This window comes from Silurus meridionalis, chromosome 15, assembly GCF_014805685.1.
Source record: "Silurus meridionalis isolate SWU-2019-XX chromosome 15, ASM1480568v1, whole genome shotgun sequence".
Taxonomy (NCBI): Eukaryota; Metazoa; Chordata; class Actinopteri; order Siluriformes; family Siluridae; genus Silurus; species Silurus meridionalis.
This window is the reverse complement of record NC_060898.1, coordinates 10,816,336-10,940,013: the sequence shown is the minus strand read 5'-3', so window position 1 is coordinate 10,940,013 and position 123,678 is coordinate 10,816,336. Positions and strand designations below refer to the sequence as shown.

Below are 123,678 nucleotides of genomic sequence, written 5' to 3'. Positions count from 1 at the left end.
TACACTGGAACATTCCATAGGTGTATGAATGTTTGGATCTTGGTAAAGGAACAAGTGCAAGATTCCACTATTGGGCAGGGAAAACAGTGCCAGTGTTTCCACCGGGGCGGTCCGCAGCGCACTGCAATGCACTGAGTACTTGGATATGCCCATAGCCATGGGCTGTTAGCCAAGCCCTCCACTAAATAATAGCATCTATTACTCCAAAGAAGGAAACGAAACATAAAAGCCATCATAATAGCTCTTTGTTAAGCTTGAGCGGTCAAAATGACCAAATAACCATGTGTTAGGTCTGACATAAAAGAAGCAATATTCTATATAGAATTCATATGGTACATGTTAAATAATGTTTTATCATCTGTTCTTATTGAACCAATGCATCATTTTGTTACATATGGAATAAGGTGAAATGTCTGCTTATAAAAACAACAAAGCAAAAATGGATTTTGCTTTTATAAAAAGCTTGTGGAATCCTAATGAATTCTCTTTATTCAGGTATAAAGCTGTTTTGATCCAGAAGCTTGCAAGAGGTACCTTACAGTCTTGGTGCTCAGCGTTGGCCCAAACGGTGGGTTTAGCGGAGCCAGGTTGTATATCAACTGGCTATTAAGAAACAAGAACAATGATGTCAAAATGAGCATACACAATTAGTCTTTCATTTACTGTTCTGCCAGACCCCACATTTTTGTGATTTTAGCGTAGTGAACAAACTTATTTTTGTCACTGTTACCCGTTTCACTCAAACACAGAGATAAAAGGGCCAACCACACAATGTAATCAGGACAAATAATCACTATTAGAGGACTTAGCCTGCTTCTTTGCATAAATCTTTATGCTCTACAGATTTTATGTCCATTATTTAATATCTTATACATTGAATATGATGAGATGGTTTCCAGAATTCAGTTTTGAACTGTGATTTTGAGCCTAACCAGTCCAAGAACTACTGCATTACTGTAAAGTGTGTGGCTAGCAGCTGCATTTATCAGACTAGAGGCACACAATGATAGTGACACAGAGAAGTGGTTTCAACAGTTTTTGAATGGGTTGCTATGTAAATACATTCCACAAACTAGCTATAAAAATGGATGAGTGCTGTGCTGTTTGTTTCTGCTGTTTCCTGGATTCACTTCTGGAGGGAAGACTGTTCTCTTTCTGCATGTCAAGCTGAACTTTAATGTGAAAATAATGGCAGAATATGGCAGAACAGACTGTTGGAAGGGCGAGTATGAAACATCATTATGACATTTTCGTAATTACATTAGTAGACCTGTTAATCTGCAGACTCACTTCTATCGCTAGTATATAAAACATTCCTAGTTGCCCCCCCTAGTTGCCCCCCCCACCAAACTGCCAGAAAGTTATAGCTAAAGCATTAAGCGTAAATCTCAAATGCTTAGCTTTTTATTTAGATTGGATTCAGCTTTACTTCTTAAGCGTCTGCCAAAAGGATAAATGTAAATGTAAGAAAGAAGATTGTTGAGCTATCCTGTGAGGTTAGAAAAAATGAGTTCTGGGTCATTAGCTAACAATGTGTTTATCTGAAAACTTGGATCTGCAGTTAAAGGTCTTTTACTTTATCCTCTTGAGAAACGCACTGGTTCTCACAGCAGGGCTGTACAAAAGGCTTTTCTGTTTCTTCACAGCTTTTTGGCAAAGTTGACAATGAGGAGAAAATACAAACAGCTGTCTGTAGCGCCATCTGTTGCCGAGTAGAGGTAAAACAGGAAGTTTTCAAATAATGTGATTTGCGTTTTAGATAAATAAAATGTTGAAAACACCATTACACATTTTGCTGCTCAACAGAAATCAAAACCATACAGGCTTACGTTTTACTGGCACAAATTATGGAATTGGTAAGTGGAGAAAAGGGGAACACTTACAACAGATAGTTGTAGTCAGCACCAACATGACCAAAATATCACTAGAGAATGTCCTTATGATCACTAATTATTAGTAATAGTTCATTTCAGTACTTTAAAAAGTCGAATCTAATCATATGAGAACAACAGCCCAACTTTTTTTTTAAGTATGTCACAAGATATAATGAAAGCAGGACCCTCTGCTCAGCCCCTTGGGAATGTCAATACCGATATTCGTAGGGCAAAGAATTGGTCAAACGTTCGGCGCCACTAGATAATATCCACATTGTTTTTAATTGAATTAAAAATACTGTTTCACAATTGCATGTAAAAAGGATATTCAAACTAGGATGCAATGTAGTTCAGCAACTACTATATATATGCTAAGGTGGGACCTGGGGTGAAGTAGAAAAGCAATATAGGTGAGCACTTCAGTCTGATGTTACCCAAAACTAAACCCCTTTAAAATGTTTAGACACACCCTACCCACCTAAATGTACTTCCCCAGTAAATATGCATAGTGGAAATCTTTAAGTATTCTAATAATCTATGAGCTTATCTACAATTAATCTTTCCACATAAAACAACTAACCATAAAATTTATAAATATGAGTAGGTAATGCGATAATAAAGACTGTACAAAATGAGTGAAAATACAGGGTTTTTTTTTGGAAGAACATCTCAGTGTGTTACATTATTTTAAAAACAATCTATAAAGATTCTTTGGGACAAATTAAATGGTCTTTATTCCAACTAGAAATCACTCAAACAAACAAAAAAATATCAGTAACATTCCAACATAAAAAAAAAAAACCACTTTAGCTGCGTTTTCTTTTAGATACAGACGTAACCATCTTGTCAGAACAATGACTGGAAATACTGTAATAGATGTGCAAAAAGCAATGTCTTCCACAGTCTCTAGCTTGTGCTAGCAGGATTTTTACAGAAAATTATTGTTGGTCAGAAAATTTTACAGTTCTGTCTTGATCTTGTGCATAAGGTCAATTTGGTCAATCATCTCGTGCTGCCTATTCCAGCGATGGTAAGCCAAAAGCGCAATGTTTTTAGCAGACACAGAGCTCATCTCCATTGCACTTGCAGCCCATTCAATTCCATTGAGGTAGTAAAGACTTTCATGCAGGATCATAGGTGATATTTCCTGAGAGCTTCCATAACGAGGGTATGCCTTCCATTCAATGACCTGTACAGAGTAGTAAGACTTAAATAGGGTCTTTAGCTCATCCTTCTCCAGTGGTTTAGGGGAAAAGACTTTGTAGACTCTGGCCTCATGTGGCTGTTTGCGTCGAAATCCAGTGCTGATGTTGACGGGGCAGATGCTAGAGGCACTGTTGAAGAACAGACTAGCCGTTTCGCTTGTCAGCACACTCGTGAAGGGGAAAAGCTTAGGGTCAGGAAAGCCGAAGTAAGAGCAGTTGAGATAACCATGGACAATTGAGGCCACCATTGTGTGGTAAGACCCAGTTATCTCTGGCAGCTGGAGTTCAAAGCCTAAGAAAGAGATTCCTGAGTTTACGTTTTGCTGGAGAGGAGTGGCTATGATAACTATGTCATAGATGTCTGATGCAATCTCAGTTTGAGTGGTGTAACTGAGCTTGTACTGGTGGGTGTCACCTAGAATGAGCAAAAACAACGTTATAAAAGATGTTATTTCAGCTTAATTCCAGCTTAAACATTTAATTATGAATATGGCCTCTGGTTGTATATTTTGCAATATTTTATATATAAAGCACTTATTTTTATTAACTTATATAACTAAAGGTTGAAAATGTAAACATTTTCTGTACGTTTGTGCACCCCTGAGATCCATTTAAATGCCCTATTCCAATATAACACAAGCAAATATTTAAGGCTTTTTTATTTTGGCCAGATTTTCAATAAATATTCCTTCAAGATGACCAAATATATTTCACAAAAAATGATGGGGAGAAATCTTACTTTACCCAAAAAAGATATTTGCATAAAACTATACCAGACAATGTAAGTTCTATTATTTTCTTTACACTGCTATGGTTAAAAAAAAATAATTGTTACAAACTTACATAACAAGACCTGAAAATCAGTAAATAGAACTTGTTACATAGCTTTAATTAATTATCTTGACCAATCAAACAAATCGCGGCAATGCTGTTGTCTAAAAAACCTCCAAAAACACGTGCATGCACATCAAGATAACCTGTAATGCGGATAAGGAGGTAAACGCAAACAAAGTTTATTGAGAATACTCAGGAGATAATCAACCAATACTTGTAGTGAAGCAGTAATATCCAGTGGTGCGCTCCGGGAGCGCGGTCCACGAAGTTCTGTGGAAGCAGAGACAGTTCGTGTAGAGAATCCACGGATCCGCGCTATGGAAAGCGCAGCGCTGGGCAGCAACGGATAAACGTGGTGCAGACAGTGTGAACATGGAAAACAGCAGGATCGGGGTAATCCGGGGTGCCGTTGAGAGAATGCGGAGTCCGAGAAGAAGAGTATGTAGCGGGACACGTATACGCGATTACACAGACCGCCATGAACCAACACATACGATCATGCACAAACAATAACGGACCGTGAGTGTGTGGAGGTGAGGGGCTTAAATAGGAGATGGGATGAGTGAGTGAATGAGAGTCAGGTGTGTGTGATCAGCATGACTGCGACGAGCTCTGTGCGGGCGGGGCACGCACGGTAGAAGAAGCAGGGTAATGCTTCGGGGAATGCCGCCGCGGAAGAGGGCGTGGCAGGGGGATTCCTGACATAACCGACGTTAAGTGGAAAATTTGCTGTGATCGAGATATTAGGGTTCGAGGACATAAAAAAATCGACATAACCAATTAGAAAATGCTAAGACAAAGCGAGAATTTGGTGGTTCCACTTCAAAAACGGTGACTTAATAGGGTTGGCGAGTTAACCGAGGTCGAGATAAGTGGGTTCGACTGTACTTTTAAATTAATGCCAAAATTTCTATGCAAACTTGTACAATTCCAAATAGAAAAAAGTTGGGATGCTGAGCAAAACGTTAATTAAACCAAATGCAATGATTTGTAAATCTCATAAATCCAAATGTACCTTTTTAAGAAAAAAATACTCCTGCAACAGAGCCATGCTCCTAATATGTAGCATCCCCTCTTCTTTCAACAACAGTCTATAAAACTCTGGCAGCTGATGAGATCAGTTGCTAGAGTTTCGGTAGAGGAATGCTATCTCATTTGCGTTTGATATAGAATTCTACCTGTTCAATGGTCCTGGGTCTTTTTTGTCATATTTTTAATCTCTTGATGTGCCAACTGTTTTTCTATTGTAAAAGGTCTGAACTGCAGGCAGGCCTGTTTAGCACACAGACTCTTTTACTACAATACCATGCTGTTGTAACAGATGTAGTATGTTTAACATTGTCTTGCTGAAATTAGCAAGGCTCCCCCTGAAAAAGAGGTCATCTCGATGGAAGCATATGTTACTCTAAAACCTGTATATACTATTTAACATTAATGGTGCCTACCAGGTGTGAAAGCTGCCCATTCCATAGGCACTAATGCACCCATATTCCATCAGAGATGCAGGCTTTTGAACTGAGTGATGAAGTCAGAGAGTCCTTCTCTTCTTTAGTCCTTTACGCAAGGTGTCCACAGTTTCTTAATAGAATTTTACATTTTTATTTCTCTGACCACAGAACAGTTTTTTTTTCCTTTGCTTCTGTCAATTTTAAATGCTCTTTAACCCAGAGAAGGTGGCGCCATTTCTGGATCATGTTCACATATGGCATATAAGGGAATATTAAACCGCGGCTCGAGTACATTCATCAGCTGACGAAATCCTTCACAATCAATCACACTGCACGGTTGCATATCTTTTGCTATAAACATCCCCAATGCTTTAGTTATGGCTATTGCCCTGTCCGACTTATCACTGAGAGGCTGCTTAAATGCTGCAGACAATAGAAGTTGTTTCCAAACTGGCTCTCTCCTGTTTGTGCTTTTCGACACATTGACATAAAGTCTTGTCAAATAAACTGTCAAATTAGAAGTGTTGCCATTAGCATATTGAATGCATTTTGCACAATGCTTGCACACAGTCGCAGTTCTATCTACTGTTTTATTTCCGTTGTCATCGTAAGTAACATGAAATCCAAAATGTTCCCACACACCGGATTTGAACGAAGCGGGCGCATCCGCCAACTCCGTGCAGCCTTCATTATCTCCTCCACTTGCTCCTCCACTCCACTGCAGCACTCCTTACACAACTTTTACTGTCTATATGTATGTTCACGCGAAACTGTCTGAGGCGAAACTGAGCACTGGGCTACATTGCGCATGCGTCGAACCGTGCGACACACACACGAACCGAACCGAGACAAGCGAACGGAACGGTCCGTTTTTTTTTCATGTACCGTGCCACTAATTTATATATATATATATATATATATATATATATATATATATATATATATATATATATATATATACTTTTTATATACTTTTTTTAGCTTAGCATAAAAAAGTATGATCTGCCATTAAATTATGAATACATTTTTTTTAACATGCTGTTAAATAAATGACACTGAATTATGAAATACGAAAGTACATGTAAATACCTGTTGAATGAAGGGAAATGGAGGTAACTTGTGAATGGATCAGGTTTGCCTTTGCTAGTTTTAGAAGTCCGGAGCACACTAATTTATTTCCTCCTTCCACTGCCCACAGATTTGTCTGTGCCCCAGCTAGTGAAACAGCACCTGAGAAAGTACAGCAGCAAAAATTAAGATTTTTGAAATTTATGTGCTAGAATTCCAAGTAAAATCTGCCATCTGATAGGAGCACAAGTTCAATAAACAAAAGAGAAGAAAGTAAGAAAATAAAAAATATATAAAAAAATCATTCCATAAAGAGATTTATAACTCCTAAACAAAGCTACCATCCCGAAGCGTCAGCACAAGTAAACAGGAAAATATGAACATAATAAACATTTATTGACCACATACAAAATGGGATTTATCTTTAAGTTAAACCTCACTAGGCAAAAGTGAAAAGTGTAATTATGATTGCTTCATGAAACTGTGAGCGAGTAGATGGATGGATGCATAGATTGTCACCTTAGTTTTTATTGAGCTCCACATTTATATTCATTTAAAATAATAAAAATTTTTAGGGAACGTTTTATGTCATGTGGGTATCACTAAATGTAAATCAGCTGTGCTGTACACATGCATGTATATAAACATTACTAAAAATGTTTGGAAATCCAGCTGAAATGTTTTGCTCAGTTAGGCTTATAGTAATATTTACACAAAGACTGATAAATTATGCTGAAAATAAATGTATTCAGTTCATTTCAGTTTTATTTGTATAGTACTTTTACAATGGACATTGTCTGAAAGCAGCTTTACAAAGATGTCTTTGCTACCAACGGTCAATATGTTACCAGCTTTGCCTCATAACCTCAGACTGCATGTGATGTATGTGGGAAACAGTAAATATACCTACCAACAAATGCTGGTATACTGACATTCTGGCCGTAGTTGACCCACATAATTGGAGCAACGACTTCATCAATGAACCGCTGAGACACACCCAACTCCAGTAGAGACTCGGACAGAGAGCGGCGGGTCATGTTGAGAAATCCTGAACCTCCGAGCGAATTCAGTAACTCCTCCACTGAACTGAACGCATAACCATGACCCTGGTATTTATAGATTCTGCACAGAAACAAACAGATCATTGCAGTACAGACTTAATTATCAAGATCTTGATGACACAAGTAAAAAAAACATTTAGCACAACATTCTCCTCTTTATTTAGTAAAGAAACACTCACAGGGCTGAAAGACTGGTTACTTTTTATCACACAACACCCACGCACCCAACATTCCTGTGAGTATTTCCCGGATTTATAAATATTTATATTATATCGTTAGCTTTTTCACTACAACTACCTCAGGTGGTACATATTGTAATGTGCATGATCGTGTATGTGACAAATAAATTTGATTTCTTTATTTACATTTTGCTGATGCAAGTAAGACCCATTTTCATAAATGATAATAATTATTTTAAAAAAAACGAGTGCTGAGAGTCGGGTGCCTGCTTTTCTGGCATGATTCCATCTGAATCTTTAAAAAAATCACCCAGTGAAGAGAGCTACAAATATGTTAAAAAGACATATTAATGGAGAACTAAGATTAGAAGTACAGGAGACCAATGTGAATATACAATATATATTAGCCTATGTGAGTTATTATAAGAGTTCCAAAATATGCATATATAATGTCTGTATAGCTGTTATTGTTAACTAGTCACAGTTTTTGCATTATTAAAACAAATGCTAATAATCCTGTACACTTCATTCATGTCCTACTTTAGTAAACTGTGATACATTAAAAGAAAAGAAAAAAAAAATTCTCCTTAAAACATTACATACACACTGCTTTTTCAAACCACCCTTCTGTACACCATCTGCATCGCTGTTTTTTTTCCACTGCCTTGATTACTGACCCCTGTCATATATTCCATAACAGCTTTTATCAGTGTAATAAATTAATTCAGCTGTTACGTTAACAAGTCGTCAAATGGATCCGTCAAACCAAATGTGGGGGAAAAAGGTTTGAAGTCTTTTTTACATCGAGTTCATGTAAACCTATCTTTCTCACTCACTCTATCTCAGAAACTCGGAAACTTTCCATGATGGCAGCACCAAGTGAGAAATTGGTTTTGGTTGAAAAAAACAACACTGAGAAATGCAGTCTGCGCAAAGTGAGACACCTTACAAAGGAGTACAATTGTTTAACGAAAGCATTTGAAATCTGGGGCAAATAAAGATCACTAAAAGGCTGTTTATATAGCCTCCTTTTGTAAATGAATTCTCAAATTGGTCTAGTGAAATAGCAAAGTTGTGACAGTAGCTGTAACATGAACACATTAACAACAAGTTAATGCGATTTAATGTGCTCATAATAATACATTACTGTTTATATGCTAAAAGCTCCAACAGAGTCTCAAAAGCGCCTTCTATAAGCTTATAGTAACAATAAATATATTTTTTTAAATCTACAATGTATAATTATTGCTGTGGTGTCATTTATTACAAGAAGATATGTATTTAACATTAATGAAAGGAGTCTCTGGCATAAGCCCTTCTTTACAGTTAAACTGCTTGGCAATATATACATATATACATTTTCTCTGCAAAATGTGTATTTTCAACAAAAAGCGAGCATACAGAGAGATATAGACAGATAGAAAGAGAGAAACTCTGCTGAGTCTGCAAGCTTGTTTGCAGGCAATTTTATGCGCACAGCTTAAGGTCCTGCTACAGTCAGGTTGGGGTCTGGACTTTGACTAGGTCAATGTGACACAATAATTCTGTTGTTTTTTTAGACATTCTTTTGCAAATTTGCTGTGTGTTCCAGATCAATGTCCTTGTTGTATGACCAAATTTTGGCCACGCTTTAGATGTCAGACAGATGACCTTATATACGACTCTAGAATACTTTGGTATACAGAAAATGTCATGGCCAACGCAATGACTGCAACTTGCCTTTGGGAGCAAAACAAGCCCAAATCATCACCACTCCACCACTGTGCTTGACATTTGTTATGAGATGTTTGTGCTGATATGCTGTGTTTGGTTTCACCAAACATGGTCCTGTGTATTATAACCAACCATCTCCAATTAGGTCTCATATGTCCAAAGGTCACTGTTCCAGAAGACTTGTGTTTTGTTCAGATGCAACCCTTACAAACACACCATAGTGAAATGTAACTCTTTGTTTTCAACTTGTGAATAAATGGCCTTGTAACCCTTCCCAGATTTACAGGCAACAACAATTGCTTCTCTAAGATCATTGCTGATGCCGTGCAGCTCAGAACAAAGGTGCGTTTTTTCGTTTCCGTTCGGAAATTTCATTGGTCTAATGTTATGACCCTCAGTTTTTTGGCTTGAAGTTTGTGAAACCGGGAAAAACCCAGGAAAAATCCATAAATAAGCCGCTTCGTTGTTTAAGCCGCGGGGTTCAAATTGGGAAAAAGTAGCGGCTTATAGTCCGAAAAATACGGTATATTATTTATATTTTATATATATATATATATATATATATATATATATATATATATATATATATATATATATATTTTTTTTTTAAATGACTTCAGCACATCTGCGGCCACAGGACAGCACTAGTCTCTCACACTGTACTGGTGTGATTTTGGTCCACTCTTCTTCCAGCCTCCTCCACAGTTCGGTGACTGTAGTGGGTTTCTTGGCCATAACTTTGTCGCCAAGGATTTTCCAGAGGTTATCTATTGGGTTGAGATCAGGACTCTGGGCAGGCCATGTCATTATTTCAATGTTTTCAGTTTCAAGGAACTGCTTAACCCGTTTTGCTGTGTGACATGGAGCGTTGTCCTGCATGAACACTGCGTGCTGATTGGGTGATGAACGCATGAAAGGAACCATATGTTGTTGAAGAAGGTTCTGATAAACATTTGCATTCACTCTGACATGTAGCTGTACAAGAGGCCCAACTCCTGCTGCAGAAAACATGCCTCAAACCATGACACTACCTCCTCCACTTTTCACTGACTTCTTTACACACTTTGGGTTCAGTCCTTCTCCAGTTTGTCGCCGAACATAATGTTTCCCATCGGACCCAAATAAATTAAACTTGCTTTCATCACTGAAGTAACTTCTCCTCTGTCCACACAACATGCTCCTCAGCAAAGCTTAGTCTAACCTTTTGATTCTTTCTGCTAATGAGTGGTTTGGTGAACAATTCCAGCTGCATTGTGGAAACGATTGCCCATTGAGATCCTCCGCAGTATCCTGTCCTCTCTTGTATTTGTCTTCCGTGGACGACCAGCCTTCTTGGCGGACTTGAATGAGTTTGTGATGTTGTAAAGATTCAATATTCTTGAAATCACAGATTTGGAACGACCAACTTGTCTTGCTATGGCTGATAGGGTCATCCCTTTGGCCTTCATCTGGACAAACTGCTGCCGGAGACTTTCAGTCACTTTAGAACGGCCCACCATCTTGCAGAGTCAGTGAAACTGGAAGTTAGGCTGCCAGTTAAATAGGGGTTGACAGATAATCAAGGAAATTAGCACCAGGTACCAGATTAACACCAATAACTAGAGGTATCTGAAAGTGTTCTCTAATTTTTAACCAGTGTGTTTTCTGCAAAATAATGTTTTTTTTTTTTTTAAATGCCTTAGTTAATTTGTGGGAAAGGTGTTCTGGTAGCATGGTATAGACAGGACAAAAACTCCCTCAACTGTTGAGCAGTGAAGATGACATTATTTCAGAATTGTTCAATCGTTTATAAATTGTTCTCTAATTTTGATCGCCAGTGTGTGTGTGTGTGTTTGTACACATATACATTTTATATATATATATATATATATATATATATATATATATATATATATATATAAAATCACATGGGCTTTAGATTATTTTATACACCATGCCGTAAGGCATGCTTGGGTTTTTTTAATTAATCATTTATATACCCATTCACCAATTTCACAACTAAGCAAGGCATGCCTATGGACCAGGTTAGCTCTGTCAGATGCTAAATATAGCACAGACTTCTCCCATTAGGGGTCGCCACAGTGGATCGTCCGTATTCATGATCAGCATGTTCGATGTGGCACGTTTTATGCTGGATGCCCTTCCTAACGCAACCCTCCCCATTTATCCGGGCTTGGGACCGACACTAAAAGTGCACTTGCTTGTGCAACCCTAATGTCTGGGTTCAAATATAGCACAGACAATCACCTGGTCAAATAAAATAATCACGTTTCTTTATCATCGCTGTTTGTAACTCATTTACTGCTCATTTTGTGTGTTTTATTGTTTCCTTGTCACTTGATTTTGCAGTCTTTACATTACATTTCTAATATTGGAAGCATTATATTTTTCGAATCCACGTGCTCAAAACTTATCCTTTCTCATTAATTTAATTTCAAGAACGTGTGGTTCAGGTTCATAAAGTCTTTAATAGTTTTCCGCCATTGTGTCCTGTTAATTATAAATATATTTTAAGGCTATTTCAGGCAATTTAGTAGAAAAACTATTATAGTTGTATTGTCCAAAAGCATTCGAACAAGCTTCTCTGCATTTTGAATAAATTAGAGCCAGCCTGCCTTTAGTTGGATGCATGTTCTACCTGCACATTTAGGTTTACCTAAAGTCATTTCATTTCTTTTTTTTTTGTACACATGCCTTTCACCAAATGACAAGCTACAAAATAAAAACTTCTTATTTCACAAGCATTATTATATGATTAAAAACTCAAACCCAATTTATATAGTCATGGGCTTGAAGCTAGTTTGGTTTGCTCTGCTGCTCTTTTCAGAGAATTTCCTCACCTCATGAACTTTTCCATTATCTCCTCGACCCACATTTGCATCCGGATAAAGCTGCTGCCATAACGCCACCACAGGCGGAAGAGGTCCAGCAAGTACCAGTCAGTCTCTTCCAGAATGAACTCCTTACCATTAAAGACGGCCATCTTGCCTGCCACACTCTTTCGATATTTCAGCCCTACCACAGTAAAACAATGGAATATGGATCAGTGTCCTGGACTGGATCAATTAGATTCTACTCAACTCTCATATTCCCGGTCTGCGCATGATTCCTATGAGAGTACATGGTAGAACAGTAACAGACGTCAGAAGAATCTTGACAAAAAAAGGTTATATGATGTTTTTGACACACCTGCATATTGTATGGACATTTTTATGTGAAAGTATAACTAGACTGCTTTGAATTCAGCTAGGTAAAATCATATTGGTGGATCCCTCATATTGTTGTTCATATCCCAGAAAATAAAAAGTAAGCTTTAATGGGCATAATATACACACAATTCACATACTATCATACTTCTATTTACAGTAACTGTTTCACTATAAAAGAAAGCCTTGTTTGTTAAACATTGTGAGAGTTAGGTACACACCCAGCTGCTTCACAAAGTCCTGCATGTGTACGTTGAGGGAATTAATGATGGAGCCGCCAGTTTCGTAGGCTTGGTTGTTAACGGTGACAGTTGCCAGGCGACCGCCGACCTCCTGCTTCTCAAACACGTCAATGCGCACTTCCGGTCCAAAATGCTGCCGCAGGAAGTGCGCTGTCGCTGTTCCGCCGATTCCAGCGCCAACGACAGCTCAAAACACAAATACACATTGTGAGCAAACAGGGATTTAATTGCTATGGCAGATATTTGCAACGGTCAACTAACTTAAGAGTCTGCACCGTCGAGGTGTGTAGAAAGACTCTTTGCGGCGCAATAGAGTGTAAAAAGTGGGAAACCGTTTAGCGCTGAGCCATCGTGTGTAGCTGGCGTTAGTAACAACGCACTAAAGCGCAGTAAGTCAGGCCTACCGATTTTAGAAGGCGGTGTGCCGTCCAGCTGTGCAAACCCTGAATCCCCCAGCGCTGGACCCGCGCATAGTAAAGAGAGAAACCCTACTGAAGTGTAGAGCAGCATGGCGCTAGATATGTTCAGGCAGTAGAACAGGAACAGCTGACGTCCATTACTGAAGCACAGCCTCACAGGAAAATTTCATCCAGAAACTACACTGAAATCCACGGACCGCAGTGCACAAGCTAAAATGTCGGAGATGAATGATCGTGTTTCCAGAACGTTTCACTTCATCGGAAGCGAAGCAGCCTGCCAATTCTGTCCGATGTGTCAAAGTCACGTGCTTCCGCTGACCGTAGCGTCATGACGTAATGCTTCCAAATATTTTGTCACTTTTTCTTTCCCGCAGCATTTCATCTGTCCTTTGCGTACAGCAGCATTACACCTACTACACCCACCTGACTGGAGAATATATATATATATATATATATATATATATATATATATATATATATATATATATATATATATAAAACGCGTTTCTTAGAAAAAAAAAATCCTTCCTTGTACATATAAAGTGGTGTATATTTTAAATGTAATTCTCCACCTGCCTAACAGTTTTAAACCTTTTTATCACCATTGATTTAGTTTTTACTTAGTTAATACTTCAGGGCCACTGCTGAGTTAAAAATACAAAACCTAATCCAGTAACTAGTATAGTCTAGTGTAGCAGGCTCTACAACAAAAGAAGGAATGTGTGTGTGTGTGTGTGTGTGTGTGTGCGCGTGCGCGCGTGCGTGGCCGCATGCGTGCATGTCAATCTGCTGTTCAGATTAAGCAATATTTTGCACATATTTGTTTTCAAGCACACAAAAGGGTCAGATGTTATGCGCATGTTCACTTCCTGTTTTTGCGTCTGTAACTTCAGGTCATTTGCAGTGTAACGATAGTGTGACTCGCTTCCTATATCATGTGAGTTAAGCAGTGTTTATGTGGGTCAAGTTTTTGTGGAGGTTATCTGTGTGCAAGTGGAGGAACACTTTATGATCCTCCTGTGGAAATACAGACCCGTAATGAGATGAGCTGCACAAATAACAGTGACGTGTGTTGAAGTGAGAGAAGTGCAGCCAGGAGAGGTAGATAAAACCCTAACCCTAGATAAATATGAAATGGCAAATAACAGTATACATTTTTAAACAAGTTTTATTTCTGATCTGTGCTCTTCTGGTCGTTTTTATTGTCACAATCACTGGCTGTAATTCCCTGTCCCTCCTCGGATTGCGCAATCCCATTCAAACTCATTTGAGCGCGCGGATTAGGCGCGTGCCCGTGACTATTTATGAGAATATCACCAATAAACTGTTTGTAGACCTCTTATAGTCTAACATCTAGCATACCGGTGTAAAATATATTCAGGCCTACTTCTAGCGATAAAACTGCATCAAAAAGTAGCATGAAAGGCAGCCATTACCCCTGCCACATGAGGGCGTGCGAGAGCCCGAGTACTGTTTGTATAACACTAATAACGTTGCCTAATAATAGCAAGTTAATGAGAATGTAATAATTTCATTTCAGTGGTGTTCATATAAGTGTATAAATATGTCTCTGTCTAGTGCCTTGCCCGCTCTAGACCAGGTTGAAGTGTTTTAAAACCTTTTGCATTGTATTTGGATACACGCGCGCGCAAACACTCTCCTCAAGCGCTGGTTTTGCATGTAAACTCCAATATTGATTTGTATCAAAAATTCAACAAGGTTCGGTCCTTCAGTGTATAAATTATAACCGATCAGTTAAAAATGAACTAAAGATCAAAGATGAAAAACAGCAGACTACGACGGTTACAGCAGGCGAAGGCTCGTGGTGCTTCAGGATTTCCCCGTCACAAGCCGCGGAGTTTACAGAGCGGAAATGGTGTATTGACTCTTCACCGCCGTTTCCTCCTGTTTCCAGCGGTTAGGGGTTTTCTCAAACACCGCGTCGCCTTACAGCGAGCTTATATATGTGGCAGGAGGAGGAGGTGGTACTGACACGACCTGGTTGTTATTTGCGTGTTCACTTCGAGCTGTCACACACACACACACACACACACACACACACACACACACACACACTATATCTAAAAGCCCGTGTCGCCGAACAACGCGGCTCCGTCTTACATTAGCAGCCCGCGCGCGTGTTATGGATTAAACGGGAATTTCCAGCGAGGTCCGCGGGTGCGCGCGCGCGTGCAGGCATGCAAGTTTGCGTATATGCAAATGAGCGCCCGCTTTATATATGCCGAAACAGGCTTGATCCAGAGGAGTAGGCGGCTCAGTGTACGCCTTTTATATTATTTATCAAGTGCACTTATGATTCAGCATTCTGAGCCTGCTTTTCCTGGAATGACTCACCGGAGCCTTTATAGGAGGAAAAAAAAGCAAAAGACGAGGTGAGAACGACAGAGGGAGAGATAAAAGACATTTCGAGATGGTTAGTGTGCATTAGGATGAGCGTCTTTATTAGGGACTTTGCACGTGTTTTTTTTGTGTTAAGGTCAAATCTGGGTGTGATGCTTGAGATCCAAGCCCTTCTATCACACTCAACAGGGCCTGGATGATTTTTTTAAATTCTACTTTTGTTTAAATAAATATGATTTCTCATAACTATTATATTTATCACTTTAAACTGAATTACTTTTGTTTAACAAACATGCTGTGTACAGTTTTTCTTATTACACACAGCCCATGATGTGGATTGTCTTTTTATTACAACCAGTGTTATAACATTAAAAATTTATTCTATAGTAGATATATATTTCAAATGTTATATAATCTGTTTTAAAACCGTCATGTACATAGGAAGGCAAGTCAAGAGCAGTGTGACTGGATGCAGAATTGAACAGTTCATGAAATCAAAATGCAAACAACAAGGGTGTAGCTGCATTGAGTTTTAATTAGAAATTATTTTTTTAACTTATAAGGAAATGTTTCAGCCCAGATTTTCTCAAGGTTCCTTTTCCTTAGCCGTTTGTCTGTTACCTTTTTCAAACGCCTTTTTTATTTTAGATTTTCTTATACAACCATGTTTATTGTCTTTCTTATCAGGTAGGTCTTTAGGATGCGACGAATTGTCTAATATTATCCTTTTGATAATTTGGTCATTGTTATATCTCTAAAAGTTAATTTGGTTAGGTCATGTAACATTTATAACTACAAATAACACCTATGAGGTATTTTTATTTTAGACATTTTGCAGTAACTCTTCTCACATAGTATGCACTTTCTATTTAGAGTTAACTTTAGACACTGATTCCTGAATAAAATCTGTTTTAGGTCTTTTAAAAAGTAAAAATAGTTTCACATAGCAGCAGTTATTGTTGAACTTAGACATTTGTATATGCAGGAAGTGTAACATAAATCATGCACAGTTACAGATGAGGAACAAGGAAATAAAGAAAAATTCCCAAAGACAGAACAACAACAGGCGGTTTCTTAACAACATATGTCAATTATAAGAATAATAGTAATAATAAATAATATATACTAATGCATTATTTTATTTATGCATTTTTTTTTGCATTAGGACAAATATTTGGTGTACATTTTGCACTGCTTTGAACTGAGGTTTTGGCTTTGAGAACTGAATTCCAAGGGTGTTCAATTAGCATTCAGCCCACGGAGTTCAGTTCTTAAGCTTGGATGCTCCAAATAACATGGATGGATATAAAACAGCTGCAGAGAACCCTCCAGTGTCATGTCATTGATAAACAAACTGAGGTAATGATTTAAAGAATTATTTGCTTTTCATGTCTTTAGTATGTGTAATAAACAAAATTATTACATTCTGAAGTGGTTTGGGTTAAAATGCATTTTCATAAGCTAGTAAGATATAGATGTATATACATTTGTGTAATAATCATTGTGCCTTTTTTCCTGTTGTCGGGTACAGAAGAATACAACTAGGACATTTATTACCTCATCAGGTAGTACTTTTGTTGATGTAAAATAGAATATTTATGATATTTAACAATTATTTTACAAATGTTTATGAGTACATTTTTTTAAATGGCTTGAATAGAAATTATGCCACAAATGGTCTTTACAAGCTTTTTGTGTTACCAAAATGATTAACTGTGATGAATGATTTTTCATAAGCAGCTTTTAATAATCAGGCTTGAACACTAGACAAACTTTTCAACTTTTACAATAAATTGAAAGGTAAATGAAGAAAACGATGTGCATAGGCAAATTTTATTAATTAGAAATGCATGGGTTTTTTTTGTCTTTAAATGCAATGTATTATGTATATTGTGTTGTTATTCATGTTTATAAGAACTTTATTATCTGAAAACCTACAAGGAAAGTTAAATACGGAAATGGAAACTTCATGAAGATGTAATAGTGCATTACTATGGCTAATTGGTATTTATGTAACATCGGTATTTATAAATAAGCATTGTATGTTGTGTTTAGGCTTATGAAGATATTCAGAGCATTTGACCTATATTACCTAAATGTATATACTGCCTGTTCAACTTTATCTTACTGATTGATTGTTTGGAAGTAACTTATTTAGTGTCTTTAACATATGTTTTTTTATGTTACACTATATAGAAATTTTACTGTAAATAAAATTGTATATAAAATCTGTCTTTTTCTGATTTCACACCATATGGAGCCCCCCAAAGGAATGGTCATAAAAAATGTTGTTTTTAGCTGTTCATTGGTTCTGAAATTTTTTGAGGCATATAGTTGACATATTTAACATACGTGTGTGTGTGTGTCTATATGTCTATAGTTACATCTACCACATATATTGTTTCTGTGCATATATAATTACTAATTCTGGTGCTAAATACTGACTAATTACTGACACCATTTCTTTGCATCAGTAGAGAGATAGATGGTTATAAGACCTCCTCTGACTAGATATAGTATTATATGGTTAGTGGAGTATTGTCGGCATTGTGTGCACAAACAGATCGGTAAACCATGTCATAACTCTTTATACTCCTCCATCAATATACTTACAGATCAGATAACACTAAATCAGCCATGCCTCATGCTGTTAACGATTAACATGGCAACCTGTATTCTTGATCAATTTTTTGGTCACAGAATATAATAAACAGTTTTAATATTATTTATACAGTTTGTACAATTTCTTCACAGATACTGTGACACTCCATTTTTCACTGAGCCAGTTGTGCAGACGAAATCAAAAGTTTAGGACTATAAATGTGAGTAAATGTGTCTTATATAATGTACATTATGTAACATTTAGTAACCCCAGTAACCTACTAGAAATATTACAATTGCATTACAATTGCATCAAGACCATAAATCTGTAATTGATATTTTACAAAAAAAACAACTGCCCCATATCCCAATTTAATTCTGTTGCAATTGACAGTCAATCTGTGCTTGACCTATTGGTTGTGCTGTATACATGACTGGAGTGCTCCCTCTAAGCAAGAATGTTTTATTTTTTTTTTAGAAAGAGGAAATAAAACTCATCATGATTTGTTCCTGCTCATAAATGACCTCATTAGGCATTTGCATGCTGAGTTGATTTGAATATACAGTAAGACAGAAATGGTGGATGCATTTTATGAAGTTGCACAGTTGTTTGTTTATATGCAATTGTTTTAGGTCTAGAGCTCTTGGATTAAAATGTGCAATATTCCAGCATTGAAGCACTAGTATCTTTGCATATGGATGTTCTGTAGACAATTCCTATCCCTGTCTATACATGTTTTTTGCTACCTCAACTAGCTTTTCTCAATTCAGATAAGCAACAGCCCTAATCCATGGTTCTCCAGTACTTTTATGCTTCTTTTTTGATTTTGGAATAAATTTGACTCTAGAATACCTTGGTATACATCTTAAACTCAATGACTGCAAGGTGCCCAGCTACTGTAATTGCAAAACATCTCAAATCATCACCCCTCCATCACAGTACTTGACAGTTTGTATGAGGTGTTTGTGCTGATATGCTCCGTTTAGTTTTACCAAAACATTCACTGCACTGTTCTGTCCTCAACATTAACCTAGCTTGAGTCCATGGTCAACTAAAGCTCCTGTTTAATAACAACAATGAAAGAATTATATCTCAGTATATCTATTTACTTAAGACAGCTGTAATAGGAAAAAAATTTAATTTAATTTAATATAACACACAGGCACACTCAACACCCAACTGACTGAAATATAAGCAAACTGAAAAGACCAGTTATTGAAGATATAAATATAAAATATAAGCATTGTAGGCCCATATGATACTATCCGTTATATCACCAATAACAATGAAGTTAGTAGAGATTAAATGCTGTTTTTGCAAGACAGTAGGTTTACACAAACTTTACCAATACTTGTCAGTAGAGAAAGAGCAACACGAGCAAAAATAATTACTTGAATTCAAAATAACCAGAATCCAGTACAGTATATAATGATATACAGTGGAACCCACTTATCTAACAACCCTATTAAGTCGACATTTTTGAAGTGGAACCGCCAAATTCTTGCTTTGTCTAAGCATTTTTTTATCGGTTATGTCGACTTTTCCATGTCACTGAACCCTGATATCTCGAGCACAAGGGGGGAAAAAATTGCCTATTAACGTTGTTTATCTCGGTGCAGCCGCAGAAGAACTCGCGAAAGTGGCGGAAAAATCAAGGCTTACAGATACTACAGGTGTTGTATTGTATACTGGTGAATCTCTGCTGTTAGTTAGTGCTAGTGTTCGTAGTGTTAGTAGCCGTTGAGAGAGTGCCGGTGGGAAGACACGTACCGGGATACGCATGAGCGATAACAACGACCGCCGTGAACCAACATATACCAACAATAACGGACGGTGAGAGTGTGGAAGTTTAAATAGGAGCTGGTGATGATGATAAACGAGCACCATATGTGCACGATTGAAGCCGGGAGCTTCAGAGAAACCGGCTGAGAAAGCACCTGCTACGCCAAAGGGGGCCGAAGGGGGCGTGGCAGGTGGATTCCTGACAGATAAACATGTACTGTATGTATTTTTATAACATGCCTTCATCAAACAAATCGTGGCAACGCTGTTGTGTAAAAAAACCCTCTAAAAACACGTGCATGCACATTCTCATTTATCAACGCACATCATGTACATAAAGAAATTTCAAGCACGTTAATATATTGCCGCCATATTGATTTTCGTTTATCTCGATCATCGGTTATCTCGATGCTTTTTGGCGACCCCCTAGGACATCGACATAACCGGGTTCCACTGTAATTGTTTAAAAAGTACTTTTAATACAATGGAGATTGTGTGAATTTCTACAAAATTAAAGTCCTGCAGCCAGAGACATGAATTCAGTAAATAAGTATTTAGTTCATTCACATGTGAATTTAAATAGACAAAGGCTACAAGATAGGAATAAATGCCCCAAATCAAATGTTTGTTTCTTTAAATGTGGTATGTATTTGTTACATGCATGGCTGTGTAAACAGCAAAAAAAAAAAAAAAAAAACAACACACTGAATCTAACACTTTTATTTGGTACATAAATTTGGTACATATACGTATATGTAACAGTGTGAAATCTGTCTGAACAGGAATATCTGAATTCATTGACATTTTGCATCAGTCTGACTCAGAAAGATGAAAGAATATCTGAAAAATAATTCCAGTGGAGGTAGAAACAAGGTCCTGTTTACCTTTTCCTAAAACTATAATGCAAGATAATAGGTCCTTACAATGTCACAATAAAAACAAAAATGTGTCTGTAAAATTAGATTTGCTTTTATCACAAATAAAAAAATTAAATAAAAAAAAACAATGTAAAGGAAATCCTTTCAATTCTAAAATTTCATCCATAAACACCTGTTATGCCATTTCTTGTGTTACCGTAAATATCTTAAAAAGAAGTTTATTCCTAAAGGCTTAATGACGGTAAAAAAAAAAAAAAAAACGGTTTCTCCTGCTTGAACATGTCTTAACAGGCCAATATTTAAATAACCAGGAGTGGCTAACAGAGAAACAGAATAGGAATTAATAATGTCAGAATAACAAGAAATAATATAAAACTATCTTCTTCTTCTTTCGGCTTCTCCCATTAAGTATCACCACAGCAGATCATCCGTCTCCATACCCCCTGTCCTCTACATCTGCCTCTTTCAACCCAACTACCTGCATGTCTTCCCTCACCACATCCATAAACCTCCTCCTTGGCCTTCCTCTTCTCCTCCTTCCTGGTGGCTCCATTCTCAGCATTCTCCTACCGATATACCCCATGTCCCTCCTCTGCACATGTCTCACCACAGTCCTATAAACTTTCCCTTTCATTCTTGCAGATACCCTTCTATCACAAATCACTTCTGCCAAGCTTCACCTTCAGTGTTCTGTATTGTTTAAAGACTATAATCACACTCTTGATATCACCCAAATGAGGATGGGTTCCCCTTTTAAGTCTGGTTTCTTTCAAGGTTTCTTGCTCATAACATATAAGGGAGTTTTTCCTTGCCACAGTCTTTATGGCTTGCTCATCAGGGATAAATAAACATTGTTCACCTTTACTCTTATATTCTGTAAAGCTGCTTTGAGACAATGTCTGTTGTGGTAAGCGCTATATAAATAAACTTGACTTGACTTCTCCACCCACTCTACCTTGGCTGCACTCTTGTCGTCACTTCTCTAACACATTCACCATTACTTTGCACTGTTGAACCCAGGTACCTGAACTCCACCACCTTCTCCACCTCTTCTCCCTGCAACCACACCACTCCACTGCCCTTCCTCTCATTCATACACATGTACTCTGTCTTACTCCTACTGACTTTCATTCTCCTTATTTTTAGCGCATACCTCCACCTCTCCAGGATCATCTTAACCTGCTCCCTACTTTCACCATAAATAACAATATCATCCACAAACATCATAGTCCACTGAGACTTCTGTCTGACCTCATCTGTCAACCTGTCCATGACCACTGCAAACAGGAAAGGGCTCAGAGCCAATCCTTGATGCAGTCCAACCTCCACCTTGAACCAGTCTGTCGTTCCTACTGCACACGTCACTGCTTTCACACTGTCCTCATACATGTCCTGCACCACCCTCATGTACTTCTCTGACACACCTGACTTCCTCATACAAAACCACAAACTCCTCTCTTGGCACCCTGTCGTATGTTCTCTAAATCCACAAACACACAATGCAACTTCTTCTGACCTTCTCTGTACTTCTACATCAACATTCTCAAAGCAAAATAATATAGAACTATAAAGAAATAAAAATAAAAACTGAAAATTTGTATGACTAGCTAAATTACAAAACTAACAACACTTTAATTTAATGTTTTTAAAACCAATATAGTAATTGGTATAATAAAATGCAAATCAAAATCAAATTATTCAGTTGGATCTTACATAAGGGATGGTGAGCTAATTGACCTCAGAAACTTTGTACACAAAATAAGAAGGCCCAAGTCGCAACTAAAATGAATGGCCAAGAAACATCAACAATGTAAAAGCAAAATGTAAATAAAATTTTAAAAACGTAGCCATATTCATGTCGCAAAATGTCCTTTGCAAATGTGTGCTTGTTAATTAGTGTGATCTGTTCACACTAGTGTTAGATATAGTCCTGGTTGTAAACATGGTGTGAACAGACTCATTTGGTAAAAGTAGATTTGGGCCATTTGGGACTGCTTGTGTGAACATGCCGTACTAAATCCATGCCCCATGCCTGTCCGCAGAATTTCCCCGTTTCTGATACAGTAAGTCTGCAGTGATGATGAAGGTGCTCCTGTTGAAAATCGCGCTTCTTCCTGCCTTCACTTCTTCACGCCCCCCATCCCCCTACCCTCTCTTTTCACCATACAGCCTCTCCCACCGGGCTCACAACTAACATAAGATAGATTCTCGTCTGCTGGTGAAAGGAGGAATCGGTATGTTTCACAGCAGCGTCGTTTCCCCTGCGCCGGATGAGAGAGACTGGAGCTGCTGCTCGGGTTGCACATGAACCGTGGTTAAAGAAAGGGAACCTGACTCGCTTTTCCGAAAAGGAGACGATGCGCGCGCTAGGAAGATGAAATGCATCTCCCGGTACCTGCCTTATCTCTTCCGACCTCCGAGCAACATCCTCTCCTCCAGCTGTCACACTGAAGGTAACATCTCAACAGCTGTCAAATATGTACAGCTAGTATTTTCCGTTTTGGTGTTTCTGTGTTAGTGTGTGTTTGTGTGTGTGTGTGTGTGTGTGTGTGTGTGTGTGTGTGAGTGAGAGAAGTATCGGTGTGTTCTGCCTGCCTGTGTGTACAGCCAGATGTGTGTTTTTGCGTATATGCAGGCTGTAGCCTAAATATAAGAAAGCAAGCTAAAAAAAATAAAAAAAAAAAATAGGAAGAGAAAATCAGTGACTTTATTAACAATGAGCATGTTACATGATGATCTGAAAAACTAATGCGTCATCATTTCCTCCTCATCAAATTTTAAATGTCCTATCATGTGAGGTTGATGGAGCATACATATAACTAGTCACGCTGTCTATGTCATATAACTAGTCACATAGATATATTGACAATAAATTCAATGGAAAAACAACAAAATGGCATATGGGGATACACACTGACCTACATATGTTTGGCTAACAAGATGCATTTTAATACACAAGTGCGATGTAATATATATATTTTTTTACATCTGTCGAAATAAGATAGATAATGCTGAATTTAAAGCTTTCGATTTCCCATAACCAGAAAGAAGAGTGTAAAAAAATAAATTCAACACAGAGAGGCATAAAACCTGGCACATAAACATGGATTAAATATACAGGCTAAAAAAGCTTATAGGTGAATGTTTACCATGACCCTCTAAGATTCCAGACCTGATATGATGTAGGAAGATGAATGAATGGTTAAAAAATGGAATCTGCTTAGAGATTAGACATGTCATGAACCAAATTTGACATTAAGTTGAGAAGTCATAGTTGAATGCAGTTGGACAAGACATTAAAGGTTTTTTATATCATATTTAGGAAGGAAAATGCAAACATCTGAAGTGATAATGTAGTATGAGAAGTGCTACCTTTAACCCTAACACATTAAATACAATGTTGGTATATAGTATGCAAACTTGTATACCATCATATATATATATATATATATATATATATATATATATATATATATATATATATATATATATATATATATATATAGGTATAATATGTGCTTTTTACTACAATGCTACAGTACTATAGTAGTGCTGCATCAAATAGTTCACTAAGTAAACCTAAAAGTTTTACTATATATATATATATATATATATATATATATATATATATATATATATATATATATATTTAATTATTTATTTGATAAGTATCTTGATATTATGTTCACAATATGATGTGTATCACGATATTTAGAACAAAATAAAATATTTAACTGGAATTTTGATAAAAGATTTATTTCCAAAACATTAACAATTTTCAATACAACAAATTTGTACATACAACTCAAAGAACTGAATTTAATTTGTTCTTCAAACCATAGAAAACATCTTTGCCTTGATCAGGAAGTAGGTGGGGCAATGATCTAAATCGGGGTCTAAGGCAGTACTCCCTAAAAGATAACCGTGTATCTCTGAGTATCTGCCTGAAAGTTTTTGAAGCTGTCTACATGTTAGCTATAGTTGTGGAGACCTTCTTGGCCAGTGTGAAGCTCTGTTCTATTATAGATTTTAAGATCCCAATGAGTGACAGGGTGGTGGTCTTTTCATCAGGCAGGACAGTGGTGGCACACACTCTTCACTCTCCTACCATTAGGAAAGAGGTTCCGAAGCATTCAGGCCTCACATCCAGACTGTGCAACAGTTTTTTTCCCTCAAGCCATCAGGATCCTCAAAACACAGATCTGAACTGTACAAAACACACACACGGTGTTATTGAACCATACAACCTAAACTCAACACACACTCATTACTCATCTCAATCCATTCCACCACACATTATATTTATATTTAATCATAATATACTGTTTACATGCTGTTTTGCACCTCTTGACTGCTGATACTGCTGTTTTTGCACAACATCGTGTTTATGTTTACAAATACACTCTTGTTCATGTTCCTCTTTTACACATTATTGTATAATCATATTTTACAATAGGTTTACTGCTCGGCACTATTTTGTATTTTGTGTATCTGTCCAACACTGTTTTTTGTTGTATGTGGCGAGGACACTTACTTTAGTCCTTGCTCTGTATTCTGTTATGTAGCTTTATGTTATTCGTTGTAGCTCTATGTTGTTTAATGTAGCACCAGGTTTCTGTAGGAATGTTGTCTTATTTCACTGTGTACTGCGTCAGCTATGGTAGAGATGACAATAAAAGCTTCTTGACTTGACTTGACTTGACTTGGAGGGGTGATGATTTGGATTGTTTTGCAGCTGCATGACCTTGGCCACTTGCAATAATTTGGTTGAGCCATACACTCCTCTGTATACCAAATTATTCTAGAGTCAAATATAACGCCAAAAGCTCGACCAAAATTGGATTATGCAGCAGGACAATAATCCCAAAAAAATCCCAAAGAAATCGACAACAGAATTTTGATAACAATTGCTTGCAAACCTTGTGTTAGTAACGCAAACCTTGTGTCAGTAAATGTAACAGGGGTATGACGAAAACAGTATTTTAATAAATAAAACAGGAAGGGGGAAAAAACAGTTCAAACACAGCAACAACGGGCAGAGCAAAAACAAAAAGACAGTCCAGAGTCTAATCCAGTATCCAGGGTAGGCAGGCAGAACAGGGATCAAGAACTGGGTTTGGGAACAGGAACCAGAGCAGGCATGGTGGCAAGAATAATCTCAGGGACATGAAAAGACAGTGAGATCATCTATCCCTGAGATAATGTATTTGGTGTCCAGTGGTTACTTGGCGTGGGATAAACACCAAGATGACTGCTGACCCGGAAGTGCGCGCCGCCAAACCGGAAATGCACGCCGCGTAACCGGAAATGCGCATCGCGAGCCGGGAAGATCCTGACACCTTGATTAACTAAACTTTGTAAAGAAAAATAAACCAAAATTCCCCCCCAATAATGTGAGAGACTGATAAAGTAAATACAGAACCTACATACTATAATTAATTGCTGCTAAATGTGATTCTACAAGCTACTGAATCATATATATATATATATATATATATATATATATATATATATATATATATATATATATATATATATATATATGATATATATGATATATAATAGGTGGCTATATATATAGTACAGACCAAAAGTTTGGACACACCTTCTCATTTAAAGAGTGGAATTATATACATAACAAAAAAGTGTGAAACAACTGAAAATGTCATATTCTAGGTTCTTCAAAGTAGCCACCTTTTGCTTTGATTACTGCTTTGCACATTCTTGGCATTCTCTTGATGAGCTTCAAGAGGTAGTCACCTGACATGGTCTTCCAACAGTCTTGAAGGAGTTCCCAGAGATGTTTAGCACTTGTTGGCCCTTTTGCCTTCACTCTGTGGTCCAGCTCACCCCAAACCATCTCGATTGGGTTCAGGTCCGGTGACTGTGGAGGCCAGGTCATCTGGCGGAGCACCCTATCACTCTCCTTCTTGGTCAAATAGCCCTTACACAGCCTGGAGGTGTGTTTGGGGTCATTGTCCTGTTGAAAAATAAATGATGGTCCAACTAAACGCAAACCGGATGGAATAGCATGCCGCTGCAAGATGCTGTGGTAGCCATGCTGGTTCAGTATGCCTTCAATTTTGAATAAATCCCCAACAGTGTCACCAGCAAAGCACCCCTACACCATCACACCTCCTCCTCCATGCTTCACGGTGGGAACCAGGCATGTAGAGTCCATCCGTTCACCTTTTCTGCGTCGCACAAAGACGGTTGGAACCAAAGATCTCAAATTTGGACTCATCAGACCAAAGCACAGATTTCCACTGGTCTAATGTCCATTCCTTGTGTTCTTTAGCCCAAACAAGTCTCTTCTGCTTGTTGCCTTTCTTTAGCAGTGGTTTCCTAGCAGATATTCTACCATGAAGGCCTGATTCACACAGTCTCCTCTTAACAGTTGTTGTAGAGATGTGTCTGCTGCTAGAACTCTGTGTGCCATTGACCTGGTCTCTAATCTGAGCTGCTGTTAACCTGCGATTTCTGAGGCTGGTGACTCGGATGAACTTATCCTCCGCAGCAGAGGTGACTCTTGGTCTTCCTTTCCTGGGGCGGTCCGCATGTGAGCCAGTTTCTTTGTAGCGCTTGATGGTTTTGTGACTGCACTTGGGGACACTTTCAATGTTTTCCCAATTTTTCGGACTGACTGACCTTCATTTCTTAAAGTAATGATGGCCACTTGTTTTCTGTACTTAGCTGCTTTTTTCTTGCCATAATACAAATTCTAACAGTCTATTCAGTAGGACTATCAGCTGTGTATCCACCTGACTTCTGCACAACACAACTGATGGTCCCAACCCCATTTATAAGGCAAGAAATCACACTTATAAAACCTGACAGGGCACACCTGTGAAGTGAAAACCATTTCAGGTGACTACCTCTTGAAGCTCATCAAGAGAATGCCAAGAGTGTGCAAAGCAGTAATCAAAGCAAAAGGTGGCTACTTTGAAGAACCTACAATATGACATATTTTCAGTTGTTTCACACTTTTTTGTTATGTATATAATTCCACATGTGTTAATTCATAGTTTTGATGCCTTCTACAATATCTCACAACTCCACTATATTTTAGAGTAGTCAATGTGCAGTTTGTACAGCAGTACAGATTTACTGTCCTCTAAAAATAACTTAACATACAGTTATTATTGTCTAACAGAAATTGTGTACACCCTAATTGAACGTCAAAACTGTGTCCAAAGTGTCAATATTTTGTGTGAGCACAGTTAATGAGTGGATAATGTTCTGTGGACAGATGAGTCTAAATTTGACATTTTTGCCTATAACAGTAGAACTTGGACAACAGATGTTAGCAGACTACTTCACACCTATAGTCAAACATGGACTTAGCTTAATGGTTTGGGGTTGTTTTGGAGCAGGAAAAAATATTACTTATTCTAAGTTAAAGGAATACTGAACCAACAGCCATCCCATATTTAAAAAAACATTAGCTACCATCCCATAAATTAAAAAACATGCAATTCTGTCTGGACTGCGGCTAATTGGAACCAAGGTCACCATACAACAAGACAATGACCCAAATCATAAATCCAAGCTCTGAGGGCATTATTTAAAGAGCAGACCGTCATCTGGAGTGTTATCTATTATTGAATGGCCTGCACTGTTACTGGACCTAAATTCTATTGAACTGCCCTGCGATAAACTGGATCACAACATCAGAAAAAAATCTCCAACTAGCAAAGGACATCTTTGGCAAGTAAAAAAAAAGACTTGGCATAGTATTTCTGCTAAATGAGAAACTTACTGTCCAAATACCAAAAGTGTATAAAGCTGGTAATAATGCTAAGGGAGGATTTGTTTTATGTACATCTGTACATTTATATATTTGCTTGGTCATAGTATTTATTCTTACCATTTTTTGTTCTTTTGTTTTATATAAACAAAAGAAACATGCATGTGTCTCTCAAAAACGATAAATGACTAGGTGTTTCCAAATTATGACAGACACTCTATTTACACGCCGTTTCATATTTTACAATTTTAAAGATTAATGACAAAATATCAATTATTTTGTAGTTGTAAAAAAAAATACTAATAAAATTTGGACAATACTAATGACATCTGAGAAAATTATATTGTGACATAATATATTACAATATCGATATTATATAATCTTTTCACCATTTTCCACCATAATTTTAATTTCCTGCTCTATGCTGAAAGAGCTTCTAATGTCCAGGATCAGCAATGAGCATATTTCTGATTACTTTATTAGACAAGTGTCAGGTTAAGACTCAGATTTCCCACATTAGTTTCCTGTGACCTGCAGAAAAAGTAGATTGCCAGGCATTACATGAATTCCTTTGTCAACTGCTTTATCTTGGTGTGGGGTATAGGTAATTCAGCCAAAGACAGCACACAGTCCATTTTTTGTGCATCTACATTTAGTCACACACGCATGTATACTTCATGGCACATTTATATAGTCATTGTTTACAATGTTTTAGTCAGAACACAGAGGAAACCCATGTGTACATGTGGAAGATGTGGCAGCAACAAGCCCTAGTACTATACAATCCTGTTCCGAATGTTACATATTATAATCACTAAAACAAGATAAGGTTAAATGTACTGTAATGTGAATTGTGGATGGGGTTGGGGAAAATATTTTTAAACAATTGTTTGTTGTCAATAAGCATCCTTTAAATCATCTAAAAAAGAGCAATATATAATATATCTTATGAACTTATATAAATGACAGTCCAATTAATGACCGAGTAACAAAGAGAAACAGCAATATTATAAATCCTATTTCTTTTGTGGGACATCACCACATTAAAGCAAAAACATGTAATAAAATTTCCTAATAATGGAATTGCTTACAGCAACAGATATATTGCGGATCCACCACCATCCACTTTATTAGGCTTCATCAGGATCATTCATGCAGTTATCTAATATGCCAATCATATGGCCTCAGTGCAAGAAGAAAAAAAGGTTACACATATATGGACAAAGATCATAAGTTAATTAATATAAGAAAAAAATGCCTCCATTGTATAATTGATGGTACCAGATAGTTTGAGTATTTCCTAAATTGCTGTCATATTAGGATTAAAATTACAAAAGTTTGCACATTATGCATGCTTTTTAAAATTATACTTCAGATAATATCATTAATAGTTTTCCATAAAACCAGTCATGTACCATTTTAGAGTCATCTAATTCTAGTGGCTAGTTGATTAGGCTGAAAATTATATAGCTTAATAATACCTAAAACAGTGGTTGTACTTGGTTCATATTGATATCTGTATATCTGTAATATTATTATATCATTATCAAATAACTAATAATGCACACTTTGCTGGCTATACATCTTCAGGGGTTTCCAGACTCCAATTGGAAAACCATGGATATAATCAGCATATACAATATTAAATTCAAATCATAGGTCAGTTAAGCATTGTTAATTCAGTATTCATTACTAACATTAAAGAAGCATCTTGCCTGGTAAGATCTTTGCCTATAGTCAAGGGGAGACTATAATGTAAGTTTTTGTAGCTGTAGCTTTTGCAATTGTGTAAGATGCTTGTTTTTCTTGCTATTTTCAGTTCTCTTGGTCTGTCGGCCTCTGTCTCCTGGTCAGGCACAATCGATCAGCTCATAAAGGCTTTGCTTTTGTTTTCTACTGTACCTTTTTTGAGATGCCAGCCTGCTGTCTGGAAGTTGTAGGGTTTATGTGATGTAAGTGGGTGGTCTGGTTTCCTTAAGCCTCGAAAGAGTTCTGTAGGAACATGATAGAGATAATCAGGCCATGTAATGTGGTTGTGTCGACCATCAATCTCTTTTTGCCGGGGGTGGGAGAGAGAGAGAGAGAGAAAGAGAAAGAGAGAGCGAGGGAGAGAGACAAAGAGAGGTTTTTGTATTGCTCAGGCTGAAAAAAAGAAGAAGCTTTTACAATGAGAAATTACCACATCATTGTATTGTACTGATGTAACAGTATAAATTTGTTGAATGTAAGAAAACATCTGTTTTTATTATTCTGGTAAAACTACTACAAAAATGGACTGCACCACTTCAGGAATGAAGTGAATTTTCATAGGATTTATATAGCATTGTCCGCTGATGAACTTAATATTTGAAAATTATTCAAATAGTATGTATGTACGTGTATGTGACAAATTAAATTTGATTTGATTTGATTTGAAATATGATTTAGGTAACAACTAATTCAAACGTCTAAGCACACAAGAACAGTTTGCATGATGTCTATTTTACAAGAATGCAATACTAACTAATAAAAAATATATATAGTATATACAAAATATGAAATAAGACTGATTGAATTTGTGCTGAAACTTTGTTCAACATAGTGACCTGCTTTGGTAAATGGTTTTATTTTGTTTCTAAAAACACAGCTTAACATTTACACATTACAAGTGTAGAGCTGAATAAAAATATAAAATAAAATAATGGAAATTATGCATAATGAAAAATGTAGAAACAATTGTCCAAAAAAATTTTTATTTTCTCCTGTTACTATTTTCTTTTCTTTTTTGAATTAAATATGGCATTTAAGCTTAATGAAAATAATTAAGTGAGAATTAAAATTTTCAGCTAAACCGAGATGCAAGATCTTTTTCATGCTGGAGCAGGTGTGACCTCTTAGTTTCAGTGCACGTAATAAACGTTTTTTATTAAGAGATATTATCAAAATGTTTTGATGTCGTTTTGTGGTTAAGAAGATTTTTTATAGGATAGAGCGAAGAAACAAGGACCATATTCATTGTATAGTCCAGTTTTAACTGGTTTTTAACTCCAGCACATCATTTTTTTTACCAATTTCATTTTTCTACCCAAACATATCTTTTGGGTAAATATCAAGTTATTTTTAGGGACCACTGTAGGTGTTGAGCATAATATGGCACAGTTTTTCTCAAGATATTTACTATGTAGTCACCACTGTTTTACAACAGTCTTGTCATCTTTTTATGTTATAAATTTTCAGTTGATCATTGTTTGAATTTAGGTCACAGGTACTGATTTCTCAAATGAAATATGATGTGTATTGTCTTATTTGGTGCAGTTATTTCTGCACTCTGGGCCACTGATAATATTAAACATCAATATTTTCTACAGCAAGGCACTCATTATTCAGTTTATGGGACCCGAGGTAAAGCCATACACAAATGTGTCAGTTGTCTTTAAATTCAGTTATAAAATGAATACTTTTCATGTTTGAATGTTTTACATTGGCATTACATTTCCATATGCAGTAGAAACTTCCAACATTCAGGTATTTTATCATGTTTAATAGATTTTATTCCACAAATTTAATGCCTAATTCAGTAACAGAGTTACTTTTATTCCGTCATCGTTCGGTTTTAATTAAATAATGATTTACTATATTTAATGTTCATTGTATATGTTTTCTCTAATGAATAATGCTCTTGACCTTTAGACAATACCTGCACTAGATTTAATGGTGTATCATGTATGTACTGTCTCATAGTTTTACATAGTTTAGTCACCTGCCTAAAACCGTGTGAGTATTTCTTGTCCAATAAGAAATCTCTGTTCATAATTTAAAGCCCATCCCATTCACCCGTCCCCTCAAAAAGTTTTTTTTTTTTATATTTCATTGCTTTATTTTACACTGAAATGTTTTCTATAACAAAGTTATTATCATACCAAGACCTGGCTGTGCAGAACAGGAAAATGAGCAAAAAAATAATCTTAACACTTCCTTATTATAAGGGGAAATAATCTTAAGCATAGTGAAGTTACCAAATACAATGATTACCCAAGTACAATACATTACCGGTGGAGTAGGGACTAATAGATAATCATAGTAGTAATGAGATTAGAGAAAAAGACTCTAAGGAAAAGAAATATAAAAATGTAAAAAAAAAAAAAAAGTTAACCAACAAATTATAGAACAAAATAATAATTCAATTCAATTTCAATTAATTTTTATTTGTATAGCACTTTTAACAATGAACATTGTCTCAAAGCAGCTTTACACAGATAATGTGGTGATTAAACGTAAATATGTTCTTTGTAAGTAAGTTTGTCCCTGATCAGCAACTGTGGCAAGGAAAAACTCCCCGAGATGGCACAAGGAAGAAACCTTGAGAGGAACCAGACCCAAGAGGGAACCCATCCTCATCTGGGTTGCACCAAATGTCCATTTGAAGCAGATATACAATGTTGCGGGGTACAGTGATGATGGTCAGAAGCAAACTGCACTCCCAAGTCAGTGCAGCAGACCGCCGACACCAACTACAGTCCAATCCGTACTCAAAGCAGCCGTTCTACTCCGGAATTACATGGAACCACCCAAGGTGTTGATGAGAGACCGTCCCAAGCTGCACAGAAGTGTGAAGATCCACAGAGGGGAGAGGGGCAGGAACAGTGGTCACTGGAGCCTCAGGAGCATGTTTAACTCGACCGAGAGAGAGAGAGAGAGAGAGAGAGAGAGAGAGAGAGAGAGAGAGAGAGAGATGGTGACGGGAAGAGAAGGATATGGATTATTAAGTGTCCCTATTGGTGTATGAAAGTTAATGTCACTGTGCAGTTTGGACTCCGGCAAGACTCGCTATGGCAGCATAACTAAAAGGGAGAACCAGAAGGTAACACAGACATGAGGGATCTCTGGGACCCACCACACCACCGTCAACAAACCGGAGTGAACGTGTGAATGTGAGGGGACAACAGCATACAATTATACCAGTTCACCAAACACTCTATATCCATGTTCCCTCCAGATCTGAGCCTTTACCTAAGAAAAACCTACTGATAAAAGGCTTGACTAAATAAATAAGTTTTCAACCTCGACATGAACACTGAGACTGTGTCTGAGTCCCGAACACTGGTTGGAAGGCTGTTCCATAACTGTGGGGCTTCATAAGAGAAAGATCTGCCCCCTGCTGTAGTCTTCATTATTTGAGGAACCAACAGATAGCCAGCACCTTTTGATCTAAATAGGCGTGGAGGATCATACTGGTACAGAAGTTCACTCAGATACTGCGGTGCATGACCGTTAAGTGCTTTATACGTCAGTAGTAGTATTTTATAATCAATGCGAGATTTGATTGGGAGCCAGTGTAGACTGATTAAAACAGGGGTGATGTGGTCATATTTCCTAGATCTAGTAAGGACTCTTGCTACTGCATTCTGATATATAAAACTCATACACAAAGGACAGGTGTGATAACGTTAAACTTCAATTAATTTTGTTATAAGCATGCGATGAAGAGCTTAAATTTTAACCCACATGCCAGCTTGAGTGCACAGTGAATGACGTTAAGTAATAAAAGGCACATTTTAACGTTTGAATGTGCTTATTCAATACGCCAAGTTCGTTTACGGAAAGATAGAATCCGTATTTAGACAGTAAAGGCCTTTCATTGTGTTTCCCAAATTATATAAAAAGTTAGTCAGTGACCTGTAAGCTGGTGGACACTTCCACAAGTCTTCACTAAACACTCATCTCACCTCAAAACATTCTCATCTGCATAAGCGGAAAGGTTGATAGGATGATAAATAGCAGTGTCCAGTGGCTTAGTCTCCTCCCTGTGTGTAAACAACATTGTGTAAGATTTAAACCCAGCTAAATTTACTAATCCTGAAGTAAAGGCTAAAAGATACTGCATATGCCATTGGATTGTGTCAGTGCATAAGACAGACAGCTGTTAAGGGCAAAAGGGCATGCCCCGTTCAGGGTAAAAAAGTGAGATTTTGAGCTAACTGGAATATGGAGCAATGTAATATTACTTGTATATTTAAATAATTCACTCATTCTTGCTTTTGTAACAACCAGATATGCTACTCCACCTGTCTTTTTATGTGTGCAAGTAGCCACTTAAAAAAACTGAATAGCGAGTTATTTTCAACTCCTATCTGAAATCCCATTTGTAATGGAACATAATTCCAACTGTCACCGCTTCAATCAGCTTTCAGCTCTACCTAAGCTATTAGAATACCATGCCTTTACCTCACATTTAACCCCAAAATGTGAATCTCACCAAGCTTAAATAATTCATGGCAAGCAGTATGCATTGTCTATAGGATCATTGAATTATTTGGAATATCAAATAAAACATGACCAGTGAAATTACTGTATTAAAAATGTAATACATATTTATCTGCACATTTACTTGTTTCTGGTATTTAGTTCGCTTTACTTGCATGTATGCACAGAAAAGTGACAGTGACTTTAACATATAGCTTTCCTTTTTTATAAAGACTAAGTCACATCTAGTGAAGTTTGGGATGGCATAATTAGACTACAATTATAATTACTTACTTATAAATACTTATTACTAATTATTAACCATAGTATAGGAATACTTTTATTTATCAATATTAGGCAGCCAATTAAATTTTGCATTAAAATAAAACAAAGAGACATGCTTTCTTTAACATTGGGCAATATTGTTATATATTCAAATTATATTGCCATACTCCTATGTAGATTGTGAAGCCTTATTATAAGTATGTATTCTGCACTTGTCTGTATTATGTTATAAAAGCCCCAGTTCAACAGAGAAACTATTTACACTTTACAGAGAACATTTTTTAATGTGCCTATGTATAGAGCTTGCAATTTCACATGATTTATTTATATCTCTGGATGCACCGGAAATATCGCAGACTCCAGTGATCATGTTAAATGCTTAATGGTGGTTTATTGGTAAGGGAAGCTCTTAACTATTTAGCAGAAAAGAGAAAGATAAGCCCTTAAGAAAGATAAGCCCAGGCATTGCCTTCCATTGTAAAATGGTGAGTTACTGTCAGTATTTCTGTAATAGTGAATGTTTTTATGTGCTTTTGAAAGATTGAAAACAGTGAAAGAAAGCTCACCTTCAAGTGTAGTGTCATTATTTGTGTTTGTATAATTTGTCCATGTTGTATAGTGCAGCATTAATAATTTATAAAAATATATATATTTTTGCATAAATCAGTGCAAAATCATGCTGATAAAGCACCAAATATGTGCCTCAGTAAATGTGTCTATACGACCGAGTGCACTTTTCTGGATCTTATTGATTATTAGTACAACCGGACATAATTGTACAAATATAAATTATTTTTAATAATTGGGTGCAAATCTTTTGTCAAAAACTGCCTTGGGAACATATGCACATAACCAAATGCTATCCTCTTTTGGTATGCTTTTAGTTGCTGCCCACAAACAGGCAGCGTTTTTGCCTTCAGCCGTGTCCTCAATAAGTCGTAGGTGATTGAGTTGGCTATATTCAAACATTTCATTTCTTTGCTTAAGAAATGAATTTTCCATGCCTTTTGGTGTTGCTGAGCTTTCCCATGTAATTCTTCTTTTTAAGAATTATGACAACTGACAATCATACCATATATGGATCTTCCCAAAACTATTTCCACAATATTTGAAACTGTAAAGGATAAAGTATGCTATAGCATTACAGTTTCTCTACACTGGAAATAAGTGGCCTACAGCAAACATGTTCCACTATGACAATGATACTGTACACAAAGCAAGGTCTATAAAGACGTTTGCCCAGGCTTGAGTGGCAAAACTTAAGTGGCCCCAACCTTAACCCCATTATGCACATTTGGTAAGAGCAAGACTGAATCTATAGATGCTTTGTAAAAATCTCCTTTGTGAAAAATTGCTATACAAATCCATTGCTATGCAAATCATTTGAACTGAACCACAGGCCTCCTGAATGAGCAAGTCCCCATGCCACATTAAGAATTCCTTTTAGAATAAGGTGTTGGTTATTTAAATATCAATTACAGGACCAAATCTGTAATGGGAAAATTAAACAAATGTAGGTGTGATGATGAGGCATCTAGAAACTTTTTGGCACCTTAACCTTAATACTGGTTCAGATTATCCTAGAGAGCCATCATTGAAAGTGTCCTTATATCATCCATCACTATGTGGAGACAAAAGCAAGTCACACTGGATGTGTTTCTGCCAGATGATGTAAATGTTATGTAAATGTTAAATGCACCATCACATCAAGGAAATTACAGTATAATGTATTTCCAATTAAAGTGTGTTCTGACACCACAGTGATCTGTTCATCTGGTGCATAACAGACACAAAGGTACAGCAGTAATTTGCTATTCAGATAAATCAGTGATGTGTTTGTTCCCAGCTTTTAAAACTCTATTTTCACAGCTGGTGAGCAGTGCTTATTTTGCTTAGTTGTAATTATTATTTCAAAGTTCAATTGATGAATATTTGGGCGCTGATCATGTCCATCATCCATCATCCATCTTTACTGGCTTGGCAGAATGCATCATTCTATTCTGAAAAACACATGCAATTACATAGCAATTGCTAAGCCTACAAAATTAGCTACTCTTCTAAATTCACAAACAGACAGTTGTGGTTAAAACAACAATGACTCAAATATTAGAATGAACATCACTACTTCCTTAACTCTAAAACAAGGTGAGAATTAAAATCAGGACAGCTATAATATAATAGGGACCTTTCTTTAGGCTTTGCATTAGAGTCTTAGTCACCAGGTTATATATTTGCTATTGGAACTCAAGGAAAGGGAAAAAACCCTGCTAGTTCTCTTGAAAAAATGACCTGATGGATAATTACTATTGCTGGTCCACATGTAGCATGTAAGTGATATCACAGTCAGAACATTTAATTTTTTTTCTTTTCAAACCAGTCTCTTCTTTTCAACTGAGAACTTTTGAAAATAATTCAATTTTATTGTAAAATAAAATGTAAACAGATAGTTTACATACAAACAGAAAATTCATGCATTTATGAGAAATAGACTTTAGAGCATCAAAGAAGCATGTCACTGTTTTCTAAACAGTTCAAAACTTCCAAATGCATTCAATTTTGTTAACCATTCAATTTTTGATTAAACGGTTTTGGCTAAGCAGTCCCCTTTTCTCTGTAGTCTGTAATTTATTTATTTATTTTTTAACCTTAAGGTGGTGCTGTTGTGTAACAACTGTAACAGTACAACCACTGAAATGAAGTGGCAGACAAGTGATGCCAGTTATTCTTATTTTCGTCTCTTTGCTTTGATGTGTGTGTTTGTGTGTGTGTGTGTGTGTGTGTGTGTGTGTGTGTGTGTGTGTGTGTGTGTGTGTGTGTGTGTGTGTGTGTGTGTGTGTGTGTGTGTGTGTGTGTGTGTGTGTGTAATTCAGGAGGAAGAATGTAACCACTGCATCCAGCTCTGAATATAAAAAGTTCAAAAGTTACAAAGGAATATGCTTAGTTATGCATACATGAGATTGAAGAAAAAAAAAATGTCTTTAATATTTGGATAAGGTTTGTATAAATAGTGAATTTAATATCCATTTATGAATTTGTTTCTTAATCAAATTTTTCATAGTTTAATATGTAGGTTTTAAACTCACTGGTGAAATTCTAGTCTTTGATATGGCAAATATTCCTGTAGAGAGACATTTATTTAACATTTCCGGATAGAGACCCGTGTCAGCACTTTGCAACAGTCACACGTAAAGTCTTAGACTGTAGAAGGATGTTGCATTTTGGGGTGAGAATGAATGTTGCTGTCAGTTACGGGTTGGAAGGACCCAAAATGCAGGATGCTGACATATGGAATATTTTCAGTCTTTAATGAGGAATTAGCAGGAACAAAAAAAACCACAGAATGTACAAAAACTTAAGATCAATAGAAATTCAAACTTTCCGAAATGTTATGGGGGCTTGGGAATACAAATTGTCCAAAAAGAAAAAAGGGATCAGAGAGTCTGAGGATAAAACATATCAACTGTGAGAAGGCCAACTTAGAAAACCGAGCCAGAAAGAGAAAGACCTGAGTCAATAAACAGTCCATAACTCCAGTCCATAACTCCAAAAATTCTTCAGCCTCTTGAGTGGAGAACATGGGTGGGTGAAAACCATAGGCGAATTGGAAGGGTGACAGGGCAAGTGGCTGCAGATGGAAGAGAGTTATGGGCATATGTGTGAAGACCAAGAGATGCCTAGGGGGTGAAATAATTATTTCCAAAACTTAGCGGTGAATTGTGGGTCCCGATCTGACACTATATTACTGGGGAGGCCATGGAGCCATGTTTCTTGGGCAGAGGGAAGTTTTGGAAGAAGTGTAAAGTGGGCAAAATTGGAAAACCTTGGAAGCTCACAGACCCTAATGGACCCCCGGCAAGGGTAAGTCAGTGCGAGAAAAAGCTGCATGGATGGAGGCGGTTGTCTTTGGCTCCTCTCTTGTACAGGAGGGTTCCCACACACAGGACCTTTCAGAGGCATGAACTTCCATGATGAATTGCCAGGCCGAGTGGGGCAGGGTAAGGACTGGCGCAGAGGTGAACCGGGTCTTGAGTTTCTGAAAGGCCTGTTTGTCCTCTGGTTCAAGCAGAACAGCTGATAAGTGGAGGTGATTCAGTGCAGGGGGGTCACAATGAAGCAGATAAGAATGTGCTATACACGTGAAACTTGCAATTCTCTGCTTTTACATACACTGTGTCTGAATCAGGTTGGTAAAAACAGCAGACAGTGTTGTTCCAGAGAACGGGAAAAGATTAATACATTGTCCATGTAGACAAACATGAAGCAGTGGAGCATGTCCCAAAGGACGTTGTTACCCAGGGCCTGGAAGACCACTGGAGCATTAGTGAGGCGAAATGGCAAAACCAATATTCATATTGGCCTGCAGTAGTGTTAAAGGCTTGTTTCCATTTGTCCCCCTCCAGCTGGTTCTTGAGCTGATGGGATGATGAGAAAGGGTAGTTATTTATGTTGATGTTAAGCAGTCAAGACAAGGAGGGGATTGGTGCAAAGGGTGTTCTGGTGGAAAATGTGGCCGTCGAGGTGCTCGGACCAGGAGAGGTGACAGGAGGGGCTTGGACTTGATGTCCAGTTTTGCGAGTAAGTTCCTTATTGAGGAATTCAGCATCCGCCCCTGAGTCGACGAACACCGCTAACTCATGGCTGTGACCCTGGACATCAATCCAAACCTTGAGCAGTTGGCCTTCATCCATAACTCCGAGAGCCAGCAAATAACAAACAAACTACGTCCGAGGGGCAAAGTGCATGTCAGAGAAAACTGGAGATCCAAAAGTGAATGTAAGGAATCCACGAGGGAAATTAAGGGCTGGAAGGGCTGAACCAAACAGAGAGTTGAAGAGACAATCTGGCAGAGAACACAGGGAATCGGTGTCTCTTTATACTGAGGAAGATGGCACCGGAAGTGGAAAACCCGAAAGTGCGTGTGCCGCTGGTTGACAGTTCTAACTTATTGCACAGCTAATTGCTGGCCAACCACTGTGATGTAAAATACTAGGGACATACTGTTATTGAAAAATAGTTAACACATTTCACTATATCACTTTACCCTATTGCTGAAAAACCAGAATAGACTACAATTACTAGTCAAGGGGTGATGCGAAAATGAATGGGGTTTTAGAGTGTCACACTGACTGCCAGCAGAGGGCGACTAAGCATTCAGCCAGCTCTCTACAGATCATTATAACACTTTATTATTTTTAACCCTCACATGTACTCAATCACAAGAATTAGAGACTGGAAAAGCACTTCAGTACTTAAACTTCTTTCTACTTTATGGAGAACAAAAGTTTCCTGTGGTGCACAGACTTGTGGTAAATAATTTTCCGTACATGCTTTTACAATGCCATTGTATTATGGTGTGCACATCTCACATTCACTCAGCATGCACAATGTCTCAGTTTGAACTAGTTGTTGGTGTATTGAGGTTTGGTTAAAATCCAAATACATGAATGTGTGATATGTAAACCCATTGAATACTTTCTACTTAATGATACATCCTGGCTCAAACAGAGGTGGACTGCAGTGTATTAGTATCCTGAATCAACACCTTTACCTCCGTAATGGAACTGGTCCTGGAAATTCCCAGTTTCAGTGCATAGCCAGCACCCCCGCCCAGGCCTTCTCCCACAGGGGTTTCTGACCTGAGGGGAAGGAAGAGACCAGGACAGGTAAGAGGGAACAATAGGGACACATGGGCTTGGTTTTATGGAAGTGCCCCATTTTCCAAGTGCAGAGATACGTGATGGGGCAGGAGAGAAAACAGGAAAGTAAAAACCAATTTTTGAGGGAAGGGAGGAGGCTTCTTTGCCCCCAGATATGTTGATATGTGGTTCTTGCCAGTTGGACCACTATTTTAGCAAAACTAAATGGTGACACTAGACTAGAGTTCTGCTGTCCCCCTGTCAAAATGTGCTATTTTTTTTACTGTATAACATGCTTTTTATCCACCATTTATTTGATATATTACACTGTATTTTAATATGTCTTCTTTTTATTTATTGGTAAATGATACTCGTGGAAATGATCAGTTCCTTGTCTGTCTGAGTGCAGACACTGAGTGCTCACATTCTCAAAATTTCATGGAGATGATGAAGCATGTTAAAAAATTATAAACTTATTACAATGAATCAGTAGTTCTATCCAGGTGCTTTTGAACATTAAGCACAAACATACAGTAAATTGACTTACTTCCAAGGTGTACTCAATATGTCCTGGGTGGCACTATCCGTGGTGCTGAAAGATGATTTTTTTATTTACTACTTTTTTTTTTTTTAACAGAAACAGGAAAAGAAAAAAAAGGTACATTCATTAAACGTTGGAAACACAAAAAAAATGCACCTCTCTAGAACAATAGCTAATAATACATTACCTCAGCTACCTCTCCATGCTTTCAATTTTTTTACTGGGAAGTGAGCCAACCCATCTATTTTGGAAATTGGGTAAAAAGGAGGGGGAATTAGAATGAGAGGGCAGAGTGCCATCCTTGAAAATAAACCAGAAGCAGACTAGACAGGCATAGGTGTCATGAACAGAATACATGCTGCGCATTTACAAAAGATAAAAAATATATAAACATGTAAGGACAATAGAATGTTCACATAGCAGTTGTTAATAATTTCTCTTTTGCTTTTGAGCACTCAGACCACTAGCTACAAGAACACAAGTTTTAACTACTTACATATTAGTGATTTATTATCTTATTCAGACAATGTGCAACAAAGCTGGGGCCTGAATCCACTTGAAGGGTGTCAGTAAAATAAATTTCAGAGTGACTTATGAAATCTTGTCATGTTTAAAATAGTTGTCACAGCCAGTTTACAGTCTATGGTAGATTCTGTTCAGTCTGTTAGTTGGCATAGACTCTGCCCCTGGCAGTGCTTTTATCTAAAAGATGCCTGCTGCCAGGTTGTAGATTCATCAAAGTAGAACCTTTTTATTGTTTTCTTTAAGTAGTCATGCATCTAGAGAGTATACTGACTTTTTTGGACTTGGTGTTATACTTGTTGATTAATGTCAGAGCTGTGCATTTGACACTTGCAAACTGTTTAGTCTAAAAAGGCATAACAGACTGATTATAAGTGATCTTGATGTAGTTTTGCCGACACTAAAGTCAACATTATGAAGCTGTGTATGTGTGTTTAACTACACTCATTAAACACTTTATTAATTTAGCACTTTATTACATTAGTATACAGTAATCCCCCCCTTTACATCGGTTCGAATCTGGTGTCCCTGGTTTATCGCAAAATTACATTTGCCACATAACTAATTTGTTTGGCTGATTTTCCCGATTTCTCGCAGATAGCACGATAGACCAAAACACTTATTGGGAATTGTTTTTATAGTTTTAGGTTTCAATAATAAAATCTATTAATATAAATATAATTATTAATTAAGAAATGTTAATACAGTAGTGTACTGTATAAATTTTTATTTTTTAACTGAGGGTGGCCTCAGTTTATGACGGTTTTTCGTTTATCGTGGGCGGTTTTGGAACATGCCACTGCAATAAACAGGGGATTATTGTATATACCCAGTCATGCAATTATCTTATTATCCAATCGTGTGGCAGTAGTACAGTTTATAAAATCATGCAGATATGAGCTGAAAGCTTTGGGTATTGTTTATATCACCTATCAGAAATAGGATGGGGTTGGGGTAGAATGATCTCAGTAACTTTCAGCATGGACTCTGAGGTTGATGAGGTTGTTTGAGTATTTATAACTTCTTATTTCTTGGGATCTTCACATAGTTATTCACAATAGTGCAATAAAGAAAATACATCTAGTAAAATGTACACACTTCGTTGACAATAGCTGTGAACCAGAGAATGATTAGTCTTGTTCAAGATGACACATTTTATAGTAACTACTGCAACCACTATGTACAACTGGTGAGCAAAAATGCATCACAAAATGCACACGTCAAACTACTTCTGTCAGCCAAAAAAGAGAACACTGAGGCTGCAGTGGACAAAGGCTCACCAAAACCTGTTCTGGTAAATCTTGATTTCTGCTGAGGCTCACAGATGATAAGATCAGAATATCAAAGCATGGCATGGTTGTTTTGGAAACATCCTACTGTTTTGAGGCCCTTCTTAGTATTAGTGTTTCATAATGTATGTAATAAAATGTTTGGTGAGTGTATATGCACATAGATATACAATAGATAATTTCACAGCTAATTTCAACAATTTTATACATTAATGCTGAAGACATCCAAACTATGCAAGAACATGTTTGGAATTATGTAGTAAACAAAAACATGTAAAAATTTTTGTATTATTTAAAGCAGCCACCTTTTGCGTTGATGACAGGTTTGCACACCCTTGGCATTCTCTTCATGAGGTAGTTACCTAGAATGGTTTTCGAACAATCTTGGGGAGTTCCCAGAGTTGTTTGTTTGCGTCTTGGCTGCTTTGCTTTAACTCTTTCTTTTAAATCAACTGGATATAGATCAGGTGATTGTGGAGGCCAGGTCATCTGATGCAGCACTCCATCACTCTTCTTCTTAAACAAATAGCTCTTACATAACCTAAAGGTGTGTTTGGAGTCATTGTCCTGTTGGAAAACAAATTATGACCCCACTAAGTGCAAACGAGATGGGATAGCATGTCGCTGCAAAACGAAGTGTGTCTTCAGTTTGGAATGAATCACTATTAGTGTCACCAGCAATGCACCCCCACACCATCAGACCTCCTTCTCCATGATTCACAGTGGGAAAGACACGCTCAGGAACTGTCTGTTCACCCTCTGTGTGTGTAACAAATACATGGTGGTTAGGTCCTTTGTTTGAGTTAGAGCTCAAACAAAGGACGGTTTACCACTTATCTAATATCCATCATTTGTCTTTCTTGGCCCTAGCAAGTAACTTCTGCTTGTTGTTCTTCCAACGTAAATGTTTCTATGTCGCAATTTAACCATGAAGGTCTGATTCATGAGGTCTCCTCTGAACAGTGTATGCTGAAATATGTCTGCCCCTTTACCTCTAAGATGCATTTATGTAAATTGGCAGTTTCTGATGCCGGGATCTCTAATAAACTTATCCTCTGCAGCTGAGGCAACTCTTGATCTTCCTTTCCAGGGATGGTCCTCAAGAAAGCCTGTTTCATCCTAGTGTGTGGGATGCATTTAAAGGTCTTTTTGGATTGACTAACCTTCATTTCTTAAAGTAATAATAAACTGTATTTTCTCTTTCTTAATTGAGTGTTTCTAGACATAGTATGTATTGGTACAGTAGTTGTTAGTAGCACTAATAGGGCTATTGACTCTGTACTCATATTTTCCTCTGCACAAGACAACCAATGGTCTACTGCACATTAAGAAGCTAAGTAATATCACAAATTAACTCTTGAAAAGGCACATCTGTGAATTCAGAACCATTCCAGATGACTATCGTGTGAATCAGATGAGAGAATGCAGTTTCCCAAAATGTAACTACTGTGTAGCTACTCTGGACTTTTTTAAATCCTTGATTCCATACATGTTCTTTCATAGTTTGAATGTCTTCAGTATTAATGTTGAAAATAATAAAAAAAACACTGAAGAAAAAGTGTGTTTAAACTTTTCACTGGTACTGTGGGTGTACAGTGTGTATATATATATATATATATATATATATATATATATATATATATATATATATATATTGTTAACTACACGTACATACATACTATTTGGATAATTTACAAATACAGTGGAACCCGGTTATGTCGATGTCCTAGGGGGTTGCCAAAAAGCATCGAGATAACCGATGATCGAGATAAACGAAAATCAAAATGGCGGCAATATATTAACGTGCTTGAAATTTCTTTATGTACATGATGTGCGTTAATAAATGAGAATGTGCATGCACGTGTTTTTGAAGGGTTTTTTTACACAACAGCGTTGCCGCGATTTGTTTGATGAAGGCATGTTATAAAAATGTACATACATGTTTGTTAACTGTCAGGAATCCACCTGCCACGCCCCTTTCGGCGCCCCCTTCGGCGTAGCAGGTGTTTTCTCGGCCGCTTTCTCTGAAGCTCCCGGCTTCAATCGCGCACATATGGTGCTCGTTTATCATCATCACCAGCTCCTATTTAAACTTCCACACTCTCACTGTCCGTTATTGTTGGTATATGTTGGTTCACGGCGGTCGTTGTTATCGCTCATGCATATCCCGGTACGTGCCTTCCCACCGGCACTCTCTCAATGGCTGCGCTTTTCTTCCCAAAGAGCACCGCGGATTTTTCCGCCACTTTCGCGAGTTCTTCTGCGGCTGCACAGCGCCGATCGACATAACTGACGTTAAATGGCAAATTTTTCATAAAACAGTCAACATAACCGATTAACAAAATGCTTAGACAAAGCGAGAATTTGGCGGTTCCACTTCAAAAACGTCGACTTAATAGGGTTGTCGAGTTAACCGAGGTCGAGATAAGCGTATATATATATATATATATATATATATATATATATATATATATACATATATATATATATATATATATATATATATATATATATATATATATATATATATATATATATATATATATATATATACACATACAGTGGTGTGAAAAAGTATTTGGATTCTGAATCTTATTTTTTGCATGTTTGCCACACTTTAATGTTTTAGATCATCAAACTAATTTCAATATTAGTAAAAAATAACATAAGTGAACACAACATGCAGTTTTTAAATGAAGATTTTTATTATTGATGAAAAACAAAATCCAAAACTGCATGGAAGAGTGTAGTGTGAGGTTCAGGGAAGAGGTCAGACAGGGGCTGGGTGGTGGTGAAGAGGTGCTGGATGATTGGGCAACTACTGCAGAAGTGAAGAAGGGTTACAGCTAGAAAGGTACTTGGTGTGACATCTGGAAATAGAAGGGAAGACAAAGAGACATGGTGGTGGAATGAGGAAGTGCAGGACAACTAAGGAAGGAGAAAATGATTTATACTGATGGCCAGGCAGAGGAACCGAGCTGGGAAGGATGTGCTGCAAGTTAGAGCAATAAAGGATGGAGATGGAAATGTGTTGACTAGTGATGAGAGTGTGTTGAGAAGCTGGAGGGAGTATTTTGAGCAGCTGATGAACGAGGAAAATGATAGAAAGAGAAGGTTGGTTGATGTGGAGATGGGTAGGAAAGCAGGAAGTGGATAGGATTAGTAAGGAGAAAGTGAGAGCAGCCATTAAGAGGATGAAGAGTGGAAACTCAGTTGGACCAGATGGCATACCACTAGAAGCATGGAGATGTTTAGGAGAGATGGCAGTGGAGTTTTTAACAAAATTGTTTAACAAGATTTTGGAAGGTGAGAGGATGCCTGAGGAATAGAAAAGGAGTGTGCTGGATCTTTAAGAATAAGGGAGATGTGCAGACCTGCAGTAACTTTGATCAGTCACACCATGAAGTTATGGGAAAGAGTATTGGAAGCCAGGCTGAGAGAAGAGGTGACCATCTGTGGTTTCATGCCGAGGAAGAGCACCACAGACACATTCTTTGCTTTGAGAATGTTGATAGAGAAAAATAGAGAAGGTCAGCAGGAGTTGCATTGTGTGTTTGTGGATTTAGAGAAAGTGTATGACAGGGTGCCGAGAGAAGAAGTGTGGTACTGTATGAGGAAGTCAGGTGTGTCAGAGAAGTATGTGAGGGTAGTGCAGGACATGTATGAGGACAGTGTGACAGCAGTGAAGTGTGCAGTAGGAATGACAGACTGGTTCAAGGTGGAGGTTAGACTGCATCAAGGTTTGGCTATGAGCCCTTTCTTATTTGCAGTGGTGATGTACAGGTTAACGGACGGGGTCAGACAGCTGGTACAAATAAAAGCGCTATACAAATAAAGTAAAGTAAAACTTCAGAAGCAGTTCGTTTAGCTTTATGTGCTGGATTTAACTATGTACTAAATGGAAGTTTCATGCCGGTGTTGATGATTCTAACAGCCCTGGGAACCCGCATGCGCGTCCTGTGGCTCCTGCAGGAGCGAGGTGCGAGATGGTGGGCGGAGCTAAAAACGCAGGGTGCGCAGCAGCTACTGCAGCAACGCCGCTTGCTCTTCACTCTCTCCATTCTGCTGCAGCTCGGCCACACAGCTACGCCTTCAGAGTATGGATTTGTATCTACACCGCTTAGTACCTTCGATTATTCGTTCCGATTGTCCTTCAGTAAAGAAGTCGCATTTCGTTAGTTGACACTGTCACACCCAGAAATTGTGACAGCACGGGCTGTTTCGCTCCCTTGCTGTATAAGCAAGTAAGTGTGTGTGTGTGTGTGTGTATGGGGAGAGAGCGCGCGAGCGAAACCACTAGCAGCATCTACTTGTTCTGTGCCGGCTGGATGCGGCCGCAGCGCGTGCGGACTGCTCGGATCTGAGTCGATGCGGCGGATCATGGACGCCGGCTTTTATTCATACAGTCTCCAGCCACACCGCCTTATACATGGATGAGGAAATAGACACCCGCAAAATTAACAGCAGCTTCCTTCGCGACCACAATTATGCAACTGAAGGTAGTCAAATTTGAGATGATTTCCGCTTTTTTAATTGCTTAATTGCTCTGGCTTTTTCTTGCCCCTTTTAGACCTAAAATGTTTGACGGAGGTGTAGATTTGTTCCAACGAAAATCAGTAATGTCGAACTAAGTGCGCAGAGTATTTATAGTGGGATCTAATACAATAGTTTATTTATAAGAAATGCATTCTAGAATGTTTCCCGTGTCTACTGGCTAAAATAGAAACAGCCAGATTAAGACCCTAAGCAGATTCACCGCATTAACTCCGGAGCAAAAGAGCTTGAAATCATTTTGGACATGTTGTAAATGCAATAGATTGATGTGTTGGTAAGAATGGATTTAAGAAGCACATACACAACTTTGCTGCATGATAACAGCACATAGAAATTAGAAATGTTACACTATTTGACTTGACCTGGCTGAAACACTTGGTATCAGATCAGAGACATGGTTTTGATCCGAGGACATTTTTTTTAATTCAGGTCTTACATGTGACTGTGTGACTCATGTCGCCTTAAAGCATGCTTTCGATTGCAGCATGTAATCAGACACATGCACAACATATTTTTTGCTTACTAAACCTTACTGGTTCAAATTCAGAGCTCTGAAATGATCAGAACTGTAAAAAGATGACTATTCTGTTAATTCCATGAACAGACGGTGGAATTTACAAACCTTCCATTGATTTATTTTCATTATTCACATCAGTAAAACAAAAGTAGGAACCACTTTGCATTGCTCACATCCAGAAACAGCGCTAATGGATGCGGAGATGAGGATGGTAATTTAATGTGGTCTTGCTCAATATAATGCTGTGTAAGTGGAATGTGTTTACTACCAACAAAAAGCAAAACAGATGGAATGTGACTGTCTTGTATAAGCTCGGTTATATGCAGGGTATTTATATTAATAATCTAAAAATGGCTTACGAAATTGAAGCAATTAAAAGTAACATTCAATCAATGAAATTGGTCAATGTGTTGATTATGAAATATTTGTTTGAATATGATGGGATTAACTGGTGTTTAAAAAAAAACAGCTTTAATGTTGAAACATGCTAACCTAACAAATCAGCCATTACTTTACATGCCATAGAGCTACATATTCAGTTCTTTTAAGCATTATTATCTACACTATATGGACAAAAGGATTGGGACACCTGATCATTACAACAATAAGAACTGTAATGATATCACATTTTGAATAGCTAGATATTAATATGGAGCTGGTTTCTCTTTTAAGCAATAATAGCTTCCACTCTTCTGTGAAGGCTTGCCATAACATTTTGTAGTGTTTCTGTGGGAATTTCTGACCATTTATAGAGTGGACCTTGCTATGTACACTGGGGCACAGTCATGCTAAAATTCAAAAGGGCTTTCCCCAAAATGTCACTTTGGCATCGCATTGTTCAAGATGTCTTGGAATGCAAAAGCATTTATAGATTTTCTTACACTGGAAGTAAGGGGCCCAGACCAACCTCTGAAAACAACTTCATACCATTATCCCTCCTCGAACAAACACTACAGTTGGTACAGTGCTGTCAGGCAGGTAATATTCTCCTGGCATCCACTAAACCTAGATTCACCCATCAAACTGCCAAACAGAAAAGCGTGATTCATGAATACATTTTTACTGCTCCCTAGTCCAGAGGTGGTGTGCTTTACACCCTATCAGCTTACTTTAGGCTTTGCACATGATGGTGTTTGGTTGGATGCAGCTGTTCTGACATAGAAACTCATTCTATCAGGATTGTGCAGCACAATATACGTATACATACATATTAAATTCAAATATTAATGTAGTAAAAGTTTGAACTCTTCAGCTAAGGAATCAGCAGATCGTTGGTGAATACAACTCACCATGGTGGGGAAGATAGAGGTGATAGGGGGAGGGGTACCCTTTGCAAGGTCAGAAGGGGAGCAATGCCCTCTGACAGGTAAAAGGGGGAGTGTGACACCTTGAGCTGAGAGATATGATGGAGCAACCTCCTCAGCCAAACAGGATTGCATAGTGATATCTGAGTTGCAGCCAAGAAGCGTACTGACGTTCATGGCAGGGCAATATGGATACACATACACATCAAACATAAAATTAAACCAAACAACAAAATGAACAAAGAATCAAATAACAAAAAACTAAGACATGAAACAAGGGTACACTACAGAGCATACAGTCAACAAAGGTGCAGCAAGCAGTGTATATTCATAACTAGCAACATGATTCAGGTGCACAAACATTCATGTGTCATTGCCCCATGATTGGCAGTGGCTGATGAGAAACACATTGACAGTAAGCTTTTAATGCTTTTGTGTGCACCATAATACAAAGCTCACAAAATTATTGGTGATAATACATATTTCTGTGTTTTAAGCTAAAGTTTAAGTGCCTTCATAGTTCTTCACCATATAGTTTATATTGTTTATGTAAACATGTACTGTATATCGTTCTGTTTTTTTGTATGTATTGACAAAAAGAAATTAGTTCCAAAAGCCTTTATAGTTTCCGGAGTTCACACACAACACTCCATTGATAATCTGTGTGCACATCTAAGGAGGCTTATCGCTGCCCTCTCTAGCTGCTTACTGGGCACTTACTGGCAAGTGAGCAAATGTTTAAGCACCAAGTATCCAATAAGTTGATTGAACACTTTAAAAGCCACCTACTAAACTAAAATGAAGTGTAAAGATGGAATAAGTATTGTATTTGTTTTCATGCTAGCTTACATTGTTAGAGTGGAAAACTGAGCAGTATCTTACAGGAGTGATTACAATTTCTTGAGGAACCGACTTGAGAGATGCTCCCCAAACCTGTATCTTTAGTTGGAGCTGTAAATAAGGACTGGTCTTTGGGTACAGTGCACTAGTTCAAAGGGAAAAGAACAAAAGAAAACAGACAGGGGGCTGTAAATGAGAATAAATAAAGTGCTCTAAAACATCTTATTTCTTATTAACCAGGAACCTGGCTTGCAAAATATGCAATGCAACATTTTGCTTTGTGCACAGTAATTTTTTATTATTTTACCTCTAAAAGTGAAGAACCAATAAAAAAAATAAAGCAGCTTGCTACAAAAAACAGTGTATGTGTGCCATGCTGTGCATCAACCAAGATTGAGTTCATATATGCTAAGGGGTGTAATGCTAGACACTGACTTGCACATATCTGTATAACAGCACTTTAAAAAAAAGGCTTTACACTGTTTGTAAATTACATTCTTTTTATTTTTAGCCCTTTAGCAGAGCATTCATTTGTCAGCCTGTGAATACCAGAAAGGCATAATTAATTAATAGTCTTCGTAAAAGCCCTTGTGTCAGAATATGTAAATTTTTTTTATTTTAACATGAATGTCCTTGAGCTGTGTTTATATGCCTGGTGGCTTAGGTCCATTCTATTATCTGAAACAGACATCTGGTCGCTGACTTCTAAGGGAGAGCTCTTTATATTTTGTCATCTGCTACCAAATATTCCATTTGAAAAAGCCTCTTGATAATTAAATACAGTAGTAATTGTATGTATGTATGTATGTATGTGTGTGTGTGTGTGTGTGTGTGTGTGTGTGTGTGTGTGTGTGTATATATATATATATATATATATATATATATATATATATATATATATATATATATATGAAATTAACAATCGGCAGAAATTATTTACATATTAAATTGATCAGTGTGTTTTATTTAACCATAAAATAACTATTTAACAATTGAATTCTGTAATTCAGTTTTAATGAAATGCAAAAATCCAAGATATAAGATTTGCAGCTCTACTTAGACTGATCAAATAAAGATTTTAGAAATGCAATATATTACGGTGCATTAGGGCAGGACAAAAACTAATCTGTATCTTATATAAAGTGCAATTTTTAAAGGTCAGATTGAAAAAAGCTGTTGTTTTCAACTGCAGAGCCTGAGTCCACACTGACCTGTGTTGCAGTACAGCTTAGTCCTGAGGATTAAGGTTCCCTGAACAACTCAAATAAACACTTAAGCCATTATAATTTAAGAAATACCTAAGCAATATTAATATATGATTCTAAACTCAAGCTAACTAACAAACAAATAATTGTTGATGATTGTAACTGTAACCTTCATTGTAGGTGCCATTAAAGACATGAGAAGTTTAAATAAGATAAAAAGATTAAATAAAAAATTTAATTAAATAAAGTTGAATCAACAAAGTTTGACTTTGAGCCCATAACTCGGATAACAAAAATAACATTTTAAAGCTAAGGTTATTTAGTAGATTTGAAATGGTCTGAAATAGAACCCTGAATGCATTTTCTTTAGCAATGTGACATGATGAAAAATATATATAAGTTGAATGACTTGACTTTGCTGTGCCCCTGAAACAGGAGTACATGGCAACAGTATATTGTACTGGAGCACAACTGTTTTCTGTTCAAAAATAGACATGGATTGGCAGGGGATAATAATATTGTTGAAACCTAGCACGAGTACGCTCTGAACAACTCAAACACAAATAGAACATGTAGATGTAACATTGCAGCAATTGGTAACTACTTTGGTAGTCATCACACACATTTCTGGTCAGCTAATATAAATGTTAATGACCAAGGTAGTGCCTGTTTCATACTGCTATACTTCTATCAATACTTTTAAATATATGTTTATTAGCATTTTACAACAGTTTAGTAACAGCTTAGTAATAATAACAATAATAATAATAATAATAATAATAATAATAATAATATAATAATTCAGAACAGAGACTCCAATATAGTCCAACATAGTCTTCCTGACAAACTAAGTCAAGTTATCAGGCTAAATAATGTTAAAAAAGGTCCCTTAGATAATAATAGTCCCTCATAGTCCTGCAAAAAAACAATAACGCGCATCTTGTGCAACCATTTTTTCCTTGCAGGAAGTAATTCCTTGATCTTTTGCTTTGGTTGATGTGTCACCGATTTTATAGCTTTTTATGGATTTTATAGCTACATCAGCAGCCATTTAGAGACAGTCTAGAGTTGCAGTATTACAGTGTTTTTCCCTTCATTCAACTTCAACCAAGTTCAAACTAAGTTAGGATTGTTAATTGGCTGAATTAGAGTTGGGAGCAGGTTCAACACTATGATGTTTATGGTCGAAGGTACTCCACCATGGACCAAGGTGGAGAAACACTGATAAACTGGGTAAACTGTGGAAAAACAGGGGCTAGAGATTGTGTGCTAAGCTTCTATGGCCAAGGGCTTACTTGTTTCCTCCAAAAAACAATTACAGTAAATCCAATGTAATTCCAATAATTACATCCAATTATACAGACCTAAATATTTCAAATCAATTTAGTTTTATTAGTATAGCACTTAAAACAATGAACATTGTCCCAAAACTGCTGTCTAGAGATACAAAATCTTACAATATATATACATTTTTAATAATAGCCGTTGTCACATATACATTACAGCAAAGTGAAATTCTTGTCTTCACATATCACAGTTAGATCGGAAGCTGGGGTCAGCATGCAGGGTCAGCCATGATACAGTACAACCTTCTGATCAGTAACCCAGTACCTTAACCACTGAGCTACCACTCTGTTATCGCCTATAAGTTTAGTGCTTAAAAGTTTAATGTTTAATAAGTCTAATAATAAATAAATAATATAATGTTTAATATTTTAATAAGTTTATTCCTAATGAGCAAGCCAGAAAAACTATTATACTGTATATATTTATATATATAAAATATTTCATGTCTGCTAAAGCATTTGCAGTAATAAAAAGTTATTTAGTTTAAGGCTTTTCAGTTAGACACTATTTTAAATGCAGTTCACACTGGAAGCCATACCTCTTTAAATAGATTCAGAATGGATGTTGCTTATCTTTTATCTGGTTGAATTGTTATTATGAGGCAACTAATATATGATTGCATTTTAATGACTTAGTGGTGGCTGATGCTGAAGAATACGGTTCTGGACCATTAATGAAAAAGTCATTTGTTTAAATGATGGACAATAAAATCCAAATCATAGTAATGCCACCTTTTATGTATATAAGAGGTGACATCACCTCTACATATATATTGTAGCATCGTGTTCTACAATATCCTCTGTGGTCTAGCAAATCCCCACAGCCATGTTCCAAAATCTTCTAGGAAGACTTGAGGTTATTTAAAGTTAAATTACTTAAAACTTTGACAACAATAACATATAGACAACATTTAAAAATACTTTTTTAGAGAAACACTGCTTTTCAGGGTTTTAATTTAAACATTTTCCTGGTATAGCCAAACATGGTCATGTGGCCTACTAATAACTGAGCATAAGTTTGCATAGAGGTTGTTTATCCTGTCTAAATCTAACCTTATTACTACAGACATCCTATAGCAACATTATGTACATGGAGGGATGTTGCTATCGATTAGTTTAGCAATTAGGTATTCTACCGATTATTCCGACAATTAATCGAGTAATCGGACAAGAAGTGCTTTTTCTTTATTCAAGAGCAATACTAAATATACAAGAGTATATTACAAAATTCAAATACAAATATATAAATAAAAAACAATAAATAACTAAAATTATTACTCAAATTACTCAGATTACTAAAAAAAATAAGTTACTGTATTTTTCGGACTATAAGCCGCTACTTTTTTCCCACGTTTTGAACCCCGCGGCTTAAACAACGAAGCATCTTATTTATTAATTTTTCCTGGGTTTTTTCCGGTTTCACAAACTTCAAGCCAAAAAACTGAGCCCCATAACATTAGACCGATGAAATTTCCGAACAGAAATGAAAAAATGCACCTCACCTGTGTTCTGAGCTGCACGGCATCGGGAGAAAAAACTATTTTTTTCTCGCAATTCTAAAAAAGTTGAAACCTTTTTTTAAAGTTTAAAGCTCTTGGTGTATGAATGGTCTGCTTCATCTGTCTTGTTCTGTCTCCTCCAGAGCTAATTGTTAGCATCTAAGCAAATAATTTCCCTCAATGATTCACTCAGTTACAAAGTTACTCGAGGAATCGCTTCAACTTAACTTACATGTGCCTGTTTTCTTCAGTTGAGAAATAAATGATAGATTGCATTGTACAGGTACACAGCAACGAAATGCATTTTGGCATCTACGAGAAGTGCAAAAAGTAGTAATCGTGCAAATAGTGCAGATAAATATGTAGCATATGTACAGCATGTGATATATATGTAAGCATATGTACAGTAAATAAATATAAAGGCTATAGCAGTGCAGAGATGTGTGGACATTGTTGAGTAGTACAGATAAATGTTCTAAGGCTATGGCATTGAAGAGGAAATGTGCAGAAGTGGAAGGTTATAAGATTATGGCATTTAAGAAATATGCAACAAATTTAATGAATTTAACAAATACTTAGAAAATAGAAATAGACTAACACAACTGCCCTCTCTGAAATGTGGACATACCTTAAAAAAAATATAAAAAATTATATGACCTTATTTTGCTAATAGCTTAGATTAAAATAAAAATGGCGTAAAATTAAAATTAGATCTTGGTCTTAACACGTCACAACAAACATTATACTATCAAGCTCTCTGTAAGTTCTCTGAGAATGTTTTAGAGTTAAAGCAACTTAACTACTCAATCCCCTTACACTTACATAGCAGATTCTAATGAATGTCCCATAGTGTGGCGCTCATGGTGATCAGCGTCTAATCATTCAGACTTGGCGTGGGAATAAGAGAAATTTATGATGGTGGCATCTGGATATTACCTGTGTTTCTCATTAGAACAACAGCCCAGGGCATCTGTGCAACACCCCCCCCAACCACACACACACACACACACACACACAAACTCGCACACGCACACACCATTACCACCATTACTGGTGTGAGCATGTAATAGATTAGCAGGTGGACACAGATATTGGTGTTATAGAGATGAATACTGCCAGTATAAAGGGTGCTGTAGGGCAAATCAGGAATTAGGTCACAGAGGTTTATGTCACATTTGTTGTATTATTTTAGTTCTCTTCAACTTATTACACAATGACTAATCATATATTATATTATTAATACAACCTGCATATGAAACTAAAAGATAAGGAAGAATATACATTCGCACACTGCTGCTGTCTATGTTGGTTTTGTTATCTTTAGATGTTAACATAAAGGCAATGTTGTGAGCAATATTAAGTAGAAAGGATGCTAGATATTTACACTGCCTCCTGAAGTTTTTTTTATGTACTGTAGACTATTTCTGTTGGATTTATTTGAAAAATACTTTTCCCCACCCAGATCAGTTTGAAGCACTTACAGTCTAGTTTTATTTTTTATTTTTTTGTCATTGTCTTATTTGGATATCCTTAGGTAACGAAATAATAGACATTTCTTCTTTCTGCTTAGAATAGCCTGGATGGATTTGATTTGTCCCTGGTCATGCTGCACAGTTTGAGATTGATTTGATTTCTCTTTTGAAGATGCAGATGCGAGTTATTTATTTAAAGAAGCTCTTCATAGCACTGCAGTGGAACGTAAAGTGCAGCTACAGTGTCTGAGCTCATCATTCCCCCCTCTATTCATTGCAATTCCCTCTTTCATCATCCATTTGATGAGCTTCTGGAGGGAAAAATGAATAGATAATGGCACATAGAATTCATTCTGTGCAGGGGAAAGGCCCCTGACAGAAATATGAGAGAGAAGAGGATGGCGGTCAAGATCTATAAAATCTTTGTTTTATTTGATGACTTATCCCTGTTATTACACAAGTTTATTTTTTAACCTACATATTTTTTTTAACTTACAATAAAGCTGAGGAAACAACTCCTTATATATGGTAGCTCCTGAAACTGTGTCTGCCCTCGGACCAGTGACACCGAGCAGTATCTCAGATGTCACATTGCTGTTTCTGTCAGTTGATTGCTTATATAAATTAAATGTAAAATTGTATTAAAAGGAGGTGTTCGTGAACGTTAGTTTCATTAAAAAGTCACAGTGTTATTTAATGACTCACCATTAAAAAAGTCATACCTAAAAATTAAACACTCTTTGATGTGGAAAATCTAAAACAGGCATCCAGTTTTCACACAGTCCGAGTTTTATTTTTTAGTAGGTCAAGTCGAACACGAATGTTGGCTTTAAGCCTATGACCTTCCTGACAAAATAAACAGCAAGGAAGTAAAGACCTCTGACCAAACTGCTGGCTGCTTGCAACAGAAATGCAATCTGTCTGGATGATGGGATGTGAAGCTGTGCCTGTTTTTTATTGACCAGGGCTAGCTAAACATGGCTGCCAAGCAAACAACCCCCTGGCCATAGCATCAGATTTATTTATAAAAAAAAGAATTTCAGCTTCAACCCCAGGAGACGCATTTATTATTTTCCTCAACACAAAAATCCTCCGATGCATGATGCGGTCAGTAAAGTGAAAGACTGAGCAGGTGGTAATGTTGGGGGAGATGGGTGAACACACAAGAACACAGTCTGTTTTGTTTAAATATTCACAGGTTTCATTGTTCACACCACATGTGAAACACTATTTTGGAATATAATAGATATTCTAAAGAACTTATTATACACTTTATATATATATTATTATACAGTAGGAATTTTGGGGAAAGTGGCAGGTGCTGCATCAGGGTGCTATTTCTAAATATATATATATATATATATATATATATATATATATATATATATATATATATATATATATATATATAAAATATTTGATTTTTTGATTTTTTTATTTATGAACCCTCTCATGCTCTGTGAGCAGCAGTGGCTTGTGGCTATGGATGTACCGGAACATAGTTTTTCAAATTAGATTTTTGCTATAGGCAACCATCAAGCATTATTCAGCATTTGAGAGTCAACAACATACAGTCATACAGCATACAGTGGTGTTGTTTTAAGTGCAATCGATTTATTTCATGACAGTCTCAAAAACCACACCTCACATTACCTGCATATTGATTAGATTTAATTTAAATTATTTATATTCATTTTATAAAACATGCTTTACCAAATTATAGTAATGACCTTTATCTATTCTAGCCCTGTCTCCTCTTCTCTCTGCACTTTAATTTTTCTCTGACACAGCATTATCTCCATCCACTCAGCCCTAAGCCTTGCATCTCCTGCTGATACTATGCATACAGGAGATACAATGCTCATTCACCTTATTTATAGAACAGAGATGCTGGAATGTGCTGTCACAGTGATCACAAGCATTAATGCTAGTAGTGCTATCCAAAACTGTATAAAGGGTGTTTGTTTGCTCTTGTGTAGCTGTTGTGTAGCTGTCATCTGTCATCAGACTGTCATCTGAGGAGGCAAAAAAAAAAAAAGACAGTCAAGTGTCAAAGGCAAGAACAGGTTGGTGGAATTTCAGCAAATATAAACACTAACAGAAGTAAACAGTTAATGAGACACCACAGCAAAAGATGAGAGAGAAGAAACATTTACCTGGTTTTACTCACTGAAAATACATTTTTAGAAGCATTTTACAGGAATTTAAACAAAATATTTTCCCAAGGTCTCCAAACCTATACTAGTTTGGTTTGTAATTACTTCGGTCAGCACTACTAGCCAATTATAAGTAACTAAAAAATGATTTTAATATTTTGTTATCAATGAAGTTAAGTGGATCAGTACCTTATTCCATCTTTTTATATGCTCCATTTTACTGGACCATTTCCCAGAACTTAAACCTCATTCACTTCTGATTTTAAAAACTACCACAAATCACTCCAAATAAAAACTGTTTTTAGGGTTATTGTGTTTAGTGTGAATTTAAACTAAATAGGTTCACATGCGCATTTCTGTGTCAATGTCATTTATCTAGGCCCTATTTGGACAGGATTACATTAACTGTTTTTACACTGCATTGTTTAGTGTAAATCCTTTTGGTTTAGAAGAGCAATAAAATAACGACAGGGGGAGTTATTTTCTAGTGAGTGGTCATTTCCATTTTATTTTGTGTCATCTGTTCGGTTATATTGAGCTACGTGCTTATAAATTAATTATAAAAGATAAGCACTTGGAATAGAAATAATAAAATCTGAATTTAATATGCTGGTAGTGAGACAACTCGTAATTGTTCATAGAAAAGTAAAGGTTTAAAGTAAAAGCCAGACTCAGTTGAGTGCCTTTTCTAAAGCACCCATTTTTGTATTTGTAATTCAGAAAAAGTTTAATATCGGAAAGGGCGGTAAATTGTGTGAATGCTACAAGACTGAATACAGCCAGTAGCAGCAGTCAGACATTTTTTTCTTTCAATACATTTGCATATACAAACACAGACACACGTATATGAATAAAGACTAAAATGATCTGCAGATTGCTGAATTTGTCACAAAGCCATATATTTCAGCCTATTATTTTTGTTTTAAGGGGGGGAAAAAATCACTTGTAGCACCTGTATAAATTAGCACTTTATTTTTTATTTTTTTTATTTTTTGGTATGTGCAGCACAGTGACCTTGTATTCACTTTTCACTGCCTAATTTTTTGGGCTTAATTCAAGTCTTTTGTGTGGTTTTTATTTTTTTTAGATTTAGTTGAGCTGAAAATTTTGCTGAACCTTGGCAACCGTGGATAATGCTATTCCCTATTCTTTGTGTGCCTCACTGTTAATGGGGAAATGTGTGTGTGTGTGTGTGTGTGTGTGTGTGTGTGTGTGTGTGTGCGTGCGTGCGTGCGTTTGTGTGTGTGTTTCACATGTCTGGATGCAAGTGCCAGACTGTCTGTGATCACAGGACAAAGTAGCAGTGCCCTGTCCCTCATTGGATTGGTTCAATTAATTAGCTTCTCCTTCCATATGTGATGTGTTAATGATGACAGTGAAACACAAATTCTTAGACTTGGCTGCCTCATTTTCTTTTTTAAAAGAGAAGGCAGCCTCACTCCATTAACCCACTGATCATTATAGGCATACAAAAAGACGCTGTCACGGTCCAAGTCTTTGAATAAAATACTACATATGGACTATGTGTCCCATTCACCAGCTTCCCATCTACCTACTAAGCAATTGTGTTTAGTTTGCTATATTAATAATTTAGGTATTTATTTGTTTTCTGATACTGATAACGATAAAAAATGCTTTGAGGAGTCTGAAAATCAGATTCTCCTAGGGTCTAATTAGGTCAGGACAACCCTGAGAACTGAATTTGAATTTCAAATCTTATTGGGAATGAGAATGTGATTTAGATGTAATTATTTCTGCTCCACTACACCTCTTTGTGATGCATTGTGTATGACATGATTGTTTGACATGTTGACAGAGCAACACATTGAGTGTGGTTATTATGTGTGTGTGTGTGAGTGTGTGTGTGTGTGTGTGTGTGTGCTCAAGGTACAAAACATTCTAATATAAGCTCCACAGGGAAAACACATCTGTGGCAAATTGGGTCACACAAAGTCTTCTATTTATCAAATAATTTTTTTACTCAACTTGTATGCTCACATAAACATAATCTCTATAACAAGTTTTGAGACGCCTTTATTTTTATTTTGGCATGATCTGATCAACTCAATTCAGTGCAAATTTATATGTTTAATTCAATTCAATTCAATTCATTTTTATTTGTATAGCGCTTTTAACAATGAACATTGTCTCAAAGCAGCTTTACACAGATAATGTGGTGATTAAACATAAATATGTTCTTTGTAAGTATGTTTGTCCCTGATGAGCAACTGTGGCAAGGAAAAACTCCCCGAGATGGCATAAGGAAGAAACCTTGAGAGGAACCAGACTCAAGAGGGAACCCATCCTCATCTGGGTTGCACCAAATGTCCATTTAGTCTTTTGTAGTGTTTAGTCTTTTAACAATGACCATTGTCCCAAATAAGCTATACAGAAATGAATAGATTATGAATATACATTTTAATGTCAGAAATATGTCCTTTTATGTTTACAAATACACATACTACTACTTTCTTTCGGCTTCTCTTATTCGCCACAGTGGATCATCCGCATGTTTGATTTGGCACATGTTTTTACGCTGGATGCCCTTCCTAACGCAACCCTCCCCATTTATCCGGGCTTGGGATCGGCACTAAGAGTGGCTGGGGTTGGTTCCCTGACCGGGGATCAAACCCGGGCCGCAGCGGTGAGAGCGCGCATACTAACCACTAGACCACCAGGGATCCTAAATACACATACACTAACAAAAACAAACAAATCTGGAGGTCCTTTGCTATCTTTTCTGGGACAAGAACAACTATTTACAATCATCCATTTGATCAAAAGGTATTGTTTAGCTCTGAGCAAGAAATCATAATGGTGTCGTCAAGCTTGGAAAGCCTCAGTCGGTTGTGATGTGTTTTAAATAGCATTAGAGCTACATGTGTAAAGTAGCTTATCACAGTTATGTGAATGATTGACATTGACAGAGATACAAGGTGTCACTTTAATAATAACACAATAAGTATTTGTCTTAGAGAATCAAAAGTTCTTACGTAAGTAAACATTTCCTTATATTATAAAAAAGGCTTTAACTATGCAAACAATGGCTCATTTACTATCAGGGGCTATTAGATAATAGCTCCATTAAGCAACTGTACCACTCTTAGCTTAGTACTTCAGTCTGACTACAGCTGTTCTATTTTAGTGATTCTTACATAATAGGGTATAGAGTTACTGCATAGCCACTAGACACTAGTAACTGAAGTGCAGATGTCACTTATGAAGGGTACCCCCAATTAGTGTCTCTCTCTGACCTGATTTGATATTGGTTTTAACCACGTTTAAAATCTTTTTGAACCTTCATCAGCAAATTATATACAAATTTAAACTTAACAACAATGCCCTACCTTAGTGAAGGGCTAAACGGCGTCCACCATGCGCGGCATCAAAGCTATTAACTATCTTATCCAAAAATTATGTGAATGGCCCGTTCAGTGTTAAGTACTGCAATGTCAGAGAGTCTCTCCTGGCTCTTTGTGTTTCTCATATATTTTATATACAAAAAAGCAAGATCAATGGCTGGCCTATTTTTGGCCTTGTAGGCGAGCATAAGTGTTTTGATTCTGATACGTGCAGCTACCAGAAACCGGTGAAGGAAGCGCAGCAGTGGGGTGTTGTGGGAGAACTTGGGCAGGTTGAACACAAGTTGCGCAGCTGCGTTTTGGATTGTTTGCAGTGGACGAATAGCGTTCAGAGGAAGACCTGCCAGCAGAGAGTTGCAGTAGTCCAATCTCGAAATGACAAGAGACTGAACAAGCACCTGGGCAGCCTGTGTGGACAGAAATGGTCGATTCCTTTGGACGTTGTATAAAATAAAATAAAAAATAACAAGCCACATTAGCAACATGTGAGGAGAAGGACAGTTGATTGTCCATAGTTACCCCAAGGTTGCGAGAAGTGGCTGAAGGGGCAATCAGAGATTTATGAAGAGATATTCAGAGATATTGACCTGAAGATGAATCACCTGGGATGACCAGCAGTTCTGTTTTGCTGGGGTTCAATTTTAGTTAATGAGCACTCATCCATGAAGATATGCCTGCCAAGCATTCAGAGATCCAAGCAGAAGCTGTGGTATCTGAGGGAGAAAAAGAAAAGATAAGGATATGAGAGTACACTTACTCATTGTTAGGGAGTTAGTAAAGGTCTGACAGATTTCCTTAATCTTCTAATCATAGAAGGAGGCAAAGTCTTCTGCAGTCAGGGAGGATGGAGCATGGGGGTTGAGTAATAGTCACAGGCAAAGAAAATTTGGTCAGGAATGCACAGCAAGATGCGAGGTCGGCGTTAAGTTGCGATTTCTTTCCACTTCCTCTTTGCTGACCTGAGTTCTCACCGATTGCTGCGATTCATATGAATGAATGAAGGATGGAAGGAAGGAATGAAGACTTTTGTTAAAGTATGCTGAAATATGTGGAACAAATAAGTTAAATGTAAAACATATACATACACACACACGCACACACACACACACAGACACACACACACACACACACACACACACACACCCACATGCATACACATCTGTATTAACCAAATTGGGTCTAACAAATATTTAAGTACATTTTTCCATTTATTATATTTTATTTAAATCAATTTAATTTGTGCCAATCAAATAAAAGTAGTAAAACGTTTATTGCATTAACTTTATTGATTATCAAATATTATTTTATATATTATTTAACTAAGCAGGCATTTAATTAAACTGATATACTAATAAACATATATTTTTACAAAGTCTAAAAATGACTTACAGCTTACAGAGGCTTGATTTTGACAAAATTCTAAATAGTTTTGCCACATTTTCTTCAGGCTAGTGTTTAATAGATGTGGTAATAGTATGTTCCAGTATTGAAAATCCTACTGCTGACTGAATTTATTGTTCATTCTCCTAAATGTTGCATCATCTGTTCAAATTTCAAGAACAAAATCTGTGCAAGATTCCCATAAAGCCTTTTTCTCTATAGTCTGGAAAGGGTTGTCATGGTTACCATGCACTTGTATTCTTCACAGAGAGGATAGGAAAGCACATGAAGGTGTGTCGAGGGGTGAAAAACAACAATCTAGTGTTTCCTTGTTCTGCTATTCTATTTCTTTCAGTCCTCTGTGACGAGTTCTTGAGGAAGCGAAAGGGAATATTTAGAAGCCATCTTTTTTTCCTTTGCTTGAAGTCATGCTAATGATGGACAGGAGACTATTTTCACAGCTTTGGCGATACTATAGGAATGTGAGGAGAGAGCTGATTATATGCCTGGTGATACACTGCTTCTGCCAATGTTGCTACCTTTGATGAGACAATAGAGGGAGTGCAAAGAGATTGGGAAGGTATCTAGTGTTGATGAAACAGGGTCTTTTTTAAAGAAGGATTGCATAGCAACAGTGCATCTCAAAGTCAGAAAAAACAGATGCATCTCCTGGAGGAGGACCACAGAAGATGTGTCAAAGGTAGGAACTAGTCTGCATTTCTGATGAGGTCATCTATTAAACACAGATGCTCTTTTGTATCAGCAAGGGCTGTTGGAAAATAGTAATATGTATTCAGTCATGCGACTTTGCTCTGCTCTCATTTTGAATTAGTCCATAACCAGTACAGGCTATAAAAAAAGCTTCATAAGCAGTTTTGCCTCAGGTTTCTCTGATATTTTTTAAAAGCTGCTTTAACAAGGATTTTGAAATAATGTCTGCATTATACCTACTGAGTATCACTACTATGACAAATTCTATTTTATTCTATTTTTGCTTACAACACCTAATAGTAATAGTATAGTATTCTCTGGTATATTTGATTGGCACTGTGATTCATGTGTGAGAATTCCACTCCTCAATCACATTTAAAAATAATATCAATAAGGTACAGAATAAAGCAGTTTAAAACACAGCTACTACTACTGTACTTATTTTACATTTCTTAAAAATTACACTGAGGACTTATTTTTTAAATGTGCCAAAGCCCTGTTAAATTTGTGAAAACTTATAGAAAACAAGTACCATATTTTTCGGACTCTAAGCCGCAACTTTTTTCCCACGTTTTGAACCCCGCGTCTTAAACAACGAAGCGGCTTATTTATGGATTTTTCCTGGGTTTTTCCCGGATTCACAAACTTCAAGCCAAAAAAACTGAGCGACATAACATTAGACCAATGAAATTTCCGAACGGAAACGAAAAACCGCACCGCACCTCACCTCACACACACACCTCACCATTCCAGCACGACGATGACAAAAGATAAACTCCCCAGAGAAATACAGTGGTACCTTGACCTACAAGTTTAATACGTTCCGTGGACGAGCTCGTATCTCAATTTGCTCGCACATCAAATCAGTTTTCCATATTGAAAATACTTAAAATGGCAATCCGTTCCAGCCCTCAAAATGACACCCCGTTTTTATGTTTCATGTTATTAAATTGGAAAATACATTTCTAAATAACAAATCTTGTATAAAAACATAATAGAAAGAGTATGTAAAGATATAATAAGGTTTTATTCAGTGTATTTTCCTTGGAGATGAGGAAAGCGCCGGTGGGGTGTGTGTGTGTGTGTGTGTGTGTGTGTGTGTGTGTGTGTGTGTGTGTGTGTGGAGGGGGTAGAGGCGATAAGCGGAGGCGGAGGAAAAACTCGTTTTTTACTATCACTCCTGTACACTACGTATCCCTAATCTTTAAAATTTTTACTTTTTCTTCTTTGCTTATCTTAATTTTTGTCACAATCTTCGCTTTCTGGCTTTGCTTCACCATCTAGCAGTGGCGTCTCGAGCTCGTACCTCAATTTTTTGCTCGCGTAACAAAGCAAAAAGTGACCGCTCGTACCTCGGAAAACTCGTACATTAATGCACTCGTAGGTCAAGTTTCCACTGTAGTTGTGAAAGGAAGGAGGAAGACAATGAACAATGACTTACTTGGTCGGCTACTGTTTAGATACAAGACGTTGTAACGCGTTGAGTCGGGGTTAAGGGGTAGCTCGCTAACTCCAGTTGCAACAGAAATCATATAAGCACAGACAGGTTTCCAAAACTGCTTTTTATTTTCTTGGCAACAGCGTTATGGGTTAGTCAAAGAAACTTAGAAATGAGCATCAGAAAATAATAAGGACATAATCCTCAGTCTCACACACGCAGTAATAGCGGAAGAATGCAGTGACATGCTTTTCCCAAAATACCTCTATGCTCCTAATAGGAGCGCAACATATTGCATTTATTGTCTTTCGCTAAAGCCTGTGTAAAGTTCATTAGTTGTAGTTATAGACAGGTGCGGCTTATTTATGTTAAAAATAAAAATCTTTGTCAAATTCAGTGGGTGCGGCTTATATATGGGTGTGCTTTATAGTCCGGAAATTACGGTATGTACAAAACAATTGTGTTCTCACTACACACAGTTGTGTGCAATTGATATTTTAATAAAACCTACATACTCAAGTGATCTGGTCATGCATGCATATTCTTGTTTACAAAAATAGACACCTTTAGTGTATTATAACTAGAGAAATACTTGCCTTTAAAACTGTAATTATATGTGGGAAGCTATTCACCAAATTACTTTTGGAAAACCAGCAGTAGTGTGAGAATCTGTCTTTGTTGTCTTTTCTGCTGTTGTACTTGGATGATATTAAGTATTATTCTCGTTTTCCTTCATTTGTTGGTTTTATTTTTATTTCACATTACATTTTCCTGTCATCTACTTGCACTTTGCTGGTTTCAAAACAATCAGCAATACTATTAATTATTAAAGAGAAAATAAACTAACCCATGCTTCCTGTAAACCATGTAAAGCCACTCAATTTTTTTTTCCAAACAACGGCTTGTTCAGCATTAATGGCCACTTTAACAGAAAGTACTGTTTGCTTTCTTCCCTATTTTATGACTGGCAAGTGTTGCTGTGATTGACAGATAAGAGAGTACATCATCCCTCCCATCCTGAGAGCTTGGCCAGTTTTTTTTCTATTGCAGTAGACAGTGTACTTTAAACATTTTTAGCTCCAGTCATCCTTTCCTTACCAAGCTTCACCAGTCTAGATCAGTAAAGATCCTATCTCCACTGGTCACGTGACATTTCCTGGAAACACCACATTAAGAAACAATCAAACTTAACTTAGACAGTTGTATCTCATACAGAAGACTCATACAGTTTGGTGCACTAAAAGTGCTTTTTCCATTTAATGGACACTCCCGAAATATTGTCTAGGACTTGCATGTTTAGCTTTCTGTGGATATGACTTTTCATATACAAGTCTGACAGAACATTTAAATTGAGTAATTTGGTTAAAAGAGAAACTAGTGCACACCATCATCATGTATCGCAAGAAAGAATTACTGGCCAAATGTATACAACAGTACTAGTTACTCACAGTTCAGGTCTACAAATAAATTCCAAATATACATCTAAATATTTAAAATACTAAAAAAAAATTCTCCTTTCACAGAACTAGACATTACAATAGACTTATCCAGTGAGTACTTGACTGTTTATCATGTACATGTGCACACAACATTTTGGAATAGAGCTCAAATATCTGTGCCCTTAGTATATTCAGTGGAATTCAATTCAGTGTGTGTTGTATCAGATCAGACCACATTCACATCTTGTTGTTTGTGTAGACTGATATAGCCAATGTTTCACAAGGGTCCCTTTACCCCATATAAAATAAATTATTTCATTTACTGTTCCATAGATGTTGTTGTGCCAGTTTCAAGTATTTCAGTATATTGAGATTTAATATTCCAACAAACAGAAATCCATAGAAACCAGAAATAATTAATTTATTTAAAATGTAATATATTTCAAATAAACAAACTGCCACAGTTCGATTGCATAAGTCTGAACACCCCTTTCAACGTTTGCCTTAATTACTGCATCAAATCTTTGTGAATAAGTCTTTATTAACTTCACACATATAGACTTTTACATTTTTATCCTACTATTCTTTGTAACGTCTCTGTGGTGCCACATTTTCTCCACTTATTGGTTGTTTTTTTCGCAGTTTTTTTGGCAGCTCTTGGATCTTAGTAGAATACAACCCCAAACATTCAAGTAAATACTGAAGCAACAGAAGACTTTTATCTTGTGTTAATCAGAATCACTTTAATTGATAGTAGGTGAATGCCATGTTACATACAGGCCTAATTTTGAATGTAGCTGGTTAACTTTGAAGCCCCCAATATTAAATGGTGTGCAGACATATCCAATCAGGGTGTTGTAGGTTTTGTATTTAAATTTGTTTTGAATTTTGAAATATTTATTTTATTTTTGTTTGTTGGAAGATCACCTTAAAATGTAACAAGTCTGACATTTATGCTATTTGCTACATCTGTCTTTATATTTAGAAAACCTGCAATTTCACAAGGGTGTGTATATACACTGTATATAGTTGATAAAGCATAAAACACTGTATATAGGATTCACTTTATATAGAATGATGCATAAAACAAAACAAAAAACGATAGGCAGGTCTGTAGCCATAAAGCCCTTGTTGATGAGAGAGATAAGGGAGCATGACCAGACTAATTCAAGCTTACAGGAAATCACAGCTGTTCCTATATTTCCAATCTTTACCTGTCTAGTTTAGGTAAGTCTGTGCCCACAGTTCTTGGCTGACAGAATTAAAACCCAGTGTATTTTCACCACAGTAATAAAGAATAGTTATTTGACTTAGTCTTCATGTCTTCTTGAACCAGTTTGGCCAATTTCTTCTGTTCTCTCTAATCAAGGCATTTCTCTCCACAGACCTGCTACTCGCTGGCTTTTTTCTATGTTTAGTTTTTTGTGTAGTTTGTTTGCATCATTGTGTGTAAACTCTATAGACTGCTATGCATCAAAAGCCCTGGAGAGCCACAGATTCTGGAAAATGTAAACAATCTAAGGATAAACTTATAGGCACTAACATATAAACTGAAATTTTATAACCTACATAATTCTAAAAGCTGCTTTTCAATGTCCATCTTTAACATTGCTAAACAAATGCAATGGATTTTATTTGTTTCAGAAGAAATAACCACACCACAGTCGTACAATTTTCCCCTTTTGGGATGTTTGATGTGAAAAATAACTAAAGATCTGTATACGCATGATTGGATAAGTAAAAAATTGCAAGAAAATGCAAGTCTTTAGGTTTTCCTAATGAAGTGGTCACTGAATGTATATTCATATTACTACTTAACACATTATCTTTTCATTTTTATCCAGCTGACATTATATCCACTGTTGAGTTCAACTCCACTGGGGAGCTCCTTGCCACAGGGGACAAAGGAGGTCGAGTGGTGGTGTTCCAGAGAGAGCAGGAGGTAGGTGTATAGCTATTCCCTGAATCCCATTAAATGACTACTACCCTTAACATCAAGCTCTATACCCTTTAATCCCTCAATAAAACATTTGCTATTTTATAGTTTATCAGTATACATAAATCAGAACTATTTCAATTGCACTGGTTCTTACCCATGTGTATGTCACAAATTTAACTACAAATTTTTAACTTAAAATGTGGTGGTTTGGCTTTTTTTAAAGAGAAACATTGGATTAAGAGAAACATTTGTTTGACTGAATAAATCCATCTTTCTCCAATGCTATATAAAGCAGTAAGTAAGGAGCATTGCGTTTTACCACTCTTTTACACTAATCAAGGTTAAGTCTGTTCCCATTAAGATATACCCCCTTGAGTCTTCTGTCATCTATTGATACTTGACTCATACTATTGATACTGAGGCTCCCTGAAGATATAGTCCAACCTTTAGGATTCCATGCTTTGCCTACAATCAGAAATCGTTAAAGTGTCATGATGTTTCTTTACTCACTCATTCCTAAAACAAAAATAAAATAAGAAACAATTGCCCTCACATGTACCACTGCAATGCAGTACAAATCAGAGAGCTCTAGAGATTTCACTGAGAGAAGAACAAGAAGAACAATGCATTCTCATATGCCTACATATTTGTTCTAACCCTCTAGGACTAGTATATGTGTATGTCTGCTCTAACACCAGGATCATAAGATTACTAAAATCATGCACATTACTTAATGCCGTGCAAATTGTAAATAATTGTGTGCTATTTTTCTTAAGACATTTAGGAAACTGTTTATTTTGATCACCTCTTCTAATGCTGTATATTTTTCTCAATACCTTCCATCAGAGTAAAAATCAGCCACACCGGCGAGGGGAGTACAATGTTTACAGCACATTTCAGAGCCATGAGCCTGAGTTTGACTACCTGAAAAGCTTGGAAATTGAGGAAAAGATCAACAAGATCCGCTGGCTGCCTCAACAGAATGCTGCCTATTTTCTTCTCTCCACTAATGGCAAGCCAAATTATTTATTTATTTATTTATTAATTTTTTATCTCATGACTGGTTGAATATTTTAGATGCAGAGTTACTGGTTTGCTCTAATATTGCAGCCACATGTATCACATGACCCATTTAAACAGCTGTTACTGAGTAACAGTATAAATGTTGTAAAATGGCAAAATGGGAAAAATGTTGCTGCCTTAGTGTTAAAACTTAATATATGTAAGTCACTGACCTACACTTTGCTGCAGTCTGCATTTACTTGCTTTGCAGATTAGACTGGGAAATGTGCCAAGAAGTCAGCATGAATGTGTTGGCTTGCTTTTGCTGTAATCAGTTTAATTGAGGAAGATTAAATCGTATATGATTTACCTTCTATCTGTTTTTGTTATGTCAATTTCGCACTGCTCTTGCTCACCCTCATCGAGTAAATCAGCACATTCTCTGCGCACACTTGGTTTGGCATCTCATTCTTGTTATTAACATCCAGGACCAAAGTTCTCACAGTTATTGTCATTCTCTCAGATAAAACTGTCAAGTTGTGGAAAATCAGTGAGAGAGACAAGCGACCAGAGGGTTACAACCTGAAGGATGATGATGGCAGGGTGCTGGACCCCACGACCATCACAGCACTCAGGGTAAGATGTCATGCTGTCTTACTTTTCTGTGTGTTGGCAGCAGCTTTTATTACATAATAAAAAAAGGCTTTAGCATCACAATGTTGATATATGATGAAATAAAAGCTTATGGAACCAGAGCGGTTTGTAGCTCTCCATCGATTCAAGATTATAGAGGGGGGAGAGGGCCCAGATGGTTTTGAGGGTGTACATGATTTTTGGCTTTGGTGCAAAGACTTTTGACGTTTCAGGTCCCCAGTGACTAAAACATAAGCATGTTTATCTGTCAGTGCTGTCCAAAAAGAAGATCAAAGCCAGGTTGGGTATGAATACCAAAAACAAATTTTCCCTGTCTTTCACACAAAAGATGATCACATTAAGAAATATTAAATGTGTCTAGTTAGTTCTGGAAGCCGCCTGTAATGTTAAGAATGCTGACAGATCTTTTGCATTGGCAGTTTGAAACTGATTTTATGATTATCATAACCAAACAATGTAAGGATGGAATTTTCGGCAACTTCTTTGCCTATTTTTTCCCCCTTTTTTTACATTTACATCAATACCTTCTGCTCTGAGAACATCAATTGAGCTGCTTACTATTTTGCTGTTAACAGGTTACTGACATAAACAGTAGTCTGCACTTGATTGCATTTTTTTAATGAATAGAATGTTATTATTATTATTAAATGCAACAGGATATTTGTTTTTCTGTGCCATGCAAAAGCTGTTAACAGATGGCAGTGTTAGACAGTACTCAGACACATTTCTGTCTTTCTTTTCTTTCACGCTCTGTCAAAGCCTTTTTTTTTTTTTAAAGAAAGCTACTGTAATGTCTTCTCTTTTACATAATCCTTAACAACAAAGGTAGTGTTTACAAGCTGTAACTTTTAGGGAATTTCCTAAGCAGTATTTTGTGTGCGTGTGTGTCTGTGTGTGTGTGTGTGTGTGTGTGTGTGTGTGTGTGTGTGTGTGTGTGTGTGTGAGTTGTGGAGAAGAGAACCACTCTAACTAGAACAATAGCTTGCTCACATCCTGTGACTTAGCTGTTTATTGGAAACAATAGCATTTGTTGCTTTTTTGAATGTGAGATTAAAAAAATGTTCTAAGCCACGTCATAGGGTAGGAACGCCAAATGTGAGGCTGATACAAATATATGTCCTTCTCCTCTAAACACATCACAGACACACACACACACACACACACACACACACACACACACACACACACACACACACACACACACATATTTTGCCCAATGCTTGTCATGACTTGCAAGACATTTTAAATACAAATAATGAAGTACTCTCAGCTATCCCAATATTCAATATTTAAACATCTTTTGCAGAGATATTAATATTGTTTAGTCATTGTTAGTTGCATAAATCCTAGTATTTCACTCTAATTAAAGGTTGAATCATTTGTATCCTTGTATGTATGCTTCAGTACTGACACTGAACTAAAAGAGGACCTATACTATATTACTTGTGTATTGCGAGACATAAATTTAAAGTAATTGTGGTGCTTATTTATTTATTTGTTACTGCCCTTGTCTTTAAAAAGGTAAAAAAATAAAATATTTTTCATTAAGTTTCAAAAGCATGATGTACATGGTGCACTATGTTTTCCAATTAATTGTAAAGACTGTCTTTCCTCCCCGAAACACCTTAAAAAACACCCCATGTGCAGTGATAATGACCTTTCTCAGCAGGAACATTCAGCCCTTCCCCCTCCAATCAGTCTGAACAGCAAGACACATCTGTAGTGTTAGAGAGGGCTGTCATTAGAAAGTGTCTTTCCCCATAAAGAGGGTGATGGAAAAGAGGGGGTTGCAGCACTCTACTGCAGTAGGGTGCATGTAGGGGCTGCACTCTTTAAATTAGTCATAATTAAGGGAAAGCCTACCAACAAAATAACTGTGATTCCTATTAGACCCCACTGTAGGGGCCCTTGGTACATAATGATAAATGTTCTGGCTGCACAATACCGACAGGGTACATTCGAGTCATTTACTAGTGTAAATGGTTTGCTTGTTTGTTTGTTTTTTTATTTTAAAACTGCCCTTAATTATAAACAAATCCATCATAGAGATAGCGATGTAACTGCATTGTTAGAAAAGAATAATTAAAAAAAAGATTAATGAAGACATCTCAGTTTGAAAAATACAATCTTACATTTAGTACAAATGCTAACATTTCTTGAGCAAAATCTTATGGGCAGATGCGCTGAAGATTTACTTGTACCTGAGTAAGGAGAAGAAAAGAGTATGGAGAACAGATGGGACTGCTGATGATCCCAAAACAAACTACCGTAATTTCCAGACTATAAAGCGCACCCATATATAAGCCGCACCCACTGAATTTGACAAAGATTTTTTTTTTTAACATAAATAAGCCACACCTGTGAATAACACACACACACCCACCGGCGTTTTCGTTAGCTCAAGTCGTCTCATCTCCAAGGAAAATACACTGAATAAAACCTTATTATATCTTTACATACTCTTTCTATTATGTTTTTATACAAGATTTTTTATTTAGAAATGTATTTTCCAATTTAATAACATGAAACATAAAAACGGGGTGTCATTTTGAGGGTTGGAACGGATTAATGCCATTTTAAGTATTTTCAATATGGAAAACTGATTTGATGTGCGAGCAAATTGAGATACGAGCTCGTCCACAGAACGAAATTAAACTCGTAGGTCAAGGTACCACTGTATTTCTCTTGGGAGTTTATCTTTTGTCATTGTCGTGCGCTACCGGTGGAAGTTTTTCTCCCGAAGCCGTGCAGCTCAGAACACAGGTGAGGTGCGTTTTTTCATTTCTGTTCGGAAATTTCATTGGTCTAATGTTATGGGGTTCAGTTTTTTAGCTTGAAGTTTGAGAAACCGGGAAAAACCCAGGAAAAATCCATATATTAGCCGCTTTGTCTGAAAACAGTAGCGGCTTATAGTCCGTAAAATACGGTATGTCATGTTATGGCCAGTGGAACTGCTACAGTGGCTTAGGGCCAAAATTTATATGAAGCAAGTGTGCAGTCAGTGAACTGTTGATAACCTCAGCAATGATAGGATTATAATGAATGGACAATCATATTTTTTCCAGGTTTCTTCCTCATACCTTTCCCATATTTCAGGGAGCTTTTTCACCGATGCTTAATCATTAGGGATAAAATAACAGGGACTAATTTATGATGGCGGAATTTATATTTGTAATCTGCTACATTCTAGAAAGCTGCTTTGGAACAATTTCAATTGTTAAAATTGTTGGACAAATACCATTGAATTGAAGACAAAACTGCAGGCAAAGTACTCCATAAACTAGCAGAAAAGAAAGTCATTTAAAATAAAAGGATGTCGGATTCCCTGCATCTGGTCATGTCTTTGGTCCCAATCCTCAGGAAGTCATTTACAACTAAGTATCAAAATTAGCAATTTAATTTAATATAGTAACTGTTTGTTTAATTACCTTTGTTCCCTTCACTTTATTATGATAGATATCAAGTTAAAACTAAAATGAGATTTTTCATATGTAGGACTTAAGGTCCTTTCAGTTAAAGAAGATCAATTATTCATAATCATATTATTTGGTGTTTCCTGGAAAGGATGGGTTTTCTTTCAAATGTGTTTTTGCTAAGAGTTTTGTTGCTTATGAAGTCACCGGGAGATTTTCCTTGTTTACTCTGTCTGGATATAAATTTAAATGAGAAATCTATACTCAGATTTTTGTAAAGTTGCTTTGTGACAATGTCCATACTATCTAGTCTATTAAAATAATATTTCATTTTATTGAAATTTCTTTCAATAAAGTGAAATATTATTAAATAAAGCTGAAATAACTTATGTCTAAATATTCATATAATATTTAATAGTTTATAAATGTATTTACCAGACTATGTAATGTACAAATAACAGCTGCATATTTTTGATATAGCATTTTTTTTGTCTTTTCGATTTTTCCTAACCAATCACACCCCTTCTTTTTGTGATTTATATACTCTGATAGGTGCCAGTGTTGAGGCCCGTGGACCTGATGGTGGAGGCTACTCCTCGGCGAGTGTTCTCCAATGCACACACCTATCACATCAACTCTATTTCAGTGAACAGTGACAATGAAACCTATATGTCAACAGATGATCTCAGGATCAACCTGTGGAATCTGGAAATCACTAACAGAAGTTTCAGTATCCTTTCAACTCATCTATTCTGTAAGTTTTTGTGATTGAAAAAGTCTGAAAAGCCATTTGAAAGTAAGTCATGACTGTTCCAGACTTGCCATTGCAAATTCCATTTAAGTTTAGAGTTCAGTTTCAGTTTGGAGTTTCATCTACAAACAGTTTGAATGAACTCTACCCCTTAAAGGCCTTACCCAAGCCATTAACCTTTAACTAGAGTACTTCTTAAAGGTCATTATAAAACCATTTACAGGCATCTCTTTCCATTTGAAAGTATTGATCAGCAGGCTAATGGGGTCTGATATGAGAAGCTTCAGTCTGAACTCAATAGACACAGAACCTATACTGAGCCTGGTATTCACCATGTCTCTAGCAATATCTTTCAGGATGAAGCCTGTAATCTTTTGATCGCATGCCACACCATGACGGATGCTCTGTCACTACTAAAAATAAAGCCACGTTTAAGATTATAGCAGATGTTCATTACTATGAACTAACTCAGCTCATATCTATTTTACAAACTATGAAGAAAATATGTCGCAAGTATGTCGAAAATCGTCACAAAAATGTATAATGCACATGTGGTGGATACAATTTGAAAATGTACAAAGTTTGGGTGTTTGGGTTGGTGTGCCTGATCCTTTTTGTTTAACCTAATGAAGTATTATTTCTCCAAATATTTTATATTGCAATGATATAGATAATGAATTCTTGACATTTTAGATAAAACATCTAAAAATATACTTCAAACCAATATAGAATGACTGTGGACCTCTAGCTCCACTGGCATCCTGACCTGAATAAAACAGTAAATGGAGCTAGATGGATGTATGAATGTTGACTTGATGTTAATGTTAATGTGCTAATAATGGCAAAAAACTTTTTGAAGGAAGTAAACATTTGTGTTCATCCACTCAGTTTTGTATTATGGTTCCTTCATCCTACTGCTTAAGACATTGTGGATATAAAACCAGCCAACATGGAAGAACTCACTGAAGTAATCACTGCAGCAGAGTTTCATCCCAACCAGTGTAACACATTTATCTATAGCAGTAGCAAGGGCTCCATTCGACTGTGTGACATGAGAGCAGCTGCACTCTGTGACAACCACTGCAAATGTACGTTGATTTGCCATTCCTATTACTGTTGATATTCTGATTTATGATGCATTGATTAACCAGAGGTCGCTCAGACACCCACTCTTGTCTCGTTAATATGGCTCATTTTACACCTTCTAGTCTTTGAGGAACCCGAGGACCCCAGTAATCGCTCCTTCTTCTCCGAGATTATTTCCTCCATCTCTGACGTAAAGTTCAGCCACAGTGGTCGTTATCTAATGACTCGTGACTATCTTACTGTTAAAGTATGGGATCTTAACATGGAATACAAACCTCTGGAGACCTATCAGGTACTGTGGTGTTTTTTTGTTTACATCAAATATATCAGACTATGATTATCTTCCAATCAATCATGCACAAAAATGATACAATAATATACCTCAACCTTCCTTAATCAACATTGAGCATGATTTACTAGAGCTTTAATGATAATAAGTAGTCATAGATTTTTTTTATATACCAGTATATTTTTTTTAACATTTAGTAAATGTAATTGTATATTGTAAATGTGAGCTTTAGGTAGACTAATTAAGCATTGAAAAAGCCAATCTTACTAAGTCGTTTAATATTTTGGTCATTTTAGACTTTCATGTGCTCATTTTTGTCCTCCCCTCCTTTTTTTTTTTTTTTTTTTTTTACAGGTGCATGAATACCTGAGAAGTAAACTGTGCTCACTCTATGAGAATGACTGTATCTTTGACAAGTTTGAATGTGTGTGGAATGGAACAGACAGGTACGTTCATATAATAATAGTAACACACAGCAGGATTTTATATTATAAAATGTCAAATATTTGGGTTTAGTGCAGATTAGATGAATGGCACCCTGACACAAGCATTAGGGCAATCATACAAATAAGAGAAAACCTACTTATTTAGTGTATCGATTAGAATTGGAGCTGAAACCCCAAATAAATAACCTAAATCTGAATTTTAGCCACATTAAAACACAAATACTTGTAAATACTTCCTGCTGGTGAGAGTATTGTAACAGTGAATACTTTCTGGTGTTAGTGTGTAGTGGATTATAACATAGTTCAAATTCTAATTATAGAATAAGAGTGGGAGCAAATACTTATGTATACTTAAGAATACTTAAAATACTTAAAAATGTGATGTTGCAATAAAAATCTTTTGTTGTAGACAAACGGAAGAAATAATCACTGCCATAGTGACCACTCACAAGTCACTGTACAGAAATCCAAAAGGTTTCTGCAACCACTTAAAAACAAAAATTCTAAATCACGTAGTGTGTAAATGAGTTCAAATTTACTTCAAACCTTTTATGTACTTTAGATCTTACTCACTAGGGATGTATCCAAATATGAATACATTATTCAAAATGGAATATTTTTAAATGTTTCATCTCTCTGCCTGCCTCTGCCTGTGTCTTAGATTCATGTTAAGAATCCTCAGAATGCCAGGTTAAATATTGAATGATTTATATAAAATTATTTTAAATTTTCTTGGAATTGGTCAAACAGGGTGAACAAAACAAGAAAGGATAATTTCTAGAAAATATATATATAAGGGCTGTCAATCGATTAAAATATTTAATCGCAATTAATTGCATGATTGCATGATACTTTTTTTATACTTTAATCAACACAGCCATTGACAGATATTGATGCTTTATGCAAATGTTTATTTTATTATAGTTAATTATTAGTGAAACAATACTCAACATAAGAGCATGAAAACAAAATATTCTTGTAACTGTTTTAAAGTAATTATAGTGTTTTAAATTACGTAAATCATAAGCACACCAAAAAGGAACATTTGCTGTGTTTCCACACGGACAGTTAATGAGGTGATACCGGAGAAACTGTACCTCCACTGACTTTCATACGGATTACATAATTAGAGAATATTTCTTTTCGATGTGAATTTGTTTTTTTAAATAAAAAGATATTTCATGCTTTCCATACATATATTTATTGTGTCTGTGAAGAGAAATGACAACGCAAAGAAAAAAAAAATTATGGTATACAAATAAACGTAGACCCTTTACAGATTCTATTGATGTATTGCTCTTATCTGGATGAAAATATTCTGAGGGTTTTTTTTATATATACTGTGTGTGTGTGTATATATATATATATAGAGAGAGAGAGAGAGAGAGAGAGAGAGAGAGAGAGGTGGGGGTAGAGAAAGGACGCCGTGAACAAACGTTTTGCCTCTTTTATATTAATTTATTGTCATTTTTATGAAATTGGTCAAACAGAAATGCGCTGCATTAACCATGCATTAATAAAATTAGTGGCATCAAAAGAAATGTGTTAACGCGTTAGTTTTGACAGCCCTAAAATATATAAAAGAGAGAGAGAGAGAGAGAGAGAGACTGAGAGAGAGAGACTGAGAGAGGGAGCCTTCAACTAATATTGGCACTTCTGTTAAATATGCTCAAGGATGACTGTGACCCTAAGCTCAAATTCACAAACATACTCAGTTCTCATAAATCTCACCTAACTGAAACAAGTTTTATTTTATTTTTTTTAATTGTTAAATATATATGTGGCAGAAATATTGGCACCCTTTGCCATGATAACAGATCTGAGTCTCCTATAAATGCCTGATAAGGTTGGAGAACTGAAATGATGGCTCTTGATGCCATGCCGATGGGATGCCATGTATCTTGACTAAATGTCCAGGACTTTTATCTGAAAAATACCTCAAATGCATTAAAGAGTAACTATTATATGTAACTGTGAACATGATATTTTTCCAGATGACTCCTTATCTGTGTGCACCAAATCTCCCCTGGTCTTTTTTTTTTTGTTTTGCCAAAAAAGGCTTCATCTGAACATAGAACCTGATGTCCTTTTAGTTCCAGTGGTGTCTGGCAAACTAAAGATGCTTGAGTTTTTTAATGAATGCTCAATTTTTGTCAACTTTCCAAACAACTTGATGCAGTTGATGTTTGTAGGTCTGAAGTCTGTCTTAAGAGCCCCTGCAATTCTTTAGCTGTGATTCTTTCCTGACCACTTAAACAATCCTCTGTACAGTGTGGAGACGTAATATAGATACATTCATAACATTTTCAGTTGACTGAGACTTCTTATTGTCCTGATGATGGAAATGGACATTTTCACTGAATGACTAAGGGAATTTGTTCAATGTATGTCTCTCATTTGTACTCCGGTAAAAAAGAAAAAAAAAAAAAGGTGGAACAATTTCCTGTTCCTAGTCACCTGGGTGTACTAAAAGATTTAAAAATATCAATTGGAATAATTTTAAAATACATTTTACTCATAAATTTAATTGGGTGCCCGTAATTGTACCACTCATATTCCTTGTTGGTTGCACTCGTATATATTCATTTCTTCTAAAAAGGTCTAAACATGCAAATCAATCACGCCAAGTGCATTAGAATTTGTAGCAATGTACAAAAACTTAGGACTTCGGAAGGACAATAGGATTTTCATAAATATAAATTTTCGGGTGTAAATGATCATACAGGCTCCTATCCAGCTTCCCATGAGCCCATTATATCGCACACCATGGTAAAGTTATTGATAAACACTTAAACCACCTTTATTTTATGCCGTATACATAATGTACCTCTGAGAACTTTGTTACAAATCAATTCACTTCTTTTTTTACTCAGTGTCCTGATGACTGGATCCTACAACAACTTCTTCCGCATGTTTGATCGTAACACCAAGCGTGATGTCACACTGGAGGCATCCAGGGAAAACAGTAAACCTCGAGCCATCCTCAAACCCCGCAAGGTGTGTGTTGGTGGCAAACGGCGTAAAGATGAGATCAGCGTCGACAGCCTAGACCTCAGTAAGAAGATCCTTCACACAGCCTGGCACCCATCTGAGAATATTATCGCCGTGGCCGCCACCAACAACCTTTACATTTTCCAGGACAAAGTCAACTAGCATGTAGCACCAAAGCTGTCCGTCAGAGACAGAAACTGATTCCTGACAAAAAGGGGCTGGAAATGACAGTGGAAAAGATTTGGTTTTAACTTTTTACCTAATTACCCACTGCACTGAATTATATGCACTGTTCATTTCAGGTTGCCAAAATGCAAAGATGGCTGGTACCTGCTTCATTTATTAGTTTTCCTCTTCTGTAGATCTCCTGCACCGAAGTTCAATACAGACAGCAATAAAATGGACGACGGTTCCGATTTTGCTGCACAACTGGAACACTTTCCATGCGAGGTGTCCTGCGCATTCACAAGTTGCAGATAAGCTTAATGGTACCACGGAAGTTACCTTTTTTCTTTTTACTATTTATTCACCATTGGAATTAATGGAGGAGAATTATGACCCAGGACTACAGTTTGGATAGTGCAGAAATGCATTAGTAAAAGATGGAATAAAGAAAAAGAAAAAAAAAACCTATGTAGCAATTTACTGCTTTTGTTTAATTTTCTAAATAAACTCTTAATTATTTTTTTTTGTAATCAAGAGGAAGCCATTTTTCTTTCCCGTGTCATGGCATCCTAAGTAGGTGCTGAGAACCACTCATGTATGTTAAAAAGAAAAAGAAAAAAAAAAAAAAAGAAAAGAAGAAGAAAAGAAAAAGCCTGAGGCTGTTTATTTTCCAGTCACTGCTTACAGAAACAGCAACATGTCATAAGCAAACCACATTAGGAAATATGAAACATCTGCATCATTTACAGAAGGGTACATTGTTGAAAATGAACACTGCACTGGTTTACACACTTCTGTCCCTGCTGTTTTAGCAGTACCTGCCTAAAAATACATATTCTGGGTCATGAAGAGAGATAAGGCTGATGAACCAAGCATGGCTGCATCTAGAAATCGATTTGCTTGACCCTGCTTCACAGCCAAAAAATAATAATAAATCACAGACCAACGTGAATATTTAATTTGTGCTAGCCAATACCCCAACAGCCAGCGGATGTACATGCTTAGATTAAATATACACATGTTCTGGGTAATTACTGTGCTCAGTGCAGGATTCAATTCCGAGTGATCAGTTCAGATGTCCGGCTACAATCACTTGGTAGAGCGTCTTGTTGGCTCTGACGCCGTTGGTGGAGGTGGGGGGCCTCGGCGGTCCAAATCCTCTATGTAGAACATGGTGAGCTTTCGCCGTTCCTCAGGGACACAATCAAGAACCAGATAACGTTTGTCATTCTGTAGGACTTTCTCAATGTCTTTTAAATGCTGCTCCGATTCCTGAATCAGTCTTCGGGATCTAAACAAAGAAAGCAAGTGTGTTCACGTTGGCTTTTGTTTCTTTGATGAAAAACTGATGTTTAAGAAAGTCAGTGGGGTAATAATGAAATTCCTGGCACTAAATATAAAGCACTGCAGATAATATAATGTATATAATGTACAAAGACCTCAGAAAATATTTACTTGCAGTAATTTTCTAGCAGTCAAAATTAGGACTATTTGTCAATGATTTTTACATTTACTGTGAATGATTGAACAGGGACTCAGTTGTGATTATTTTGTATTCTGCTAATATAATAATTGATATCTAAACACAGTTTAGTGACTCTTGAGAGTAAACGAGCTGGAAAACAAGCAAGGAAAAAAAATTAAATTGGGGAATGAATACTTTCTGGAGGTACAGTAAAACCCTATTGTACGGGCAACTAATAGTACGAGCAAACGAAGATACGAGTGACCTTGCTCGCAAAACGTTTGCGAGCAAATGTTGAAGAAACGAGCAAACCGGCCGGGTCCCCGCTGTCGTCCGAGGGTAGCATCGGTCACTTAGTTCATCTCGTGTCACTAGCTCTCGTTGTTCAGTGCAGCAAAAAAAATTAACTTTTGTTTTTAGTGTTATTTTTATTTCACTAGAAATCTTGAAAAAATGTCTCCCAAGAAAATCAGTGATGGTGCTGGGAAAACGAAAGTAAATAGAATTACCATTGACACCAAGAAGGAAATAGTGGAAAAGTATGAGCGTGGTGCGCCTCTCACACTCGCAATCAACCACTACCACATGGGTAAGTGTTAAATTATGTTTACATTATGGTAATTAGCAGTGTATTTGTTTGTTAAAATGGGCTACAAATACTTTTAAAGTACAGAAATAAGGGATCGAATGAGGGTTCGGAACGGATTAAATCACTTTTACATTCATTCTTACGGGGAAAACTAGTTAGAACATACGAGCAAATGGACCTACGAACATTCACGAACGAATTATGCTCGTCCAAAGGGGATTTTTAGATAAACAAATACAATAGCAGGGGGAAAAAACTGAAGCATAAAGATGTCTGAAGTAAGTTTGCTTTTCTTACACTGTGAAGGTCACTGGTCAGGTTAACTACCAGATAAAAAGTAATCAATTCTGTTTGTAATCAGATATAGAGAAAAATGTCACGATCAGAAAGCAATTTGCTTCCTTTTCACTTTTGGGATTAACCAGACTAGAACTACACTACTGGTTGGACAGTGTGAGACAGTTCAGTTCAGGAAAGATTTAAATGTTACTATAGGAATGGTTTCCCCAAACTTCAACAAGCAAGTTAGATTTGTTGTTTGAACTCATGTAGTGGTCTTTAAAATAAAGAATAAAGATGAAAATACTCATTACCTATACGTAATGAACTTTGTCTCTTTTAGAAGCGTTCTGAAGTCAGCTTTGGCTGTGATGTATTTGTCCTTTATGTAATCTTCAAATTCCCGCTGTCTTTTCTATTAAGGAAAGAAAGCCAGTAAGGTCAGCACTGCGTTTATTAGAAGAACTCTCTTACACTAAACATCAGGCTCGCTCGTTTACTCACTCGATCGCTGCTTGAAAACTTGATGCACCGAGGATCATCTTTAATCACCTTCTTTACCTCCTTCCATGTGGTGGTCAGTGTGATCTACAACAAGGAAAATCAATATCACCAACGCTTCTATTCACCATCATGTCAGGCAAATCAATGTGTTTGTACAATATACACTAAAGACAATAAAAAAAAATAAAAAAAATTATATATATATATATATATATATATATATATATATATATATATATATATATATATATATATATATATATATATATCTCCTTTAAAAGGCAATAATAATTTTGCATGCAACAGGAGAAAAGAGCTTCAATACAGCTGTGTAATAAATCAAATTTTTTATATAATTAATAAATACATTTACACCAATTGCTTTATTCTTTTGAAGGCTGTCCCTCACCATGGTCGTTTCATCCAACAGCAGCCTAAAATGCTCTTTTTTTCTTTTAGTGAGTACTTCCACATGCTCTTCAAACAACTTCTCCTTTTCATGGCGCTCCAACAGAGCCGCCGATTCCCAGCGATGATCTTTGCGCAGAATGCGCCTTGTATCCGACCAGGAGACATCAGTCGACTTCACCTATTCACAAGAACAAACGTACAAATTCAGATTTGGAGTTTGTCCGATTCATCGGATTTGCAGATTAAATCAGCACCAATAGGTAATTGCTGGAACTATCAGCAAAAATCTATATTGATAGTTTTTACACTTGGGTGCCGAAGATCCACTTTCATTATACAGTACGAGAGCGGCCTCTAGAGGCGAATCACTGATGCCACGTGCTGTTTGTGGGCATGCTTTATGATGCCAAAAAGGAAGTGGACTCACTGGACACCATGCACACCAGCTCTGCTTCCTCCGTTATAATTTGAGGCTTCTTAACTTTGAATATTAAAATAGAACTAGAAGTACTTTAACATGACTAGTTAAGTTTCCCCTGTTTAAAAAAGTATTTATTTATTTATATTTTATTAATCTTGAATGTAAATATTTTTATTTTGTTTGTTTTAATTGTTACTTTTTGTTTTAGTTAGAATGCATGTCTTATTTTCCCCGATATTTATAAATATAATTAAAATATTCATATTTATTTCATTTAGCACATTTTCATGATTCAGTAAGGTGTTTAAGTTCAGTACTATTTTTTAAAATCCAGTACCAATTACAAACAAAAAACAACAACATTAAAGTGGATTAATCTGTTGATTAATTGGTTATTGGCAGTCCAACAGCTAAGTGTATCGGTAAAATCCACTATCAGTCGAACTCTTATGAATAAACCAAATAGAAAAACCACAAGAGAAGTGGGTACACACAGTTACAGCAGACTATGTAGTTGACAAAGCAGAGCCGTTTCCTGTATTCTCTAGCAATACTGCAAATTAGCAAATACAGTATTTAATCATTTTCTTTGCTAAATAGAATGTTTTTTTTCCTACTCATTTGGTACATTTTGCAATGCAGTTTACATCATGCTGAACAACACAACAACAACACAACACTTCTCGTAAAGGCACTACATAAACATAGTTGTCATTGTTATCAATAGCACCATACGCACAAATGTGTACTGACCATATCGGACATTAAAGCTTTGAAGCTTTGGATAGCTTCTTCACGCTTGTGTTGCTCTCGCTCTCTGTCGATCTCCTTGGTCTGTTCAGATCGGGCTTTTTGCACTTCACGCTCTCTCTCGCGCAAACTTGCCTCAATACGGGCCTGACGCTCCAGTTCTTTCTCCTTCTCAGCATCCACACTCTGCAGAAGGGCAGGAACAGAGCCAATCACATATACTATATAAGACTACAGTACAATGCAGTGCAATCCCAATTATTTTAACTTAAAAATTACAGTCAGCAAAGTCTTTCAGACGTTCAGACCTTTTAATTGTTTAATTAACGCGTCTAACAGGACACCTGGGCCACAGGAAAAGCCGGTCAGTCGCATGTTCCAATCATTTTGATCAGTTGTTTCATATATATCTTTTGACCTCAAACTGAAATGCCTTCAATGAATACCAAAAGAAATCTTGGACTTAAGATATTTACTCTGTCCAATACATTCACAGGGGACTGTGTGTATGCATCATTATTTTTGTGTTGAATATATTAAATGGAACAATTTAAACCTTTAAACTTATATTAAGCCTGCACGCCCTCATTTGAAAAAGGAACACACTTCTAAGCATGTAATTTTCTACAAGTGAATTGAAAATAGAAAATGAAACAATCAGGGAAAGTCTTGCTTTCTGTTGCACTAAAAATGCATCTTCATGATTATATATCAAATGTGTGTGGTGTTAAACCCTAATGCACATAGATACATAAGAAAATTCTGAGAACAGTAAGAGGATTAAGAGAAAGAGGCCCACACCTTTGCTTGCTTTTCCACATACTGTCTGTAAAGTTCCTCTCGAGCTGCTGAGCTCTCTACAGCTTTGTAGCGCTGATCCGTCTCAAGCTTGTCCTTGACTTTGCTCCAACGCTGCTGAATGTCCACGTGGTGGTCTGACAGCAAGTCAAAAAACTCCTGTTTTACCTAAACACACGAAAACAGAACTGATTTAATTTGATTCCCTTGGTAATCTGACGAGTCCAGTAGCTGTCATTAGTCATCAAATGTTAACAGTCTGCATTTGACATTTGCTAAAATCTGACTATTTAAAAAATAGATGTACTGTTGTGCACTTTACAGAATACTCAAACAATATTTTATTTGAATATCAACCAGCCTTCAAAACCAGTTAGATTTACCTTGTCTCCTTTGTTTTTGGAGTCTTCTTTCTCTTTCTTCCTAAAGGCAGTCATGAACTCTGTAAACATGGCCTCTCTGTCCTTCATCTTGTCAATAGCCTTGAAACGAGGATCTTTCGCATTTTTAGAAGCAAACTCACTGAACGTAGTCCTAAATAACAACATTTCAAAAAGAGTGCAGTGAATAGAGGCAAGCACAAAATGTATTATTCTTTTTCTCTATAAGGATGACCAAAATCAATAACAAAATTTCATTTGTGATCATTACTACTTCAAATGGGTCACTATCTGGCAAAAAGGGATAAGAGCCTCCACTCATGACAAGTACATTTTGGAATGTGGCTGTGAGCATTTCCCCATTCAGCCACATGAGCATTAGTGAGATCATCAAACTTCATGGCAGCATGATTTATGGACTTCAGCACTGTCATGTTGAAACAGACTTCTGTCCATCAAAGAGAATTATTCATGATACATTTTACACAATTCTGTGCTTCCAAATTTGTGAGAACATTTTGGGAAAAGGTCCACATATTTGAGGGATGGTCAGGTGTTCACCTATTTTGGCCATATATTGTCTGTGCAAAGTAGATATAGTCATTGTGCAAATAACTAAAATGTGGCATGCAGAGCAAGCTTCACTAATGACATGATAAAGAATCACAAGATAAAAAAAATCCTCCAACAAACCTAACATTAAGTCTGGCATCCTCCATCATCTTTTTATAATCTTCCTTCGCTTGCATGAGCTTGTTTTTCTTTTCTTTTCGCTCCTCTTCAGCACGAGTCTTCACAAACTGATCAAACACCTGAAGATACAAAAAAGAAACTGCTATTTTAGAAACAGCAGCCAAATAAATGGCATAATTCAAAAATAGGCAGTTTTTACTGCTAGGTAAAAGTATTTATGACCTGCTTCCTCTCTTTGGGATTGAGAAGTAAATAGCGTGGATCAAACACTATTTTATGCAACTCTTTGTCCCATGTGGAAAAGGCTGAAACCTGTTAATAAAGAACATGAACAGGTTAAGAAAATAATAGTAGAATAAAAGTCAACTATAAAGAATTTATTGTTGGTAATGAATCTGTAATGTAAAATGTATGATGCAATGTATAGGTGTAATACAGATCATTACACAACAGATTAAAGCACAGTTTCCTGTATTAAATACATTTTACATGCTACAGTATAATAGGCAAAACAAGAAAGTGAATAAACATGTGTATGTTCTTTAATTACAAAGTCAGAGTATGTGCACTTATCTACTCACGCAATGTAATTATTCAACTTTACACTACTGTCACTTTCCTCAGAAACCATGGTCAGTGATTGATATATATTTATATCTGGCTTCCTCAAATTACAACACTGTTAAAAGCACTACACATATACTATGCAATTTTTGTAATCACATGGCCAGATTTTATACTGTTACACACATCAGTTATTTTGTTTGAACTTTTGCATTACAGAATGTCACTATACAGCACCTCCAGAAAGTACTCACACACTAGTGATTTTAAATACACACACACACACACACACACACACACACGAGAGGGCATCAAATCAAACCAGGACTTTTGAGTTTATAAAATTAAATAAATTTCAAGGAGTGGAAACTGCAAGTATTTTTCGACATACTCCCCTGCTACATTTATACACTTACAGATTTATACACTTATAGACTAGATTTGGCATTAAAAGATTTGGCAGTACGCATGAACCGTTGTAGGACTGCCTGCTTCACTTTGTCATCAGGGAACCACCACAACCAGGATCCTAACTGACAGGCTTTGAAAAGTTTACACCATTTAAATGTCTTACTGCAGAGCTGTCTTACTGAGCTTCTAATCACTGTACTCTTCTTGAAGTCTTCTGTAGATATCTGCAGGTTTTACATATTAATTCACAAGAAAGGGCTGCAACAACTTATCGATGAAATCGATAATAATTGATAGTGAAATTCATTGCCAACGGTTTAGCGTGACTGCAAGATAAAACAGCCACCTGAGAAAATGGCTGACACTACAGGGTCAACCGGCAGCGGGGGAAAAAAAGTGTGCAGCCCAAGTAATGGGAGCATTTTATATTAAATGCAACAAAGAAAACTCTGGAAGTTATGCAAAGCTGAGCTTATGTGGTATGGAAGTACCACAGTGAAGCACGAGCACGTGAAAAAGAAAGCACACTGGTGTCACGGATGAAGGCGTAACAGCACATTAAGCAAAAACTGTACAATCCTGATCATGTTAAAATAGTGTAGTTTAATGAAGTGCTAATGTGTAAACTGTTTGTTTACTAACTTTGGGACAGTCACGTTGATCTGTCATGACTCGCGAGCATCAGGCTGCGTAATCAGCTCGCAATATTTTAATTAAAACAGTGTGAACTAACAAAATCTAAAAGTAGCAAATAACAGCAGCAGTAAATGATCAAATTTTTCATAACTTGTGGTTTGCAGCTAATAATTATGCATTTGTACACTAATGTATTTTTTTTCCTCTCTTTTTTTTTTTTAATCAAGCCTGTTAGCTTGCTGCGTCTCTCTGTTCCATTCTCTTTTTATAGCGTTTGTCCACTACAACAGTTAACATCTGTTTTCAAACGTGATTTACTGCAGCTTTACTTCGTTCAAATGCTTTTCAATGTATATATTTAATTTATGCATTTAAATTATATATTTTATTTATAGACACACACACACATTCTAAAAGCTTATATCGTCACTGAACAAAATGTCTCTTTCTCAAATACAACAATGTTTTGGTATTTTCGTTTAGATATATTGTTTTTAGCATGGTTGTCAACATGCCATCTGCAAAATACAATACAAATGTTGATTTACACAAATTGCTTCAACTTGCATACTTAAATGCTTTTTTTTGTTTATTTATTATATTTGTATTTCTTTTTACAGAAACTAAACAACCCAGCATGAGTGAATTTGTTTAAAGGCACTCCGCAACAAGCAGCCACTATAAAAATGTATAAATGAAAGACCTCAATATGTGGCTTTTGCATTTTTAAGTACACTTTTATCCATAAATATCCTTAATGGTTTTAAATATAACAAATATAATAAACATCTAACAATTCTTTTTTGTATCTATTGTATAATAGTAAGCTGCAGCCTTAATTTATATAATATATATATATATATATATATATATATATATATATATATATATATATATATATATATATATATACACACACATACACACACAGTACAGACCAAAAGTTTGGACACACCTTCTCATTCAAAGAGTTTTCTTTATTTTCATGACTATGAAAATTGTAGATTCACACTGAAGGCATCAAAACTATAAATTAACACGTGGAATTATATACATAACAAAAAAGTGTGAAACAACTGAAAATATGTCATATTGTAGGTTCTTCAAAGTAGCCTCCTTTTGCTTTGATTACTGCTTTGCACACTCTTGGCATTCTCTTGATAAGCTTCAAGAGGTAGTCACCTGAAATGGTCTTCCAACAGTCTTGAAGGAGTTCCCAGAGATGCTTAGCACTTGTTGGCCCTTTTGCCTTCACTCTGCGGTCCAGCTCACCCCAAACCATCTCGATTGGGTTCAGGTCCGGTGACTGTGGAGGCCAGGTCATCTGGCGCAGCACCCCATCACTCTCCTTCTTGGTCAAATAGCCCTTACACAGCCTGGAGGTGTGTTTGGGGTCATTGTCCTGTTGAAAAATAAATGATGGTCCAACTAAACGCAAACTGGATGGAATAGCATGCCGCTGCAAGATGCTGTGGTAGCCATGCTGGTTCAGTATGCCTTCAATTTTGAATAAATCCCCAACAGTGTCACCAGCAAAGCACCCCTACACCATCACACCTCCTCCTCCATGCTTCACGGTGGGAACCAGGCATGTAGAGTCCATCCGTTCACCTTTTCCACGTTTCACAAAGACACAGAATCTTTGGTGGTTGGAACCAAAGATCTCAAATTTGGACTCATCAGACCAAAGCACAGATTTCCACTGGTCTAATGTCCATTCCTTGTGTTCTTTAGCCCAAACAAGTCTTTTCTGCTTGTTGCCTTTCTTTAGCAGTGGTTTCCTAGCAGATATTCTATCATGAAGGCCTGATTCACACAGTCTCCTCTTAACAGTTGTTGTAGAGATGTGTCTGCTGCTAGAACTCTGTGTGCCATTGACCTGGTCTCTAATCTGAGCTGCTGTTAACCTGCGATTTCTGAGGCTGGTGACTCGGATGAACTTATCCCCCGCAGCAGAGGTGACTCTTGGTCTTCCTTTCCTGGAGAAGTCCGCATGTGAGCCAGTTTCTTTGTAGCGCTTGATGGTTTTTGTGACTGCACTTGGGGACACTTTCAATGTTTTCCCAATTTTTCGGACTGACTGACCTTCATTTCTAAAAGTAATGATGGCCACTCGTTTTTTTTGTACTTAGCTGCTTTTTTCTTGCCATAATACAAATTCTAACAGTCTATTCAGTAGGACTATCAGCTGTGTATCCACCTGACTTCTGCACAACACAACTGATGGTCCCAACCCCATTTATAGGGCAAGAAATCACACTTATAAAACCTGACAGGGCACACCTGTGAAGTGAAAACCATTTCAGGTGACTACCTCTTGAAGCTCATCAAGAGAATGCCAAGAGTGTGCAAAGCAGTAATCAAAGCAAAAGGTGGCTACTTTGAAGAACCTAGAATATGACATATTTTCAGTTGTTTCACACTTTCTTGTTAGTTATATATATATATATATATATATATATATATATATATATATATATATAAAAAATTCCACATGTGTTAATTCATAGTGTTGATGCCTTCAGTGTGACTCTACAATTTTCATAGTAAAGAAAACTCTTTGAATGAGAAGGTGTGTCCAAACTTTTGGTCTATACTGTATGTATGTATATATTATATATATATTAATATATTTATTTATTTTTTTTAGTATATATCCAAAATATATACACTTCATTTTACGGTTGTGTTCATTTTAAAGCCATCTCTGTCCACTGACTGTGGAAGGTCAAACTTAAAATGATTATCAGCAGAGTACACGTATTTAAGAGGAAAACTTAGGGCACAACTCCTGTATCCAACTACAATACTGAAGGCATTGCAGAGATCACTGATGAAAAAGGGAGAAATAAAAGTCCAAAAAAGACCAAAAGAAAGCTTAATCTAAGAAATACGAAAAAGGTACACAGAAAAAAACCTGATAGTTTTTGAAAATGTTGAGACCATTCGGACTCAAAGAAAAGTGTAATATTTGGCACAAATCAAATAAACAAACTGTTTCAATCAAGGGGTGATGGTAGCATTATGCTGTTAAATAGAGTGTGAGCAAAAGTAAATGTTGCGTGTTGCCATCAAGGGCAACTTGGATGAAGTCAAACACCAGCAAAATGTTGAAAAGAACCTGTTCCTACCAGGGTTTGGCATATTTGTGTTTAGAGTGAATATTTAATTTCCATCAGAATAAAGAGTTAAGGCACTGGGCCAAAAAAAAATTGGCTTGGGAATAAAAGGAGGTCTGTGTTTGAGAAGGGAAGACCCAAAGCCCACATTTAAAACTGTGGTAAAACCTGCTGAAAATTACTGTCCATCAAGATTTATATGATTTGGAAGAGCTGGAGAGAATTTGCATTGAGGAATGAAAGAAATGCCAAAATGTACAATTTGGAAAGTTCAGAGGTCAAGTTTAAAAAAGTGACTCAGAGAGAAAACTTCTGATAGGCCTCAGTTTGATACTACAATACAGCAAAATGAGAAAATCACATGGGGTATAATTGTTCTGGAGGTACTATATAGTCCAACAGTGGCTACACATGTGCATTTCAGGTAAACCTAAGAAGAATGTCAATGCTTAACCCAAAGCTTTAAAGTACACAGTAAAAGTAATCAAAATATGCAAACTGAAATTGAGGGGGACAAAATTTAATCCTCACAAAAAAAACGCTTATGAAACTATTTCAAGAAGTAAACTAGGACTGCACTATAACATTGGTGCCAATATTTTTGATGCCATTTATATGCCAATTTAATGTTAAAATGTATCCAATAAATAATACAATTTCTAGAGGAGTAAATAGAGCATGTGAAATTTGTACTGCCAGTTAAATCTGCATCACCTTGCGAAGATGACTTACAGACAGGCAACAAATTGAAGGAAAAACAAAGACAATATTTCATCGAAGTGTTGGGCCTTCAAAGGCCACCAGAACAATGTTTTTCAAAAAAGTATTCCCTCAATATGTGTTTCAATGAGAGATGGGAATATATGGGCTATCTACCATGTCTTGGAGCAAAATCTGTTGAGTGCAGAGATTAAATGATCTGCATCCTTTTTATCACCTATTTCTATACCTTCAGAGCATTGGAGTGAACACTCCTAAGCTTGTCGACAGGAAGAAAGTCAAATACTAAACATGGCAGCATAATGTGCCCACCGGAGGCTTTCAGGTCTGCTCTCAAGGAATGTGTATTTCACCCAATCATTGGGAATACATGATGAGAGATGCCCCAGAGTAGGATATGAAATGCTTAGTTGGATCTTACAGTACACTTCATGTTTATCCACTCATCCACTTTTTGATGTTTTTCCTTTTATTTGTCACCCATCTGTATTTTCATTACAAAATACAAAAATATGATGCATAAAATCCATGTGCTTTGCAATATGTAACTGTTTATGGACATTTGTCAGTTATATAGCTACTTTTTAAATAATAGCCCATCATTTTCATAATAATGCACCCCTAAGCCATATCCACATTTTACTGTTTCAATTACAACTGGCTAAGAGCAGCTCAGGAAATGCAAACATATAAACTGTTTAGAACAATTAGTCCAGCTACTCAAATAATAGAGACAGGTCAGTAGAAGCAAGAGAGAAACACGAACAAGAGAATTACGAAGAAAGAGGACAGGAAGGAGAACAAACTGAAGATTGTACCTTTGTGGGTTTCCATTCAGATTTATGTGTCTAACATTACAGAGCTGGTTAGAGTATTGCGTTGAAGTATTTTACCCCTCTCTCCAGCAGCATGTCCTTGAACTGATTAAGACGGGCCTCCAGGGGTACAACTGCCCGATCCCGAGCTGCCTTCAGCTCGGCCTCCACAGCCGCCTCTTTCTCAGCATCACTTTCCATCGCCTCCTCTTTCCTGCAGGAAAAAAACAGCAGGGGGAAAGATTCAGAGAGAATGGCTGGTACATGTGCAATTTCATATTTTAAGGAAAGAGACATACAGACTGATTATGATCTTCATCCTTTGACCATTCCTTCTTTTTTTTTTTTTTTTTTTTTTTTTTTTAATTAGAAGGGGTTTTTGGTCTTGAACATGACAGTAATTAGGCCTAATGTCTGTGTCCTCCCTTACTATAATCTCTGAATTCCTATTACTCAAAATTAGAAATAAAAAAAAAAATCAGGGTTCAAATGAGGGCGTTTCGATTGCTTCACTGGGGTTTTCCTAATGCAGGCTAGAGAGAGGTCAAGCAAGGTGGGTTACCTTGGAGGCCCATGTTGGCATCGCCAGAGCTTAGAAGCGTTCCCTGAAAAATAGTCCCCAGTGCAACACGACCACTGTTTGGGGTCAGGGAGAAGCAGGCTTGAAGGGCACTGATGGGAAACAGTGACTGATTTGACTTGGTAAATCTGGACAATACGACGTCACCACTCATTACAGACCCGAGTACAAATGATGAAAGTTAAAATCAGCATTGGGTGCATTTTGACAAAAAAATTCTCCAATGTAAAAACCAAAATAAAAGGTCCAATTAACAATGAATTTATTATGGACACATGTAGGTTTAAATCTTCTGAAATAAATAAACTATGTTCATTCTTCATGCTCATAGTTCAACACAGCAGAAGCTAGTTGTCTTTCAGTATTGTTTAAATGGTCCCTTGCTGTTTCTATATTAAATAGGAAATGGTACTTACTTCCTCTTCTTAGCCTTAGATGGCTCATCTTGTGTTTCTTCTGTGCTGGCTTCAGGGTCCTCGTTGCTGATGCCTGTGACTAAAATAGAACGATTGCACTGCTTCATTGACAATCTGTGTATGAATCCTCAGTAAATCTTTCCTGGTAATGATCTGTTTAAATAAGGTTTATACCCGCTTTCCTTGCATCATCCAAAGTCCTCTTGTGTGGAGGTTCTTGGATGTATTTATCCACATCCACCCGACCAACCAACTCATCTGGTCGATCCCACATGGAGTGTCGAGTTGTGGGATTGTAGAAGAACACACGATCATCACCGGTCCACACCACACACCTACAAAATGAGAAGAAAAAAAAAAAAAAAAAAATTATATATATATATATATATATATATATATATATATATATATATATATATATATATATATATAAAAAAGGTGATGTAATTAGTATAGCATGTTGTTGATTACCATAAGTAATGAAATTTAAAAGAAAATTTCCTTGTTGGTCACATGACCCCAGGCAAGATGGCAGCTTAAGAGTTTCGCACCGCTTCGAAACTATTCTCTTATCACGCCCTTTTTTTGTATACTTTCTGCTTATTCAATAAATGTGAAAGAAAAGGGAAAATGGCAGGGATAAGGATTTTCCTATTTCTCCATCAACATCACAAAACACTAAGAAAAGCATGAAGCCAGGTGATTGAGAGATGTTTGGAGGGGTGTGCAAAAGACTGGTGGACCCAGGAGCATACAGAGGCTAAGCGTATCCAGCTAGACTTCGCTGTTCACACACAGGAAAGATAACGTTAATTGCCACTGTGGAAGCAGCTACTAACTTTCTGGAGGCAGCTGAATGAACTTCTCCATTCTGTTTTTCTGTAGACAGAAAAAGAATGTTCCTGTTTTCTCCCCTTCCTTTAAACATTTCAAGGGCGTTTCATGTTTCCCCCTACTGAACTCAACCACAAATAAATGGCTTTTTTGAGGTAATACAGAGCCATTTCTGTTTGTAAGGACAAACTTTGGTTTTATATTTAATGACTTAAGCCGGTCCTGCACCAAAGTCGATTTCTTTCTTCTTGAAACGCCATTCAATTATATGTCCATCAGACTAGTCAGACTTTTTTACTCTAGCCCATCAGCTGTGGTGTACCCAAAAATATCTTCCTTTGGAAATACTTATACATGACTTAAACAAGGAAGAACCTAGCACTGACATTCTTGTTCCAATCCTTTTTTGGTTTTCTTTTCCATGTTTTGACTTGACTTTTCATTGTCAATAAAACTATAATATTGACATCAATAAAACTATAATAAAAAAAAAAAATAAATAAATAATTCTCTCCATAAACCTTACCAGGGAGTTCCAGGGATAGGGTTGGTGGCCACTGGCTTAGCTTTTTGAGCTGCTTTTTCTTCTTCGGTCATTTCTTCCTCCTTTAATGTCTTCCAGAACAGAATAAAAAGCTTTAAACATGGAGTTATTTTCAGAATTATAATAATTAAAAAAAGAACTGCTTTTACCTCTTTGGACAGAATGGAAGCTTCAGCTTTCAGTTCTACATCAATTTCCATGGCCTCAGAATCATCAGCAGACTGGTCATCTTTGGCTTCATTTCCATTCTTATCTAAATGATTAAACAGAATAAATAAATAAATAAATAAATAAAATTTTATATATATATATATATTCATATATTCAGAACTTTCTATTTGGGTTGTTGAAATAATTGACAAAAATCTTTTATAATAATATATGCAAATAATTGCAATCCACCTTTCTCCTTTAGTTCACCAGGTTGATCCCATGTGGATTCCTGAGTACGATTATTGTAGTAGTAAGTCTTGCCATCCACTGTTTTATATTCAGTCCATTCTAGCAGTGGGTGTGCACCAGCCAAGGCAGCAGGAGCTGCTGTGATGGCCAGCTGTGGGTGCATCATGGGTACCAAAGGAGGGCCCATGCTCGGTAACATTCCTAAATTTATAAATAAATGCATACATCATTATCATAAATGTAAAAAGTAGCTAAAGACTTACATAGAATTACTCCATAATGTGTAAGATGAGCAAAATCTTAGAGATAATTTTATATCATTACAACTCATGCAACATAATTTCTCTAAAACTGTTAAAGTAAATAAAAAGCACATGCCTTTTGATAACTATGTGAGCTAAACATCAGTAAATGCACAATTAGAATTTTCTATTTATTTGAAAATTAATTGAACTGCACCATCAACAAAGGTAAAATATGAATTGGATTCCAAAAAGCTTTTGCAATGTAATAAATATATTTGAATTGAATATCTATTAAGCACTCTGGCACCATCTAGGATTCAATAAATTCACTAAAACAAAAATCTCAGTTGACTGTTTTACTTTTAGCATTTCAGAAGTTGTTAAATGATACTAAACAAATAATTCACACATTAGACACACAGTTTGAGAGTGATATTTTGCTATACCTGGCAGAGGAATGTGCATGCCAGGTAAAGGCACTCTAAATGGGGGCACCATGACCGGGGAAAATGCTGGGATTGCAGCAGAAGGCTGTGCAATAGCATGGGGAAGACCTGGTGGGAGGGTTCGAGTAAGTAAAGGCACCGGCTGCCCTGCTGTGACAGTAGCTGTGACTGTTGGCACACTGACAACAGCAACCGGAGTAACACCAACACTGACAGGAGGAGCAGAAACTACAGTGGCCATCTCAGATACAGCAGGCGCTACAGGAAACAAAACATTATTACAACAAGCTGCTTAACAAATGACATTACATAAGAGCAGCATATCAGGCATATTGTCAACAAACATATTTAAACCTTAGTTTGGTTCAAGAGACCAAAATCTTACATAAAAGTAACCAAACCATTGGGTTTTACAACATGATGCATAGAAAATTTACATATTACACATTAGGCCAATTCATATAAAGAATTCATCCAAATCTCTTTTTTTACCTTTTTTTTTTTTTTTTTTTAAATATAACCTCACAAAAGTGAGTGCACCCCTCACATTTCAGCAACCATTGTAGGGAATCTTCGAGGTACAATACTATAGAAATTAAACTTGGATATTTGTTAGAGTAGTCAATGTGCAGCTGTATAGCAATACAGATTTACTGTCCTCTGAAAAATAACTAAAACATACATACATTATTGCCAAAATAACAAGCAACAAAATTGAGTACACCCTAAGAGAAAACAGGTGTATGTTGTGTAACCATGCAAAGCCATGTCATATTTATCATGTTCATGTTTTTGTCTGCTTGACAGGACCATCCAAATTTGTGTATCTTGTATTAAAGCAGTTAAGATTTGGTGCAACAATACTGCATTAGTGTAAAATCAATGAGAATTTATTTAATAAAGTGCACCATGGTCCAGTTCTCTGTGTTCTTGTGTGTTTAATTACAGATTTGATGTCATATGGATTTGAGCTAAAACCTTTTATTTTGACAGGTCTTATGAGTTCAGTACTCACTGGCCACTTGCTGGGAGACAGTGGGTGTGGGGCTACTGGTCCGTTCAGGGCTGACTGTGAGGGTGTGGGTGGGGGAAGCCTGCTGATTGGAGACAGGAGTCACTGTAGCTGCAGTATTAGCGGTAGTAGAGGCAGGGCTGCTGGACATAGATCCGGTTGCTCCTACTTGGGCAGTTGCTATAGATGTAAGCTCTGACTGCTGAATGATCTTTACCCCCTCTGGTTTGGTCCAGGCAGACTCACGAGTTCTTGCATTGTAGTAGTAGACCTGGAAAAAGCCACATGGTATAAAGGATACATGACTGAGTGGAGCAGTCAGCTGATTTAACAAATTTCAAATATTTTTCCAACACATACAAATGTTGGAAAAATAGTTCATACTGATTTACAACAAAAAAAAAAAGTTAATGTTCTTTTACGTATTATCTATTTCAGTGCTTCTTTTTTCTTACATACATACATACATACATACACACACATATATAACATTTTTTTTATTATTATATTTTTTTTTATTTTAAATATATATAAAAGAAAAAGTAGCACTAAAATAGATAATACCTAAAAGAACACTAACTTTTTTATTTATTTATTAAATGACAATAATTACAGCCCAAAGCACTGAAACTAGTCATGAAATAACCTCCATGCTATAACCAACAGTACCTTTCCCTCCAGGGTGGTATTCTCCACCCAGATCTCCTCAGTTGCTGTGCCTCCTGCACCCCCAGCTGCTGGTACTGGGTGCATTCCAGGAGGGAAAATCATGCCTGGAGGAGGAGGCATGTTCCCCATAGGTGGTGGCAAAAATGGGGGCCTCTGAATATACAATAAAAAATAAAAAAAAAAAAGGTAGGCTTAAAAATATCTAGCTGGCTTTCAATCATCAAATCACATTACAACTTACATCTTTGTATAATTTACACAAGTAAATTACATTAGTAAATTACAAAACACACATTAGTTCGAATTAAGCATTAGGAAAATGTTTTTGGGGAGAAATGCAATAAGTAAATGTACCTGTAGATGAGGAGGTGCAATTGGTGGTGGCATAGCACCAGGTGGGGGAATTGCTGACATACTCGGATCGAAAGGTGGACGTCCAAATGGAGGTCTGGGGGGTGGTGGAGGCCCTCTTAGCATGCCAAATGGAGGTGGTGGAGGTCGTAGAAGTGGTGGAGGACCTCGCATCACTGTGTTGGGAGGGGGAGCTGGGCTAGAAAAACGTAAAGCTTGCTGCAGGGCCATTCTGAAAGAAAAGTAAATGGTGAACTTGGGGGAGGAAATAGCTCAGTGTCAAAGATGTTGGACTTCTGATCAGAAGATTGAGAGTTAAAATCCCACCACCAGAAAGCTGCCACTGTATGAATGAGAGAATTCTACATCGCTTTGGATCGGCACTTTAAAGACAAATCACACTGGATTACTTCTTTAATCTGTATATCTGTCATACACATCCACCCCCTTCTGTGCAATTTATATTTATTTATATTATATATAAAATCTTTCTAGTGTGTGTCATACTTTTAGTTATAATTTAATGTTTACATGTTGGACACTACATGTATGTGACTAATAAAAATTTTATTTGAAATGTAAACTTAAATCATGAGCGCAGACTCAGCATCATTCACCATCATGTGTGACGTCATGATAACAGAAACATACTTAAAGTGATTTATATAGAACTTTTTTTTGTTTGTATGACGATTATTATAAAACAAATACTTGTATATACAGTACAAATCATTTGATGTCTTAGTGGAGACTATGACTATAAGCTGACAAGTGTGAACTTTATACTGAGTTTTCTTAAGCTTTTACTGGTTGGATGTCGTACAGAAATACTGTTTGTGTTGTGAGGTGAACCAAGTGTTCACCCTGTCAGAATGATTGATTGCTGATGTCATTACAATCTTCTCCTGAACAAAGCTTTAAATGTTTTGTGCCAATCCATGCTCTCAATCAGAAAGTACAGATGTTTAGGTGAATCAGGTTTAGGCCCACATTGACAGTCAGCCACATTGTTTACAGACCACTAAGTGAGTTAATAAGCATTCCCAACATTTTTTGCACCCAAAAAAACGAAATTACAATAAAAACGTAACACCATCCAGCTCTCGCAGCGTGAACAAAGCGCTAAACCTTCAAGAATGGCGGAATGCTCCCACAATGCAGCGCGGCGTGACGTCGATTTGCAAAAGCTTTTGCTAGGCAGAAGTTGCCAGCGTTAGCAATAGCTTCAATAGATAACAGTGACCAATTTATACAAATATATATATATATATATATATATATATATATATATATATATATATATATACCACTAACCAGTAGAAAAAAAATCTGAGGCTGCTTGTAAATTATATCGTTACATCAGTTTTATGGGCAGCAAGAACAATTATTTCTGTCAGCTAGCTGAAAGTGAGCTAGTGTAAAATACAACACAGTCCTGTTATCGCCGCTTCATGCACCAATTATTACCTACTAAAATGCACAGATGTATATACCAGTCTAGCTCAATTTGAATCATTGTTGTAGTTACAGTGAACCCCCCCAAAACTCTAATACCTCTGTAATTGTGAAATGTATTTCTACTTGGTTTGGGAAAGAGTAGTTCGCTAATATTAGCCTGATAGCTAAGCTGCAACAGTGAATTCGCCATGGAACTGCTCGTCTCCACAGAGCGTCAACTAAAAAAACTGGCAATTCTTTGGTCATATTTAATTACAAGCCGCTCTCACCTGCTATCACCAGCTGCACTGTTTTCTCCCTCTATGTGCTCCGCCATTCTACCAAAAGATCCAAACAGACAACTTCCTGCTGACAAAACCCCCTTTGACTAGATCCTCGTATCTCATTGGCTGCACTTGGCAAGCGGCCGTGTGATCTCACACAGATGATTGGTCCAGAGATCTATCAGTCACACATCACAGTTCCTAAAACTCCTTTTCTTAAAGGAACGTCATACATCACTAAATTTCCTAAAGGGCATTTCAGGAAAGAAAATGAAGTAATTGAATGCTCTCTATGATGAATAGACATTAAATACTGTTGGCGTTTAACTAGAACTAAACGTGAACTGACGATGGATGTAAAGTTTGCTCAACAGTACATGCTCTAAGGCATGCATGCCCAGGACTGGTAGACTGCAAGACAATTGGACGACAAATCATAGCACCATAATTAAGCAATATAACATGAGCGTAAGCGCTGTTTTACATTATCTGTTTTGACATGCTAACACAGACTATACCACAGCCTATAGAAAGTGTAGTAACGGTTTCAAAGAAATTAACTATTGCTAGAATGAGAGTGGTATGTGGCAAACACACATATAATGTGTTATAATACAAACAATGAAAAGTACCAGTGCCATCCTGAACTTTTATTGTTGCACTACTGAAAACATCCTAACAAAATGCATCAAAGTGTGTTACAGCAACTGCACGGTCTCAGATTATAGGTCCTTCAGTGGGTGAAGAAACTGCTGGATACATCACTGGTTTCCAGCTACATTCCATAAAAGGCAGCCATCACATAAGATGAAAAAGGATATTAAAATTTTTTATCATTGGTAACTCTCACCCCAACCATGGTCTGTTCACAGAAGTCTTCACCTCACACTAGCAGACTCAAAAACAGTTTCTTTCCTATCAGATATCAGACTTCTGAACTTTTAATTCAAATGCTGAAATAAACATGACCTTTATGACCATATCCTTATCTTAGACACATACTCGTACATTTCCTTGTTGACCCTTGTTTAAAAAGCAAACAAAATAAATGCACAACTTTATTCTTGTCATTTGTACTACCATTTTTCTTGTTTTATACCTGATTATTTACATGTAATCTTTGCACATTAAGGTATAATTACTACATGATCTCTGTATAGTCACCTGAGGCCACTGGACATTTTAAACTCATATCTCCTCTATACATATATACACAGTGCATTCAAAAAGTATTCAGACTCCTTTAACTTTTTTCACTTTTTTTTATGTTGCATACCACATAATGACAAAGTGAAAACAGACTTCTACAATTGTTTGCAAATGTATGAAATGGGAAATGAAAACTGAAATATCACATCAATATACATTTTAGACACTTTGCAACAATACTTGAAATTCAGCCCAGTTGCCTCCCATTTCTTTTGATCATTGCTGAGATGTTTTAACACCTTGATTGGAGTGCACCAATAAATTAAATTGATTGGACATGATTTAGAGAACAAAGACCAAGCAGTGAGGTTAAAGGAACTGCCTACAGAGCTCAAAAATTGTTGCAGGGCACATACAGCATCTGGGGAAGGCTACAAAAAATTCTGCTGCAAAGATTCCCAGTGGTCTTCATAATTCTCAAATGGACCAACCAGGACTTGTCAAAGAGCTGATCACCCAGCCAAATGGAGCAATCTGTGGAGAATGGCCTTAGTAAGAGAGGTGACAAGAGCCCGATGGTCACTTTCACAAAGCTCAAGTGATTCTGTGTGGAGATTGGACAAAGTTCCAGAAGGACAAACATCTTTGCAGCCCTCCACTGTTCTGAGGTTTATGGCAGAGTGGCTAGAGGGAAGCCTCTTCCCAGTGCAAAACACATTAAATCCCTCTTAGAGGAAGCTAAAAAAAAAAGCACCTGAAGGACTCTCAGACTGTGAGGAACAGGGACACTTCTGTAAACGTCCCAAAGTGGCCCAGCTGGAACCCTATTGAAGCCTGAAAATGGCTGTCCACTGATGTTCTCAATCCAATCTGATTGAGCTTGAGAGGACTTGCAAATAAAAATGGAAGAAAATCCCCCAATCCTGGTGTATAAGGCTTGTTGCATTTTACCATTGACCGTGACATTTCTAGGATTCTGTTATGGCTTGTCATTATGGAGTACTAAGTGTAGATAAATAAGAAACCAATAAACTGTAATATCAATTGAACGATTGTAGTATCAAGCTGCAACATAACTGTGGCAGCGGGGCGTGGCCGAGCTCCGGTTTGTGAATGGAGGGCAACGCCGGGAGCAGGGAAGCGTGGGAATGACACACCTGAGGTGAATTCTGACTAATTAATGTTTTCTCTCTTGCAGTGATCTGGTGGGAGTATAAAAGAGGAGCAGGAGCGCGTGTGCAGATAGGGTGTGTGCCTGCCAATTTACAACTCTGTCACTGAGCACTAAAATAAATAAATAAAAGTATTTAGTTCAAACCTGATTCTGTCCAAAGTGGTGTTTCTTTCCCTGAACCATCAGCTCTCCCACAGTGGTGCCGAAACCCAGGATTGGAATGCAGGACGAACCAATAATGGAGCTCTCGCAGTTGGCTGAGTTGGTGAAGGTGCTCGCCAAACTACAGCAGACCCAGCACCAAGCCCTACTTCAGGTATGTGCCGAGCAGGAACAGCGGTTCCAGGAAGTGCTCCAAACCCAGGCGGAGGACCGAGCGGCGTTCCAGAGTGCCCTGAGCCGTAAGGAAACTCCTGCCACCGCCCCGACACCTGCGCCTAGCGTTCTGCTAAACAAGATGGGCCTGCAGGACGACGCTGAGGCATACCTGGAGCTGTTTGAGCAGTATGATGTCCTGAAGCGGGCAATCCTACAGCAAGTGACACTCCGCGAGATCGTCGCACGACTTCCGCCATGGATGGCGGAATGGGTCCAATGCCAGCGTCCATCATTGGTGGATATAGCGGTCCAGCTGGCGGAAGATCACTTGGCGGCATATTCAGGGGCGGGCGAATCCCCTGCGACTACTCTTAGCTCTCTCTCTCTCGTTTCACCTGTCTCTTCCCTCTTTCCTCCCACTCCCCTGCCACGGAGACGAGGGCTAATCCCCCCAAAGCCGATGGCTCGGTTGCGAGCAATGGCTCCTTCCCTTCCCGTTTCCTCCACTGCTGTGCATACTGCTGATACTCAGAGGTCTGTGTCTCATGTCCCACAGGTGGATGATTCAGTCCGTGCAGGTGCGGAGCAGAAGCCTAGGCCAATCTGTTGGTGCTGTGGGGAGCCGGGGCATTTCTCTGATCAATGTCCGTAATGGAGCTGGGGGTGATGGTCCGGATTCCCGATCAAGCAGGATCCAAGGGGGTACACACCAGTGTTGGTGTTGGTGGATTTGGGCTGGTGTCAGACCGCCATCCACTAAAGCCTGGTGCGATGCGGGGCTTTGAATACTGCACGCCGGGTGAAGGTGAAATGTGTGCACGGGGATATTCATAAATACCCACTGGTGGCCATCACTGTCGACGGTTAGTCCTAGCCTCACCAACCCACTAATTCTGGGAACGAATTGGCCCGCTTTTCCTCGGTTGTTAAGGGAAATGTGTGTGGGTGGGTCCTGCAGAAAGGCGAAGCAGTGTGGAGTGTGCGCTATGTTGACTGGGGCCGGGGCCGTCAACATTAGTTTTGTGTCCGATAGACCCTGACCCCCGGAGAATTCCCATCGGGGATTTCACCCTTGAGCAGTCCCAAGACGGAACCCTCCGACACGCCTTCAACCAGATGAGAGTAATCGATGGTCAGCATTAATATTTAATGTCCGAATACTTCTGAACACATACAGTAGCAGCACACACAAAGAGCCACAGGGAACTTTTATTCCATGCGGCTCACCATTATCCGATGGCCGGACATCTGGGCTGCGATAAAACTTTAAAACTTTTATCAGGGATTAAGTCGATTTGCACCAGCGTATACCACCCTCAAACTGATGGCTTAGTAGAGCGTTTCAACCAAACCCTCAAGAACATGATCTGAAAGTTCGTACACAGGGATGCACGGAACTGGGTGCTCGAGCCCCTGTTATTCACAGTATGAGAGGTCCCGCAAGCCTCGACTGGGTTTTTCCCATTTGAATTATTACACTGCTGCGTGGAGTGCTCGATGTCCTCCGCGAGAATTGGGAGGAGGGACCTTCGAACAGTAAAAATGAAATTTGGTACATTCTTGACCTGAGAGCAAAACTCCACACATTAGGCACACAACTAGCCCTGGGGAATTTGCTACAGGCGCAAGAACGGCAATCTGACAATTTTCCCCAGGAGATAGAGTCCTCGTTCTGCTACCCCGAGCTCTAAACTACTTGCGAAGTGGCAAGGACCTTTTGAGGTGTGGGACGTTGACTATGAGGTGCGGTGCATGGATAGAGGCGATACACTCCAGATATACCACCTTAACCTCCTGAATCCATGGAGGGAGGAGGTGCGTGCGTCATTAGCGACGGTGGTATCCGAGAGGGAGGAGCTAGGACTGGAGTTAAGGCCAAAATCCGCGTCAGAATCTACCCCGGTTCAATGTGGAGACCACCTCTTGCCATCGCAAAGAGCACAGGTAGAGGAGTTGTGACAAGAGTTTGCGGATGTGTTTTTCCCTCTAACTGGGTGGACAAACATTATAGAACACCATATCGAGACGTCCCCCAGTATAGTGGTGCGCAGCCGCCCATACCGGCTTCCCGCACACAAAAAAACGTGCTTCAGGACGAACTAACGGCGATGCTTGACATGGGAGTAGTTGAGGAGTCTCACAGTGATTGGAGCAGCCCGGTGGTCTTGGTGCCCAAGAGTGACGGGTCAGTCTGATAATGTGTGGACTGTCGTAAAGTCAACGTGGTGTCTAAATTCGACACGTATCCAATGCCCTGCATTGACAAGCTGCTTGATTGGTTAGGTGCGGCTCGCTTTAATTTAACACCAGATTTAACCAAGGGATATTAAAGATCCCCTTGACGCCAATGTCCCGGGAAAAAATGTCTTTTTCCACTCCGTTCGGTTTACACCAGTTCATTACACTTCCATTCAGTTTGTTCGGCACCCCAGCGAAGTTTCAATGCCTCAACAATAGAATTTACCGGCCTCATATCGGATACGCCGCTGCCTATTTGGATGACATAGTCATATATAGCAATGACTGGCAGCGGAATTTGCGACACCTCAAGGCGGTCCTGTGGACCTTGAGGTGGGCAGGGCTCACGGCAAACCCAAGGAAATGTGCAATTGGGCGGGTTGAAGTACGGTATCTGGGTTTCCACTCATGGGCAGGTGCGTCCCCAAAATGATAAGACGGCAGCGATTGCGAACTGTCTGACGCCCAAGAATCAAAAAGAAGGTAAAACTGTTCCTGGGGCTGGCTGGCTATTATCAGAGGTTCGTCCCCATGTTTTCGGACGTCACCAGCCCGCAGACCGATCTCATTAAAAAGATAGTGCCAGATCCGGTCCAGTGGCGGGGTCATGCCAACAGGCATTTTCGCGAGTTCAAGCTGCACTCTGCGGTGGTCCGCTTTTACATGCACCTAACTTCTCTTTCCCCTTTTTACTACAGATGGATGCCTCGGACAGGGGGTTGGGGGCCGTGTTGTCCCAGGTGGTGGAGGGGGAAGAGCGCCCGGTGCTGAACATCAGTCGTAAATTGTCGGTGCAAGAGAGCCGGTACAGCAACATAGAGAAGGAGTGTCTTGCCATCAAGTGGGCGGTCCTCACCCTCCGATATTATCTGTTGGGACAGGCCTTCACCCTCGGGTTCAGACCACGCCCCGCTCCAGTGGCTTCATCGCATGAAGGATGCCAACGCGTGGATCACTCGGTGGTATTTGGCCCTTCAGCCATTCAAATTCGAGGTGGTCCACAGACCGGGGGCTGTGTATGTTAAAGTTTTTAGGACTTATATAAGTTTTAGGACTTTTCTGACTTGTTCAGCCTTTAATGACCTCCAAGTTGCTCTACCTGGTGCCAATCCGCCTCAAGCCCCTCATACGCCTACATTTCTGGACAATTTGCTCTGAACTTTGCCGCTACCTTTTCTACATTGCTCAACTGTCGGTGCTCGGGTTTACGGTTTTGAACTGTCTTTGTCTGCCCTTCATTGCCTTTTCCCTGTGTGGGTTAGAACCTTATTATATTCCAGTCTGCATCCTGCATTTGGGTCCCTAAAGTTGCATTCCTGGCACCCTAGCAACCTCCTGAAATACAATAAAAACCACTAATCGGCCCCTAGCAACAACCAGGTATTACAAGCATCCAGACACATCATACCAACATCCTGGAATAGCATTCCACTGAAAACCACAGAATAACAGCCTAGCATCCGACAGGCATAGAATAACTAGCAACTGGCATCACACCAAATTCATTGCAAAAAGCAACCAAATTGATTATCAAAAAGCCCAGTGAGCAACACCATAGAAACTACATTTCATTATTCCTGTATAGGGATGAGCATAACTGCTGTGCTACAATCTTTTCTAGGACCTTAGAGATAAGAACTAGGTTTGATATTGGCCAGGGATGGACAGGGGTCAAGTTCAGGTTTTTTAATTAGGCGTTTGATAACTGCCAGCTTTATGCTTATAATATATAAGTACAGATTTAGGTACATAACCAGTGCTAATAGAATATTTTTTTATTTTTAGAACAGATTTATTGGTTCTGAAACATGTAGGTAAACAATCTAGAACACCAGTTGATTTTGATGCAGAAATAAATTTAATTAATTAATTTTTATTGCTAATTAATTTATCCACAGCACTGAATAAAACTATAGGATTCTGCTTGTTATTAAGAAAATATGTTGATCTAGCAGCACTAAGAGCTTTTTTATAGCTTAGGAGGCTCTCCTTCCGTGCTATTTGAAATACTGTCAATTTACGTTCTAACTTCCGAGTGGTCTGTTTTAAGATGCACGTATGACCGTTATATGACTCATTATCCTAGGTGATTTTTAATAACTTCATACTCATGTCTATGATCTTCTTAACGCTGACCATTTGTCTGTTAATTTTGAGATTACCCTTTTGCTAAGTCACCCAACCACAAACCTCTGCTCGTCTCAGTCGCATAGCAACTACTACTGTTTTTAAGGTGGTTTTTTTTTTTAAAGGCTTTTAACATTGATCTACTGCTTTTTAAGATTTTTACAGCAGACAGATTTCCTGTTCACTACTTTCCTGAATAGTGCATTTCACTTTCCAATGTGACCTGTGCTCATATCTTGGACACTGTTGGTACTCTAGGTTATATTCCATTAAACCATGGCTCAAGCCCTGACTAACTTCTACTACCCAAGCCATCAAGCAGCATTTTTAGGGCACAATTAACTATATACCAGAAAGCAATATTTCTCAACACTGGTTTTTAATAAAGTCACAGGCATTGTCTTAATACAAAATACTATAAATTCTATCTTAGATTAGATTAGATTAGATTAGATTCAACTTTATTGTCATTACACATGTACAAGTACAAGGCAACGAAATGCAGTTTGGGTCTAACCAGAGTGCAATAACAGCAAGTGCAGGATATATAGTTTTAACATGAATTTACATAGTTAAATAAAATAAAATATAGACTATAAACAGAAATTTAAAGATGAATATGTACTATAAATGTAGTATACAGATGAATATATATGTACTGAAAACACAATATACAGATGAGTATATATATGTACTATGAATATAATTACAGATGAATATGAATATATATGTACTATGAACAATAATATACAGATGAATATATATATGTATTATGAACATGTGTGCATATGAGCAAGGTTTGTGTAAACAGTCTGTGCAATAACAAAGTGTGAGGTGAGAAATGATCAGTGTCTTGGTGAGCACAAATTTTTGTTCAGAGTCCATTAGCAAAGAGTGTGAGGTGTGGGGGGAATGTGGTAGTGTATCAGTGAGTGTCAGAGTTCACTAAAGAGACAGCTCTAGGAAAAAAGCTGTTCTTTAGTCTGCTGGTCCTGGTCCGGAGGCACCGGAAACGCCTGCCGGAGGGCAGAAGAGTAAACAGTCTATGGGCGGGATGAGAGGAGTCCTTAAGAATGCTGCGAGCTCGACGCAGACAGCGTTTCTTTTGGATGTCCTCCATGGCTGGGAGTGGAGTCCCTGTGATGCGCTGGGCAGTTTTCACCACCCGCTGCAGTGCCTTACGCTCTGCAGCAGAGCAGCTCCCATACCAGACTGTGACACAGCTGGTCAGGATGCTCTCTACTGCGCAGCGGTAGAAGTTCACCAGGATATCCGAGGAGAGCTGATTTTTTTAAGTGTCCTCAGGAAAAAGAGGCGCTGGTGAGCCTTCTTGACCAGGTTGGAGGTGTTGATGTTCCAGGACAGGTCTGCCGAGATGTGGATCCCCAGGAACTTGAAACTGGAGACACGCTCAACAGCCATCCCGTTGATGTGGGTGGTGTCATGTGTGCCTCTTGCCTCCTTCCTGAAGCCCACAATAAGCTCCTTTGTCTTGAAGGTGTTAAGGAGCAGGTTGTTGTTCAAGTCAAGTCAAGTCAAGTCAAGAGGCTTTTATTGTCATTTCTACTATACACAGTGGTACACAGTACACAGTAAAAATGAGACAACGTTTCTCCAGAACCCTGGTGCTACACTAAACAACAAACAACAAAACAACATTAAGCTAAAACACAAGTTACATAAAGTGCATCGAGTGCAACCTGGTGCAAACAGTGCAGACAGACAGTGCAGACAGACGACACAAGACAAGACACAAAACCCTATATAGCGCCGACCAGTAAACCTACTGTATACTAGATTATACAGTACTGTACAAGAAAACTGTAAAAAAACTATACAAAAATCTAAACTATATCCCAGAAGTGAGTGTAAACAGTGTAGTGCAAAAAAAAAAAAAAAAAAAAATACAGCAGCAGTCGAAGGTGCAAAACAGCATGTAAACAGTATAATACAGTGAAAATCCTAAATGTGCAAGAACAGCAGTTGAGAGTGGTACTGTTAAGAATAATAAATAATAAATAATAAATAAATGAATGGTGGTGGAATGGATTGAGATGAGTGATGAGTGTGTGTTAGGTGTTAAGTCCAGGAAAAAATGTTTTCAGTTCGTTACACACATTTGAGTGAGTGTGTGTGTGTGAGAGAGTTCCGTTTCAGTTCTGTGTGTTGATTAGCCTGATGGCTTGTGGGAAGAAACTGTTGCACAGTCTTGTTGTTGCGGCCCGAATGCTTCGGAACCGTTTTCCTGATGGTAGAAGTGTAAAAAGTGTGTGTGAGGGGTGTGTGTGGTCATCCACAATGCTGTGTGCTTTGCGGATGCAGCGTGTAGTGTAAATGTCCATGATAGAGGGAAGAGAGATTCCGATGATCTTCTCAGCTGTCCTCACTATCCTCTGTAGGGACTTGTGGTCCGAGACGGTGCAGTTCCCAAACCAGGCAGTGATGCAGCTGCTCAAGATGCTCTCAATGGTCCCTCTGTAGAACATGGACAGGATGGGGGGAGGGAGGTGGGTTTTCCTCAGCCTTCTCAGAAAGTATAGACGCTGCTGGGCTTTCTTGGTGATGGAGCTGGTGTTAAGTGACCAGGTGAGGTTGTCTGCCAGATGAACACCAAGGAATTTGGTGCTCTTGACGATCTCCACTGAGGATCCATCAATAATCAGTGGAGATTGGTCGCTCTGTGCTCTCCTGAAGTCCACAACCATCTCTTTCGTTTTGTCCACGTTCAGAGACAGGTTGTTTGCTCCACACCAGGCAGTTAGCCGTTGCACCTCCTCTCTATATGCTGACTCGTCGTTCTTGCTGATTAGACCCACCACGGTCGTGTCATCAGCGAACTTGATGATGTGGTTCGAGCTGTGCATTGCTACACAGTCGTGAGTCAGCAGAGTGAACAGCAGTGGACTGAGCACACAGCCCTGGGGGGCCCCAGTGCTCAGTGTGGTGGTGCTGGAGATGCTGTTCCCGATCCTGACTGACTGAGGTCTCTCAGTCAGGAAGTCCAGGATCCAGTTACAGAGGAGGTGTTCAGGCCCAGAAGGTTCAACTTCTCGATCAGGTGCTGAGGAATGATTGTGTTGAATGCTGAGCTGAAGTCAATGAACAGCATTCGCACATAAGAGTCCTTGTTATCCAGGTGGGTGAGGGCCAGATGAAGGGTTGTGGAGATAGCATCGTCCGTGGAACGGTTTGGACGACACGCAAACTGCATGGGGTCCAGGGAGGGTGGAAGCTGTGTCTTAATGTGCCTCATGACGAGCCTCTCAAGCACTTCATCACGATGGGTGTGAGCGCGACGGGACGATAGTCATTGAGGCAGGAGACAGAAGACTTCTTCGCACGGGAACAATGGTCGTTGTCTTGAGGCACGTGGGAACAACATTGCTGCTCAGGGAGATGTTGAAGATGGCAGTGAGGACATCTGCTAGCTGTTCTGCACATTCCTGAGCACTCTGCCAGGAATGTTGTCTGGTCCAGCAGACTTCCGTGGGTTAACTCTGCATAGAGTTTTCCTCACTTCAGCTGTGGTTAGACAGAGCACCTGGTCAGTGGGAGGAGGGATGGTCTTCCTCGCCACCACGTTGTTCTGCACCTCGAACCGGGCGTAGAAGTCGTTCAGCACATCAGGGAGGGAGGGGTCACGGTCACAAGCAGGTGATGTGGTCTTGTAATTCGTGATCGCCTGGATGCCCTGCCACATGCGCCGGTGTCTCCACTGTCCTGGAAGTGGTCGTGGATTTTCTTCGCGTGCGCGCGCTTTGCCTCTCTGATAGCACGGGACAGTTTGACCCTTGCTGTTTTTAAGGCCGCCTTGTCCCCTGTTCTGAAGGCAGAGTCTCTTTGTTTCAGCAGCGCACGCACATTTGCAGTCATCCACGGCTTCTGGTTGGAGCGTGTAGTGATGGTCTTGGAGATGGTCACGTCATCAACGCACTTGCTGATGTAGCTGGTCACTGATGATGTGTACTCCTCCAAGTTAATGGAATCGCCGTAGGTTGCAGCCTCTATAAACATGTCCCAGTCAGTGCACTCAAAACAGTCCTGAAGAGCAGAAGTGGCTCCTTCTGGCCAGGTTTTCACCTGTTTCAGAACCGGTTTAGAGCGCCTGATGAGCGGTCTGTATGCTGGAATCAACATAACAGAGCAGTGGTCTGAGTATCCGAGATGGGGCGGGCTCCGCACGATACGCGCCGGGATGTTTGTGTAAACAAGATCCAGCGTGTTCGCTCCTCTCGTTGCAAAGTCCACATGCTGATGGAGTTTAGGAAGCACAGTCTTGAGATTTGCATGGTTGAAATCTCCGGCGATAATAAACAATCCGTCGGGGTGAGCATTCTGCAGGTCGCTAATAGCGCCGTAGAGTTCACTCAGTGCCTCCTTAGCATTAGCACTGGGAGGAATGTACACCGACGATGTAAACAGTAGTGAATTCCCGTGGTAAATAAAAAGGTCTGCATCTAACAGTCACAAACTCCACTAGCGATGAGCAGTAGCATGAAACAAGCACAGAGTTCTTACACCATTCCGTGTTGATAAAAACACACACGCCACCACCGCGAGTCTTACCGCACAGAGCTGCGTTTCTGTCGGCTCGAAACACGGTTAGCCACGTCTCCGTGAAAACAAAGACACAGCAGTCTCTAAACTCTCGCCGTGTGGTTTGCTGGAGTCGGATGTAGTCCAGTTTATTATCCAGGGAGCAGACGTTTGAAAGAAAAAGGGACGGGAGAGCCGGCCGGCTAGGGTTAGCATTTAGCCTAGCACGGACACCCGCCCCCTTTCCCGCGCTTCCGCTTCCTCGAACAGCGCTTTCGAGGTCTCCTCTCCCGGCTACCGGCATCAGGTAACACCGAGGGCTGGGGGCCTGGTCTTTGTGGCCGAGGTCGCAGCAAGCCGAGGTCGCGAAGGTTGTTAATAAGATCATCATGCAGATTGTTGGTTGCATGATGCCTGTACTGTAGCAGTGTCTGGTGGTCGTACACATGAACACAGCTGACTCTGGTGTCCATGTATTGTGAAGGGTCGTGCTAAATAAGGCGAAAGCACCATTTTTGGATCCGGAGAGGCCGCTGCGAGCTACTGCCGCGCCGCCATCTTGGTTCAGTGTTGTTGCACCATGTGGCTAGGTGCTGGATCTCCTCCTAACAATTTTCTTTAGTTCTTTATAGAAAAGATTACAGCAATAATGGTCAATACTTTGTACACTTACATGGATCCCTCTATTGTTTGTATGACATTTTAACGTTTAATCACTATGATGTTTATTCACTTTGATGTTTATTCACTTAGCCTCTGTTGTCTTATTAATTATATGAAAATATAAAATCCGAATTAGTACTGGATGTGTCCCAAATGCTTTTAAACATGCTGTGGTGGAAGCAGTTTTGAAAATCCTGATTTAGATCCTATGGTTCTGTCAAATTATACACCAATCTCTAAACTTCCTTTAATCGCCAAAATCTTGGCAAAGTTATACATACTCAATTACATTGTTATTTGGATAACAATGGTATTTTAGATATTTTTCAGTGGTGCTACAGAACGCGTTATGGTTTTTAGTGATATTTCAATGGCAGTAGATACGGGAATTTCTGTTGTCCTTAAACTCTCGGATTTGACAGCAGCTTTGGATACTGTGGCCCATCAAATCCTTATAAGCTGATTGAAGCACTGTGTGGGCATTCTGTTGTACACAGGTAGTGTGAATCTTATCTGGCTGATAGTAGTTTCTCAATCACTATCAATGGCCTTTCTGCTCCTCTCGCTTGTGGTGTGCCTCAGGGGTCTATATCTGCTTCCTTTAGGGCCTCTCTTTTTGAAACATGGCATTCTTTACCATCTCTACACAGATGATCTACAGATCTACCTTCTTATCAAAACAAATAAGAATGGATCTGTACAGTGTTTATTAGAATGTCTCGTAAAAATAAAATCATGGCTGACATTAAACTTCCTTTACTTAAATGAAAATAAAACAGAGGTGATCTCATTTGGGCCCCCTGCCTTTATTAGATCTACCGGCACTTACCTTGGTTCCTTGTCTCCATCAGGAACCACAACCTGTGTAAGGAAATTGGCATTAAACCCTTTGTAAGGAATTTGTCATTAGTATGTGATAGCAACCCTACTTTTGAAAAGCAGATAAACTCATAAAAACAGTTTCTTTCAACTCAGATTTCTTCCCAAATTGAAGCATTTTCTATCCTATTCAAATCTTGAAAAGGCTACACATGCATTTATTAGCTCCAGGTTAGATTATTGTAATTCATTGTACATTGGGCTCCCACAATCATTCACGAACAGGTTATTGTTTGTTTTCAAAATTGTATTGTATTGTTTTAAAAATGCTGCTGCTCATCTTTTAACTAATACATGCAGGCAAGACATAAAACCCCTGTTTTGGCTTTGCTGCACTTGCTTTCCAATTCATTGAGTTGATTTTAAAGTTCTAATGTTATAAATGCTATAAAGCTTTAAATAATTCAGCCCACAAATACATTGTTGATTTACTACAGCTCTATTCTTCATCATGCTCACTTAGACTGTAGAAAGAACATTACTCTGAATCTTACATTTCAGTGCTCATGTTCCTCTCAAAGTTTCTTCCTCATAACATCTAAGGGAGTTTTTCCTTGCCACAGTTGACCCAAGCTGCTCATCAGGGATAAATGCACACAATTAATCTTAACTCTTAAAATTTTGTAAAGCTGCTTTAAAACAATGTCTGTTGTGAAAAGCGCTATAGAAATAAACTTGACTTGACTTAATAAAACAGAGGTGATTGAAGCTTTTGCTCTGGCTGCTCCTAAGCTGTGGAACAATTAGCCTTTTAATATAAGGTCAGCCTTAAATCTGGCTAGTTTAGAATCTTTGTTAAAAAGTTTAAGTTTTTTTTTTTTGTGTGTTTGTTTCTTGACTGATACTTGGTTGTGAATGCTTTATTTGCTTTCAATTAGTACTTTTAATTGTAATTCACTTTGTTAACAGCTCATTATTAAAGGTGCTATGCAAATAAACTTTTGATTGATTGAATAAAAAGTAAACAATGTACTGACACTCTATTTTTATTTCAATTTATGTTAAGTTACTAAAGACTAGATGGCGCCAGAGTGCTGTTGCCAAATAGGTATTTAGCGCTGTGTGAAATGGTGTTGTCGAATACAAGCTGTAACAAAAAAACATGGAAGAGTGTGACAGAGTAAAGAGTGGAGTGCAGTGGAGGCATGAACTTCACTAGACAACTGAAGGTCGGACTTGTTTATCCAGCACATCCCACAGATGCTGGATTGCATTGACATCTGGGGACTTTGGAGGCCAAAGTCAACAACTCACACTCGTTGTTGTGCTCCTCAACCATACCTGAACCATTTTTGCTTTGTGGCAGTGTGCATTATCCTGCTGAAAAAGACCACAGCCATATGGACATCAAACTGCGATGCGCTGTGTATTCTGACACCTATTTGTCAGAGACCAACATTAACTTCTTCAGCAAATTGAGTTACGGTCTGTTAAAAATAAAAATAAATAGAGCAATACACTGGGGAACATGAAACATTTAATTTCATGAAACGTCCAGTTCCTTTTCTAATTTTTATATAGCAAACAGTCCTCCCATATCTAAGTCTCACTCACGGATCGGCATGCTGTCTCTCTTTAGCGTCCGCCCGAGTTTCCTTGTGGACCAGCACGCCTTTTCCAGGCATCCGTCCGTCTCACTCGCAGATCAGCAAACTTTCTGTAGTCTGTTAAGCTACAAGTGTTGCTTACCGCTCGTTCTGCCCAGCTCCGCCCTACACTTGCTCACCACTGGCACCTACCCCAACGCCTGACTAAGCTGACCCCCCAGCACGAGAGGCAGGAGCTGGTGGAAAGCGCTCCCAGACTCCGAGGAGTGGGTGGGTGGGCTGGAAAGGTTGGTGGAGCAGCGGGAATGAGAGAGAGGGAGAGAAGCTGCCTGTCCCTGGGAACACTGCCATCTGGACTTCCCTGGAGAGGCGAGGCAGACGGTGGATTGCCTGTTTTCGCCGGTCCCATCTTGCCGAACAGGTCGCAGGTGGCGACCTTTTTTTGATAGTCCCAAGATTGATGCTGATGTAAACTAATAGTGATTAAAGATCCTAGGAAAGCACTGATGTAAATTGGCAGGTTTTCGAAGGGTAAAGAGAAACATACTAGAGCTGGGAGAGATAAAGTATGGCACAATTGTGATTCAATTAAACACCGATTTCTTTCAGGGCAGTGAAACTAGTATAGTATCTTTTAAATGTTGGATGCGCAGTAGTAGTGAATAAAACTGAGACGACCCAATCCACATACTTCATGGCTTCTCTGTAGAATATATTTATTAACCCTTGAAATCTTATTTTCCCAGATAAAGGAGGATATATTGGGAGATTTATTTAAATTGAGATTCACTGATTGAATAGAAAAAGGATTTGGGCTGCTAAAAAATTAAAAAAACAGGTAAATACTGAAACATACAAATTACCTTCAGGAGTGCTGTACTTTTTACAGAATTAATTCTTCCAGCTAAAGAAAAGTGAATACCATGCCACTTCTCCACCTTAGCCATCAATTCTTCTAAATGTAGTTTATAATTGTCATTAAACAAAGAAGAGAAAGATAATATAATTATATATTCCAAGATATTAAAACCTTTTTTTTTTTGTTGGAGAAATTGGATCAATTTGTATTTAATCTGCAAGGCTAAACTGTTAATGGGAGAACTAACTTTATTTAAGATTTAATCTGTAACTTGAAAAATGTTACAAACTTTTTTTTTAAATTGTGGGATAGATAGTTATGGGATCACTAAAGCAAAACATCATCAACATAGGAGGACAGGTGGTGTTTAATGTTCCCCCTTTTAAATTCTTGCAAAAATGTGATTGATTTTAGCGTTAGTGAATGATCATTGTGTTAATGGGAAATAATTAGACTGAGAGTAATCGATCTGAATGGATGCCTAAGGTGAGTGTTATAGTAGTTTAACCCAGGAAATAAATATATTGCTGAAATTTTTTTTTTTTTCAATGCTTGCAAATAGATATGACCATTCAATTTGAAGGAAAGTGTTTTGCGTATCTCAGATCTTAGACAAGTACTGAGCAAATATCTAGCCTAGCGTTATATCTTTATGTCTGCGGATATTGGTAAAAGAATGCTGATGCTTAATAAATCCTATTTGATTATCAAGTGAAATAGATGCTTTTGAAAAAAAAATGGTGGCAAAGATCCAGATTCCAAAACCCTGTCAATGCTTCAAGAAGAATTGGCACAAGTCTATTCCCATTTTTTTTATAAAACCATCAGGGCCTGGAGACCTACCACTTTTCATTGTAATAATGGCCTTATTAATCTCTTCCAGCTAAAAATCCTGCTTTAAATCTTCTACCTCTTCAAATTATTAGGCTGGATTGTCAAGATTATCTTAAAAAGTTCTATATCCATTGAATCCGAAGGGAATTCATAAGTACAAGCACATGGAATAAAACGTATTAGAAATATTATTCATTTCCTTTGGGCAACTTGTTAATACTTGGTTGGTGAACATGGGAATAAAAAGACAACTACTTGACTATTGGTTTATAAAATCTCCAGTGTCCACAAATAACTTTCTGTTGCATAAAAGTATAAAATGGTGTAAAAGTTGTTCAGCACATCTGGGAGGGAGATGTCATGTTCACAAGCAGGTGAAGTTGTCTAGACATATCCGAAGTGTTTCTGCTAATGGAAAATATATATCAGGGAGCTGGTCAATAACACAGTACAAGTCTCCAGGGAATACACTACACAACAAAGTTTTTGCTTCTTGAACACTGTTGGGTGTTGCTTATAGATTTTTGGCTGTTGATCACGAATATCACATATAAAATTGCCCATCACATACCGTTTCATTGCAATCTTTAGTTTAGTTATGTTTTTCTTATATTTGTGCTAAAAAAATTTAGTTTCTGTAAGAGACCTATAAACAATGTTTTGTGTAGTCTGGGCATGTCCAGGCATAATATCAGACCAGGGTGGAAGTAGTTCTGTGGAATTATGCAGACAGGGCATGCCTGTCTCAAGACACTATAAAAATGGCCTGCATACCAGATGCTGCTCATTGGATTAATATAGACGTAAGTGTATACGTATTGTTTCAGAATATAGCATTGCCTCATTAGCACTGTTACAAGTACTTTAGATGTTATACGTTTTACAGGAAAATTGGTTTCGGTTGATATGCCTCATCGTCGTAACATCCGCAATGCATTCTGCTGTATTTGTGGCGAGGACACACTTGTTAATTAGACGCTTAATGACTTCTCTTGTGAAATAAGCATATCATCTGTACTTTGGCTGTAAAATTAGTGATCAAGATAAGGAATGGGCGCCTCACATTTGTTGTACAACATGTGCTGTCTGTCTGAGAGCTTAGCTCAGAGGCACTTAAAAGACAATGTCAATTGCTGTCCCGATTTTATAGCGAGAACAGAAGGACCATGTGACGGACTGTTGTTGGCAGAGTCTTGTTTCTCTGCCAAAAACAAGAAGTAAATTAAATACCCTAATCTGCCTTAAGCAATAAGATCCGTGCCACATGAAGACCTAAAGGAAAACCTGGTGTTGGGTCTGTTGGAGCTTGACGAGCACCTTTACCGGCTCATCCATCAGGATTCCATGTACCCTGCTTTCTTTCTCAGGTTTTGGCAGCAGTGTCCTTTCCCAGTGAAAGAGTATGTCATAAAATTAACTAGGTTCAACCACTCAAGCTTTTCAAGAATGCCCACCACTCTCATATTGGTCCTGTTGAGCGGTTCTTGAGGTCATCCAGCCTCTTCTTTATCAAGTCAAGTCAAGTGAAGAGGCTTTTATTGTCATTTTTACTATACACAGTGGTACACAGTACACAGTAAAAACGAAACAACGTTCCTTCGGAACCCTGGTGCTACACTAAAAAGTGCATCGAGTGCAACCTGGTGCAAACAAAAACACAGTACAGACAGACAACACAAGACAAGACAAGACAAAAGACAAAAAACCAAGTATAACGCCGACTAGTAAACCTACTGTATACTTGATTATACAGTACTGTGTAAGGAGAAATATAAAAACTATACCCAGGAGTACAAACAGAACAGAACAGAACAATATAGTGCAAAAAAAAAAAACAGCAGCAAGGACAGCATGTAAACATTCTACTGTAATACCAAGGTGCAAAGACAGCATATAAACATTATACTGTAATACAAGGTGCGATAAATAATAATAAATAGATAAATGGTGGTGGAGTGGATCGAGATGAGTGATGATTGTGTTTAGTCCAGGTTGTACAGTTCGGTGACACACATTTGAGTGAGTGTGTGTGAGTAAGTGAGTGAGTGTGTGCAAGTTCTGTTTCAGTTCTGTGTGTTGAGAAGCCTAATGGCTTGTGGAAAGAAACTGTTGCACAGTCTTGTTGTGACGGCCCGAATGCTTCGGAACCGTTTTCCTGATGGTAGGAGTGTGAAAAGTGTGTGTGACGGGTGTGTGTGATCATCCACAATGCTGTGTGCTTTGCGGATGAAGCGTGTGGTGTAAATGTCCATGATAGAGGGGAGAGAGACTCCAATGATCTTCTCAGCTGTTCTCACTATCCTCTGTAGGGTCTTGCGATCCGAGAAGGTACAATTCCCAAACCAGGCAGTGATGCAGCTGCTCAGGATGCTCTCAATGGTCCCTCTGTAGAACATGGTCAGGATGGGGGGAGGGAGGTGGGCTTTCCTCAGCCTTCTCAGGAAGTAGAGATGCTGCTGGGCTTTCTTGGTGATGGAGCTGGTGTTAAGTGACCAGGTGAGGTTGTCTGCCAGATGAACACCAAGGAATTTGGTGCTCTTGACAATCTCCACAGAGGATCCATCAATATTTAGTGGAGATTGGCCGCTCTGTGCTCTCCTGAAGTCCACAACCATCTCTTTCATTTTGTCCACGTTCAGAGACAGGTTGTTTGCTCCACACCAGGCAGTTAACCGTTGCACCTCCTCTCTATATGCTGACTCGTCGTTCTTGCTGATTAGACCCACCACGGTCGTGACATCGGCAAACTTGATGATATGATTCGAGCTGTGCGTTGGTGCACAGCCGTGAGTCAACAGAGTAAACAGCAGTGGACTGAGCACACAGCCCTGAGGGGCTCCAGTGCTCAGTGTGGTGGTGCTGGAGATGCTGTTCCCGATCCGGACTGACTGAGGTCTCCCAGTCTCCCAGTCAGGAAGTCCAGGATCCAGTGTTCAGGCCCAATAGGCTCAACTTCTGAATCAGGTGTTGACGGATGATTGTGTTGAATGCTGAGCTGAAGCCAATGAACAGCATTCGTAAATGCATGTCCTTGTTGTCCAGGTGGGTAAGGGCCAAATGGAGGGTTGTGGAGATGGCATCGTCCGTGAAACGGTTTGGACGATACGCAAACTGCATGGGGTCCAGTGAGGGTGGAAGCTGTGTCTTAATGTGCCTCAAGACGAGCCTCTTGAAGCACTTCATCACAAAGGGTGAAAACGAGATGGGACGATAGTCATTGAGGCAGGAGACAGTAGACTTCTTCGGCACAGGGACAATGATCATCATCTTGAGGCATGTAGGAACAAAGTTGCTGCTCAGGGAGATGTTGAAGATGTCGGTAAAGACATCCGCTAGCTGTTCTGCCATTCCCTGAGCACTCTGCCAGGAATGTTGTGTGGTCCAACAGACCTCCGTGAGTTAACTCTGCATAGAGTTTTTCTCACTTCAGCTGTGGTTAGACAGAGCACCTGGTCACTGGGAGGAGGGGTGGTCTTCCTCGCCTTCACGTTGTTCTGTACCTCAAACCGGGCGTTCAGGGCATCTGGGGGGAAAGCGTCACGGTCACAAGCAGGTGATGTTGCCTTGTAGTTCATGATCGCCTGGATGCCCTGCCACATGCGATGGGTGTCTCTGCTGTCCTGGAAGTGGCCGTGGATTTTCTTTGCATGTGCGCACTTCGCCTCTCTGATGGCACGGGACAGTTTGGCCCTTGCTGTTTTTAAGGCCGTCTTGTCCCCTGTTATGAAGGCAGAGTCTCTTTGTTTCAGCAGCACATTTGCAGTCATCCACGGCTTTTGGTTGGAGCATGTAGTGATGGTCTTTGAGATGGTCACATCATCAACGCACTTGCTGATGTAGCTGGTCACTGTTGACGTGTACTCCTCCAAGTTGATGGAATCGCCGTTGGTTGGAGCCTCCCTGAACATGTTCCAGTCAGTGCACTCAAAACAGACTTGAAGAGCAGAAGTAGCTCCTGCTGGCCAGATTTTCACCTGTTTCAGAACCGGTTTAGAGCGTCTGACGAGCGGTCTATATGCTGGAATTAGCATAACAGAGATGTGGTCCGAGTAGCTGAGATGGGGGCGGGGCGGGGCTCCGCACGATATGCGCCGAGGATGTTTGTGTAAACAAGATCCAGCGTGTTCGCTCCTCTTGTTGCAAAGTCAACATGCTGGTCGAGTTTAGGGAGCACAGACCTGAGATTCACATGGTTGAAATCTCCGGCGATAATAAACAATCCGTCGGGGTGAGCTAATAGCGCCCTGCAGAATAGAGTTCACACAGTGCCTCCTTAGCATTAGCGCTGGGTGGAATGTACACTCCGACAATGAAAACAGTGGTGAATTCCTGTGGTAAATAAAAAGTCTGCATCTAACAGTCACAAACTCCACTAGCGATGAGCAGTAGCGCAAGTGATGTGGGTGATGTGCTGGGTACCGTCTCCACCAGGAATCTGGAATCTCTTTTTAAGATCTCAGTTTGCCTCAGCCTGGTGTCGTTCCTTCTGGCATTAAGGACACCAGCTCCGAAGTTCTCTTTCAGGTTTGCGGGTACCTGCGCAGCGAAATCGACTGCATCGACTTTGGCTCCAGTATTAAATACATCCCAGACAATGGAATCTCCAAGAATCACAGTATCCCGTTCCGTCTCGTGGAGAGGGGCGAAGTGGTTCTTAGTCGAGATCTCGAAGGCCGGTGACGGTGGAGATGTCCTCAAACCGGGCTTGGCTTGTGTCTTTCGCTGCTGCAGCTTTCAGGGTCCATGGTGCCCCTGAGTGAACGATACCTGGGCGTGCCGCATTCTATGCATTTTTTCTCTTTTTTTCTCTGTCTTTTTTTCACCTTTTTCTCGGATCTGTTTCTTCACAGCCTCCAGCTCCAACTCCACCGTGTGCAACTCGAACAAGTCCTCATCTGTGCTGAAAGGCAGATACACAACCGACATAGTGCTTATAATGGCAAATAGAGTTAAGATAAGCTGTGTGAGGCAATGAATGTAATCAACACAAGTGGTAGTCAGGTTAACAAACTACAGGCACAACAGGTCAGGGAGACAAAAAAAACTATTGTTCAGGATTATTTAAAAGGGAAAAAAATATTTAAAAAACTGTCAAGTTTAAAGTATGAATATGCCAAAATAAATACAAACACGGAACTCTTGGCAAACAAGTCAAACACAGGAAGCTACGTCGCAGGAAGTGACGCCGTCAACCAACAGAGCCAAGGCTTTCAGGTCTTATTCTACACTACATGTACTTACCCACTCATTGAGAATACACGAAGAGATGCCCCAGAGCCTCGGAGAAGGATTTAAACTGCTTCAATTGATCATGCAGTACACTTCATCATGTTTGTCCACTTATTTACACGTTTTACCTTTTATTTGTCACCTATGTCATTTATTTTTATTACAAAATACAATTTTCCAGAAAATCCATATGCTATGCAAAATATTTTAAACATATTTAAATAATTAACACACATTTTTCAGTTATAGTTCTACTTTTTAAATAACAGCCCATTATTTTCATACTGATGCACCCTCAGTACATACTGTTTGTTTCACTTACAATTGAACAAACTGAAGATTGTACCTTTGTGGTTTTCCATTCAGATTTATGTGTCTAACATTACAGAGCTGGTGAGAGTATTGCGGTAAAGTATTTCACCCCTCTCTCCAGCAGCATGTCCTTAAACTAAGTGAAACTGCCTGATTCAGATTTTTTAAAATAATTATTATTGAGGGCAAACAAAACCCAAAACTACATGGCCCTGTGTGAAAAAGTGTTTTCCCCTAAACCTAATAACTGGTTGGGCCACACTTAGCAGCAACAACTGCAATCAAGCGTTTGCGATAACTTGCAACGAGTCTGTTGCAGCGCTTTGGAGGAATTTTGATCCACTCATCTATGCAGAATTGTTGTAATTCAGCCACATTGGAGGGTTTTCGAGCATGAACCGCCTTTTTAAGGTCATGCCACAGCATCTCAATAGGATTCCGGTCAGGACTTTGACTAGGCCACTCCAAAGTCTTCATTTAGTTTTTCTTCAGCCATTCAGACGTGGACTTGCTGGTGTGTTTTGGATCATTGTCCTGCTGCATAACCAAAGCTCGCTTCAGCTTGAGTTCATGAACAGATGGCTGGACATTCTCCTTCAGGATTTTTTGGTAAATGGCAGAATTCATGGTTCCATTTATCACAGCAAGTCTTCCTGGTCCTGAAGCAGCAAAACAGTCCCAGACCATCACACTGCCACCACAAGATTTTACCGTTTACTGTATGATGTTCTTTTTCTGAAATGCGGTGTTTCTTTCGCGCCAGACGTAATAGGACACACAGTTCCTAACTTTCGTCTCGTCAATCCACAGAGTATTTTTCCCCAAAGTCTTTGAGATCATCAAAATGTTTTCTGGCAAAACTGAGACGAGCCTTTATGTTCTTTTTGGTCAGCAGCGGTTTTCGTCTTGGAACTCTGCCATGCAGACCATTTTTGCCCAGTCTCTTTCTTATGGTGGAGCCATGAACACTGACCTTAACTGAGGCAAGTGAGGCCTGCAGTTCTTTGGATGTTGTTGTGGGGTCTTTTGTGACCTCTTGGATGAGTCGTCGCTGTGCTCTTGGGGTAATTTTGGTCAGCCGGCCACTCCAGGAAAGGTTCTCCACTGTTCCATGTTTTTGCCAACTGGTACCACCTTCTCTCAGGGTGAGAGATTAAGTTTAAGTTTGTTTTTTCCTTTTTTAGTGGCTTTAGGAACAGAATAAAATGCTTTGAAGATGGATTTATTTCCAGAATTATAATAATTGATAAAAAAAAAAAAAAAAAAAAACAGCTGTTACCTTTTTGAGCAGAATAGAATCTTCAGCTTAAAGTTCTACATCACCAATTTCCATAGCCTCAGAATCATCAGCAGACTCATCAGGTCATATGTGGCTTCATCTGTATCTAAATAAAAAAAAAAACAAATGCAGTCAGTTCTTTTTCTATTTGGGCTGTTAAAATAATGAACAAAATCTTTCAAAAACCACAATCCACCTTTCTCCTTTAGTTCAGCAGGTTGGTTCAAGGCACACACCCTGTGGGTGCATCATCAGGAGCTGAGGGTGCATCATGGCTACTAAAGGAGGGCCCATGGTCTGCACCAATCCTTAAAAAAAAAGAAAACCAAAAAACAGACTTAATGTTTTCAGCATGCACCAAATGCATAAACCATGAATGTAATACAAAGCTAAGGACTTACTAAGAATGGACAAGGAAGGACAAAATCTTATATATTGAGATTAATCATTTCATATCTACAAACAATAAATAAAACAAATTGTTTTCTCTAAAACTGATAGAAAAAAAATACTAAAGTGTAGGCATACTTTTTAATAATGTGATTTAAACATTGGTTAAATGTACATTTTATAATACTTTTGACCTTCATGTTTTAGGAATCCAAACAACGTCCTTATTTTGGTGTAAGTTAACATTTTATTTGGGTTGATATCTGTTTTGTGCTGCAGTAAATTTTCACGGTCATACTCGTCCAATCTTTTTTTTTTTTGTGTTACAGCTAGTATCTGACCTTAAAACTGTAAATTGGCTGCCAAACAACTTTTGCGATGTAAAAAAAAAAAAAAAAAAAAATTCTATTAAATGACTTTTTTCTGTCCTCCTAAAACCTACAAAAACATTTCAAACAGTACAAATTTCCTAACATAAGCAACAACACTCTGGCGGCATCTTTAATCTTTAGTCTTTAATAAATTAGAATAAATTCTCTAATAATTTAGAATATCAATAGACTTTAAATTTTACCATGTCAGGTAATGCGAAGACACTCTAAATGGGGGCATCATGCCCAGGGAAATGATGGAATTACAGCAACAGGCTGGGTCACAGCATGAGAGGCTTCAAGGAAGAAACAGCTGTCCTGCTGTGAAAGTAGCTGCGACTGTGGAAACCTCATTAGGGATCTTAGATACAACAGGGGCTACAGGAAACAAAACAACATTATGGCAGCAATCTCTCTCACTATTGATTATATAAGAAGAGCACTTCAGACATACTGTCTGTCTGACCAACAAACATATTTAAATATTAGTTTTGTACAAAAGACCAAAATAGCACATGATAGAGTATAAATGAAGTATATAAATATAAAATGAAGAATTACACTAAAACCATAACATAATTCAGCTCTTGCTCCGTCAAGAAAGGATTTTGCTAGACCTTCCTAGCACAGGGTTATCAATAGCCTGAACAGCTAAAAGAGTGACCAATTTAACACACACACACACACACACACACACACACACACACACACACACACACACATACATATTTATATTATATATATACAGTGGAACCAACCCAGCCATTATGGATGCACAAGCCAGTGCACTCTTAGTGCCGGTCCCAAGCCCGGGTAAGTGGGGAGGGTTGCGTTAGGAAGGGCATCCAGCGTAAAATATGTGCCAAATCAAATATGCGGATCAGAAATTAGAATTTCATACCGGATCGGTCGAGGCCCGGGTTAA

The 123,678-nt window shown here is 38.0% G+C and overlaps 3 protein-coding genes and 1 long non-coding RNA gene across 8 annotated transcripts; 1 reads left to right on the top strand and 3 right to left on the bottom strand.

Annotated features, from left to right (window-relative positions):
• Positions 1-2,590: 2,590 nt before the first annotated feature.
• Positions 2,591-13,667, bottom strand: LOC124398200 (prenylcysteine oxidase-like). Its single transcript, XM_046868282.1, has 6 exons — positions 13,235-13,667; positions 12,810-13,016; positions 12,223-12,397; positions 7,340-7,551; positions 6,451-6,591; positions 2,591-3,494 (listed from the first exon to the last, which is right to left on the bottom strand). The coding sequence occupies exons 1-6, from the start codon at positions 13,338-13,340 to the stop codon at positions 2,833-2,835; spliced, it is 1,503 nt and encodes a 500-aa protein (XP_046724238.1). The 5' UTR covers positions 13,341-13,667; the 3' UTR covers positions 2,591-2,832.
• A 1,681-nt stretch (positions 13,668-15,348) lies between these two features.
• On the top strand, positions 15,349-79,723 carry ppp2r2bb (protein phosphatase 2, regulatory subunit B, beta b). 5 transcript variants are annotated; one of them, XM_046867119.1, is made up of 12 exons: positions 15,349-15,642; positions 16,776-16,969; positions 18,365-18,432; positions 23,042-23,325; positions 68,182-68,279; positions 69,123-69,288; positions 69,802-69,914; positions 73,898-74,075; positions 75,020-75,184; positions 75,305-75,474; positions 75,826-75,917; positions 78,791-79,723. In XM_046867119.1, exons 4-12 carry the CDS (start codon positions 23,247-23,249, stop codon positions 79,068-79,070), a joined length of 1,341 nt encoding a protein of 446 aa, XP_046723075.1. In that variant the 5' UTR covers positions 15,349-15,642; positions 16,776-16,969; positions 18,365-18,432; positions 23,042-23,246; the 3' UTR covers positions 79,071-79,723. The 5 variants fall into 5 exon arrangements, with proteins under 5 accessions (XP_046723075.1, XP_046723076.1, XP_046723078.1 ...); XM_046867120.1 differs by having other exon boundaries at positions 15,349-15,683; XM_046867122.1 differs by having other exon boundaries at positions 15,349-16,969; positions 22,915-23,325.
• On the bottom strand, positions 79,714-98,988 carry tcerg1b (transcription elongation regulator 1b (CA150)). The gene is made up of 20 exons (XM_046867118.1): positions 98,855-98,988; positions 97,131-97,359; positions 96,777-96,929; positions 96,111-96,378; positions 95,096-95,353; positions 94,405-94,605; positions 94,152-94,255; positions 93,985-94,073; positions 92,799-92,959; positions 92,625-92,703; positions 91,707-91,842; positions 85,586-85,675; positions 85,364-85,482; positions 84,674-84,824; positions 84,294-84,458; positions 83,496-83,678; positions 82,320-82,499; positions 81,911-81,994; positions 81,721-81,821; positions 79,714-80,364 (listed from the first exon to the last, which is right to left on the bottom strand). Exons 1-20 carry the CDS (start codon positions 98,899-98,901, stop codon positions 80,163-80,165), a joined length of 3,000 nt encoding a protein of 999 aa, XP_046723074.1. The 5' UTR covers positions 98,902-98,988; the 3' UTR covers positions 79,714-80,162.
• Positions 98,989-119,241: 20,253 nt separating this feature from the next.
• Positions 119,242-123,123, bottom strand: LOC124398171. Its single transcript, XR_006928026.1, has 4 exons — positions 122,957-123,123; positions 122,189-122,300; positions 121,993-122,098; positions 119,242-120,072 (listed from the first exon to the last, which is right to left on the bottom strand). It is a non-coding gene; the product is annotated as an uncharacterized LOC124398171 (long non-coding RNA).
• Between the last annotated feature and the right edge of the window lie 555 nt (positions 123,124-123,678).

What these genes read in the sequence shown, in the direction of transcription:
- LOC124398200 (XM_046868282.1), bottom strand. Translation starts at nt 13,340, where the DNA reads ATGCTGCTCTACACTTCAGTAGGGTTTCTCTCTTTACTATGCGCGGGT. An exon ending in CACACCGCCTTCTAAAATCG is followed by an intron (nt 13,017 to 13,234) that starts GTAGGCCTGACT and finishes TTGTGTTTTGAG; the next exon opens with CTGTCGTTGGCGCTGGAATC. An exon ending in GGACTTTGTGAAGCAGCTGG is followed by an intron (nt 12,398 to 12,809) that starts GTGTGTACCTAA and finishes TTACTGTGGTAG; the next exon opens with GGCTGAAATATCGAAAGAGT.
- ppp2r2bb (XM_046867119.1), top strand. Translation starts at nt 23,247, where the DNA reads ATGAAATGCATCTCCCGGTACCTGCCTTATCTCTTCCGACCTCCGAGC. An exon ending in CTCCAGCTGTCACACTGAAG is followed by an intron (nt 23,326 to 68,181) that starts GTAACATCTCAA and finishes ATTTTTATCCAG; the next exon opens with CTGACATTATATCCACTGTT. An exon ending in CGACCATCACAGCACTCAGG is followed by an intron (nt 69,915 to 73,897) that starts GTAAGATGTCAT and finishes ATACTCTGATAG; the next exon opens with GTGCCAGTGTTGAGGCCCGT.
- tcerg1b (XM_046867118.1), bottom strand. Translation starts at nt 98,901, where the DNA reads ATGGCGGAGCACATAGAGGGAGAAAACAGTGCAGCTGGTGATAGCAG. An exon ending in CTTCCATTCTGTCCAAAGAG is followed by an intron (nt 94,074 to 94,151) that starts GTAAAAGCAGTT and finishes CTGTTCTGGAAG; the next exon opens with ACATTAAAGGAGGAAGAAAT. An exon ending in ATCCCAAAGAGAGGAAGCAG is followed by an intron (nt 85,483 to 85,585) that starts GTCATAAATACT and finishes TTGTATCTTCAG; the next exon opens with GTGTTTGATCAGTTTGTGAA.